Source organism: Haliotis rubra, unplaced genomic scaffold, assembly GCF_003918875.1.
Source record: "Haliotis rubra isolate DU_JTF1 unplaced genomic scaffold, ASM391887v1 Scf244, whole genome shotgun sequence".
Taxonomy (NCBI): domain Eukaryota; kingdom Metazoa; phylum Mollusca; class Gastropoda; order Lepetellida; family Haliotidae; genus Haliotis; species Haliotis rubra.
Window position 1 is genome coordinate 22,103 of NW_025766492.1, and position 144,179 is coordinate 166,281.

A 144,179-nucleotide genomic window follows, 5' to 3' on the forward strand; every position below is an offset into this window, starting at 1 on the left:
AAAGAATACGAGGTCTCATTGTTGTCTTTTACTATGGGCAATGCATAGACCTAAAAGTGGCATAAAAATACGAGGTCTCATTGTTGTCTTTTACCGTGGGCAATGCATAGACATAAAAAGTGGCATAAAGAATACGAGGTCTCGTTGTTGTCTCTTTACCGTGGGCAATGCGTTGACATAAGAAGTGGCATGAAGAATCCGAGGTCTCATTGTTCTCTTTACTGTGGGCAATGCGTTGACATAAGAAGTGGCATAAAGAATGCGAGGTCTCATTGTTGTCTCTTTACTGTGGGCAAATGCATAGACATAAGAAGTGGCATAAAGAATACGAGGTCTCATTGTTGTCTTTACTGTGAACAATGCGTAGAACATAAGAAGTAGCATAAAGATTAAGAGGTCTCATTGTTGTCTCTTTACAGTGGGCAATGCATAAACATGAGAAGTGGCCAAAACAATGTGTGGTCCCGTTGATGTCTTTACTGTGGACAATGCGTAGACATAACAAGTAGCATAAAGAATACGAGGTCTCATTGTTGTCTTTTACTGTGGGCAATGCATAGACATAAGAAGAGGATTAAAGAATTCGAGGTCTCATTGTTGTCTCTTTACTGTGGGCAATGCATAGACATAAGAAGTAGCATAAAGAATACGAGGTCTCGTTGTTGTCTTTACTGTGGGCAATGCATAGACATAAGAAGAGGCATAAAGAAAAAGAGGTCTCATTGAAGCCTTTTTACTGTCGGCAATGCATAAACATAAGACGTAGCACAAAGAATAAGAGGTCTCATTGTTGTCTTTTACTGTTGGCAATGCATAGAAATAAGAAGTGGCATAAAGAATACGAGGTCTCGTTGTTGTCTTTTACTCTAAGCAATGCATAGACATAAAAAGTGGCATAAAGAATGCGAGGTCTCGTTGTTGTCTTTTACCGTGGGCAATGCGTTGACATAAGAAGTGGCATAAAGAATGCGAGGTCTCATTGTTGTCTTTACTGTGGGCAATGCATAGACATAAGAAGTGGCATAAAGAATACGAGGTCTCATTGTTGTCTTCTACCGTGGGCAAAGCAAAGACATAAGAAGTGGTATAAAGAAAGCGAGGTCTCGTTGTTGTCTTTTACAGTGGGCAATGCATAGACATAAGAAGTGGCTTAATCGATAAGAGGTCTCTTTGTTGTCTTTTACTTTTAGACGCAATGCATAAACATAAGAAGTGGCCAAAACAATGTGAGGTCCCGTTGTTGTCTTTTACTGTGGACAATGCGTAGACATAACAAGTAGCATAAAGAATACGAGGTCTCATTGTTGTCTTTTACTGTGGGCAATGCATAGACATAAGAAGAGGCATAAAGAATTCGAGGTCTCATTGTTGTCTTTTTACTGTGGGCAATGCATAGACATAAGAAGTAGCATAAAGAAGACGAAGTCTCGTTGTTGTCTTTACTGTGGGCAATGCATAGACATAAGAAGAGGCATAAAAGAAAAAGAGGTCTCATTGATGCCTTTTACTGTGGGCAATGCATAGACATAAGAAGTAGCACAAAGAATACGAGGTGTCATTGTTGTTTTTACTGTGGGCAATGCATAGACATAAGAAGGTGGCATAAAGAATGCGAGGTGTCATTGTTATCTTTACTATGGGCAATGCAAAGACATAAAAGTGGCATAAAGAATCCGAGGTCTCATTGTTGTCTTTTACTGTGGGCAATGCATAGACATAGAAGTGGCATAAAGAATACGAGGTCTCATTGTTGTCTTTTACTGTGGGCAAAGCGTAGACATAAGAAGTGGCATAAAGAAAACGAGGTCTCATTGTTGTCTTTTACTGTGGGCAATGCATAGACATAAGAAGTGGCATCAAAAGGATAAGAGGTCTCATTGTTGTCTTTTACTGTGGGCAATGCATGAACATGAGAAGTGGCATAAAGATAACGAGGTGTCATTGTTGTCTTTTACCGTGGGCAATGCATAGACAAAAGAAGTGGCATAAAGAATACGAGGTCACATTGTTGTCTTTTACCGTGGGCAATGCGTTGACATAAGAACTGGCATAAAGAATACGAGGTCCTCGTTGTTGTCTCTTTTACTGTGGGCAATGCATAGACATAAGAAGTGGCATAAAGAATACGAGGTCTCGTTGTTGTCTTTTACCGTGGGCAATGCGTTGAAATAAGAAGTGGCATAAAGAATCCGAGGTCTCATTGTTCTCTTTTACTGTGGGCAAATGCATAGACATAAGAAGTGGCATAAAGAATACGAGGTCTCGTTGTTGTCTTTTACTGTTGGCAATGCATAAACATAACAAGTAGCACAAAGAATAAGAGGTCTCATTGTTGTCTTTTTACTGTTGGCAATGCATAGAAATAAGAAGTGGCATGAAGAATACGAGGTCTCATTGTATTGTCTTTACTATGGGCAATGCATAGACATAAAAAGTGGCATAAAAATACGAGGTCTCATTGTTGTCTCTTTACAGTGGGCAATGCATAGACATAAAAGTGGCATAAAAGAATACGAGGTATCGTTGTTGTCTTTTACCGTGGGCAATGCGTTGACATAAGAAGTGGCATGAAGAATCCGAGGTCTCATTGTTCTCTTTACTGTGGGCAATGCGTTGACATAAGAAGTGGCATAAAGAATGCGAGGTCTCATTGTTGTCTTTACTGTGGGCAATGCATAGACTTAAGAAGTGGCATAAAGAATACGAGGTCTCATTGTTGTCTTTTACTGTGAACAATGCGTAGACATAAGAAGAGTAGCATAAAGATTAAGAGGTCTCATTGTTGTCTTTTACAGTGGGCGAAATGCATAAACATGAGAAGTGGCCAAAACAATGTGTGGTCCCGTTGATGTCTTTACTGTGGACAATGCGTAGACATAACAAAGTAGCATAAAAGAATACGAGGTCTCATTGTTGTCTTTTACTGTGGGCAATGCATAGACATAAGAAGAGGATTAAAAGAATTCGAGGTCTCATTGTTGTCTTTACTGTGGGCAATGCATAGACATAAAGTAGCATAAAAGAATACGAGGTCTCGTTGTTGTCTTTACTGTGGGCGAAATGCATAGACATAAGAAGAGGCATAAAAAAAGAGGTCTCATTGATGCCTTTTACTGTCGGCAATGCATAAACATAAGACGTAGCACAAAGAATACGAGGTGTCATTGTTGTTTTACTGTGGGCAATGCATAGACATAAGAAGGTTGCATAAAGAATGCGAGGTGTCATTGTTATCTTTTACTATGGGCAATGCAAAAGACATAAGAAGTGGCATAAAGAATCCGAGGTCTCATTGTTCTCTTTACTGTGGGCAATGCATAGACATAAGAAGTGGCATAAAGAATACGAGGTCTCGTTGTTGTCTTTTACTGTTGGCAATGCATAGACATAACAAAGTAGCACAAAGAATAAGGTCTCATTGTTGTCTTTTACTGTTGGCAATGCATAGAAATAAGAAGTGGCATAAAGAATACGAGGTCTCGTTGTTGTCTTTTACCGTGGGCAATCCGTTGACATAAGAAGTGGCATAAAGAATCCGAGGTCTCATTGTTTTCTTTTACTGTGGTCAATGCATAGACATAAGAAGTGGCATAAAGAATACGAGGTCTCGTTGTTTTGTCTTTTACTGTTGGCAATGCATAAATATAACAAAGTAGCACAAAGAATAAGAGGTCTCATTGTTGTCTTTACTGTGGGCGCAATGCATAGAAATAAGAAGTGGCATAAAGAATACGAGGTCTCGTTGTTGTCTTTTACCGTGGGCAATGCATAGACATAAAAAGTGGCATAAAAGAATACGAGGTCTCGTTGTTGTCTTTACAAATGGGCAATGCGTTGGCATAAGAAGTGGCATGAAGAATCCGAGGTCTCATTGTTCTCTTTTACTGTGGACAATGCATAGACATAAGAAGTGGCATAAAGGATAAAGAGGTCTCATTGTTTGTCTTTACTGTTGGCAATGCATAAACATAACAAGTAGCACAAAAGATTAAAGAGGTCTCATTGTTGTCTTTTACTGTGGGCAATGCATAAACATGAGAAGTGGCCAAAACAATGTGAGGTCCCGTTGTTGTATCTTTACTGTGGACAATGCGTAGACATAACAAAGTAGCATAAAGAATACGAGGTCTCATTGTTGTCTTTTACTGTGGGCAATGCATAGACATAAGAAGAGGCATAAAGAATTCGAGGTCTCATTGTTGTCTTTTACTGTGGGCAATGCATAGACATAAGGAGTAGCATAAAAAGAATACGAGGTCTCGTTGTTGTCTTTTACTGTGGGCAATGCATAGACATAAGATGAGGCATAAAGAAAAAGAGGTCTCATTGATGCCTTTTACTGTGGGCAATCCATAGACATAAAAGTAGCACAAAGAATACGAGGTGTCATTGTTGTTGTTTTACTGTGGGCAATGCATAGACATAAGAATTGGCATAAAGAATGCGAGGTGTCATTGTTATCTTTTACTATGGGCAATGCAAAAAGACATAAGAAGTGGCATAAAAAGAATCCGAGGTCTCATTGTTGTCTTTTACTGTGGGCAATACATAGACATAAGAAGTGGCATAAAGAATACGAGGTCTCGTTGTTGTCTTTTACTGTGGGCAAAGCATAGACATAAGAAGTGGCATAAAAGAAAACGAGGTCTCATTGTTTGTCTTTTACTAATGGGCGAATGCATAGAGATAAGAAGTGGCATAAAGAAACGGGGTCTCATTGTTTGTGCTTTTACTGTGGGCAATGCATAGACACAAGAAAGTGGCATAAAGGATAAGAGGTCTCATTGTTGTCTTTTACTGTGGGCAATGCGTTGACATAAGAACTGGCATAAAGAATACGATGTCTCGTTGTTGTCTTTTACTTTGTGTGCAATGCATAGACATAAGAAGTGGCATAAAGAAACGAGGTCTCATTGTTGTCTTTTACTGTGGGCAATGCATAGACACTAGAAGTGGCATAAAGGATAAGAGGTCTCATTGTTGTCTTTTACTGTGGGCAATGCATAGACATAAAAGTGGCATAAAGAATACGAGGTCTCGTTGTTGTCTTTTACTGTGGGCAATGCATAGACATAAGAAGTGGCATGAAGGATACGAAGTCTCGTTGTTGTCTTTTACCGTGGGCAATGCGTTGACATAAGAAGTGGCATAAAGAATCCGAGGTCTCATTGTTCTCTTTTACTGTGGGCAATGCATAGACATAAGAAGTGGCCTAAAGAATACGAGGTCTCGTTGTTGTGTTTTACTGTTGCCAATGCATAAACATAACAAATTAGCACAAAGAATAAGAGGTCTCATTGTTGTCTTTTACTGTTGGCAATGCATAGAAATAAGAAGTGGCATAAAGAATACGAGGTCTCGTTGTTGTCTTTTACTGTGGGCAATGCATAGACATAAAAGTGGCATAAAAAATACGAGGTCTCATTGTTGTCTTTTACCGTGGGCAATGCATAGACATAAAAAGTGGCATAAAGAATACGAGGTCTCGTTGTTGTCTTTTACCGTGGGCAATGCGTTGACATAAGAAGTGGCATGAAGAATCCGAGGTCTCATTGTTTCTCTTTTACTGTGGGCAATGCATAGACATAAAAATTGGCATAAAGATAAGAGGTCTCATTGTTGTCTTTTACCGTGGGCAATGCATAGACATAAAAAGTGGCATAAAGAATACGAGGTCTCATTGTTGTCTTTTACTGTGGGCAATGCGTTGACATAAGAAGTGGCATAAAGAATGCGAGGTCTCATTGTTGTCTTTACTGTCGGCAATGCATAGACATAAGAAGTGGCATAAAGAATACGAGGGTCTCATTGTTGTCTTTTACCGTGGGCAAAGCATGAAGACATAAGAAGTGGTATAAAGAGAAACGAGGTCTCGTTGTTGTCTTTTACTGTGGGCAATGCATAAACATGAGAAGTGGCCTAAAGAATGCTGAGGTCCCATTGTTTTCTTTTACTGTGAACAATGCGTAGACATAACAAAGTAGCATAAAGATTAAGAGGTCTCATTGTTGTCTTTTACTGTGGGCAATGCATAAACATGAAGTGGCATAAAGAATGTGAGGTCCCGTTGTTTGTCTTTTACTGTGGACAATGCGTAAACATAACCTGTAGCATAAAGAATACGAGGTCTCATTGTTGTCTTTTACTGTGGGCAATGCATAGACATAAGAAGGGCATAAAAGAAAAGAGGTTTCATTGTTGCCTTTTACTGTGGGCGATGCAAAGAGACATAGAAGTGGCATAAAGAATACGAGGAGGTCTCGTTGTTGTCTTTTACTGTGGGCAATGCATAGACATAGAAGAGGCATAAAATATGCGAGGAAATCTTGTTGTTGTCTTTACTGTGGGCAATGCATAGACATAAGAAGTGGCATAAAAGAATACGAGGTCTCATTGTTGACTTTTACTGTTGGCAATGCGTAGACATAAAAAGTAGCTGAAAAGAATACGAGGTCTCGTTGTTGTCTTTACTGTGGGCAATGCATAGACATAACAAATTGGCATTAAGAATACAAAGGTCTCATTGTTGTCTTTTACTGTGGGCAATGCATAGACATAAGAAGTGGCATAAAAGAATACGAGGTCTCGTTGTCGTCTTTTACTGTGAAGGCAATGCGTAGACATAAAAGTGGCATAAAGCATACGAGGTCTTGTTGTTGTCTTTTACTGTAAGGGAATGCATAGACATAAGAAGAGGCATAAAATATGCGAGAGTCTCGTTGTTGTCTTTTACTGTGGAGGCAATGCATAGACATAAGAAGTGGCATAAAGAATACGAGGTCTCGTTGTTGTGTCTTTTACTGTGGGCAATGCGTAGACATAAGAAGTGGCATAAAGAATACGAGGTCTCATTGTTGTCTTTTACTGTGGGCAATGCGTAGACATAACAAGTAGCACTAAAGATTACGAGGTCTCATTGTTGTCTTTTACTGTGCGCAATGCATAGACATAAGAAGTGGCATAAAGAATACGAGGGGCTCATTTGTAGTCTTTTACTGTGGGCAATGCGTAGACATAACAAGTAGCACAAAGAAATACGAGGTGACATTGTTGACTTTTACTGTGGGCATGCTTAGATATAAAAGTAGCATAAAGAACGCGAGGTCTCATTGTTGTCTTTTACTGTGGGCAATGCATAGACATAACAAGTGGCATTAAGAATACAAGGTCTCATTGTTGTCTTTTACTTGTGGGCAATGCATAGACATAAGAAGTTGCCTAAAGAATGTGAGAGGTCGTTGTTGTCTTTTACTGTGGGCAATGCGTAGACGGCATAAACAATACGAGGATGAATTCAGTGCTATTTGGAAATACTAATGCAATACAATTATAAAATCTTCAATCTGTAAATGAATAGAGTACAAATTATGGCGATTCACCAATATTAAGTACGTCTGTAAACGTTAGCATGTTTTAATGTTACATAATGCTACTACCATTTCACTTACAGCTTTTGAATCTTGGCAGTCATATCATTATACAACAAACCGTGACTGTGTGTAAATTTATTTTTATTATTTGCAATTTGTAAAGTTATTACTTATTTATCAATTCACCAATCACATTTGTCTGTGCAATGCATGTTCCAATCAGACTTTGCTGTAGTGTAGTGTCAAATAAAAAAGCAACAACATGCGTAAAGCTATCACTTACAATGTCTCTTTGTTCTTCCAGGATCACAGTGCATGAATTACCAGGGGATGAAGGGATGCTCTTCCGCGGTCAGTCACAACGCGGATACCAAAGATTTACTGGAATGTATGAACGACTGTCTGGTGAAACCGGGAACCCCAAACAAGGATGTCACGTTGGATTTCATACAGTGGAGCCCCAAGACAAGGATATGTCAAGTTGGTACAGCTTTTATCGTTGGCTCTTCATAAATGGGGCACAACTGCGCTACCTTCAGCCGAAGATGCCCTGCAACACCATACCAGGTAGTCAATCTTACTTGCATTCGCCAGCATCGGTAGTCAGTTGCAAGGGCGATCAGAGTTAGTGAGTGAGAAGGTTTTAACTCAGCAACGTTTCACCTCTATGACAGCTGTCTGTAAATAATCGAGTATAGGCCAGACAATCATGTGATTGACATTATCAGCATCGATACACGCAAACAGGGTACGATCACAAGCAGCCTAAGGAATGCAACTCTGCCTCATGGAAACAACGGTATGTGTTGTTTGCTTAGCGCCACTGCCAGCAATATGTCAGATATGCAATGACTGTCTGAAAATAACTGAGCATCGATGTACGCAATAGGATACCATAACATGTGTCAACCATGTCAGCGAGCCTGACAACCCGATCTTCTTGGTCGCCTCTTACGACTAGCATGGGCTGCTGAAGATGAATTCTAACTCAGATCTTCAGGGAAGAAACGCTAATACATTTCTTATCTATGCAATTTCATTTGCACTTTTGGTCGGTGCATCCGAGTCAATGCAGCTCTGTTTCAAAACCGACATTGACTTGAAGGTTTATCTTTTATTGTGGCGTGCAACAGACTGTCGTCAAACCAACCTTACACACTCACAATTTCATTTGCAGGCCTCAGCCGTAAGTACAACAAATTGCCAGAATGTTTGTAAATATTTTCGTATGGTTCTATCAATCAGATGATGAGAGTCTTGAGGTAGATTCGGGTAACATCTTCAAGGGAGGCCAACAGATGACCTTTGTGTCCAGTCTTAAAGAGTGCAAGACCGTTTGTGCAATAGGCAGTACCTGTCGGGCGTTCACCTGGCTCAGCGAGAGACGTCTATGTATCAATCATCGTCAGCCAAGCGATCGGTCCATAAACAAACTCGGACATGGGGATTACCAAGTAATCAAGAGCAGATTACGCCCAAAAGGTATCTATATTTAATTCTAACTTTATGTTCGCCCTTTGTATGTTATTGTGATTTATATACGCTTTTACAAATAGGTTTATTGTACAAATAGACTGCACTCTGTAGCTGCCTTCAGTTGTGGCAGGATCCGCCAGTCGATGGATGAAATCTACCTTTTGTATTGATCCTGAGCACCACATGCTGGTTTGTGGGTTTCACCTTAGAACTGTGTCAATCGTGACGTTCCTGTTAACAATCTGAAAAGCCCATACATAAAATGAACGAACTTGGAAGGACTGGTTTGTGGGTTTCTCTAAGACGTTCCACACACGCCATAAATGAACGAACTTAGGTTTTCAGAACGCCAAAACAATGTACCTTATTTTCAGGAAGATGTGTCGTGTTAAACGCTGGAGGGAATTCTCCACATATGATGAAGGCGCCAAACATATACTCTCTTAAGAGGTGTGTTGAAACTGTTCTCAATAGAAGTACAACCAACAGAGTCGAATGGATATTTAGTCCCAGGGCGTGTTCGTTCCAGTATCTGCATAGGCCAACACTCTTTCGTCCCGTGGAAGGTCTGATGCAGCTACAGAAGCATGAAGGCTGCAGACTGTGGCAAGGAAGTAAGTAATAATAATAATAATAATGTGGGTATTTATATAGCGCTACATCCAGGTACTAATACCCGCTCATGGCGCTACAATACTATAGGAGAAAAAGACATAGTTAAAACTACTTACAGAGAGACAATTGAACATAGAAAGTCTAGTACTAGGCAAGACGAAAAAAGTGGGTAAGTACAGTGGGTTACGGGAAAGTGAACATGTAACCAGACAGCTGCAGTCATAGCTTTAATATTCATCTAAAAAGTATCGCAACACCCATTTTTCACAGTATCATGTGTCACCATAAACCAAAGAACTTCAAACCTCAATCTAATTTATATTCTTGATACGCCGACTCTTTCAATGAATCATAATATGGCTAATCTAAATGCAAAAAAGAACGAAAACTTGTAGTTTAGTCAGAGAAGCAAACACGGCAAAGAATCGACTCATTTTGTAGTGCTGATAACTATGGTTAATGACATTATCAAATGAGGTTATTCTCCAAATCCTCCAGAAATCACATAACCATCAATAACGGAGCACAATGTCAATATCTGGTGTAACATCCGCCAACTGCAGTAAAATCCCCGATCCTACTCCTCACTGACTGTATCAGACGTTGGATTTAACGTTGAGATACTGCGTTCCATTCTTGATCTTGATTGCTCCAATACATCACAATTGTGTACTGCAGGATCTATGTGATGTATTGATTTTAAACTGGAGGATCTCTCTGGTGTATCCTGCGACCCCCTAAGTCCCATGTATGCTCTATGGGATTCAGATCTAGGCTTCCGAGCGGGCTAAGGTAGAGTTGCCGCCGCCTCTTCATGCAAGAAATCAACGCCACATGCAGGATGTGGACTAGAATTGTCGTCCATGAAGACTGGTCTTGTGTTCAGAGGGTGGTCATCGAAATGTGGTACAATAGCTTTGTCTGTTGTCTCATTTCGTCTGATCGTCACTAGGTCATGGTTTCAGTCTTGTGTTCAGAGGGTGGTCATCGAAATGTGGTACTATAGCTTTGTCTGTTGTCTATTCGGATTTCGTCTGATCGTCACTAGGTCATGGTTTCGGTCTTGTGTTCAGAGGGTGGTCATCAAAATGTGGTCAATAGCTTTGTCTGTTGTCTATTCGGAGTCTGATCGTCACTAGTTCATGGTTTCGGTCTTGTGTTCCAAGGGGGAGGGTGGTGGCTTTGTCTGTTGTCCGTTCGGATTTCGTCTGATCGTCACTAGGTCATGGTTTCAGTCTTGTGTTCAGAGGGTGGTCATCGAAATGTGGTACAATAGCTTTGTCTGTTGTCCGTTCGGATTTCGTCTGATCGTCACTAAGTCATGGTTTCAGTCTTGTGTTCAGAGGGTGGTCACCGAAATGTGGTACAATAGCTTTGTCTGTTGTCCATTCGGATTTCGTCTGATCGTCACTAGGTCATGGTTTCAGTCTTGTGTTCAGAGGGTGGTCATCGAAATGTGGTACAATAGCTTTGTCTGTTGTCCATTCGGATTTCGTCTGATCGTCACTAGGTCATGGTTTCAGTCTTGTGTTATTCACCACCACACCAGCGTGCTGTGTTGTTGATTAATGAGTTATTCTTTTAACTGCTATCAAATAGATATTTCAAATTTGGGCTAAAGCCATCAAATGTCGCCAGATATGGTTTAATTCAGCTTGGGTTGATTTATTCTTTTAACATATATCAACCATTTTACACTGTCCCTGTGAAACTCTAATCGTTATACGTTCCATCGTTGACATGTTTCTTATTCAAACTATATTTAATGGTGATGGTGATTGTAAGAAGTTTTGGTCTAAGGTAAAATCCCTTACAACTGGTTCGGGAGGGAACAACTGTATTCCCATTTGTAAATGGGTTACATATTTCAAGGAATTACTTAATCCTGCAACCAATGTAAATGACGAAGGTTTTGATGAAACCGCCCGTGAATATATATCAAGTCATGACTGTTCAGACTGTGACAATGAAGACTTCTTATCAGACCCAATAACTAGAAGTGAAATAGAACAGGCTATCAAATCCCTTAAGACCGGAAAAACCCCGGGCACTGACGGAATACCACCTGAGTTTTAAAAAAAATGCAAATGTCATAATTCCATACTTAGAATTGCTGTTTAACGCTGTATTAGACACCGGTGTATATCCAGACAATTGGAACCTCGGTATGATTATACCATTGTATTAGAAAGGTAATAAGCATGACCCGAATAATTATCGTGGCATATCATTGTTGAATGTGATTGGTAAAATGTTCACTTCTATCCTTGACTCCAGAATTCGTATCTGGATGGAATTGCATGAAATTTTACATGAGTGTCAAGCAGGATTTAGAGCTGACTATTCAACAGTCGATAACATATTTGTCCTTCAATCTCTATGCCAAAAATATCTAAGAAACCCCAAACATCGATTTTATGCAGCTTTTATTGACTTTAGAAAAGCCTTTGATTTTGTAAATAGAAATAAGCTTTTATATGCACTTCTCACCAAAGGTGTCCATGGTAAAATGTTCAAGTTGCTGAAAGATATGTATGACAAGGTATCAGCTTGTGTTAAAGTTGGAAATAAGAGATCTGAAATCTTTAACACATCATCTGGGGTAAAGCAAGGTTGCATGCTTAGCCCAGCTCTGTTTATACTGTTTATCAACGAGCTTGTGGATGAAATGAATAACTGTGGATTAAGAGGAATATTTGTCAAAGATGGTTTAAATGATATTTTATTACTGCTTTTTGCAGATGATGTTACCTTACTTGGTGACACTGTTATTGGTTTACAAAGAAAACTTGATACATTGTACCGTTTTTGCTCAAAATGGGTTTAGAAGTTAATCTTGACAAATCTTGTATAGTAGTATTTAGAAATGGTGGATATCTTAAGAAATCAGAAAAATGGTTCTATAACTGAAACCAAATGAATGTTGTATCACACTATAAATATCTAGGTGTTGTTTTCACCATAAAATTGATATGGTCGAAGACATGTGAAGCACTAAGTCTTCAAGCCAAAAACGCCTCGTTCCCTATATTTAAAATGTTTAAAGATCTTCCACATATATCTTTGAAAGTTGCTCCAGCAATACTTTATAGTAAGATATCCACAATATTATTGTATGGTAGTGAAATCTGGGGACATTGATATCGTCCTCACATTGAGAAAATCCAATGTTTCTTTTTCAAACGTTTTCTTTGTGTTAATACAAATGTTTCTCCCAATGCTGTACTTGGTGAAATGAAATTGGGACCCAATTATGCGTTAAATATTACGGCAGGTGTATCAAATATTGGTGCAGAATATTACATATGGACAATAATCGACATCCCAAATCATGTTATGAAATGTTAAAGCTGCAAGATGATAGTGGCAGATGCAACTGGGTTACGCATGTGCGTCTACTTTTATTCCGAACTGGATTTTCTTATGTTTGGATTACACAGGAATGTGGGAATATAGAAACGTTTATAAGTAAATTTAGACAAAGATGTCAAGATATTGAAATTCAAAATTGGCACTCTAGGATAACATCATCTTTTCTAAAAGACTATGGAGCAATCAAGTCCGCCCTCGAACCTGAAAAATACATATTGGAACTTTGTCATAACAAGGACCATATACGCATTTTATGCAAATTCCGCTGTTTAAGCCATAAGTTAAATGTTCAACAACAACGTTATAATAATAATATAAATTCCAATGTACTGATATGTGACAAATGTGATTTTAAGGTCACACAGGATGAATTTCATTTTGTACCTGTGTGTCCATTCTATTCTGTACAAAGAAAACTGTACTTACCTAGTTATTACCATACGTTTCCATCAAGATTAGAATTTAAACAACTTTTAACAACAAATGCACATCTATTTGAAGTCAATAGCATTATTTCTAAAGCGTAACTTTCCTGTATGAAAATGAACTAATTACATTGTTTTTATTCTGTCCATCCGCACAATATTGTTCTTATATGTTTGTACTCTTGGCCATGTGGCCTCAAATACTAAATAACTTCTTCTTCTACTTCTTCTTCTTCTTCTTCTTAATCCATATTCAAATTATCGTCAAGATATGGCTGAAATATTGCCGATGAGACGTTACAATTTAACTCACTCACTATATGGTGGTTATAAATCATAGGTGTTGCGATACTTTTTATGTGTACAATAGTTGGCTTGGTTGAATGTCATTACAGACCTTGCACAACGCTCTATCATCTTTTATTCATAACGATACGCAGTTAGTGAGAAAGGATAAATGTATTTCTTGTTGTTATGTGCGCAGGGCGACGTTCATTTAATAGATGACGGATTCCTGGCACATCTAGATATAGTGGGTGGGTGTGGCTTTTGCAATATTCCACGAAAATCACCGCTGGGGATAATACATAAAAGCTTCATACATTGTACAAATGTGGGGAATCGAGCCCGGGTCGTCGGCGTGACGAGCGAACACTTTAACCACGGGGCTACCACACCGTTCCCTATTTGGTTATAACCATAAAATCATAAACAATTTATCACACATTGTACCCGTCTGGGAAATCGAACCCGAACTAGCGAATGCATTAACCACTAGGCTACCCACCGCCTCTTCAGCCAACTGTATGTGTGATAGATTTTTGCTCAAACTTTCTTTCAAAAGTAACGAAACATTAAATTTTACAGCTGTCTCCCTTAAGAAACTCGAGAATACCAAAATGTCCGGTGGGCTGAAATTCAAGGGCCTTTCTGTGGAAGAATGTGTCGAGTTGTGTCAAATCGCCTCCAACTGTGCTGCCGTGGGGTGGTCCAGTAGGTGGAGAGAGTGCACATTCCATCACCTTGAACTGTCCACGGAGGAAGACCCATCAACCACGCTGTACACGACGGGCGGAGCTGGCATCAGTAGGTATATCATTGGTTCCGGTGGCAATGGGTGCCGGGTATTAGATCAGCAAAGGTATTTGGCGAGGCTTTAATGTGACACCATAAACGGCAACTAATGACATCATACGATTCGGAATATATTGCAAAAATTAACTGGTAATTTTATCGCAAATGTCATGTCAAAATGAAATGTTGACACTTGACCCGGTGAAAATGACAGGCCCTACAAAGAGTTGGACAGCCATGGTTTGGATGCTTAGGTCAACAACATTAGATGAAGTGCTGTGGGTAACTAACTAAGGGAACTGCTATACTAATCGTAATACAAATACACAATGCCATTACTAACAAAGTGTAATCCCAAATATAACATAGGTTACGTTATAAACGTAACACGCTGACGTTATACAATATAACATGTTACGTTATAATCGTAATACGCTGAGGTTATAAATATAACACAGGTTACGTTATAATCGTAATATGCTGACGTTATAAATATAAGATATGTTACGTTATAATCGTAATACGCTGACGTTATAAATATATCACGTTATAATCGTAATACGCTGACGTTATAAATATAACACAGGTTACGTTATAATCGTAGGGTACGCTGACGTTATAAATATATGTTACGTTCGTCGCAATACGCTGACGTTATAAATATAACATGTTAAGTTATAATCGTAATATGCTGACGTTATAATCATAACACAGGTTACGCGCTGACGCTGACGTTATAAAATAAATTTTACGTCATAATGTTACGATATAAAAAATAACATTTTACGTTATAATCGCTGACGTTTAAATATTAATGTTACGTTATAATCATAATGCGCTGACGTTATAAATATAACATAAGTTACGTTATAATCGCAATACGCTCATGTTATAAATATAACATATGTTACGTTATAATGATAATACGCTGACATTATAAATATAACACAGGTTACGTTATAATCGTAATACGCTGGCGCTATAAATATAAGATATGTTACGTTAAAATTCTAATACGCTGGCGTTATAAATATAACATATGTTACGTTATAATCGTAATATGCTGACGTTATAAATATAAGATATGTTACGTTATTATCGTAATACGCTGACGTTATAAATATAACATATGTTACGTTATAATCGTAATACGCCGGCGTTATAAATATAACATATGCTACGTTATAATCGCAATACGCTGACGTTATACAATTTAACATGTTACGTTATAATCGTAATACGCTGACATTATAAATATAACATATGTTACGTCGTAATCGTAATACGCTGACGTTAATTGTCAAACCTTGGTGAAATGTTTAACTATATTTTTTATTAATAAAGTCAGAAACGTGATTTTCTAATACTGAAGTCTTTACACATACAGATTAACACACAAAACACTGTCGATAAACGAACGCGGGCTGTTGTAGTCTTCACGTGACCTACGTTGGGTGGCTAAAATGTTCTCAGGCAAGCGACAAAGGACGTGTGGTGCATCCTTAACCGTTTGCAGGGCATTGTACAGCACGCCCCATAACTGCATGCTCACATATTCTCACATATTCTCTATTGGTGTAACCCATGACAATCTTTTGTCTATTGACAATCTATTCTCTATTGGTGTGTAACCGTGACAATCTATTCTCTATTGGTGTAACCGTGACAATCAATTTTCTCTATTGGTGTAACCATGACAATCTATTCTCTATTGGTGTAACCGTGACAATCTATTCTCTATTGGTGTAACCGTGACAATCTATTCTCTATTGATGTAACCGTGACAATCTATTCTCTATTGGTGTAACCGTGACAATCTATTCTCTATTGGTGTAACCGTGACAATCTATTCTCTATTGGTGTAACCATGACAATCTATTCTCTATTGGTGTAACCATGACAATCTATTCTCTATTGATGTAACCATGACAATCTATTCTCTATTGGTGTAACCGTGACAATCTATTCTCTATTGGTGTAACCATGACAATCTATTCTCTATTGGTGTAACCGTGACAATCTATTCTCTATTGGTGTAACCATGACAATCTATTCTCTGTTGGTGTAACCGTGACAATCTATTCTCTATTGGTGTAACCATGACAATCTATTCTCTATTGGTGTAAACGTGACAACTCTATTCTCTATTGGTGTAACCATGACAATCTATTCTCTATTGGTGTAACCGTGACAATCTATTCTCTATTGGTGTAACCATGACAATCTATTCTCTATTGGTGTAACCATGACAATCTATTCTCTATTGGTGTAAACGTGACACTCTATTCTCTATTGGTGTAACCATGACAATCTATTCTCTATTGGTGTAAACGTGACAATCTATTCTCTATTTGTGTAAACGTGACACTCTATTCTCTAGTGGTGTAACCGTGACAATCTATTCTCTATTGGTGTAACCATGACAATCTATTCTCTATTGGTGTAACCATGACAATCTATTCTCTATTGGTGTAAACGTGACAATCTATTCTCTATTGGTGTAACCATGACAATCTATTCTCTATTGGTGTAAACGTGACACTCTATTCTATTTTCACAGAAATGGCAAACCACCACACTGTCATCAAGTATCTCCAACAGAAAGGGCTCAACCGCCAGTTGTCATCCATCTTGGCAGCGTGTCACCTTTAGGGGATAACTCTCCTGGTAAGATGTGAGCGCAGTTCTATAGGGGAACAGAGGGCCTAGAAGATGTATCAAGACCAGGAAGACTTTCAAATGCCGTCGCTATGGAAATGTTGCTGCAATATTATATGATTATGGATGATCATTTAAGTTTGATTGGTTGTTGTTTGACGCCACTTTCAGCAATATTTGAGCTATATGGCGGCGATCTGTAAATATTTGAGATTGGACGAGACAATCCAGTGATCAACTTCATGCGCATTGATCTACGCAATTGGAATACAAAGTTAGCGAGCCTGACCACCCGATCCTGTTAGTCGCCTCTTACAAGCATGGGTTACTGAAGACCAATTCTAACCCGGATCTTCAAAGTGATGGAGATTCTAAATGTTCACCACTATATATGGTATAGACCTGACGGACAAGGGACCAACATTCGAATATATTCTCAGAAGGGTAAAGCCCCACAGCCCAAACTGCAGCAGAGTCAAAACACTTGTACATGTAGGGATACGGTTAAAGTCACCAAAAAAAGCGTGTAAATCGTAACAGTCCAACTAGATAGGTCACCTGAGAAGATCTCCTATGAGTGAGTGAGTTTGGTTTTACGCCGCTCTTAGCAATATTCCAGCATTATCACGACGAGGGACACCAATATGGGCTTTACACACAGTACCCTGTAAGGAATCGAACCCGGGTCTTCAGCGTGTCGGGCGGCCGCTTAAACCACGAGGCTACCCACCGCACCTTTTTCTTAACGAAACTAGCTATACGTATCAGTCTAATGGTTCTTTTGATGATTTGGGATATTGAAAACTACTGAAAATTGGGGCATTTTTAAAAGGCGGATGTCTTGCGGCATACTATTCCCCATAGCTTTCAATGCAGATGGAGAAGAGTGCACTTCTTTAATAGCATTTAGAAGCAGGTATGATGAACACGGAAGATAATTCTATAAGTACACTTCTTCGTTATCATAATGAATGCTATTATTTCATTGTAAAGGATAAGTCAGTGGCGGATCACAGGGGGGGTTTAGGTTGGGGAGTGGGGTGTTAGGGATTTGAATGAACACACACACACACACACACACACACACCTTTGAAAATGACTAACGAGCACATTGAAGTTAATGTTTTGCAATGGCGGCGCCAAGGTGGGGTTCAGGGTGTTGAACACCTGAAGACCCCAACCCCCACCACCCTCTTGAAAATTTCTGGATCCGTCTTTGTATAGTTTGGCATGAAATGCATGTGGACCAGGTTTTTTGTAAATATCTCTTCATCCAATGATCAAATCGATCTCAAACTGTGCAAGTGGATGTTTTGTCAGACAACCTAATCACATTGTAAATCACCGATTTTATGCATTTGTATTAAAGAATCTGTCTATGTAACTGTCAACAAAATAAACAGCAGAACGCAGACAGCTTGCAGAGGGAGGGAGCCAATGACCTGTAACAGCGGCAGTGTTGGGTCATAAAGGTCAACGTTCGTCAATGTAGGTCAGCTATGCACGTGACAGGTATGAAGAGGTGTCACAGGTCGTGAATAGGGTAAGGTGGGTGCCAACTGTTAACCATCATACGGAGTTTGTTTCTCTGAGTTGTTCAACATTAACCACAAAACCCATTAGTGAGAATTATTCTGTAGGTTAAAATCTTTTAAATTTGTAATGTAAATGTCATATTTTGTTTATATGCAGTACCTAAGTGGAAATGCATTTAAAGAACACAGAAAGTATATTTACACTAAATCATTAATCGGACCACCTATGGTTAGAACTCAACAACTGTTAAAGCCCCGTTCCCTCGGACACAAGCACACACAATCATGCACACTCAGTGAAGAAAAAGATAGAATGAAGACAAAAGTGTTATGTTTTGATGTCGTTCACATTCCAAATTAAGCAATGCATTTCTAATAGCTTTACGCATATAGATAGTTAATATTTATATTTTCATGATAATTTTATGTTAAATGAGTGTTTCATGTTACACTATAAGTCGTTGGAATTAGTCAGTGCTGTCATTGTTAAAAGAAGTTATATTTCTTTGAGCATATCTGGCTGGATACTATTATTATCTGTAAATATGATAACAGAAATAAACTTCATCAAGTTCACGCCATTCTTCCACAGAGGAGTCATCAGTGTCAGACGAATGACAACTGGATTAACTGTTTGCTCCTTCAAAGCCATCTTTGATCCAGTACTCTTTCTCCACCTTCTTGACATGTTCAACACATGCATGCCAGCGTGCAATGTCAATGTCACATGTACCAGTGTTGACAATGTGCTTGACATCATTCAACTTGAATGATTGATTTTTCCGGGCCACTGTACTTTTAAGGTCTCCCCAGATAAGTTCGATTGGGTTGGGATCACAGTGGTACGGCGGTAATCTCAAGACCTTATGGCCGTGTTGGCGTAGCATGTTGTCAATGTTATATGTGGGTGGAGGTTTGTTAGGTTTAATCAAAGAGTACAACTGTGGTTTAGTGGCCTTAATTGAAAATTGTATATTGTTATCTGTTAGCCATTGCTGCATATCTGACTTCTTTGTATTGGAAATTGGGCACCTATTGTTTGGATCTCGAACACTGTGATAGGGAGCATTGTCCATGACAACAAGACTTTTGTAAGGCAGAGCTGGCAACAATTGTTCTTCAACATACTGTGTGAAAACCGTTGAGATCATTTCTGCATGATAGTCCCTACAATCTGTGCTCTTTGACCGAAATACCAGATCACACGCAGGTAGGAATCTACGGTTGGAACCAGCATGAAGAACGATTAAACGTTCACCTTTGCCTGTTGGTATTTTCCTACCATCACTGGGATCAGTGGGTAGCCACTGTCTGGCAGCAGTATGGTTTGCATTGACCCAGGTCTCATCCAGATATATAGGTTCGAACCCATCCTCTCTTGCCTGCTTAATTTCTCTCAGATAGTTACACCTTATTTTCACAATATCAGATCTCTCACACATTACAAGTTTCTGGTTTGCTACCTTCTTGTACTTGTATCCAAATTTGAGCAGTAGTTTGCTTAGCATAAACCTAGAAACATTAATGTCGTGATCCTCTGCAAGGATGTGTTTTAACTTTCTTGTGGACAGGTGTTCATTTCTAGCAAATAGCCGGCGAATGACATCTCTGATGACCCTGATGTCAAAAGAATCTAACTTTGGATGCCTACCTTTTTGTACAAGGTTTTGTTTATTGGTTGTTGGTTTATTTTTCACAATTTTTAGCACGATGTTCTTTTCATGCCAAGAGCAAAAGTTGTACGTTTCATGTAATCCGACACCTTATAAATCGGTTTGCTACGTTTTCTCTCTTTAAAAAAATTAAACATATTTCTAATTAAACGTTTAGCATCATCTGAATAAGCTTTCATGATGACAGCTAGAAGTAGTCAATGTGAATGATCCAAACGGTCTATCACTGTGCAGTGCACAGGTAACTATCATGAACTGCACGTGCATTTACCTTTATGACCCAACACTGCCGCTGTTACAGGTCATTGGCTCTCTCCCTCTGCAAGCCGTCTGCGTTCTGCTGTTTATTTTGTTGACAGTTACATAGACAGATTCTTTAATACAAATGCATAAAATCGGTGATTTACAATGTGATTAGGTTGTCTGACAAAACATCCATGGCCACTTGCACAGTTTGAGATCGATTTGATCATTGGATGAAGAGATATTTACAAAAAACCTGGTCCACATGCATTTCATGCCAAACTATAAGTAAAAATCCCAGTTGCGTTGACCACTGGATTATCTGGTCCAGACTCAGTTATTTACAGACGGCCGCTATATAGCTGGCCCATGGAATATTGCTGAGTCCGTCGTTAAACAACAAACAAACTCTAAGTGTGAAGAAAAACAGTCAGATTAGCGTACAGATCCTTTGAGGATGTGGTGTAGCGTTTATGATAAAAGGGAGGTAACTCTAGGAAGTCAAACGCATGTAAAATAACATTAGAATCATAAAATCCTTCACTTGCTCTTCTATTCGAATAGGGTGTAACGTCTTCAAGTTTGTAGCACTTATGAAGGGACGATCAAGTGTGTGCGTGTACATGCGAGTTATGGCTGATACTGTACTTGAACGGCTTATGTCGATATTCTAGTGCTAGCCAACTGAGATACCATGCGCTGTTTTAACATGGGTACCGCACACAGTGACGACCAGGTGAATTACAACGGTACAAAACTATGTGATTGTAACCAGTTGCCTTAGTCCGGTATTATCACCGGTGAATTACAACGGGTACAAAACTATGTGATTGTAACCAGTTGCCTTAGTCCGGTATTATCACCGGTGAATTACAACGGTACAAAACTATGTGATTGTAACCAGTTGCCTTAGTCCCGTATCATCACAGGTGAATTACAACGGTACAAAACTATGTGATTGTAACCAGTTGTCTTAGTCCCGTAACATCACAGGTGAATTACAACGGTACAAAGCTATGTGATTGTAACCAGTTGCCTTAGTCCCGTATTATCACAGGTGAATTACAACGGTACAAAACTATGTGATTGTAACCAGTTGCCTTAGTCCCGTATTATCACCGGTGAATTACAACGGTACAAAACTATGTGATTGTAACCAGTTGCCTTAGTCCCGTATTATCACCGGTGAATTACAACGGTACAAAACTATGTGATTGTAACCAGTTGCCTCAGTCCCGTATTATCACAGGTGAATTACAACGGTACAAAACTATGTGATTGTAACCAGTTGCCTTAGTCCCGTACCATCACAGGTGAATTACAACGGTACAAAACTATGTGATTGTAACCAGTTGCCTCAGTCCCGTATTATCACAGGTGAATTACAACGGTACAAAACTATGTGATTGTAACCAGTTGCCTTAGTCCCGTACCATCACAGGTGAATTACAACGGTACAAAACTATGTGATTGTAACCAGTTGCCTCAGTCCCGTATTATCACAGGTGAATTACAAGAGTACAAAACTATGTGATTGTAGTCAGTGGCCTTAGTCCCGTATTATCACAGGTGAATTACAACGGTAAAAACTATGTGATTGTAACCAGTTGTCTTAGTCCCGTAACATCACAGGTGAATTACAACAGTACAAAGCTATGTGATTGTAACAAGTTGCCTTAGTCCCGTATTATCACAGGTGAATTACAACGGTACAAAACTATGTGATTGTAGCCAGTTGCCTTAGTCCCGTATTATCACAGGTGAATTACAACGGTACAAAACTATGTGATTGTAACCAGTTGCCTTAGTCCCGTGTTATCACAGGTGAATTACAACGGGTACAAAACTATGTGATTGTAACCAGTTGCCTTAGTCCCGTATTATCACAGGTGAATTACAACGGGTACAAAACTATGTGATTGTAACCAGTTGCCTTAGTCCCGTATTATCACAGGTGAATTACAACGGTACAAAACTATGTGATTGTAACCAGTTGCCTTAGTCCCGTATTATCACAGGTGAATTACAACGGTACAAAACTATGTGATTGTAACCAGTTGCCTTAGTCCCGTATTATCACAGGTGAATTACAACGGTACAAAACTATGTGATTGTGGTTGACACTGTGTATACACTGAGTGCCATTCAGTATATTTATTTCAGTCGTCTATGATGTCTTGTATCGTCTTATGAACGCACGCAGAACCGTTCTGTAGGTCACCAACACCAGCGGAATGTTGTCTAACACGTCAGGGCTGATCCAGGATTTTCTTCTCTTTGATGCGTTTGTTTTTAATTTAGGAAACGGAGCGTATATATGATACACTGTTATATGTTGGGTTTTGAGAGTTTGATACTTGATGTAAGTATATCAGTCTTCAACGCAAACAGATATTGATGTGGGTGTAAGGGAGGTGATTCATTTAAAGTTCACTTCTTTGAAGCGCGTGTAAAATAACATAATCCACTGCGCTTCAATCACTTCACAAACACGACCGAGATCAACTGTCAGTTTGTGAGTGAGTGTGAGATCAGCTGTGAGTTTGTGAGTGATCGCTGTAATATAACTGTCATATTGCTGACTACATGCTGTGACATAGCTGCCATATTGCTGACTACAGGTTGTGAGATGTCTGTCGTATTGCTGACTACAGGTTGTGAGATGGCCATATAGTCATATTGCTGACTACAGGTTGTGAGATGGCTGCCATATTGCTGACTACAGGTTGTGAGATGGCTGCCATATTGCTGACTACAGGTTGTGAGATGGCTGCCATATTGCTGACTACAGGTTGTGAGATGGCTGCCATATTGCTGACTACAGGTTGTGAGATGGCTGCCATATTGCTGACTACAGGTTGTGAGATGGCTGCCATATTGCTGACTACAGGTTGTGAGATGGCAGTCATATTTACACACTGTAGGTTGCAGCCCTACAAATTGAATATTGTTCAAACAGGTTGCTGTGAGGTAGGGACTAATAACATACCTCAGGTTGTATAAATGTATGTATGCATGCATGCATGGTGTGTGCATGTGCATGTTTATGGGCCTGCACGTGCATAATATTGTGGGCTCGCGTGGGCTCCGTATCCGTATCTTCACATAAACAGAACAAGTTCACAACATACGAAAGAAAATTTTCTCATAAACCACAAGAAAATCTTCTAAATCAAAACCAAGGCAGGACTAAAGATTCAACCATTTTTATTTCAGAAAAAAATTGTGCACAAAACACGAGCCACAGACGACAAGTAGGCACAGGCCTGTAATGTGCCGGCTGGGCAGTCAGACATACATGGGTTACGATGGACAAGATGTGTACATGTCAGTGGCCGATATCACCATAGGGAGGGGAGGTAGAGGGGAGGGGTACAACATCAGCTGATGTGTAGAGCCAGATGCTAGCTACATGTAAGTGTTATACCTATTGCTAAACATACACGAAAACATATTAAGTCAGCTTGGTCTTTGGCACTTGTCAATATTGTTCAAAGATAATAGTTTACCCTAGTTGCTAGATTATATTAAACAACGACAGGCGACTGGGGAGCTGTGATTAGTCAGGACTAGTGCAACGTCCTCTACAACACCATCGCCACTGCAGAGTCGCTGTTGACAACGTAGTCCTGGCCGACCACATCCACCTAACCGTGTCTCACACAGGCTGGAGAATCTAGAGGTGATTAAAGCCTACCAACTGAATGTCTACGTCGATCAACAGTCATCAGTGTTCCACACTCACACCCAGCTCCAAAATACCATTCAGTAATTTAACAATATATACTACATTCTTGATGAACTAACAGCACTGTCAAATCTTCAATTTCATTAACGCTACACATCATTTGCAAAGAGCCATATCTTTGACTAAAGACGACTACTTTGGTCCTTAGCAAATGTTGAGAGGCGTATTTCCCAATTCAATTTGTTCAGAGGATTACTTTCTTCAGTTTTATAATTGTTTCAATCATACTCTTAGTTGGGTTTTATTTTTTTCATTTCCTGTTACATCTCAAAGATCTTGTCACCTTGGAAACCATCCATATTCAAAGTGAGATATTATGCCCGTCAGTACTGCTGGCTGGGCTCTGGATGTGCGTGTAGGGACTGAAGAGTTCACCGACAATATCTACAACAAGTTCCGACCAGGCCCCGTGCCCGACATGTCATGTCAGTACACAAAGGTCAAGGTCGGTCAAATCACATAAACAGAGCACATGTCTACGGGTGACCTTGACCTACTGACGGATGCAGTGCCAGGTGGCGCTGTGGTATCACAACTGTAACGTCCACTGATACCCACCAATTATTGCTATTATCAAGATTATAACAAATTTTATTGCATGATTGTGAAGACTTCATACATTGTGCAAGATAACAATTTAAAATCTAAAATGCTAAAACTTGTTTGACCCGTTTCGTGAGCAGCTGTCTCTGGTCCCTTCAATAGCACTGAGTTGATTGCGTAGTACATTCAAAATATTTACATCCAATCATTTGATAAACTTGTATATTTCACACAAAAAATTGCTACAATCGCCCCAGTCATGACTGCACTGGCAACAAGTTCAACTAATCACTCGTAAGCTAATCGATGGTTTAATGCTTACACCGCAAAACAGGTCCTGTTCAAGGCAACAACCCCAGATCAATCAAGCCTTACTCCTAGGTAACTGTTATAAAGGGAGATAACTGTGACACCACAAAGGAGACAACTCAGTACATACTATACTATTGTGTAGTTTCTAACTAGTGGACTGGGACATTTCCCTTGTTGCAATCAAGTTGTGGGTTTTACATGCTCAAGTTAGTTGGTGTATCGAGAACAATGTCTTATTTACAAATAATGTGAATGAGTCAAGAGGTAGATAGCACAGCTTAGTTGTTGCCCTCAACAGGAGATCGTGTGGTTTAATCGTTGGTGGTTTGGGATACACTGAATAGTTGCTCCAATCTAAACAAGAGCAGTAGCAACAAGGTGGAAATAAAATCATAAATGTTCTTTGTCAAATGTTTTCCCCGACAAAACAAGATACCCTGTAGGGAAGATAACAGGGTTGTATTAGCTGCAGAGACATGTACTCTGTCTAAAACAGGAACTTAACAATAACAGTATGAAACACCTCTATACAGACTCACTCTTTAGTTCTGTACACACGAAGCACTGTAAGAAGTCATCGAGACATCCTATGTATACACGCGATCCAGGTCGCAGTCATGTGACCTTGACCTCTCCCTAGAGCTAGCCTACAGATCAGCGATGTCAGATCACACGAAGTTTGATCAGGGGAGACAACTGAGATTCCATACCCCTCATGTCAGAGATGGTGTATATGTTCTACAAATCCTAGTGATGCACTCCATACAAGACTGCAACTGGTAACTACCTGAGGGCAACTTTTCCATTTGTGCAGTGACTATGTACACTTTCCGTGACAACTAATCAGTCAATTTCAAAAGTGACACGTCTGCTCAATTAAATATGCTCCATGCCTTTCCGTGATCGAAAGTGTCGTTTAATCCTCTCAAAGACATCATGTTAATCAATACAAAGGTGCATCTTTGGATGTAACTTGCCACTGAAATGCATCACTCGCAGGCTTTGGTTTCAAAAGTTAAAATGTCCAATTCCTACCTAGTAACTAGCTACGTATCAACTTGGGACGGATGACTTATGGCAGTCTCTAGGGAACTGCTGCTACACATGTATAGCTATGTTCAGATCTGTAAGTACAACTTGTTATAACTAACACCGTACCTAATTCAACTTTGGAAAACTGATATGTCATGTAATGGGTCTGTAGAATTAAATACAAAATAATTACATCCTTTCAATAAAATATCTCTCAATAGTCAATAAGGAATAATTTAGAATGATCCAAGAGAAACTATTGCATGTTCTAGTTCATGAACAATAAGGATATCATCTCTACTATCGTCTACTCTACTCGGATCAAAATGTACAGATCAATTTTGGTCTATGTTTAACCCGTGGCCATGATAGTGCTCAGAGCAGCTACTTGTCTTTCTAGCTCGTACACACAGAAAGCGGCAGATTACTGGTGACGTGAAACTGTCTAATCTGCTAAAATGGCTAGCTTTTCTTCTTTCAATGATCAACATATGTACACCCGGATATTCCACCCAAAAAAGCTTAAATAATTATCTAAATTTAAAATCTCAAAAGGTATAGAAATTTCGATGTATCTGATGAAACATGGCTGAATGACCAATGTCATGGCGAAGCTAATTAAAACTTTGTGCCAATAATTTAAATATATTTGCTAATACAATGCCAGGGAGTACGATGTCTACAAATGTACATGCCAATAAAGAATGAGGTCATCAGATGACCTTCAGCATAACCTTGACCTTCAGTGACGGCATGACCTGACTGCGCTGATCTTCAACCGAAGCTAACGAGCCTCTCTAACGACTAACGACTATTGAACTACAGATCCTGAGGAATGTGGCCGTCGTCATGGTAACCTCGGCACAGGTCCAAATTGAAAAGACTGGACCGCTCTGTCCATGGCATTTAAATATACGAAAAATAACAACCAAGAGATGACAATCAGGGGTGCTGCCGAAGTTTCGGTAAAAACAGTAAAAATCAGTATTTACAAATTAAACATAGACTAACCAGATAAAATACTTGTAACAAACGCCTCCATCTTCAACTCTCCTTAACAATGGAGTAGGAAGGACGCTCCACACATACATCCTGTTACAACCACATCGCAATGAATATGATGCCATTTGGAAGATGGCAGTCGGACGGCAGCCATCTTGTAGGTGCTAACATTGCTTATCTAGTGAGGGGATCTAGCTAAGTAGTGACCTCTTACTTCAACGTCTACTAGTTCAACTTGTTCGTTGCGTAGTTTTTGTACATTTATAGAGACTTTTTGAATCGTGGGAGAGATCATAGAGCTACAAACTACATGGGTTTATTTACACACACAATAGTGCAAAAACAGTGAAAACCACATCAAAACCTACACTACCGTTGACACAACATCCAGGTCTGTACACAGGTAACCAACTAGTAGGTGTTATATAAGTAGAAGCAATAATTACACACATACAGTAGTCCCTGACGTTCACGTCGCTGCAGCAGCGGGAGCAGCGGTGCACGACGTAGTCCAGCTGACTGGGATCAGTCACATGACCGCTGTCGTCGTGAGGGGAGGGGGATGAATACCCTGTACACCTTTTTCCTGCCCTACCATTCCTTTAAACCATCCCATGATAGCATGCAACACCTGTATCCATATGCCATACAATTACTGTCATCAGGTTACACCAATCATCTGGTACCACCTTCGTAAGGTAACACCAATCATCTGGTACCACCTTCGTAAGGTAACACCAATCATCTGGTACCACCTTCGTAAGGTATCATCTGGTAACACCTTCGTAAGGTAACACCAATCATCTGGTAACAACTTCGTAAGGTAACACCTATCATCTGGTAACACCTTTGTAAGGTAACACCTATCATCTGGTAACACCTTCGTAAGGTAACACCTATCATCTGGTAACACCTATCATCTGGTAACCTGGTAACACCTATCACCTGGTAACACCTTCGTAAGGTGACATGCAATAGGTGGCACAGCATCTGTCCTCAACTAATGACCTTACCCAGGTTGCATACAATCACATGTAATCTTGTAAATGATCAAATCCACTCATTAAACTCAGCTTTAGCTCTAAATTAAGTAAACTGATTCCACATCTGTTGGAACTGTCCAGTCCTGAGGACTGTCAAGTCCAAGACTGAGGGCTGCAGATGCTGGGGATGTCACTGGTTTGAGGACAGGGAGCTTTTTGTCAGGAATGGTAGTCGGAGATAGAATGCAGTTTCGAGACACGACTTCCTCCAGTGGGGCGAAAACAACATAGGGAGACTTTAGGTAGTTAAGTAAAATGTCCTTCCATAAAAATAAACTCTGGCAATAATTGAAAAATAAACATTGTTAAAAATGGTAACAGGAAAAAAAGTAGAGAAATAATTGATCTTCGATTGTTCGGAACTTCAAGCGATGGAAGATGAAAACACAGGTTTTGGACAAGTGGTTGAAAAACATTTCATAAATATTTCGACTTCATTCGCAGTTGTGAAATGTCACGGCATAAAAATAAAACGTCTCGTAATGAATTTATATGGTGGGATTTCTAAAAAAATAAATTGTTAAACGAAAAAGCAAAAAATAGCTACATTGTAAACAGTCATAATGCAAAATAGCGATTGAGGAAGATAAATCTATGAAGTGTAAAATTGAACTGAGACGACGCCATCAAGGTTGAGAATCACACAATATGTCCATGTTTGTAAACAACCATTAAAACAACTGCTAAAATAGTATAAGTATGGACCTGCCAATTTGAGTAAAATTCGAATATTATACATGCCAAATTATAATATACACTGCATAAACAAGGGCGACGCCCACCAACATGAAGTAACAGTTTCATCATAACAACTTTATACAATTGTATTGCTATCAGTGTAAATTTGTCAAAAATGTAGCTTACTAATTAAAAACATCTAAATAATGTTTGAGGTGAAAATTCTTCCTTCCTACTCTACAATCTAACTGTGCAAGCCCGAAGGCTTAATGCAGGGGTCGTTAATACCTAGTCAACAGTAACCTTCATAAGGAAGTACTCGCTGTGGAGTCTGGCAACAGCCAATCTAAATCGACCGACGGTGCCATCTCGCGAAAAACAAGCCAGCTAATGCTAAAAATAAATACATTAACATTTCTTTTAAAAATCCATGAAAATATAAGATCTTGGTTTTAATGTCATGAACACAATAAAAATTGGTATAAAAAACAAAATAAACAAATGTTAACTGGTAATCTACATCAGCATATGTATGTACGAGCTCAGATCACGAGCCACGTCAGCGTATGAATGACGGAGCTCGGCAATATGTCTACAATGTCTACAGCTAACTACATCTACACAACATTTATAACATGGACGTCAGACAAGTTAAAAACAAGTCAAAATTAGAAAATAAACCAATAAGAGGACCCCAAAATGGGTATTTCACAATGAAAACCAGAGGCAACATCATTAACCTTACGCAAAAATATTTACAATACCACTTATGACAATGAACAATACGTATGACATGAATAGTATAGGATGACCTCAAAGTCAAGTCGTCATAGTGACGAGAGTTGCATCAGGCCTTGGCAACAGTGTCTTGGTCGGAGCGACATCGTCCACATGTTGTTGCGGCCGGTGAAGACTTCAGTCTTTCACCTCAAAAATTCTGACCAGTCAGCATGGATGCTCCAAAGCTTGGCTGAAAGGGACATAGATAACAGGTGAGCTACAGCAGAAATGCCTGAGAACAGCTTGTTCCTAAATGCAATTCACATGATACCAGTTGATTAAAATGTTAACAATGAATTTGACTACAAGAATATGTACATCAATCTAACCTCTAATTCATGTAAACTGTAGGATATTCACAAAAATCATTTACATTTCAAGGAAATTGTTATCTGGATTGTTGATTAAAAGAATTAATACCAAATATCTTGTCAGTATTTTGTTTTGGATTTTAAAAAAACCAAACAACTTATATGAACATTTTTCAACTGCCACAAAATGTTTTCTATCTACAAATTACCTATTGAATGGAAGCAGTATAGTCACTGGGATCAAGCAAGGGAGACTACTCTAACACACATCCTACTTCAGGGACAGACAACCCATACTCAAAAGTCTCGTGAACATGTAACCCAAAAAAGAATGACTATTTTTGTGGATATTTATTGTGAAACACTTTGCTCAGTCTTCACTACAACATAATATCCTCCAAATATTCAAGCTCAGTATATTAAGCATATCACTGAAACTTAGTTCAATAATTCATGAACACTTAATTTACACACAATAGCTTATCACATTTAGCTGTCAATCCAAATTTATATATTTTGTAAGCCCAAACTAGTTGATATCAACCTCTGTTATTTTGTCATCTGTCCCATGATAGGATGTGTGTATATACCATGACATGCAGGGGAGATAATCATAAAATTAAGGGAGATAACCCAGGTGTGCTAGTGTTTGTTTAGAATTGGCAAGTTCTGTTTACTCTACACTATAGCGCAAAACTCATAACTTCGTTGAAGCGAGAAAGTATGGTTTCACACTGCTCGGAACAGTATTTCAGTCGCATCACAGCGTATATAGAAAAAATAATTAAGGCAAGCTGATATTTGAAGCCCAAATCTTAGGTCTGTGGAATGCCAGGGGATAAACCTCAACACCATTCATTGCAGTGCCTCATGCACTCTTACTTGATTTCATGTACAGGTTAAAGTCCAACAAATGCATGCAAGTTGGTTCTGACTACTCTAGTAGTGACTGGTTGCTAGGCTACAGGATGAGATCATCCTGGCATATAGTACCTGGTAGGAGCGACACCTCAATGGTAGCCATTTTGGAAGCTTGCCGCAATCAGAGGCCCCTGGGGACAACAACAGTTGGTACATACAGTAAACGTACAGTAAAGGTACAGTAAACGTACAGTGAACCACAGACACACAGACATTTGACACCCAACACACCAGCAGCTAACACATAGTGCTGAGTCTGTGCACAGATCTAACCCCTCAACATGTATTGCTAGGTTGTATAAAATTGGACAATTATCACAATACATTTCTGAGGTAAGGACAGGTGTATTTGGAAATTCGCATTTATCAAAAGTTCATCGACTCATTTTTAAGTCAGTATAAAAAAGAGAGAATAAAGAGCAAGTTCATGTTTAGAAGCCGAAAATTTGGGTTATGATTTGGCCACATGAAAATACTGATTCAATTCCGTTCAATTTTCAACCGAAACATTTCATAGTTCATACTTTTTACAATCTGAAAAGGGACCTGACATGAAGAGATTCTGTGTCAACCATTTGTTCCGTCATGCCCCAAGAAACAGCATCAGTACCAGAGGGAGACAGTGCCCCCTGTGCTCCTGATACTAGTGCAAGACTCTAGACAGTGCCCCCTGTGCTCCTGATACTAGTGCAAGACTCTAGACAGTGCCCCCTGTGCTCCTGATACTAGTGCCAAGACTCTAGACAGTGCCCCCTGTGCTCCTGATACTAGTGCCAAGACTCTAGACAGTGCCCCCTGTGCTCCTGATACTAGTGCCAAGACTCTAGACAGTGCCCCCTGTGCTCCTGATACTAGTGCCAAGACTCTAGACAGTGCCCCCTGTGCTCCTGATACTAGTGCAAGACTCTAGACAATGCCCCTGTGCTCCTGATACTAGTGCCAAGACTCAAGACTCTAGACAATGCCCCTGTGCTCCTGATACTAGTGCCAAGACTCTAGACAGTGCCCCTGTGCTCCTGATACTAGTGCCAAGACTCTAGACAGTGCCCCTGTGCTCCTGATACTAGTGCCAAGACTCTAGACAGTGCCCCTGTGCTCCTGATACTAGTGCCAAGACTCTAGACAGTGCCCCCTGTGCTCCTGATACTAGTGCCAAGACTCTAGACAGTGCCCCTGTGCTCCTGATACTAGTGCCAAGACTCTAGACAGTGCCCCTGTGCTCCTGATACTAGTGCCAAGACTCTAGACAGTGCCCCCTGTGCTCCTGATACTAGTGCCAAGACTCTAGACAGTGCCCCTGTGCTCCTGATACTAGTGCCAAGACTCTAGACAGTGCCCCTGTGCTCCTGATACTAGTGCCAAGACTCTAGACAGTGCCCCCTGTGCTCCTGATACTAGTGCCAAGACTCTAGACAGTGCCCCCTGTGCTCCTGATACTAGTGCCAAGACTCTAGACAGTGCCCCCTGTGCTCCTGATACTAGTGCCAAGACTCTAGACAGTGCCCCTGTGCTCCTGATACTAGTGCCAAGACTCTAGACAGTGCCCCCTGTGCTCCTGATACTAGTGCCAAGACTCTAGACAGTGCCCCCTGTGCTCCTGATACTAGTGCCAAGACTCTAGACAGTGCCCCCTGTGCTCCTGATACTAGTGCCAAGACTCTAGACAGTGCCCCCTGTGCTCCTGATACTAGTGCCAAGACAGTGCCCCCTGTGCTCTTGATACTAGTACCAAGACTCTAGACAATGCCCCCTGTGCTCCTGATACTAGTGCCAAGACTCAAGTGACGCTCTTGGACTAAACAAAAGAATACGAGTGATCTGCTTCTGGTGTATTGGGTGTTTCAGTACATCTCATCAACTCCGAACTGAAGTGTTCTCGAAACACTGTCGGACAATGTAATATTTATCCCCACATCATGTTTCTGAACACTCCACACCACCACCATTCAAATCACACTGGCTGAGATTGGTGAAAGCACAATGGAAAAATCAAATAATGGTGCAGGGAATTTATTAAACTATGTTATAGAAGATCTGTAAATCCATGGCTCCCAGTTAGCAGCCTGACTTGAGGAATGAGACTCAGATTCACGAAGTTACAAAAATGTACACAAAAATAACATTATCACAGAAAAATGGCTTTGTCAGAATTCTCAAACCCATGTCTGCTTTTGTTAATAAGCAAGTGAAGCTGCACATCCATGTAATGACTTACCCGACTGACGGCAATGTTGTGCCCAAAAGCCGAGGGTTGAGGGCTAGTGGCCTGAACATAGCTCAGGGCCTCCTGTCCGGAGGTGTACAGATCTATAGGTCCAGGGCTGTTAGCCGGGGGAAACGAGCGACTGCTTGGCGAAGTGGCTGTTGGGAACGCCTGGGCGCCAAAGTTGTTGATCATAGCAGCTGTCGCAGCTGCTGCTGAAACAAATAACAAAATAGCAAACATCGTCTCCCTCCCAAAATATTCTAGGCCATGTGACACCTGGAACAGGAAGTTCGGCCAATCGCTGGTCTGCAGACTGCGTCAACACTGGTTGTGTCCGATCTCGAGTTGATCAACATCTCCTACACGAGGAAAGTCCGGCACAGCAATGTCAAGGTCGGACAGTTTTCACTATTTCATTGGGGATGATGTACTCGTAACAAGTATACATTAGCTGTAACAATATTTATAAAAATGTGTTGAATAACCAGACATGTTTTCTGTAGGATCGGTCCAAGCTGCCCATGTCTGCTTCTGTGATGCTAAGTGTTTAAGTGAGTGAGTGAAGCCTGGTCACTATATTGCGTTAACATCTACAAAGAAGTCCACAACAGATTTGTTGTGTCTCTACGCTTACATCCATATTTCGTTGGAAGGACTGTGGAACTAATGAGCGCATGTCCTATAACATTCAGAGTGTGTAATAATCTCTGTAAGACGATCTCCAGGTCATTCCGTGTGTGTTCTCCGTCTGTAGAACAATCTTGTCTGCATGTTCGTGTCTACTCGGGGATCAGCACAGACACAACTACGGATACACAGATCTTCATACACATCTGCCTATCACATGTTAATTTTAGAAGCATCATCTTACACTATCTCAATTAACTTCAATTTTGACTGGAACAAAAGAGAGCAAAAATAGGCTTTAAAGAGTCAAAAATCCAAATTGTGTTCAAACTTTATCACAAATTCGCATAATTTTCAGCAATGGATATTAGTTTATTCAGCATCTCCAGAATATGACTTTAACACTTCATGACAACCTTGAGGTACAAGAATACTGAAAAGGCTGACACAGCTAGCCAATATTACCCCCATCCAAAAGTATGAAACAGACCAAGGGACTAGTGTTGTTGTGTATGTGCTGTCCGCTATGTAAAACCAGAAGGATGTACACGCTCCACCTTCAACATTCTTGTGATTCAATTTTGAGTCATCGTCGGCCAAAATCTCCCAAAACTGTTGGAATGAAACACAATGATGAATATTGAAGACAGACAAGTACGTCTTCATCCAGATGACGATGAGATTGGCATGGTACCTCCTACTTGTATAAGCTGCAGAGCTAACCACAGAGATATAGGAGACCTACTTCCTTCTTCCGAGTGATTTCTACATCTAGTGTTTCTGGCTACAGAAGGACAAGGAGCAGACAGACCGTACAGTAAACATAGCATGCATGCAAACAAGCTGGGAGCAAAACACTCAACATGGCAACAGGCATATTGTTATCCCCAGGGATAGTATTTTTAAAAAAGCAAACAATTTTCACATAATTTTGAATAGTTCATCTGAACAAACATGTATATCACTATGACCGAACCCGCGAAAAAAATATTATTCCAAACCTTGAAATGTCATTTAAAATATGCAAATTTATTAAAATATGCAAAATTTTAAAATACATCATAAGTTTCTGTTTCCCCAGCAACTGCATTATCTAGACAAAAGGGTAATACTTACTGATGTCAACACCATTGTTTAAATTCACATTTAGTCACGTAAGGACCATGCTGACACCAGAAGGTACTCGCTAACATATATGCGCAAATGATCATGACGACTACCACAAGTATTGAAACACGAATTCATCTGTAACAAAAAATCTTTTTGGCAAGTTCCACAAGTTTCATATCAACTTATTCATGATTTCTTTTTCAAATTTACTTCACTACGGATGAGATTATTACAAAAGACAAGCATGTTAAGATGAGCGACTAGCTGTCAAGGACAATATGGCTGGAAGTACCCACCTATTCCAGAACTACGATGCAGGGAACCTGGGTCACGGTGGATGGGCGAGCTCGATATAGGAATGGGCGAAGGCTCACTCCGTTGGATGCCAGCCGCAGTCAGCTGACTGGGAGGGCCAGCACCAAAGTCAGCGTAAATGGCCGGGGAGGTGGTTCGTTCACCAGGGGTGGCGGGGACAGGCAAGTAGCCATAACCAGGGAAGCCTAGCAGGACAACAAGAAAATACTTCAATTTGATTGGTCCAAAAATGGCTTCAGTTATTTCAAACAAACAAAAATCTTTCTTTTTGTCGAAGAAAGACCTTTAAGATTTTTAAAGACATTTCATCAGTTTCAAAGAATGAAAAGTCCTTCTTGTATACTGAAGAAAGACCTTACATTGGAATCAAGTTTTTGATTTTTGATTTAACATATTGGCTTCCCTGGGCTGGTCCAGCAGTCTAGACAAAATCACAGCACACTAATTCTACATCTACACAACTACAGCCAATCAGATGAGGCCTTGCATGCATCAGGTGGCTACAACCAATCGCATCCACCCATGCATGCATGAAAGTTTGACCATGCAGGTCAAACTAAAAATGGCGACATCATCATAGCTTTGTGATGAGAGTAGGCATATTATTCTAGTGAGAAATTTTGAGATTTGAACAAGGATCATGATACCTAGTAGAATACATGGTAGCATAATATTGGCTTGAAAATGAGCCGGATTTTTTAGCAGACGACATCATGCAGACAGTCGTCAGTTCTCTATGCTACTACAAGCAGGCAGTGAGGTGTGCGTGACAATACCAGACATGCAGGGGACGCAACTCCAGGGAAACCACGACTGGCAGACCACCAAAATTGGATTTATTTCACAATTACCCAGTTACAAGAGCCATTGGTTTTTAATGGCAAAAGCACATGGGAAGGTGTTAAACATTGAACACATCTTGTTAAATTACAAATCAGTATTTACAAAATCAACACAATATTGATAATAACAATGTACAATGTGATCCTGAGCTCATAAATAACATGAGATAAAAGCTCGTACAAACACCTCAAAAACAGTAACTTGACAAAATTTGCAGCCAAATTTTGTCAAATTTGAAAGCTATCATTTTGAAAACAATATAAATGGTATGCAAGAAGTGTGCAAGAAAGTTAAAACTACTATACAACGGTATTTAATGACACCACCATGTACCATGGCACCCGGTTAATGAGAAGCTGTAAGACTATTGGCTAGCTAGGCGGGTGATACACACATATATGGCACATCACACAAGTGTTCAGTATTCAAACATAGGGAACGCATTAATATCACCACCATATGATCACACCAAGGCAAAATAGAATGATAATCTTCTAGGGGCAGTTCTGTGACATGAAAAAAAGACTCCTACTTTCATGAAACACGTCCCAGAACCAGGCATGCTTCTTCATGGCCGAGACAATTCGAACAGGTCAAGTTCAAGGTTTAGTTATAGGGGTCAAGTTCAAGGTCAGTTTCAGGGTTCAGGAACTGTTACTGAAGATGCCAAAACCATTCACAGGAACATTAAGAAAATTCCTTGAAAAAAATAATGGGGGAATTTAAATGGGGTGATAAAAGACACACTGTAATGTGCAACAAATAAATTTGTGCAAGATCAGACTCTGGCCAAGACAAAAGCAAATCAACTGGTTTAAAACAGTAAAGCTTAAAACATAACGTGCAATGCAAACACATCTTCCCATGAGGGCATGTTAGTCAGGTCTGGCACAGAAGACCGGCCAATCACAACACCTCTTACAAACCACTAAGGCAAAACTGCAACCAGCTAGAGTGAGACTGAGAAGGTAAGACTGCAGAGGCGGCTTACCCGGTGATCTACCGGTAATTGCACCAAGATATGAGTCGGGGGAGACACAAGCAGTCACTGAACTACGGGATGTAGGCGCACTACGTGCCACGCCCGCTGGACCAAGACTGAGGGCAGCGGCAGCAGCAGCTGTAGTGTTCAATCCTGCATGTGACAAATAAACACGTGTAACTAATAAATGGCTGTTAATCACCTCAAAAATCGCCTTGCAAACAAACAAACAGCCTCAATAGAAACAACTCATGCAAACACTACTCGTCACTCTAAGAAGGAGGGCATGGGCTGTGGACTGATTCGAGTTGGCATTATGCAACAGGAGGTACAATGAAGGGAGGTAATCCATTGTTGACCAAGGTCGGACACAGAAATCACAAGGTCAAGATATAGTGCCAATGAAACTCTTTATTCAAAAATTCATTCAATCCATCACAGCTGATGAATGGTGATGTGAAGAATGTAGCATGGTCTATAGGGACTTCTCTACTCTGGTAGTAACCTCATCGAATGACCAGCCGACAAGGTCAAGGTCGGCAGATGGCAACCTCCCTCGCTCGCTCACTTGCGTACGTATGTTCAGTCACACGAATACCCACAATGTTTGTATGTCTAGGCTTCTGAGATGGGCTAGACATTAGCACTTACATGATCTTGGCACAGAAAGTCATATAATCCAGAACAGAGCACCATGCGACTGGTAGACTACCAATGGCAGACATCTTCAAGAAGAAGCCATGAGCCAGGGATACAGTTGGCGCTTTTGTCTTTCCACTTAGATATAGGACATGGATATTATGTAACTATTCTGCAGAAAAGTCAGACATTCTTTCGGGAAGAAAACGGCAAAGGGCGTAGGTCATCCCAGCTGCAATATTATGCTGAATTTGTGCTGCCATCAAAAAAGCATTTTCCACATTAGATTATTGAAACAAGGGAGATAACTGCTACAGAACAAACAGACAGGAAGAGCTAAAGCCTGTCTACCAATCCCATGGTGCATCTGGTGTACAGCATAATTCTCCATATTCAAACACAACAAGTACAACAACAGTTGTGGATACTCCACATATATTTACAATAAAAGATTAATTTCTTAAGACTTAAAGATCTCAGTTTAAAACTTTTGCCATGTTAAAATAACTTACATTCAAAAATAGGGTAAATTAGGCTGCCGGAATCAGATACGTCATAAATGTAACCCTGATCGCGTTGTTCCGGCAGATGGAGGTAAGGGAAAAACAGAACACAATAGTTAATAATGAATACTGAGTGAGGATGACCGCCTAAACATCTACGTCTAGCTACACCCGTCGAAGCCACACACCTAACCAGAGAGCTGCCATGCAAAAGTCACAAGGTAATTTCAGGCTAGCATCTCGACAAATAAACACGCAAAGATTTGCCATTTTCGACAGACCGCTGTTCACGATCGTGATGGTGTAATGGGTTCTGGTTATGCAGCTAGTTAAGCCTAGGTTATAGTGGTAGCGACGTTTCGACCTATTGGAAGCTGTGCAATACACAACACTACATTTTTACTACAATCCAACTGATGGCCACTACATCCTTAAACCCCCTCCAGATCAAACAGACTTGCCCTTTGTGGTGTCACTAGCAATGGTAAACCAAGACTGAGTGGACTCAGGGTCAGGTCTATTTAACTTTGCAGGGGTGAGAGGATACTTAGTAACAATATCTACACAATTATGAGGAATATTATTGCATACATTAAAACTGCCGATTTGGCACAGAGTGAGTGATACCTAGACTTGAATATAGGACTACGATACATAACAATAAAATGGTAACACATATCACCACGACTATCACTGTTCGATTCTGCATGGCCTGCCTTGAAATGTGTTCAAGGGAGGTAATTATTGCTTCATATTGGTAAACATACTGGGTTTATTAAGCAGTGGCACGAATACATAAATGATCGTAAGTACCGATGACTTGACAAATTTAATTATTTGTGAAAACCACAGGAAAAATATAGTACCCTGAAAATATTCTTTGTCACAAATGTCCTTTGGATGACTTCGTCTTAACATTCACAATGAGGATGAGCCTGTATGTAGCATAGTAGATGTAACCAGAGACTACTTGGAGGAAAACTAATTGTGGTTAAAATATGTGTATCAAAAATAGCAAATTGTAGTAAAACCACAGGACATGGGTTTCAGAATTCCATATCACTTATCAATGAACAGGTATTTAATGTTTTGAGAATTTTTGTTGATTGCTCATCTAGTGTGTCACACCCAGTGGATGAAGGGACATCAAGCTCCAATATTGGCTCCATCGCTGGCTCCAATACCAGTTCAAATGCTGGCTCCTTGAGTAGGACAATCAGAGGAATGCCATGTATCCAACTGCTCGGGTTGGAGATAACAGTATTTTTCCTACTTCAAAATGTCTAATTTTAAATCTAGTCATCGTACAAATGGATGATAATTTGGAATAGTCATGAACTCGAACTAACTTGCTAACATCCGATTGGCCAATATGTCTACATCCTAGGACCTATCCAGTAAACTGCCTACTCTCCGAGAATCTACATGAAAGTGAGGCTGCCAATGACTGGGCGTATCAGGACAGTCGATTGGTGGGATGGACGTCCGGCACAGCCGGAACGTTGGAGACGGGTATGTGTGAAGGACACAATGTTGTAGGCACACCGTCTTCACAGAACACATACAATCCTATGTACATTAACAGAGTCATATAGTGCATGCAGTCTGGGCATCGGTAGCTACTGAACAAAGTCAGACTGACGAGGGTCACGTGACGTCCTTCAACGTACGAACCACTCATCAACCTGACTAAGAAAAAAAGAAAAGAATAGGCCAGTAACCTTTTCATCTATAATAAATAGATCTAAACAATATTCAGACGATCAAGAACCAAATCATCTACTTTTGACGAGGTTATCTGGTATTGTCATTGGAACACATAGAGACTCAGATTTAACGAGATTCAGTATTTTGGAGTCAAAAATCAAAGCCAAATTGACTACAGATCAAACACAACCAATTATAAACAGTCTTAGCCTTCAATGGCTACCGTAAAATGCCAAAATAATAAAAATATACAAAAGGTTCATTTACATCAAGACAGTAAAGAATAGGCGTTTGGCACAATATCTGACTCTTGTATCAGAGAGTGCAGGAAACACTGCCAGACCTTCAACACGCCATCAACCATACCCACAATGCATATCCACTTCCTGCTCTATATCGGCAGGATTTGCGCAGATGAGAATAAATGTAAAAATTAATAAATAGTATATTCAAAATTTGCAATATAAAGATATAAATTGCATAAATTAGCTTTTGCTTCAATATTGAAACAGTTTTGATCAACACGAATATAGTCTAGTATCACAGTTGGGAGAACCCTGAGGGACAGCGTTGATAAAATGCCACGTTTTTATCACAAAGGCCTCTCCATCGTATCCCTTGATTACCGCTTGAGTATTTTAATTAGTCTGATCACAGCAAGCCATGGACAACAGAGAGAATTCAACCTTATTTGGCGTTGGGACAATCTTAAAGCAGCGCAAATTTTGGCAAAAGGGGTAGTATAATTAAACAGGGTTAGTCTGATGGAGCGTTGAAGGTCTCCCGAGGTCGTCTGGATTGGTCTGTGCTGACTGTTCGTTCGTTCATCGGGAACGAGATCCACGTTCAAAGGACGACCATTGACTCAACGTATGGACAACATCGCCGGGTCCATCTGGTTCCGTCTTCCTCTCATCCCGAGTTGATATGTCTAAAAATCGTCTTGCATAAAGAACAGTCGCACCTTCCACATATTGCTCTGTGCCGAGCAGCACGGCGGTCAGCCACAGGCCAACAACCCGCTGCCTTAACTAGGCCATATCTAGAATCCTAAATGAGACTCTGGGTACCACGACGCCAGTTGCAACAGCTCCATACCTGTTGTCATCCCGGGGTAGTAGTACCCCGCTGGGCTGAAGGCAGGGAACCCTCGGCCATAAGCAGCTGCTGCAGCAAACCCAGGGAAGCCAGTAGGAAGGTAACCTGCAGGGAGAGAGGAAACATGTCACTACACGCCGAAATGACACACGCGCTACACAACACGCACAAACATTTAGAACAGACATTACTTCAAATCCATATTTATGTTTTAAGTTTGAATCTTTGTGTTAACGGTTAATGGATAACTGACACGAATAATGGTTGATTAATATATCGTTTTGTTATTAATTACGCAACAAACCTGTGCAGTGTCAACCAGGACACTGCCAACACAGTAGCAACAGAAACATGCACTATATGCTTGTTCTTCAAGACTTGAGGAAGTTGGAAGGCTATTCTAGGAGGAGGTTAGACCAGTCACTACCTGTATCGTCATGCTTGTCTCGACGGCATTACATAAACAGGGTTGTTATTTCACAGGCCTGACCACAGCTCTTGTGGCTACGTTCATGCAAGTTCCAAACTCAATGCTACATTCCGTAATATTTCCCTAACAACACACAATCAAACAAGGGGAATATCTACTATGGCTGCACATATTCTCATTACAATCATACCAATGCAGCAGTTAGAAGGTCTATGCACCATGCAAGTCAGTATCAAATTAAATTCATAACTGTATACAGACGATGGCATTATCCATTACTTGCAGATTAATAACAACACTTTGAAATGATGACAGTATCACAATCGAATGGTTTCTGGGACAAAGGGTTGGAGAGTTAAGATTAAGTATGTACACAGGCAGGGATCCGATAGGCAGTAGAGATTCAGGCACAGATTGTGACATATGCATTGTCCCGCAAGGCAATCGGCATGGCAACGTTAAGCAGTCAAAGTTGGAAACAGAACTGAAGAAATACATGCAGCTTGAGTCCCGAGTGGAGTCATGCAGGTCACCCTCGGTCCTACCTCTTCTCTCTACACTCGTAATTCTATACACACATGGTCTACAGATGGTCAAGGAAGTATAGTTATTAAATGAAAAAAAAAACATACAAAAAAAATATAATCAAGCAACACGCTAACTCGACTTTACCAACTGAAATAATATTGGCTGTTGGTTGTTTGTAATGATCTCCTTCAAAAGTTTCTCATGTTTCAGAAGTGAGATAGGTGTGGCGTTTCCATGGCAACGATTCACACGTGTGAAAAGCAGAAGCCGTGGACACCGAAACAATCATGCATAGCAAGACATAGAACATGCAGTTATCTCCCTTTCGACAATCTTCAAGTAAGTTACATTAAGCATGCTCCAATGGGATTCATGTAAGTAGTTAAAGAGCAGCATGCTCTAAGACCAATAGGTTTGAAATAACAATGGAATAACTAGTCATAAATGTTCTTCAAGAGAAATTTCTTTGTCAAAATATCATTAAATGAAAGGAAAAGTCTATGAAATGTTTCCTAATAAAGAAACTTGAATGGTAGACAGGAATTTAGGGTTTTACAATTGAAGAGTAGAAATGATTGATACTCTAAACATGAACTTGACAGAACAGTTATACAGTTAGAAGCAGGCATAAGCACAAAGCATTAGCAAAAGCATTGGCATACAAACATACAGAAATGGTTAGCGTGTGAAAATAGACGGTTAATCCGAGTGTCGACAGTGGAAAGTGGCATGCACAGGTTGACATATGGATAGGTAAGCAGAGAAGAAGCAAGCAGAACAGGGAGCAGCTTGGGAGCTTAGCAGGGTAGGGGTTGGTGGACGCTTGCTCGCTCTCGCTTGCTTGCTGGCTTGCTTGCTCGGCCAAAAGTGCAACTTACACAGCTCCGGCAGACCGACAACATCATTGGGAATTTCCCATACGACCTCTCCTTCTTCAGTCACTACAGAATCATTAGAAAAAAGGGAAACAGTCTTAATGGCAGTAGAGCACATAAGCACACTGGTTGTCAGGACAGGAATGTGTGGCCAAGATGAGCACAACAGGTTCATGGCCTAAGACTTGATAGTAGTGCACAATATGACAGACAAATTCACTGGTCAACATACTCCACTGGAGGAGGTTGAATGGCTGGTAGGGCTGGATATCGGCCAATCACTACTGATGTACTTACGTACGTACAAACGGCTATTACATTCTGGCTACAAGGTTCGTGGTAAGAAAACAAGTCAGAAACTCAGAACAATGTCTGCTGTGAAATATGGTGTGTATAAGCGAAGTGGCTGGCATGTGTTTAGAAGAGGATGGACATTGTGCCCCTTGCACCTTTATTTGGCTCTTAGTGAGCGTGCCAGTAGTAGTAGGAACAAATCTACTTACAGAGAAAAAACGCCATGTCTAATACGTACGTAGGAGTACAAGAGAGTAGTCTCCCTTGTGTAAACCACCGCCACCAGTGTTACCATGACTACCATGCTAGAATTAACATATGGCTCTTCTAAACAACAATTTCCCGGTGATGAAGACTACACAAAATCACGTTGCTAACTTTAGTCTAGGAAAAAACTTCTATGGCTATGTTTCATCTAAGTAGCATGCAAAACTGGTTGCCATGGAAACAGAGGCCAAAGGTCACTGGTACAAGGGGATGATGTCCAGAGGTGCAGACAACAACAGCGGTACCTACCATAAGCTCCCCGAGCCAGGCCACGCCCCCTTGCCAGTTGTGTTGGCAACATAACCTCTTTAGGTTGGGCCTTTTTACACTCAACCTGAAAGAAAATCAACAAAAATTGCCATCAAATTATGCCACAAACAGCAATTTACAAAATTAGAATCGTACAAAAAGATTACACTGACAAAAAATCTTCGGAATTAACATGAAAGTGACGGGCCCTTGCCATAATCCTAATGCTAAAAGCAAAATTCAGGTGGACAGTAAGCAAAGACTTAAAGAGTTGCATGACTCGAGCAAAAGCAAATTTGGACCACTCTTAAATAATCGTAGTATCCTTTAGTTCTTTTGAAATCATAAAAATAACAATTCATTAACCATTTTGACCTAGTCAATAAAATTATGAATAATTCAACACAACAATTCGCAACAACCAAGTTAACAAGAAGTCTGCTCATGGAAAATAAAGTCTTGACAAACAGGAGTTATCTCCCTTGCTCTACCAAACGCTTCAGTCAAATGATGACTCACCATTTTCTGGTTGATTTCATGGAAATGTATTTCACAAATTTTTTCTACTACATCCTCTTGTTCAAACGTGACGAACCCAAAACCTGAAAAGATAAAAGATCAAAATAAACAATCTATCATATCTTCTGTCATGTATATGTCTATATCCAATATCATCTCTTTAATAAACAGTTACTTTTTGATGTTCCTGATATTTTCGCAGGAGTAAACATTAAGAAAAATGTCACTGATTACATTTAATGCCAAGATGAGCATCAAGCAAATGACTTGACGCTGTTTTCAGAGTTTTGACAATAACGAGAAGTCTGTTCCTCGCTGAGATAACACAATGTGTTGTTTAGATCTACATGTCATAAATCTGAATACTCAACATATGGTACATGGCCTAGTAACTGATATACACCAACAGTACAACTGATGACATCATGGCTTGCTAACAAAATAAACAAGATGGCAATTCCAGAGTTGTCTGTGAGAAGTACATGGTAAATATATCAGGTTGTGTTCTTCCCATAGGACACATGGCATGGAAAACTGCAAGTTATACCATATGATGTGGATGAATACTGCATGTTATAACACCTGGTGGGGCTTAGTATGACATGTTATAACACCTGGTGGGGCTTAGTATGACATGTTATAACACCTGGAGCTTAGTATGGCTGAATATTGCAACTTGCATGGTATAATGCAAAAGAATGGAAGAGCATATTGAAACACATGTTATCAAACAGCATGCTGTTTGGTATGTTATCAAACAGCATACTGTTACTCATTGGTATGCTATCAAACAGCATACTGTTACTGTTACCCATTGGTATGTTATCAAACAGCATACTGTTACCCATTGGTATGTTATCAAACAGCATACTGTTACCCATTGGTATGTTATACAGCATACTGTTACACATTGGTATGTTATCAAACAGCATACTGTTACCCATTGGTATGTTATCAAACAGCATACTGTTACACATTGGTATGCTATCAAACAGCATACTGTTACTCATTGGTATGTTATCAAACAGCATACTGTTACACATTGGTATGTTATCAAACAGCATACTGTTACACATTGGTATGTTATCAAACAGCATACTGTTACACATTGGTATGTTATCAAACAGCATACTGTTACACATTGGTATGTTATCAAACAGCATACTGTTACACATTGGTATGTTATCAAACAGCATACTGTTACACATTGGTATGCTATCAAACAGCATACTGTTACACATTGGTATGCTATCAAACAGCATACTGTTACACATTGGTATGCTATCAAACAGCATACTGTTACACATTGGTATGCTATCAAACAGCATGCTGTTACTCATTGGTATGTTACATTGGTATGTATAGCATACTGTTACACATTGGTATGTTATCAAACAGCATACTGTTACACATTGGTATGCTATCAAACACCATGCTGTAACAGACAGTGTACTACAACACACTGGCATATTATCAAACACCATCTAGTTACAGAGGTCAGCATAATCTCAGACAGTATACTATAACACAGTAGTATATTGACAGACAACAGCATAGTAGAACCCAGGAGCATGTTTTAAGACAACGGGAACACATGAACTCTTTTTCAACAGCCAAACTACTTCGATAGTATTCTCATCATTGGGTGATAATCAACTCAACATTATCTCGTTGACTCAAGAAAGAGAAGAGTTGTTGTGATGATTATCTCAGAGCAGGAATGACGCTCTATTTTATCAGCAGCTATTGAAGAAGGTGATGGGGGGAGGGGGTGGTGAAGACGGAGCTGAAACACCCTCATCGATCAGAAGAAACAGCAAGTCCCATCAGCTGTCCTCTGCAGCAGCTTCATCCTCAACATGGACATCAGCCAGCACCGGCAGAAAACAGGCAATGCCAATACATAGATACAATCACACATTTCAACACACTTAAGCCGTACTCCATGATTGGATATGATTGGGTGCTTCTCTCAGGCACACACATGCCATTAAAAGCCCTGAACAAGATCCATACCAAGATGGTTTACCCTGGGGCATACAGGGACTGCGATGTTCCACCAGGAGCTGCTGTTGCCGCCACTGTAGCCACCGATGTGGCCAGACCACTATCAAGTTGTCATTTCCCAGCAGCCTTTGCTGTTTTACTACCCATGTGTTAAATAACGACCTCCACTATTTCCTCGACTCTCACTCATGCCGGCATAGACCATGCTCACGGTCTGTCATCATTGACTTTCTAATTGTGTCCACTGTGCTGGGATCTAACCAAGCAAAAAGTGGAAGCCGGTGTTGTTTGATATGCCTATTATCCTCCTTCGTGTAGGCGGTAGGCTCCTGTCAACCTGCCTTCAGATGGTGTACTGTATCCTCCGACAACATTAGCCATTCTCTTCAAGCCATTATTTGACATTTATGCTTCTTGTGCACAAGCGTCCCTAAAACATCACTCACAAAAGGAACATCTCATAGAATCGGTGTCATTTCTCAATCCTTTTTCCATGCAGGGAACATTGAAACATTTAAGAATGCAAGATCGTTTTCGATCATGAGCAAACTGAGTGGGTGAGAATATTCAATTTGTTTCAATTTAGACAGAACCACTGCCACATTAAATGACAACGCTCAAGGCAAGAGAAAATTTCTCCGCATTTCATTTGTACACTTTAAGGAGTCGTGTCATGCAATACGATCATCAATCCAAAGAGACGTCCTAGTCTGCAGCAATCTTGCTCTCAAACACTGGAAGGGTACACATTGTCTGGGTTGTCCATTACTTCCAATAAAAGGTTATTTTTGGTGGGTATCTGTTTCAAAATGTGCTAACTGGATGGAATTGACACAATAAATATGTTACTTGTGTACATGGCGGTTACTCACTGCATCATGATAATTTGGAAAGAACTGTGAATTCAGAATGAATTTTAAAACATCTGTACAACTATTGTGACAAATTAGCAATACATGTAGTGAAAATTAACCAATTTTGGAAGCAAGAATTTAGTTGTCCTTCAGTAACGAATTCAGATCTACTACCAGAACCATTCAGTTTTACAGCCCCTCCATGAAGGTTCACTTTTAAATCAGTCTGAAGCAACCATGGTTGTTACAAGAAGGGACTATTGGCATCAGGGGGTCAATCTACTTGGTTGGTACAAGTCGTCGCATCACAAATACAGTCGTTCAATGCTCATGACGTCACACTGGATTGTTCAACGTGATTACGTACACGCTGACGTAAAATAGAAGAAATATTGGTTGGTGAGGCGTTAAACAACAATACAACTGTAAGACAATTCACTGCTATCGTGACAATTCAGTGCTGATCGAAGCTATCATTGTACATAGCTTCAGTGATGATACCAAGAGCTGCCATTATAATGCGGCACTGTAAGTGAGAAGGAAGACACTCCTGCATCAATACTACGTAGACTTACAAAGGGACGGGGAGCCATTTCTATGCCAGGTTCCTCCATGTTAGCATGGGTGAAGGGATGCTGATCCAGCCTCCATATTGATCCCTACTGTCCCGAACAGTCTCATCGCGCTCAGTTCCGTTCACTGATTTCCAATTGCCTACTAACATGTCTACTTTCGGGCTTTATTGGCCCACAATACCATAAACTTATACGCATATCGACAGAACTGTTTGTCTCAAACATTTATTGACAGTCCGAGATCTATGCGTTGTCACCACAACTTTATTGTGACCAGTTGTCAGCACTCTGGCTTTAAGAAACGCTGACAGCTGGTAAATATAAAAGTAGATAAATCACTAGGCTTTACAATTTGAGCGTGTAACCGTAGCGACAGATATCGACTCTATACCTATGGCCTCCAACAATCGCGACAGCAAACGTGGAAATGTAAGTCAACCATAGGTCAATTAGAATTAGCCAGACTTTCAGTCATCTAATTAGGTTTTCCTTGTGAGATAAAAAAATCAGTTATTTCATTTCAACACATGTTAGCATTCAGTCGTCAATTGTGCTGGTGGTATAACCAGATGCATGTTATCAGTCCGAGTTAGGGACGTGGATCCCATGATTGACGAGATGCTCCGGAGCTGTGGCTGTATGGAGAACAGGAGCCGGCTCCCACATAAACATGCTTAGTTTCACCACATCGATCACAGACATCACCGATACACGCTCACTGTCAATGGACGGGCAATTTTTTCTCCTCCCTCATAGTTGTATTGATCTGTTACACAGTTTCCTGCTCAACCCTTGACAAAACATCCCATTCTCTGCCGTCCCAGTCAAGTGTAGATGGTTTTCAGTCCACATCATAAAATGATAATGTTGCAGATAATCACCCAAAATCACAAAAAGGCAAATAGACAATTTACAATTTCAACTGAAATGTTCCTTATCTAATCAAGCTGATATCTCTTATTGATATACACTATGGAAAATGCCAGCAAATCACCCCTGAAAACTTATAATAAAGGCATTTAACATAAATAGACTCTTATCCAAAAATGTCTTCGTATCAAACATGTCAACATAAATCAATAAAACTTTAAAACTGTTTGCCAACCCAGTTTTAATTTTTATTGAAGAATATTGATGTGCTTGATCTGAAAATACATGAGGTCAAGATTATATTTATCATCAACATCATTCTGCCAAACTTTCAATTCATAAACAGTAATAAGAAGTGTCTTGGAATGGAATGAATTAACCTACCAAGCTTTAGTGGCAGAAAGATTAGTGACGCCATTTGATTGTGACATCACAGTAACCCGTGACATCACATCAATGTGATACAGAGTTTCATTGTAGCGATATATTAAGAGACATCTCCTGTGGAGGCCAGTTTGATGATAAATTACATTATTACCCTGGTGAATAAAACTGTATCCCACTTAAACACTGATACAGACCGATACTCACTCAAACATTATGACCCCTGCACACCGGCTTTGTAAATAATATATGCTCACTCTCATTACAAGTGTGTATGTCAGGTATTCCCATGACAACAATCCAAAGGAGTTTAATTACACCACAGACCAACTCTATTAAACAAAGATCAATAAAAATCTCCTCCACCATGATAACAATTCATTGCCTGTAAAACGAGGTATTCAGTGGGTAATGTCTCTTTATGGTTACACAGACATGCATGACAGTGATGGAACACCACACCCGTCTTGTACAACCACAACACAACATTTATGATTAGCGGGATATAAACCAGGCAGGAAGTACACGGCACATGAAACTTAAACCCCAGGAAAAGAATATACAGAAAGTATGTTAACTGATTGCGATGAGTAATCCACCGAAATGAATTCTCCTTTCAGTACAGGTGAGATCTTAATGAATTCTCCCCGCGGCACATGTGAACATGCGATGATGGTGGCAACAATAGCGTTATGCCATGTTGTGTGATGAGTACTCGAAGGCCATATGTATTCTGCATGTGCAGATAGTGCTGAGCAGCTGTGACCTCTGACCTCCAATCAATTTATCAATGCAGCAGATCTGTCTGCCTCATCAGCACAACAAATTCACCAGTCCCTGCTGTAGGCATCTAGAACTGCCTTGGCAGGGCCTAATGTCAACACACCAAACAACTCAACCTCACCAGATATTGAACCCCACTTGCCAATACAAGGGAATATATTTCCTCTTACTGCATGAACAGCTATTTATAGATAATCATCAACTAAAGTCTCTGGGAGCTACTGGTCTAACAACAAATGCTTCACGTTGTACTGCCCGAGCTTCGACAGCAGCCTAGATGCTCCAACCAGCTGATTGCAGCCCACCAATAAATGAGTTAAGACCAAATGCCCCTTGATTGGTGTGGCATCCGCCATAATAGCTCTGCAGCATCGATTCAAACTCTGGTCCCCCACCCATCTTCCTGCAATGTCTGAGAATCGTGGGAAATAACACCATTAGACACAAGTCTACGATCACAAGGGGATCATCTCAAGAATTCACAACTGATCAAACATGATTTAATTACGTCGTCTCATTATCAGGCTCTTCAGAAATGCTGGATTTCAGGGCGGCCTTAACAAATGCCTATAGATCCATCTTCCTTCTGGAATTAACGTTGTGGTTACTCAATGATTTTTAAAGTTCAATATGACCTTGACCTTTCAAAAGGACAGATATAGAACAGAACCGCGGGAAGTGGAAGGGGTTTCATTCACAGACAAATGTCAGGCCAGACTTGAAGTGTTACAGACTTTACATTTGACACACAGGAATAGCTGTATATGACAGCAGGAATATAGTTCCTTATGACACAGCAGGAATATAGCTCTATATGACACAGGAGGAATATAGCTCTATAATGACACACAGGAATACAGCTCTATAATGACAACAGGAATATAGCTCTATAATGACACAGGAGGAATATAGCTCTATATGACACAGGAGGAATACAGCTCTATAATGACAACAGGAATACAGCTCTGTTTGATATATATAGCCCTAATCCACTCAAAGTTAGCTCAATGTGACAGCAGGAATATAGCTCTATATGAGAGCAAGAAATACCTCTGTCCAAGGCAGCAGGAATATAGCTCTGTATGAAAGAAACGTAGCTTATAAATGATACAGCAATAGTGTTAGATAATGAAGCTGGTACAGAGAGGCCATATAAAAAATCAGCGATACAGCTCTACATAATATAACAGCAGTTATACAGTACTTCAGAAAGTAACATTGCTCTTCATAACATAGCAGTAATATAGCTAGCTCTACATAACATAGCAGTAATATAGCTAGCTCTATATAACATAGCAGTAATATAGCTAGCTCTTCATAACATAGCAGTAATATAGCTAGCTCTACATAACATAGCAGTAATATAGCCAGCTCTACATAACATAGCAGTAATATAGCTAGCTCTACATAACATAGCAGTAATATAGCCAGCTCTACATAACATAGCAGTAATATAGCCAGCTCTACATAACATAGCAGTAATATAGCTAGCTCTACATAACATAGCAGTAATATAGCTAGCTCTACATAACATAGCAGTAATATCACTCTACATAATATAGCAGAGATATCATAGCAGTAATATCACTGTACATAATATAGCAGAGATATCGCAATACGTAATACAGCAGTAATACTGCTCTATCTGATACAGCATACATGCACCAAAACCCAGGAATTTAAAAAACCCATTTCATTCTTAAAGGGGAGGGATTCTTAAAGGGGAGGGACTATTCAAATATTACAAACAGGACAGTGTCATTATTTAATTCCCAAATATTCTATTTCTGGTGGTAACTGTTGACAGCAGATTGTTATGGCATGCTAACATTAGAAGCTACTGCAGTGTCGGCAAGGAACAAACAGGTTTTGTTTGACCCAAGTGACAAGAGTTCTTCTTTGACAGTTCACAAACAAATATGGAGGTCCTGACCTACATCCTGGCTGAGCCCAGTTTATCATCCATATATTGAGAAGATTAAATATTGATCGAATAAACAAATCAGAAATTATTCAATAACTAACATTTGTGTCAAAAGAATGTTTCTTTATTCCACTCTATAAACCTGAAATATCAAATATACAACTCAAAAGATCCTTAATATCACGATAGTAAATCTGTCATTACATCAGATTAACTTAAGAAAGATTAAATGTGGTGATAAGAAAGAATCTAGCAGTCCTTGATTTTATATATTAACCACAAATTCTCAGCCAATGTCATGAATAACCACAGTGGTCAGTAGTGCTATTCACCGGTCTTCTTGCAGGCACTATTGGCCGTATCCCCCCAACTAAACAATAACATTCAATATCACCTATCAAGTACTCGAAGCACATCACGCTGGTAACAACATGAAGGAACAATCTACAAATTCCTAAGTGGAAGGGCATTGATTTTTAACTTAATACCTCGGAAAGTAGCTAAATTCCCCGGGTGATATCTCGCTGGCTGACAGTGACATTTTTAACACATGGAAGCTGCAGACCCTAACCCTTGTTCAGCCAGCTTTTTAAACAATTTCCTCTGTGCAAAGGAAACAATTTGTGTGTAAATGGTAGCTCTTCCTCCATCCATCAGCCTTGTGGAGAGAAGCAATGCTCGGGTGAGCCAGGGTAACTCGGCCGTTTCCTCCTCCCTCGGGAACACAGACTTTCTTCCCGACTCTCAAAAACCTTCATGCTTCATCAATTATCACCAAAATTTGTAAAACAGTGTTTTAGAAGTACTACTTTACACCATTAAAGCTTTTAGTCGTAGCTGTATGATGAATGTGGAAGGGCATACCTGGGGAATCCATAATATCTCGCTTCCATCCGTCTTCTTGGCTCTCTCCCCTAACCAGTTTTAGGTATTAAGTTTTAAACTTAAGCGCCGCAGTGTGATTTTACCAAACCATTCCCCTTAAGACATACCATGTTAGAGTGGAGACTCTGATTTGTCATTTATTGATAATAAAAGATAAAACTGATAATAAATGAGCTTTATATTATTAATGCCAGTCAAACTGTCCTCATCAACATAGCAAGCAACAAATTAACCGTTTATGAGTCTGGGAAATATATCCCGGACTCTTGCTGAATAAACTTAGGTCGAGTAGTACACTCAGAATGGGGAGGAGACAATTGAAACAAAGCACCTTCTTAAACAATTATAACACTGTTTCTTTTTCACCTGCCCATGTGAAAACAGGAGAGAGTTTGGTGTTGAGCAGCATTCAGCAAAATTCAAGCAAAGGCGACATCACAAATGGGTTTAACACACTGTACCCACATGGGGAATAAAACCAGGACTTTGGTGCGATGAGCAAACACATTAACCACGAGGCTACCTCACCATTCCCTGAACATGGGGGGAGACAGTCACATCATGGCACCATCTCAAACACTTATCACACTTGTGCATTGTTTTCACCTGCATAATTAGGAGTGAGAAAACTGCAATATTCTCAACAGTACAAGGCATAGAAAACACAGCAGTATATATAGGCTATGGTGGATGTTTTGGTAAGTTATATTCTTCCAGGAGAGAAACATGTGCCTCATTACTGACAACACCATAAAACCAGCCTTGATAACAGAGTTAGAATAAAATGAAACACAAAATCGTCAAACTGTTTTCAGAATTGTTTATAGTTAGTTATACTTCCTCTTACATGTTTCCAAACAGTATTTGTGTATTTCATTGAAACAGTCATAGATGTGGACCTCATCACAACTAACACCAGTGAACACTGTAAGGAGAAGAGATTCGTAAAATACTGTTTGCAACAATTTTAATAGCAGCAGCAACCCCCTGGGACAAACTAACTGTGCTCAAGGACAAGATGGAGGAAACCTGAACGTGATGACTTATTTGAGCACCAATCTCTCGACACGTGATGAAACATCCACCATATCACCTTCCCACAAGTGCGTCTCTTGTCACTTTCAAATCAATAAGACTGACATCAAAAAGACAAACAATTCCTAAAGAGAGTTCCGTCACCAAGGTCATGTCCTTCCAACATTAGAAAGAGCCCAATACAACTCATTAAGTATTCCCAACAAGTTCTTGTATATTTATTACGATAAAATGTCTCAGAAATGTGAAGTTACATATTAAATGCAAATTCACGTCCATATAATTCAACAAGGAAACCAACCATTATGGCTTTTTGACAGCCAAATCATAAGACAGAAATAATCTCCCATATTACGCCGACTTTATTCCTCTACCGCCATCTCTGATGTAAAGGATTACTTGGTTATGATTCAACCCCATGCCCAGTCAAGTGAAATTTATATCCACATTGTCTACAATGCCGACGAGCTGTCACAGACTTCAAGTAACACAATCAGTTGTGGGGAAAGTATGATGTATAGCCCAAAACTCAACTTAGGAAATTCAATGAATACCGAAAAACATATTGCCATACTTTCAAATATTTCACTCAAACAGATGGACGTGGACCCGATGCTGACGATGCTTGCAGAAAGACTGGTAGTAAACTACAGTTGGGGTGTCAGATGAATGTGGAGTTGGGTGTGGAAACGTGGCTAGGGGTGGGGAAGGGAGAGCTTGTAGGGGGTGTTTGTTGGTGAGTGGGTGTGGTGTGGGGCTCAGGGAGAGCCTGTAGGTGTGGGCGAGATTGAAGGACATCGTTGTGACAAAACAGTCAATGTTACACGTTGTGGGGATGATGTTAGCTGATTAAGATGATAACACAACAGGAAGAAGTTAACATTACCCATAATGCTACAGTAGAACAGAAGACTGGATGTCAGAAACCAACTTCATCGTCACACCTACTCGGTAAGTTGCTTGAAGGCGACCAGGCAACACAAGGTGACAACTTTCACCAGTCTTGTCGTCATCATCTGTTCCTTGATATTGAATTAACAGTCCAGCTTGGCTTTTTTCTCCACAAAAACTGTAATTCTGCTGAAGGTCACACATGTAGTGTTTTCACTAAGTCACCTGCGAGACAGCAATTCCTGCCTGAACATGTTTCACTTACATCAGAATGACGACAGCCAGGCCCAGAAACTCCGCGACAGACGACATTTATTGAACCTAGAACTGTTTAAAGGACAGTTGAGATACCTTCACGATTTTTTGCAGTTTGTTTTTTCATAAAAACAAGTTGATAATATTTTTCAGCCTTTTCACCTTAATCTAATTTCAACTCAACTCAAGGAGAAGCTGCATTTTTTATCCTCAACATGAAAGGCATTAAAGCACTTATGAATACCTTCTAAGGTCAATATGATACATTTTATTTCATTGTTCCAATCAAATTCAAATCAAGAACAGTGATGGGAAATAATTTCTTCATAATCCCTAGAAGCAATATTTATAAATGCCTCTCTGTATTCAACACTGTTACACCACCTCAGAGCTCTAACTTTCAAACAATACACAGTTATCAAGCCAATGCAGTGGCACTTGCTGACTTAACTTGGATGTTGACACACGAGGATCAACCTAGCCATGAGGAAACTGGCAGTCGCACCACACAGCTCCACCCTCAAACTAATCACATGACAGCGTATTTGTGCACAGTGTTATGGCCAACACAAATAAAAGACAATATGGCGGGATTCCTCCGTAAAGGTCAAATCCAGCTCAGTATGCAGGATTGTCAGTCAAAATACAATTGCTTCTCCCTCCCAATACAATCGGTGCTCCCTGCGAGGCCCGTTAGAGGATGAACGCACTTGACATTCGGACTGTGAACAAGCACCTGGCTGGTATGTGATAGTCTCTCATCTCCATGTGCCACCAGATGGGGGGTCTGGTTAAGGCTGGTTGAAGCCAGTCTCCAGCAGATTCAACACTAGCATTAGTCTGTTCTTACACCCCCCCTCCCCATCAACTCAACCCCCCCACAACCTGATGTCCATACCAAAACACCACAACCCCCTGAAGATAATTCACCTCTGGCTTCCAGAGTCAAATGGATAAAAGGTTAAAGGGGAAAGAATCCAGCCTCCCCCAAACTTTGATAGAGCCCCGATGGTGGATGACCGACATTCTACAGAATTATCCAGTTATCCAGCCATCGGTCTCTGTTGGAATTTCTCTCTTGTACAAGACAAAACTCAACACCTGACTTACCAATATTACTCATGTATCTCTCCCCATTTCCAATATTATTACAATATTTCTCATATATCCCTACCTATTAACGATATAACTCGTACATCTCTACCTATTATCGATAACTCATAATTGCCTACTTCCTATTTTCCTACCTGAATTATTCACAATAATTAGCAAATTGAATAAATAACCAATAAATCAATGCCCCCATTGAAATTGAGATTGATAATGTGATAATGATGATATTAAAATCCAAGCCAGCCCATAATCATGGCTGGGGGTGGATGTCCGAGCACTTCTAAATCCATTAAAGCCACTACCCGTAGCGGACTTTCATCAAAGTATTTGGAGGTGTGTATTGTATACAAGATTAACTAGCACGAGCTGTATCCTAGCCATCTAATCATGATATTCTCTGTCAACCAGTGTCTTGCAGTACTCATTAACAACAGGAAGTAATCAGGCTTAACTGGCAGGCTACTTTAAAATATTCACATACAATTACAATGCTGTCTATCGTCTTTACTACCAACATCGACATAGATCAATAATATATTATCACGCATCGCTTCCTCTTCATTACAGATAATCTGCTCTGAAACCATCTTCCAGGCTCTATGGGGATTTGTAACTCTAAATCAATCGCAACATGTTCAACATTATCCAATCTCTCCTGCTAAGTGGATATTTAAACAAAATAATATATTATTTCCAGCAATGGAGGCCATTATTAAGGATGTCTGCTAGAATGGCTACATGGTCACTGCGAAACTCAAACGCAGTACATCGGAAGTCATTTAACGACATATTTCAAGTCAATGTCTCTCCAATGTGAAGCAATGAAGCAAAGATTTACTGGCAGAATGTCAGTTTTCCAAATATACAGTAATACTAAATTCAAACGTTAGAATATCACTGCAACATTCTTCAGAGAAGTCTGCTGGTATAGATCCAGTCTACAAGAGCTCCTGACAAAACAGAATACACACACAAACCATTTTCCCCTCACATGGACAGGTTCAACGATAACGATTCTAAACTACATATCACAGTTAAATACCATTAAAGCAGAAAAAGCACAGATCCTTAACAAGATTGCTACGAAAACACAAGGTCGAAGTAGCATAGCAGGCACCCTGGCCATGTATAACTGGTAGATGTCCAAATATGGAATTCATCAGCATGAAATGTGGTCTACAAACCATGTTATAACCAAGGAAATAACATGGCAGATAGGAACATTCAATCTCCCTTAGGTGAGTCAGAACACAGGCAGTGCTTTATCCAAGACTTATTATCAATATTGACTAATTCAATTTAGTACGACCGTCTCCCACTGGCAACATAGCAGTCTCTCGAATACAGTACCAGCAATTTTAACAAATTAGAGTTAATTTGATACAATTGTGCGAGAGGTAAAGTCTAAATCTATCTTCCGTTCTCTCCGCCCACAAGCGGGGAAGCCTATTACCATATGCCGACATCAAAAGGAGCGATTCCGCCACGTCTTGGAAACATTTTCTTGTAGAACGGAGGGTGCAGAACGAGTCTTTGATGTGATGCATCACTTGAGAGTGATCGGCTGTCGTGACACGACCACGTTGCAATTATCGGACTGTTTTATTTCAAACATAAATCTAATATTGAGGACAATATCAGCAAGTCTGTCCCCAATAATACAATAACACTGGTTATCTATTTCAAATAAATCAGAATTTTGTATATCTTCCCCAAACCGTCAAATATGAATAGAGATTTAATTTCCCAAGGAGGTCTTGCAGAAGAAGAGGAGGGACGGAGTTAAAAGCTGAAGTAGTTTTACTGCTTTGCACCAAACTCCGACAAAATGAACCCAAAGAGTCAACAAAACCACCTTCACCTGCACACAGGAATCTGCACTCCAAGCAACACAAGAAAAAAAGAACAGCTCATTCAATACAGCCGCACTACTACCCTGACAACTACCTGACATTAATTACAACCTTTCCGTCAGGAACAACTACTTTTCATATCATCAACATGTCATTTCATCTTCTGCAGCAAGCCAGCATGGCTTGTGTCCTGTTTTCAATCAAATCCATTGGTTAATCATATGCTTTCTTGGGGGCCGTGAACAGCCATCTGCCACACGAGAAAGTCGAGACAAAATTGGTGAAATCCTCGAGGAAAAAATATGTTATGTCATGTTCACATTAGGTCCAAGCAGTGGGTGCACTTACTCCCATCTGTTGACAGGGTAGTAGTATATGGGTAATTGGGAGGAAATTAGCTCCTTGCTCGCTCAAAAACACAGTATTAAGAGAAGCTGACAGCCAGCTCTATCATCTAATTAATAGATTTCACATTAAGGGAAAAAAGGACATGGACTCCATGGCTGACAAATGTACAAAAAGCAAGAGATTAATGGAGGAAATATGTGATTTGCAAATGTCACCACATACTGATGTCCATATCTCAAAAATTAATGTCTGTCAAACAATACAATGCTGACTTTTTAAACATATTTAAAAGCCATCATCATTAGCACCACTGTGCCATCTGGTTTGTAACTCAGCCCTACCTTTGACATTCTAACCAAGGGCATGCATCCTAGTTGTCTCTCCAGCCTTCTGATCATCCTGATCTGTGAAGACTGTTTATCACTTCTATCCATCTATCAAAGGTACAACTAGTCACTAAACAGTAGAATTCCTTCACATGGGATGAGTGACTTCAAATTGATGGTCACATCGGCAGTATTTCAGCCATATCAGGACAAACACACAAGACATAAATTCATGACAATACAGTTAAATGTTAAACTTTTATCTACCCATCCCTACGAAGCATCTACCCATCTCTAACAAGTAGTACCAATCTTCTGATGCAGCTAGGAGACTTGATCTGTGCAGACAAAACAAAAATCCCATTCCCTCTGAAGTCACCCCCACCCATTGCCATGCTTCCCTGCTCCTAGAAGAAGCAGCCCAGTGTGCAGCGATAAGATTAATGTTTTTGCCCCAGTACGAGGGGGATAAATAACCAGAAGTTTGATAACAAGAAGCTTGCACCTCGAGTGGTATATGGTGGTAAGTGAAGTCCTTCTAACAGTTTTATGTTCCTGTTGCTGCAGGGAGACTGTTTCACTCGAGGTGCCGCTCCTCGCCATCTCCACTTCATTGCTACACTCCATTTTGGGAACATTCTGCTCTTGTTAATGATTATTTGATCTATGTTTTGACTTTCCATCATGTCCATCTCGCTCATTAAGGTCAGAACTTCACACATCCCGACCTGTCAAAACCCACAGGCCCCCTTCACAGAAAACTACTGAATGGCATGTATATTTATACAGATTGCCATAAATAATTTACGCTGGTCCCACAAGACTCTCCATGCCTCGTTAGTTAGAATGCTGCTTTCCACAGAATATTCCAGTCTTCTTTGTTATACAAAACACAATTTACAAAGGCATTTAATGACCACAAATATCAAACTATACTATCCTCTGTACCCACCAGTTGGTTCTTCCCACAATGCCCATGTACCCACAATTCCAGCTAGCTCTATCATCTGATTTAAAAATTTCACATTAAGGAAAAAGTACATGGAATTCCATGGCTGTCGAATGTACAAAAAGCAATAGATTAATGGATGAACTGCATGTTTTTAAATGTCACCCCAAAGTAAACCGACTTTTATATCTCAAAAGTTAATGTCCATGAAATGATCATAAATAATGGTGGCTTTGTAACCATATTTACAAGTCAGAAGTGTAAGTGACTTCTGAATTCTTTTGCCCAGAATTCCTCTCTACCCACAATGCCCCTGTACCAACCAAGCAGATGTAGGGCTGTTATTTCAAAATGGTGATGGTTCTAGCAGTGCAGACCTTACACTTGCCGCACAGTTCACAACAGAATAAACACCAGATCCTACATTGGCATTGTTTCTAATGCTTAAGCAGGTATTACCTTTGGTATGGGGAAGCTAAACAGACATAAACACTCCCACCAGACACACAGCCCTCCAACCAGTCACAAACATCCACCTCCTTTATTTCACCGGGATGTACTTTTGAAATGATGTCAGTTTGTTCGCGAAGGCCGCCATAAATATACATTCCCTTATAAATATTGCATACCACAAGACTATTATTACGTCTTCTAAGCATCTTCTCATTCTCCAATGACGTAACAATGCCAGCCCATAAGCTCACAAGTATTTTGCACTTTTCTAATTTCCAAGCCTTCTTAGCTGGTAGAACTAAAAATATCTGTGGTACCAACTTCAACAGCTGAATACTGCATACCACAGAACTATTATTTCTTTATACCACATCTAACTCCTTTCATGGAGGACCAGTGTTATTCCACACTTAGGCAGTACATAGTTATTCCACCTTCACTGCATCATTAAATGTCTTGTGTCGTAGAGCCAAACCTTCAGTATATAGCACAGATGGTCTTGGAAAATCTTCCATATAGAATACACGTGTACTGTTTTGTAGTCACTTTAGCTTTGCCTCTTAGACTCGCCTCCCTTTCTTCAATCATTTCTCTGACCCAACAGATTTGGTGACCTTTGATAATTCATGAGTTCTGAGTTTCAGTGGAAGATATGTTTTCGTGTGTCTAGCATCGGGCCACTATGATAGCACACAGATGTCCTTGTTTCGCATATACAGGAACCTTTTGTACGCCCAGGCACTCTCTCTGGGTGCAACACATGCCCAATCATCCCCATCACAGCCCACAGTAACAATAGCCTGCCTGTGAAGCACCAGGACTAGTACAGAACCTTATATCACCACCCGTTTGGATTAACACATAATACAGATCTAGAGGCACTTTCAGATGCATAGTCAGTCTTTCAAGAGACGTCTTTTCGAGCAGAAAGCTTTTGAAAAAAAGAAAAATCTTAAGATGTTTTTGTCTTCAACACTAGTCAAGACTATCACAAAGAAGCATCATCTGGTTGGGAATCGGAACAGCGCTTGAGTGCCGTCCACTGAGTGTTATCAGTTGTAGGGAAGCAGTACTCGGACTGTGTATCAATCCCAACATTCCCTTATCGCCAAGCCGCATGCAGCCTATCATAAACACTCCAATATTTGTGTACTGGCGTTCATCCAACTTACTAATATTATAGGGCCTATCTTTCACCACCTGCCGCCTCCTTTGTGTACAACATCTTGGACTTATTAACCCCTGTGCTCCTCAGGCAACAAAGCATACAGACAAACAACCATTTTGTTAAACTGTTAAACAGCCCTGAAATCTCATCTAGAATGAATAAAATCATGGATATGCACAACGAGGCTTATCCCCTCCCCACTGCATGAGGCACTATATTACATGGTGGAGTGATAAAGGCCGTTATCACCAGGCAGAAGTAAAGAGGCAATCAAGCATGAAGTGCAACTACACTGACCCCTGACCCTGGCAACTGTGTAGGAGTATATCCTTCGTATCATATGCTGGAGTATATCCTCCATGTCGTATAGCGTTGTTAACATAAAAGGATCCAGTGTCACAACACTGTTATCAGACACTTTGTGTTTACCTGGTTCCAGACCTCCGTCCAAATCAGAGTCGCAGGTGTTACACAAATATTGAATATGTAGACATCGCTCATCACAAAACTAAAATACCTGTTTTAATCAAACAGATGGCCAAAGTTGATGTCATAGTCATGAATATATGGATGAACATTTCATTTTCTAATCGTGGAAGAAATAGCCAAACAATTTCCTACTCTTTTTAATCATATTAACAGGTTTTTTGAAGAGCTTACATTCCTTTGAGAAAAAACACAGCCCTTATTTTCTTTTCAGAATACATTCTGAAAGCAGTCCTCTAGAAAATGGTTTTGCCTCTAATTCCTTTTGAAGCACACTATTACCTCCTTTTTTCGTGGTGTAATTTAAATTATTACTAGTCCCGTAGTGTCCTACTTTAACATGGACTGATGGTTGTTAACACAAGTAATCTGGGCATTGTAAAACTATTCACCTGTCAGCTGCTCTTTGATGTTAGTCAGCGTGTTGTGGCACAGCATCAGAACACGACATTGCTTTTTAGAGTCTGACCAGTCACAGTAAAGACCTTCATTCAATGGAGGGGGCGCACACGCTTCTGGGGGGGATGCAGGATGAGAACAATGTAACTGTTTCGAGGCATCACACACACACACCATCCACATGATTAACCAATCATGAAATGAAATCACAGCAGCAAAATGAGATTGCAATATTACTCAGTGCAGTTTAACTGTGACGATGCTGTAGCAGCAAAACTTGGCCATCTTGGAATCCATGTTGATACTCATTACAGACAAGATCATGGTCCAGAAATCGATGCTTACCTACATCATAGGCGGCAACTGGCATGCTTTACCTTGAGACCGGTTAGGCTAACTGAGCTTAATTTGAGACCATGATTCTGGTCCACAGATATCAAATTCAATTTCCAGTCTTATTCCAACTTTTGTATCCAACGCATGACTGTTGCTACGGTAAAGAAACCTAACGTACACAGGTTAGGTGTTCAATAAATAACAGCAAATGAAATGAGGAATTACGCTCATTATTCTTATTTCCGAGCTACGACGCACTGGTTACATTGTGACAAGACGCTGTGTTATACGCAGTGAATACACATATTTCTCCTCCTCACACCACTGTGCGAGGAATCCCCAACACTGCAGGGAGCTTCAACATTAACAAAATAACACGAGTCAGCTTATGATATTTTATCATCCCACTCAACAACGGAGAGATGCCATTTCTGCCACTATCTATTTTGTCTACAGTGTAAATTCTGAATAGGTAACTGTCAAATCAATGGGGGAGAGGGGACACAAGGTTGTGGGATGTGGGGCAGGGGGGTGGGGCATATACAGAGGGATGAAGGATCCATGGCTTAACAGCAGTGTGATATACATGCCTCTAGATACCTTGTCTAATGTGCCACTCCACTCAAGTCACTTTCAATCTCAAGTCGGTGAGCTGGAAGGTCAATTTATATTCATAAGGGTTTATTCGCTGGAGGGGATAATGGCGGCCATGGCGAGAGGGAAGCGATTGTTACAATGGAAGGCAGTAATTGCGAAGCCGACTTGGCCGGTAATACCGAGACATTCTACAGTGGCCTGGCACTGCCACCTTTATCACAGCTGCATTATCGTCTCAGTCTTGAAAGTCCGCGGCGGGAAAGCAATGAAAGTGAAAGGAGGCCACAACAGCTAGTGTGTTCTATTTGGTCATGTGATGATCATGTGATTAGGGGTATTTGGTCATGTGATTACAGTACTCAAGCATGATTACTATGGAAATAGTAGAGACTGTTTCAAGATGGGAATTTTGATAACCACTTTCTTTCCTGCCTGCTTTTATTAGTTGGCATCCCCCAGCCTGTGGACAATTTCAATACTCTACCTACCATTACCTCCCATTAAATGTGTTACTTTATAACAATTGGCAATACCTTCAACTGAAAGTAATGGCTGCCTATCATGCAGCACAAAATAGTGATTAAGTTTTCTCTCCCCGCTCAGCTCGGGAATGCACAAGCCAAGTGTTCCCCCGGTGCAACCTATTGGCATGGAATAACAAGAGACCAAGAGGGGAACCAACATGGCCGACCTGATGTGCCGTCCGAGACTTCGGATCAAATCTCATTATGCTCAGCCAGGCCACAAGCATTGATTGGTAAATCCTCATAGACAATTTACATATAGTCCAACAAACTCTCTGGGGTCCTCCCTGCCCGACACTCGATAAATATAAGCTCGTCTTGTATATATCACACGACGTCCGACATGTTAGTCAATTCAATTTTCTTTTTTCATTAAGTATAAACATTCTGGGTAATAATTAATCAAAACCAAGGAACAAACGCGTTATTTAATTCCGACTTTGGAATAATCTCTGTGGCTTAGCCTTCGATAAAGCTGTCCCATTAAATGTTATGGGTAGATAAAGGCCGGGTTTGGATATTGAAAGGCTATGTTTTATGGTGGCAATACAGGGCGTTATAAGCCTGGCCAATGACTGCATGCTCAATACACCAGAATCTGGCTTCTGACACCAGTGGGGCTCAATTACACTCAGCCACAATGACTTCGAAAGAACTGCTACAGATTCATCTATATTTTCATCTGAGCCAATGATCACTGTGATAGCACTGGATTAGAAACTGTGCTCAGGGAGATAGAATCATACTTGTCATTAGCCCTTGCATTATTTTATCTTGAGTTATCTTTATCTGCTATAAGACCCAACGATGGACAGACATTTACAGCAATATACTAGCAATATGACAGTAGCAGAAGTGGTCTTAACCAACTGTGACCATCTTGGGAATCAAACCCTCGTCTTTATGACGACAAACGATGCTGTAACCACTGGGCTACACCTAACAAGGAATTCACACGACGAACATCGGAATCAAACTGATCCTGCCGACTAACGAGCACACCAGATCCAGATCACCGAGCACCTGATCCATATTACCCAGTACAGGTGATGATCAGGATGGAATAATGATGTGAAGGCCAGGTATGCACCAGAGACTTGTGGTGTCCAGTATTTCATTAAGTGGAAATACTTCATTACTGATTAACAACAACATAAGCAGGTGCTTGCTACTGAAGGTCAGGTCGTGTGGACTGGAGATTCACAGTCATTATCGTTCCACAAAGGAATGTAAGGAACCCTCAAAACATTTGTCAATATCCAATTTGGTAGCAACTACAGCTGCTATTACATATCTATTATACATTAACTAGGATTTAATTTTAAATATATCCTAATTCTGAGATTTCATCCTGGTGATAAAAACCCCTTTATGTATATATTTGCTTTGGCTCTGCCAGTGTCACTGATGAACTGCCAAACATACACATTTAACACGAAAACGTTTAAACAAAGACACCAATCTCCAAATTCAACAAACATCTCAGATCTATGGGCCTGCCGTCTTCCATGGGATTCCTTACAGCTCTCATTCTGACTTGCAGTGTCTACCACCATCTTATCCCATACTTCATTAATCATCTACTTTACCACCATTCCCACAGGGGATAACATCGCTTTATAGATAGTCAAAAATAATAGTGATCGATAGCACCAGGCTTAGAGATTTACCCAAAGCTTGGAATGTTCCTCTTGAGCAGGCCAGAGAGATATGGACCAATGTGAGCATCACATGAAGAATACTCTTTGAGATCCGAATACACTGCATACATTATGGCTATTGTATATTGAGTCATATACCGCTTCATGAAGATGGATATACGCTTGGGATGGCTTCTTTGATGTTTGAGGCCTTGTCAAATATAAGATTAATTAAATTTTATTTGCTACATTAAATATTGAAATAAATCTAATGTATCTGATAGGAGTTTGACCCCACGCCTCAAATGTGTTCTGTTTCATTTCATTGACCTGCCAACCTAAACTTTCTCTAAGTTTTCTTGTCCGTAATTAATGCTGCTACAAAATTTGTTCACCATCACCATCGATACACAAATCATTGAGGTAAGAAAACCTGTCGGACTACACGTTATCAACTTTCCACCGATGCAGAAATGTCATTGATACTAGTTCAGCTGTATGACAAACCGACCTCACCAGTACTGGGTTGGATTTTTTTCCAAACAGAATATATTTTCTATATTATCCCTTACTGACTGACCTAAGGTTTGAAAGCCTCTCATAACCATAATATTTAGCATTTATTATATCTAAGTTACGTCAAACAACCTCCTGTAACAGTGACAGTAGCAGACGGCACAATTTCAACAAACAACTGCACTCGTAAGTCAAACAAACACAAACATTAATAGAAACTGGAGTTTGCATAACAAGGAAATAAGCAGGTATGTAAATTCTCGCAGCACATCATCCGAGGATAACGACCAAAGAGATGGAGAGGATTCGATCAATTTCCCGCGTGTTCCTTTCACAGATGTCTGTGTTACATGAAGAAGAAAACAGTACAGGCACAGCGCAAACTGCAAAAGAAATCAAATAGCTTTTCCTTCGTCTTCATCATTGTAATAACACTAACTGAGTGATGAATATCGATTGCTGAAATTTCTTGATGTGAAGACGTCAATATGAGAAAGATTCCATCTTGATCACCCATAGCTTGTCCAGCCTGGAAGTGCTTCTCAAATCATCGATCTATGATCAGTTTTTCTTTTGTCAGCTTCCGAAATGTTATGATTGCTCCAGATAGAGAATCTCATTTGATGCCATAACCTGCATTAGCACTAGAGGACGAGCGCCATTACGAGGAGTGTTTTACTCCTTTTCCCAATGAAAAATCGCTGCCCCTTATGTCATGTGAAATTGTTGCCCCTTGTGTCAAGAGATATAATTGGCCCCTATAATGTGATCAATACCATATAATCAAAATGGAATTTCACAGAAGAAAAAAGAAAAGAAAAGAGAGAGACATTCCAGTTCCTTGTAACCCAAGAGTCAGTGTTTCAACATGCATGGATTCCGTGTCGGTGTACTCGGCTGAACGTATCATCCTGTCATAAAATGAATCCCTCAGCTTTTCTGAGATTAAAAAAACCGCAAAATAAACACAGTAACTATGATGTAATCTAATCTGTGTCTCACAAACATCAGACCAAGCATGGTGTTCCTTCAAAACTCTGGTTTAAACTGCTTATGCTATTCATGTTCAGGGCCGGTCGTGTATTCCACAAAAACAAGCTGTGGATACAGGCACGAAGGTACCACACTTGACAACCTTTGCGCCCCCCATCTCACGATCTTGCACATCTTGGAATTCAGTTTTTTTTACCAGCCTCACTTCGTGCCTACTATAATTGATTTTCTTCCACTCATTATCAGACATATTTAGCCTGCTCTTACCTAATGAGTAATGAACCAAACGATGTTTAATTCACAAACCCTGTCACGCTTGTCAATCTGCCCAGTCGGGCTAAAAAATAGTTCCGTTATCGTTGATAAAGACTGCCTCCAAAACGAATGCTGTTTACTGAGAGTGGATTGATTAATATTCACATCATGGGCCAAGCCAACTGAGAAAATATAATTTGGTGGGTAAATTATTCAGAAGACAGGCCAGATATCCCCTGTGTACAGTTCCAGCTTTTATCAGGAAGTGTACTCAACTGACACGAGCTGACACATGCAAGTGTGTTCAGCATATCTCATCCCAACGTTACCTACGTCTCTTGCCATTCTCATCCTAGGGTTACCTACGTCTTTTGAAATAAACTAAAATCCATCAACCTCAAGCCAAAACATCATAAAATGACGAAAAGGAAGAACTAGCACATTCAATTCAAAATCCAATGATTTTTTGTACCAAAATTTAAAATGAAAAATCAAATGTCGTAATAATGCGGATCTTGTACTTCATGAAATGCCAACCATTTAATATTGGCTTCTTTCTGGTGATAACTAACACACCGAGTGTGATGAAAGATGCAGCTGGAACTCGGCACAACAAGGAAGTCCACCTCCTCCAGATGCCAATCACAGAGGGCATGTTTTCAAATATTCAATTCTGTTGGCAGGTTTATCAACAAGAAGTATTTCTCAGCCATCAAACAAATGACAAATGTCCATAAAATCCAAAAACAAATCCTCAAACTGGCTAGCTGCATTTCCACGTCCAATATTGAGCTGTGGCCTGTTCAGCCATCTTGGTAGCTCCAGGCACAGATTTGAACAATAAGCTTGTTAAATGTGCACCAGGGGCCTTGTACAGGAAATATTCCCCAGCCAATATGATTAACGTCATTACCAACATTCTTAACTCAAATATAGAAACACATTAACTAACTGCTGTCTAACTAGTTGGAACGAGGGGCACTTCCTTTTTAACTGGAGCAAAAACTTCATCCAGATCCCACTTTCCACTGCACAACTTGAGCTGCAGATGTGTGCCGTTTTATTTTTACTTTCCAGATTTCCTTTCTCTCAAGTCAATACTTGCCCCTTATGTCCTGAACATGTGCCCCTTACATCCTCAACAATCGCATCAGCAAATGCCCCTTACATCCTCAACAATCGACCCCCTTATCATCAGCAAATGTTTCACATCCTCAAATACACTACCTGATACAGAGGCAAAAGCTGTCTCAAATTCCACATCTTAGTTTGAACAGACTTTCTGAATTTCAAACCTCTAGAGTCCTACATTCTTGTTGTTCAGACCTCTTGACAAAAGCAACATAGCCTAACGTCTGATGGGGATGCACAACTACTTGTTTTTACAGAAAACAATGTGTTTAACAAAAACGAGACATACTGAATTATTGTCAGTTGTCAAACTGGGGCATCTGTTTTTTCCACAGAGTAAACTTCTCTGACGTCAGTGACTTGAAGCCAATCTAAAGTGAGAGGAGCTATTCTGCCAACAACCATTTTTACCTCTAACCTGCTGCACCCCCACATCTAACCTGCAATATCAATTAGGCTGAGAGCCGGCATACATTCCTACACTCCTGGCATGCTCTTAATTTGCATCAAAGAACCTTCTTCACTGAAGTCTTCTTCACACCTTGGCATATATGAGAATGAAAAAGTATCACAATCAATTTCAAAATGGTGCTTTTACTTGACTGGAGAGATAAACTGGAAGTCACTTTTTCATCAGTGGAGGCTCAGAAAAGCGATCTTCTTCGTCTTCAAAATCAATACAATGTTCCTGGTTCATTCTGCGCTGGCTGGCAGTCCGACAGACAACATAACCGTCACACGCTTACAGAACTGATCCATTTGCTGAAGACCACCATTCCGACTATTCTTCAGTAATGGCACCACCCAACACTAAATCTTTATCTAGCCTGTTTCTCGGGATCTCGCACTCTCATATCTAGCCCATATGCCCCTTCTTAGTGGTTGCCATAGAAACCAGCCAATAAAGGGGATCATTCCTCAAGTATTATTAATCTAATTTTTGAAATTGTGCAAAGCCAAACACGTACAGATGAATTGAGGTTTCGCTGAGATATGCCTAACTCCGAATGCAAGGGCTTATACAGATCCCATCCTGCAAGGTAGTCCTATCAACTTGTTCAATTTGCTGGTGAAATATCCGCATCAATTTCATTGAGTGCTTTCTCCTAAAGGCCTCAAGCCAGATCTCAGCCAATGTACAATACCGGATAATTAACATACTTCCCAAACATTGCAGAAAATCTTCTCCCATCCGTAATTAGCACACGACTTACAAGCCGACCTGACCCTCAACCTTGCATGTCCCCCTCCACCTGACCAGCATATTAATCGGCACTCTCTAATGAAGTAAGTTAGCATTAGATTACAGGTTAAACGGTTTGTGACATTTGATGAACCAATAGCCGCTTCCCCCTGCCTCGCAATTTCATAGCCAATGCAATTATTCCCAAGATTTTAATAGGCACAGGACAATTTCAACTTGGGCTTTCATGTTTTCTTTTTTTCTCGTGAAATGTCAGAAAATCAACAGTTCTTTGCGTGATGGACCAAAATTGTCCCGAGCGACTGTTTTCGCCATGGAGGAAAGTAGTTTGTGTTTAACCAGACTCAATGGCTTGCTTCTGTTAGAATTCATTTTAGCTGCTGGAGGGCAAACCGACATATGATTATTAGCCAAGCTACACACTGACATTGGAAGGACTGCAAACTCCAGCAGAAGGGTGAAAGTTAAGCCAATTTACGCACATGTTACCATGTTCCCAGCTTAGATGTAATCTGTTCCCAGATATCCGTCATTTAAAAAGATGCCTTTGATTAGGAAGGAAGCTTGGATCAGGACGAACTCACATTTTGTTTGCCATAATGGCAATATCACAAAATATGATGTTAATAACATAACCCACAAACTCTTGAGCTTTGCCTGAGGCAAAATGTTCAGGACGTGAGGTGGAAGAGATGTCTTTAATTAAGAAAGGTCTACATAGACCAAAGGCTGGCAGTCTTTTATATTTCTGGCCCACTTCTGCTGATTTCCTCCCATTCTTGTTATTAACTAATGTTTTTTGACAGGATGAAAGGTGAATGAAAGGCCTCCAACTTTACTCATTCTGATGAAAGGCACTCGCATTTACCAAGATGGAAATTAAAATGGACATTTATGATGAAGGCTCTTGTCAGCTAGGAATTTCTACTACAGTGGCGCTGATGTCTGAGCATCTTTTGATGAAAATGATGCAGCATTTTACAATGTTCTGCATGGCTTTCAAGACATCATTCGTTCAAGACAAATAAACACGAATTTCAGACGTTGTTAATATGGCATAAAAATATCTATTGCTGGAAAAATTCCATTGCGGAGCAAATTCAACATATAAAGGAAACTATGAAAAGTATTTTTACAACAAGACCTTTCACAAAATACAGCAGATCCACAGCACACTACGTATGCCGATGAACACACCACGGCGGCGCTGGAGTGGCAGCAGCAGCGTAGATACAGAGGCAGCCGTAAAGATTCAGCTGACTGCATCCAGCTTTACAAGACATGTATGTTTAACTGTCGCTAATGAGTCAAAATGTCTGAACTCTTTGACCTTGCTGTATCTGTTCAAGGTCATGTGTTGGCTCTGAAACAGGAAGTGGTAGGGCTTTGCAAGTTCGGCTACATCTGTGAATGTTGATGTGCTACCTCATCAGCTTCTACATCTACTGGCCTCTAATAGCCTGCCCTTCACTGACGTAGGCAACTTGTTCCTGCACATGTATATTACCACAGTGCATCATCTTGCCATTTAACCTGAATTTGGGTCAGCTGTCTGGAATTCTTCAACTCCCAGGAAGTTGGTATTTTTACAAATATCACTGGAGGGTTACAGCCTGCCCTCTTGGCTGTCACTGTCTTGATGGATGAATAGGACATCCAAGTCAATGAAAAATAATTTCAGATGTTATAGAGGCCAAACTTTGACCTGGCAACAGAACCTGTATTATTGTCACTATCTCACACAAGGAAGATGTTAGCAAGATCTAGCACCAGTGATATCTTAACACCATCTCATACAACGGAGATATTGGAGCCATCTTTGCATCAGGGAGATATTGGCACCATCTCTCATCAGGGAGATATTGGCTTTATCTTTGTGAAATTAGGGAGACATTGGCCAATTTCACACCAGGCACATATTGACAATATTTTACAGCATGGAGATATTGGCTTGATCTCATACTTGGGACATAATGGCACCATCTCTTACTTGGGATATATATTTGTGCTATCTCATACTTGGAATATATTGATGCAATCTCCGACCAGGGAGACCTTGGTACCATCTCACCAAGAAGATAAGGATATAATTGCTCCGGGTACACATCTCACCATGGCGATATTGGAACCATCTCACCATGGCGATATTGGAACCATCTTAGACCCGAAACATAAGTGCACCATGTAACACCAGGGAGATACCAGCACCATCTCACACCAAGAAGAAACCCGGCACCATCTCACACCAAGAAGATACCGGCACCATCTCACATCAGGGAGATACCGGCACCATCTCACACCAGGGAGATACCGGCACCATCTCACACCAGGAGATATCGGCACCATCTCACACCAGGGAGATATCGGCACCATCTCACACCAGGGAGATATCAGCACCATCTCACACCAAGGAGATACCGGCACCATCTCACACCAGGGAGATACCGGCACCATCTCACACCAGGGAGATATCGGCACCATCTCACACCAGGGAGATATCGGCACCATCTCACACCAGGGAGATACCGGCACCATCTCACACCAGGGAGATACCGGCACCATCTCACACCAGGGAGATATCGCACCATCTCACACCAAGCACCATCTCACACCAGGGAGATATTGGCACCATCTCACACCAGGGAGATACCGGCACCATCTCACACCAGGGAGATATTGGCACCATCTCACACCAGGGAGGTATATGGCACCATCTCACACCAAGGAGATACCGCACCATCTCACTCCAGGAGATACCGCACCATCTCACACCAGGGAGATATCGGCACCATCTCACACCAGGGAGATATCGGCACCATCTCACACCAGGGAGATATCGGCACCATCTCACACCAGGGAGATACCGGCACCATCTCACACCAGGGAGATATCGGCACCATCTCACACCAGGGAGATACTGGCACCATCTCACACCAGGGAGATACCGGCACCATGTCACACCAGGGAGATACCGGCACCATGTCACACCAAGGAGATACTGGCACCATGTCACACCAGGGAGATACCGGCACCACTTCTCCAACAGATACAGAGTGAGGCAGAAGGTGAGGATTGTTTATCTTCCATCAACAGACACTCACAGTTGCAGACCATCCATCATCACCTCTCCTACAGCAAGCAGAGTCCAAGTGGCTACACATCCTTCATAGCTAGACAGACCTTCAAACTGTAACAACTGCATGATCTGTATCTGGGAATTATATCTGACCATTTCTGTTTGTTGTCAAGGTTACTTTAATACTGACTTGCATAAAACTACAACCACAATTATGTCTTCAGAGTTCTTACGCTATCACTAAAACTGAACACTATCTGTCAAATATATCAAGTTATTACTGGTCTATAATCTAAATGTCTGTTTTTCCTTGCCATCTATTATTCCCCGCCATGCACCATTCCTTCACTAATGGCCCATCCTGCCATGTAATAAACACTTGATATCCCCTTCTCTTCCTATCTCCTGATTGGCTGCAACACAGTTCAGCTCAATTTCCCAGTTACAATACCACTCATTTTTTCAATTTTATCATCTAAATATTTGAACACTACCTTTATAAGGCCAATCTGTTTGGTGCAAATTCCTGGAGTGTTGTTTAAAAGATTTATCTATCTTTTTCTGTTGCAAAATCTCCAAACAAATTTTGTTAAACTCGTAACATTGCCCTCTGGATATTGTGCAGTTTTTATCCCTCAGATTTTCACCTGGCAATAATTTGCATACCTCCTTCTGGCAACAGTCCCTGCAGAGGGGCACCTGCTGACAAAGACTTCCTAACAACTGCTGTTTACACAATAGGAATTGCAACTGCCTCCAGACAGGGACATTTCACAAAGTTCAACAAATCTTGAGTGATGCAAGCAGAAAAAACCCTTTGAAATGAAGCCAGAACAATTATAAGAATCTCGAAACAATTTCACCTACACTAACACCAGGTTTGGTTCAATTTATCATAATTTGCAAGTTCAAATAACCTTCAGAAAAAGCCAGCCTATGACAGAGGAATAGAAGCTGAACTCCACACAGGGCTGTTAACACGTATCAGTGGATGATGAGGACCCATTGTGATTGGTGACAATGCCAACAAGGCCGATGGGCCCCATGCAGGGCTGATCGGCAAGTTGCTTTATCCTTCTGACGACAAGACCATGGCAATGGAGCACAACCCATACTCGTGTGCCTATATTCTGTGTATTGTTCACAATGTGTCTCAGGATTTGGTGTTCAGTGATGCTTGTCTCATTTTTCCCTTTCTCTTGACCCCTGGAGTTAGTGATGCGAGTTTACATGGCCGTTATGGGGAGTTACACGGGTCTTGAATTCTGTGCTTGTCTTGTAAGACGATTCTATATCTATCTTGTGAGAATGCGAGACTATTCTGCCCCTTTCGTGTCAGACTAGTCTAGTCCTATCTTGGGAGACTATTCAATCCCTATCTTGTGAAACTATTCTGTCCCTGTTATGGGACTATTATGTCTCAATCTTGGGAGACTATTCTATCCCTGTCTTGTGAGACAATTCTATCCCTGTCTTGTCAGGGTCTTTTAAGAGTATGTGACACTACTTTGTCCTTATCTTCTAAACTTTTCTATCCTTATCCTGTGAAGGTCTTCTATCCCTATCTTGTGAAACTATTCTGTCCCTATCTTGTCACACTATTCTATCCCTATCTTGTAGCTCCAATGTACATTAAAGTTCCATATCTCAATGTACATCATATTTTGACCATGTGAGGGTGCTATTCTTTATATGGCTCGCATAGGTCTTGTATATTATAACACATATGAGAGAGTGTTGTATATCATAACATGTATAGCAGAGTCTGAGACATGCCACAAGGGATTCCACTTCTTGTCACAAGATTACATACTTCTCCACTTACAACTTTCCTGTCAAGTGTTTTTTCTACAACTTTTCTAACTTTTAAAGATATTTTTATTGGGTCAGCGACAACTTCAAATGATAACAAAACTCAGAAATTAATCACACTACTGAACTGAATCAATTATGAAAATATTTACTTTTTATTTTGATAGCCATGGCAAACAGTTCCACACAAACAACAGCGCCAGTTGCCAGGAAATTATTACCCAACTCCCTCAGAACATTTATATAAATGTTGCCACACACAACAAATAATGACTATTCCTATGAAATGAAACCTGACCGGAATGGGTACATTACTTGCAATGGTCCGAGAACATGTTCTAGATTCGCCATACAGGGTGTCTGCGCAAGCTCTACAAATAGATGTCTCTTAGCAATTTGTGGGTGGGAGGGAAGGTCATATATACACTAATGCAAAACCTGTTGTAGGGAAAGCAGCATGTCGGGCAGACTGGAGAGCGGGCCCAGGGGAATTACAAGTTCCCAATCAATGGCCATCATGACGTACTTAGCCCCACTGGGAACGCCGACTCGGATCGTATTGAGGTCACCGCCAACTACACCATATTGATCACTGCCTCTTTCTTCAGAAATCAACATCTCTACACATGCATCGAAGCCCTTCCGGTCCTCCTATATACTGCCCTGGCTTGTCAAAATGGTAGAATGGCAGGCAAAATAGTACTTATCTACACGAATGATGTTTCAATAAATTTATCGAGATATATTGGATGTAAATGAATCATGGTAGGTATCCAAGAGAAATGCCGACTTGCATCCACACGGACAGTTAGTCCGAATTGGAATAGATTTCATTTGTGGCCTGCCATTGCTTATTTTGTGTAATAGAATACACTCATCCATCTAGATGAACACGTTCCAATACCATAATCTGATTGAGTCCATTTATCTATGGTGGTATGCCTGTTTACTCTGCTAATACTGTCTGCCTCACCCACTCTATTACTGAAATCAGTTGTGTCTCAAGCAGTACCTAGAAGCGATCAATCGACAGCGTATCTCGAGACACAAAGTCACAACCACATTGCCTCATCCTTTCCAGCACCCATAATCCCTCACCAAGTGCATTGTTATATATGAACAGTTTCACATAGTTATCAAGTGAAAAAATAATCGTATTAAAATATATTGCATTGCATTTGGTTTCATGAGGCCATCCATTTGACATTCATTTTGATGCAAACATATATTCATAGAGATATAAATAAATACATGTAAGACATGTCATAATTCTGTCATGCATGTGGCAACTTGAACAAACTAATGCGACTCTTTAAAATGACTTACTGACATAACAAAAGATGAATTTTCAAATATATGCTATTGTTGGAACTACTTTCTACATACACAGGAACTACTTTCTACGAAGCGTGAAGCGGAGCCAGACTTGCCCAGATGCCGTCGCCATCGTCCACCAGAAGACAGAATGGTGTTCTCACCTCGCTACGCTGTCAACTTGGGCAAACACCGCGATATTGACTCCATCTCCAGCCAAAGATGGTCGCTCAGACTCCTTCGAAATATTGAGATTTGCCATCCAAAACCAGACGCCAAAACCACCGATCAATTCCAGCTCAAGTGATGTGACGTCCTTGTGGAAAATTACTTCCTTCACAAACATTGACAGTTGTCTCCAAACCCAAATCACAACTTGGCTTTGTCTCGGCCATTAATTCAATCTAGCTCAGTTTTCTTTCATTTGCAAAAGGCTTTTGCATCCTCACGATCAGTACTCCAAAGATTATCACATGAAGTCGTCCACCCAAACAATCATCTTCAACGTGGACACTAACTAGAGTCATAGAATGACGCCAATTGATGCCTTAATGGCCAACACCTAGAGGTGGCACATAGTTGGACTTAATAGTTGCTCCATACGAGGAGGTCACACAAGCTGGAGCTCTGCGCCTGTCATGATCGTAGTAATTATCTGACACCATTCTTATAACAATCCACACCAGGCATCCTGCTACTCCAGGGAACGATGCAGCCTAAGTACTCCAGAATAGAATATCCTCCATGAAAAATCACAAACCTGAAATGATCTATCTAAATCTAACTAGAACTATCAGCTAGCAGAACCAAGAAGACTACGGTCATCACCTTTCTAGGACTACAGAACCACGAAGCTTCTAAAGCAGCTACATCTACTACAGTTGCTGTTACAACTACAACGACACTACCTCTACGGCGGCAACATCATCTACCCTGCTACAGCAATCACCAGATATACATCATGTAAGATTTTAGAACAATCAGAAACATCTACAACTAGAGTGCAACTCTTGCGTAAGAAGCAGCCAGCGGGAGCAGGAACTCCCCCAACTCCAAGCGGAACTGGAGTGCCGAACTGTCGGGGTGTACAGTCTCCTCCTCGGCTCACTCCTTACCCGACTGTCAGCCTAGTGGATCATACATTGCCTCTACAGCTAATAGGCATGCCTACTACAAATCACCCCTCATCCACGCACATAATACACCTTGCTCAGCAGCAGGATGGGTAAAAGATGAACATTTAGCAGACGGATGCAGTGAGCATTGACTAGAAGTAATAGCATGGTATGTAAGTGCTGTCTTCCTACCAACTACTATGCAGAGAATGTGAGAGAAAGCTGCTAGTAATGAGGCAGTCGACAGGCCGAGACTTCCAGCACCGACCCTCCTAGAGGGCAGTTGAGATGCTTATTGCTACTGTTAACATAGGATAAGGGAGCAACGCTAGGGATTAACACTGGGGAATAGCCTCTTCAGTTCAGGGAGACGTACTCTGCCCATATATCATGATAGCAGCAACCGACATGATACAGTGCACATGTCTGCTAGAGGTTCCTCTGCGTGTCTGGCACAGATCTGGCTACCAGCTAACCCACACCCAGCCCTGTTCCCCCTCTAGTCCTTTTCCCCCCTCCCCCTAGTCCAAGTTTAAACACCAGCTGTTTATTCTAGCTGCCGTTCAAATCATAAACTTCCTGGGATAAAGCTTTCTGCCATTTGCAGAAATAATCAGCAGGGTTGGCAGCAGTTGCCCATCATATTTAGTAACTCGATAGCTCAGTTTCAGATAATACTTTCCTTACAACTCTTCACTTTTTTCCTGACCCTAATCACTCTCCTACACAGCCAAAAATATAAAATTCGTCTTTGCACTGTTTATGTGCTACTGTGTAAATATTTAGAAATTCTTAATTTACCCATCAGTGTTACAGCCCTCAAAGAACAGAGTGTGGAACTCCCTCCCAGTGACTTCCTTGCGTAACCCCCAAACCAGGGCAAACAAGGGTTATCTTCCCTTGCAACTGACCCTTCTTTTTGTTCCTGAAATTCCTTCTGACATTTACTGAAATATTTGGGGTTAGGGGTGAACATTTGTCCAAATATCATCATCTGCCTCCATACAACACTGGGGCTCACTGACTGGGTTGTCTTACACAAAAGCAACATCCTGGTTTCTGCCTTTGCTTTTCTCAGTGTGTTTAGTTTCAGTGGGCGGTTCCCCCCCTGCAGATGCAACTATTCGTGGGAACTTTGTCAGGCTGGGTGAGAGAGGTTAGAAAAATGTCTACAACAGAAGCATATTTCATTCTACTTTTTTTCTTCTTCAGTCCAGGGCTTGTATTAATGGAGTGTAAAATCAGAAGTATGTTACCTACACAACTGATAAACCTGTCGACAAGGGACCAATGATTCCGGATTTTTCCTCATCAATTAATGTACGTCTTTATTTTCAGTGATGTTGATGAGTGAAGTTGCTGGATAGAAGTGATAGCTTCCCCCACCACTGCCGAAATGATATACCCCTCCCTGTTTGCGTGAAAAGGACCTCCTTGTCCCAATCTTACCAGCCATCTTGTTTATTTATGAGTACCCATGATGCAACAGTTGCTATGTTAACACACAAACCTCTATGTCTGTTGGTTGTCTTGTCAAACATAAGCATCGCGTCTTCAATCTGAAAAAATAAAAGACCACTTATTAAGATTCTGAATTCACTCTTGAGAGTCTCGCAAATCATAAACATGTATCACAGTAAATCAAAACATTTCCTTCTGCTAAAACAGATTAACTTTTATAGATATTCTTTCATTAACGCTTAAACAGCATTTGTAACAGGGCCATAAAAATAAAAACACATTAATACACTCTGTGCTACATTCATCAACACCTACCAAATAACAGACACATAACAAAATTTTCTGAAGTTACTTAGTGAATAAGCGAGCCTGGACAGGAGAATCCTGTGCTTGACAGCATAAGCATCAATGTACCAACTGATAAATGAAGGCATGCATCAACCAAGTAGGCAAGCCTGATCACCTGGTCCTGTAAGTCGCCTCTTATGACAAACATGGGTTGCTGAAGACCAGTTCTAACCCAGACCTTTAGGAGTCTTCAACACAAGCACTACAACCATTATTGTAACGTTATCTGTTCTATCAGAATTATCACGGTGTGTCAAACCAAGGAATCACTACAGCATCAAACTGTGGTCATGTTCTTATAACCATACCAGTCAATAGCAAGGTAAAAATACTTCAATGTTAAAAGGCCATAATTAACAGGAACGACACATTATTTATTCAAATCTTTTTTATTATCATTATAGCTTCACACATTGTCCCCATGTGGGTAATCGAACCCGGGTCTTCGTCGTGACTAGCCAACGTTTTACCCACTAGCCTACCCAACCGCCCCCGTTTATGCTAAGAAATATTCGAGCTTCAGGCAAGAAGTAGCTGCCTTCAAAAAAAAATTAACAGTCTTTCAGGTTTTTTCTCAATTCAAACTTCCCATAGCTTCCCAAAGCTTGACTGCACTTTTATTGGATAATTGTGTGTCAGCCATAATGTAGGTCAGCCAACAAGGCAGGAGAAATAGAAAAGTTCACATTTTAAGTGGCCTCAACAAAATTTGAATCCTGTGGCTGATGTACAGGCTTTGGTAAAGTTCAGCAGAACTACATAGCCGATAATTGGGGAATATGTCCCACATAACTGGTGTATAACCAGGTCAAATGTACCAATGACTTAAAGACCTTTTGATTGGATGATTACGATAATTTGTGGCCAGATGTGTTAAACGCCTGCTGGAGCTTTCATCCCAGGAGATGAGAAAAGTGACCCATCCTATGACATCCCATCAACTACATTGTTTAACATGTATCAATCATAGTGAGCTTATTGGCAGAGAGACAAGCCAGTTGTCGCTATACTGGACGTGTAGGGAGAGTATAAATTCTGTAATTCAGGTTTAATACTGGCCCAAAAGATATTCAGGGGAACAATATGTTCCTTACTGCCAGACATAATAAAATGGAAATAGTTACAGATTTCACAAAATATCATAAAATATTCTTCCTCGACTGAGGTATTCAGAAAGGTTCAGGGCTCGCCACAAGTACGTCTGATAACTCCATGATAACTTACAGTTTACATCTAATACACTATCATCAGCAATCCTGAACTATTAAACCAAGGAGACTACCAAGGAATGTTTACATGAGGGCCCAACAAGTCCCCACCAAAAGAAGTTTTCTAAAGTCCTAGTTGAATTCACAACCGATGTTCAAGTAAAGACTGAGATTTGCTATATAGGTAGGACTGTGTGTCCTCAGCCTGCCAATACCAGCCCATCATCCTGATTGTATGTTACACCATAGTCTCAGCTTCCTAATCAACTCTTGCCTAATATTCTGTCTGGGCCTACACCAGGTGGTCATATATAATGCATGCCTCCTCACAGGGTCTAACTACTGCTGGAGTTGCTTGGAGCCTGTGACCTCCAGGAGGACTGGGAAAGAAGGTTATCTTCACCAAACATTCCATATGAATCTGACCATGTTATACCATGGCAATCTGACTGTGCAACAATCTGTTTAAAATGCCATGACAAGTCACCCTATCGGCTGTCAGTAATGCTTAACAACATCCTGCCCGGGACATAACCTTGAACTAGTCCTGGAGGCCGTGGTATATGAGTGTATATTCCCACCCACAGCTTCCATCAATGCTGGACAAAGTCTGACTTCACAGCGTTACAACTAACTCTCCGAAGTTCTGTTTCTGTTGTATTTCTTTAGGTACACTTTTCAGTTAATTTCTTGGCAAGTGTTTTCTAAAGGTGGAGGTGGATGCCATACCGGCTTGTCTGTCTGTCAGTGTGTGTGATTAAGATAGTGGAAGCCTCCCCACAGTGCCTATTGTCAATGCGTAGGTGTACCATTCCACAAGGAAACTCGGCCATGTTTATCTGTAGTTTAAAGTGCAGACACATCTGTTTTCAAAATTCTCTATTTTGAATAATAATACTCACATCTAAAATTGTCAAATTTAAAACAAAATGGAATAATTCTGCCATTTCTTTACTGGACTTTTTTATTCTTTGATAACTTTCCTCGGTCCTTCATGTCCCTTAGCACTTGACAGATTGGGAGCTCAAAATTTTAATAACATCTCTCCAATTGATGAATGTTTCGCAACTTCAAAATTGCCTTTATGGCTGAATGGGGAAAATTGTCAATGCAATACTGTCTTTTCTCAACACTCACAGTGGAGGCAGACACATGAGAAATAATTTGCCAGCTCACAATATTCCATTGTTTCACTGCGCTGTCCAAACAACCCGTGCCAAATTGGATGGATAGACAAAATTCATCTTGGACTTGACAAACTCATCTACAAAGACATTTCCCGATTTCCCGAAAAGACAAACACAATCCAGCTACTAGAGGGCAGCACTGTTGTGTTAGTATGCTGGCCTTCCTCTTGGTGCTGGAATTAACGAACAAACTTGGACTGACAGCATCACCACCTTTATTGACCTCCATGCAGGAGAGCGCCCAGGAGCCAAGATATTGTTCTGGCAAATCCCGAGAGAGAGACCAAAACAACCCTACCATATTAAACTTCCCACCACAGTCAACAAGCCAAGTCCTTTGCTAACAGTGTTTATTCAAAGCTGATCTTTCAATTACTTTCTACCAAGGACATTGGACTGAGTTTTTCCCAACTTCAGCAACATTTAATAATGCTCTGGTAAAGTCAACACTGCCAGTCAGTCAAGCATAATGTTCCACAAACTGATTTTAATATCACACAATCATATATACCTGCAAATACTGGACATGAAGATTACAGTAACACACGATTAATTTCAACATATTTAATACTGCTTAGATCCCGACATCAAAGTCAGTGTAGTATCAGAGTATGAACAAATCCGTCAACGATGGAGCTTAATCATGGATCTTTTCCATGACAACACTATTCCTACATCGCATGACACCAATGGCAGGCGAGTGACAGATTATGATGGATGAATCCCTCAGAGATCTTCACAAAGCCCAGCAGCACACCCCACATTTAGTGCCATTTTAAACCAACAAGAACAAAGGCATATTCATAAGGACTGGATCGGAGGAGACAGTTGTGACATAAAACTGACAAACTTGTCATGATATCTACTTGTCCTGATGGGGTCAGGGAGTCATGTAGAGAAATAGGAAAGGATCTTGTCACCGACTGGTTATAGCTGCTGACATACCAGCCAACACTGACGCAATCGTTTTGTCAAATCCTGCTAACAACCAACACTGACACAATCATTTTGTCAAACCCTGCTAACAACCAACACTGACACAATCATTTTGGCTAACAACCAACATTGACACAATCATTTGTCAAACCCAAACAACAACACTGACACAATCATTTTGTCAAACCCTGCTAACAACCAACACTGATCGTTTTGTCAATCATTTTGTCAAATGTCCTGCTAACAACCAACACTGACACAATCATTTTGTCAAACCCTGCTAACAACCAACACTGACACAATCATTTTGTCAAACCCTGCTAACAACCAACACTGATGCAATCGTTTTGTCAAATCCTGCTAACAACCAACACTGATGCAATCGTTTTGTCAAATCCTGCTAACAACCAACACTGACACAATCGTTTTGTCAAATCCTGCTAACAACCAAGACTTACACAATCGTTTTGTCAAATCCTGCTAACAACCAACACTGACGCAATCGTTTTGTCAAATCCTGCTAACAACCAACACTGACGCAATCGTTTTGTCAAATCCTGCTAACAACCAACACTGACGCAATCGATTTGTCAAATCCTGCTAACAAGACACGATTACAACAACCGGAACACAACTAGCCTACTTGCCCAAAGCAGCTTTAGTGCCAACACAAGCACAGTTCATGTTAAGCCAACGTTTAGTCTCTGAATATAAATAATGTTGATAGTAACAAATAATCCCATTTATATCGAAAAGGAGCCCAGTCAGATGGGAGATTCAGAACCTGGGGAAATCTAGACTTACTTCATTAAAGGCTTTAGCACAGCAGGGAGGGCAAGGTAGTAGAGAACATAATGTGGTGCAGGGACGGTGAGACAGACCAAGTTCATCTTAACGTATGGGAGCTATGTACCATAAGATTATTCTTGTGTCTATGTCCGAGGTAATAAGTTAAGATTATCCCAACAGTGAAACTATTTTAGGTATGATAAATCATAGGAGTTACGATCATCTTAATGCCATGATAATGAATATTCATGTAATGCTACTGAGGGGAGTAAGTATCAACACAAACAAGTGTTTAGGAAGTGAAGGGATATTTTAACACTTTTGAGGACAATGAACCTTAATTTCATGGGAATTCACACAAAAAACCCATTAGTAACAGCAACACTGAGATAATGCAGGCATTTTTTAAAAACAACAACAATTATTTCCAGAGAAATGTTTCAAATCTGTGTGCATTGCTTTGTGGAGACATATCACTGATCTTCATTGTGTGATAAACACTATTTTACTGTACAATTTTCATATCCTGACCAAACAAACTAGTGGTTAACAGCATGACACCTGCTTGATACCAGTTGGTAATGCAAAAAAGCCATTGCACACACATACCTTAAAACCATTCCTTCCCCATATTAATCTACAATTTGACAAAAATATGAGTGCTGTGCATCTGTTCTGCTCTGAAATTCCCGAAGGGTCTGTTAACATGGAGATGAATGCAAAATGAAGCACTCTCATACATTTCCAGAACATCAGCGATTGACCGAGTGAACCTGATCTACTCCCACAATGCACCTCTCAGCCAACTGCCATGTCAATTACTGCTATTCCTAGAAATGCTGTCATTACTGGAATAACATAAATAACCTTCCACACAGATAGCGTCTCGTTTTTATCCTCATTGTGAGATCGTTTTTTACCAAGGGAATTTGTAAACAATACTACCTTGCAGATTACTGCATAGCCCCAGTTACACTACTGCCACCTTGGGGTATACATCAAACAAAACAAGTGTTACCAACGTGTGTACACAGCAAGATGGGCAGTCTGGGGTATAATGTTATCACCTTCATTCAAGGTCAAAGAAACTCATGCTGATATTTTGATTGTTGTTTGACATCCCGCTCAGCATTATTCCAGCTCAATGACACGGTAGGGAAATAATCAAGTCTGGGTCAGACAATCCAGTGATCAATACTGTAAACAATGTTGAGGTACAAGCATGCATTCTAACCAAAATTTGACCAGAAGAATTGCTTGTTGATGAAATTTTAACCCCTCGCCTCTACCGAGTGAAAAACTTACCAGCATCCAAAATATCCTAGCATAATATTTTTGTCAAAGGGGCCCAAAACAATCCCTTTTAGCATATATATGATCAAAATCAAATATATATTTTAATGCGCATGATAATCCTATTTTAGTTATTCAACAATGACCAATTTTGGTTTAAAACTGCTATAAAGTATTCTTGACTGAAAGTTCACCTTGAATAAACTTCACAATTTGAAAAACAACATCTCAAGAAGTAGAATGGCGGAACACAAAGTACAAAGGAATTTCTCAGGTCATTTTACTCCCCACAACACAAATTTTCCATCAAAACAAACATTTTAACATTTAATGTAAAGTTGTTTGGTTGAACAGAACACAGAATAAAAATACTTTCTTGGATGTTGCAAGTAGATTTGTCACAGTGAAGTTTTACATTGATCCACAACAAGAACTGGTGTGCATTCCAAGAGAACTAGACAGAGACATACAACCTCTGTCACAACAGGCACACAAAACCAAAACAACCAGGCACTTCAAGGAGCGTGTTCCAATCTTAACCCATACCTCACAAATTTATGCAACTAATTTCTCCTCCAAATGTGAAGAGCTCCAATCATTGCAAGCAGTAACAGGGCGACAATATTCAATGTGTTTTCTACCCTCATGTATAAAAACTTGCCACCTCTTTCCAGCGGAGGTAATTGAATGACGAGTGTTGGTTCTAAACGAATGCAAGGAGCATGAGACAACCTACTACACCTCCCCTACAGGCTGACAGGAATTAGCACAAATCATATACATAGCATTTATTCGGAAACAAATGAAAGCATGGCTAATCTAGCGGTATTCCCATGCCAATTATTGTGATGTAGTCATCATGGAGTAATGGGGAAACGACACTAGGCCAATAACCCTCAAAGGGTCTCCTGTTTATTGTCTCAGCAAACGTTAAACAGCCCTCACACTCACTCTCAATCCATGCTTATCTGGCTTCCCATCTCTCTGCGTCATATCAAAATCATCATTTTTAATGCCATCAAATTTATCCAATGTCAACATAGTCCAAAAATTGCCAGAAACCTCTGGAACTAATGTATTATATATTACCAATTTGAAAAATAAATTTTACTTCAGCGAGACCCACTTCTTGATCATCTTTATTATATGACATAATAAGAATATTAACTAAAAAAATTAGCATTTGTAAATTGGGCACTTTGTCAAGTAATTCTGAGATCCTACGGAATCATGCCCATATTGATTATCATTATTGCATGGCAATTTTAGATGCACGCTTCATATCTCATAGCCTCTATGTTTCCACCCTGTGTGCTCAAGGACAGGATATTGATCAACTACAAAGAATCTTGATCATTAATGAATATTCGGAAAGGGAAGAACAGCTGCCTCTAATATGTAGAAAGCACACACAGAGGCAACACTACTGGGTAGCAGCCCCAGACAGATGGACCTTGCATGTCCCACAGGGAACAATTCAAAACTTCCAGATTCAAGAATAACAAATGCTGGCTACAGAATCAAAATCATATAAAATCCATAGTCCACAAAGCATTAGTGTTGATTTAGACACATAATATGCATGATAATTTTCGCTATTTTTTATTAAACCTTTCTTCAATAATCAATGTTTTAGCAGCACAGACAAGGTTTAAAAAGAGGATCAACATTGCATGAGAATTTCCTCGCATAATGTTTAATAAATTACTTTTTCTTTTATCATTTTATCCCATGAAACAAGATACATAAAAATTGCATACAAATTTTGTATTTTTATCACACAGAGGGATGAGTAAATGATTTTATCACTATTTTTTAGGAGCATAAACATGTTTTGTGCAGGCGGGTCAAGTTGTCATTTGTAAACTGTCTATGCAAATTTTTCACAACATCTCAAGTGCTGTGATTCATCTCCCAGATGAATTTCTGACAAACACATTGTAGACATCAATGTCATGGGGAGCTCATACAAAACTAGCCTACATGAAAGTCTACATGTGAACTGATTGCCGCGGGCAATTCACTGCATGGTGCTTGATAAACTGGGGTCAGAGTGAAACTGGAGATAGCTTATGATAAAGAGGCAGTTTACATCCCCCCATAAACCAGCAACATGAAACAGGACGGAGGTTTATGATGACAAATATGTCCCTTGAGGGGTGTACAAGGGTATGGGTGTCTGTGTCCCTCGAGGGGTGTGTGACCCAGTGTTGCCCCCTGTTTTACCCCTGTACAAGGGTATGGGATAACCCTGTCTGTGTCCCTCGAGGGGTGTGTGACCCAGTGTTGGGATAACCCTGTCTGTGTCCCTTGAGGGGTGTGTGACCCAGTGTTACCCCTGTACAAGGGTATGGGATAACCCTGTCTGTGTCCCTCGAGGGGTGTGTGACCCAGTGTTGCCTCATTGTTTTCCCTGTTTTACCCCTGTACAAGGGTATGGGATAACCCTGTCTGTGTCCCTCGAGGGGTGTGTGACCCAGTGTTACCCCTGTACAAGGGTATGGGATAACCCTGTCTGTGTCCCTTGAGGGGTGTGTGACCCAGTGTTGCCTCATTGTTTTCCTGTTTTACCCCTGTACAAGGGTATGGGATAACCCTGTCTGTGTCCCTCGAAGGGGTGTGTGACCCTGTACAAGGGTATGGGATGCCTCATTGTTTCCCTCGAGGGGTGTTACCCCTGTACCCCACAAGGGTATGGGATAACCCTGTCTGTGTCCCTCGAGGGGTGTGTGACCCAGTGTTGCCTCATTGTTTCCCTGTTTTACCCCTGTACAAGGGTATGGGATAACCCTGTCTGTGTCCCTCGAGGGGTGTGTGACCCAGTGTTGCCTCATTGTTTCCCCATTTTACCCCTGTACAAGGGTATGAGATAACCCTGTCTGTGTCCCTCGAGGGGTGTGTGACCCTGTGTTATCCCCTGTACAAGGGTTTAAGATAACCCTGTCTGTGTCCATTCATGCAGAACTCACAAACCTCCTAACTTAAGCAGTACGGTTTATCCGTTTCCATGATAACAAGTGAACTCAACATGTCTGAATATGTGCCATGTTCAACCTTAACATTTTTTTTCAAAGATCACAAGGGGTAATTTCAGTGGCATTTTAGTCCTATTTCCTGCCAGCTCCGCCATACTTCCCCAGTTGTAATGGTTTAACTGCTGCCGCAGATCACGTTTCCGTGGTGACACCCGATACGAGTGAGAATATAGACCATAGGTATTGGAGTGTCGCAGCACACTCCTCCCAGCATGCACTCCCCTGACCCTGCCACTGCTGTGTATAACTGCTGTATTCAACGGCCCTTATCACACCAGTATTAATAACCTATACAAACATACCTTCACTTGCTTTATGCCTCAGCTCGACAATCAGCCCATTATTGTTCAATCTGAATTTAGTCAACTCCAAGAATGTGATCAAGAAGCTCCAATGACGCATGGGCACCTTAGATTGGCAAAAACTACTGGAATTGAACAAGGATCTTTTTCAAAGTTGTTTTTAGGATGCCTACTTTGAAGAAAGTTCAGCAACTTTCCCTCCAGCTAACTATCCCCACAATGTACTGAATAATTGATAGCTTCAAATTTGAAACTTATTTACTGGTGAAGTATTGCCTGAAGCCCTGTTCCCACTGCAGTGACCTTCTTTCCAACGTTGATACTAAAACCCTGATTACTTCTTATAGTCAAGCAAATTCTCCCTTTAAAGTGCTCCTCACGTAGAAACATGTCAAACATTACAACAGGATGCTACCAACCCATTTCTGTTTTCTCCAGAATAGAATTCTATTCAACAAACTGCCGTCATGGTACAGGCTAGAAGCACCATCACTGAGTATCGTCTAAAACTTGTGTGCACGACTAAATTGAAGTCATCAATATCCAAAAACACACATGTCTAAGCGACAATTTCCATTCAAAAATATCTCCCTCTCAGTTTGATATTGGACCAATCTGTTGCCATTCTTTCCATATGAGGACAACCAGTGTTGTGATTCCAGATGGGTGCCTCCGCCTCACCCCTCCCCTACATTATTCAGACACGCCTGTCCCCCTCCCTCCACAATAACCTGCCTGCCTCCAGACAAGCCCCCTCCCCCATTCAGTGACAAACCCTTTCAATAATCACCTCACACCCAGAACAGTTGCTTACTGCCTCAATCAAACTCCCAAAATTCCACCACTTGAAAAAATTCTTCACCTTTCAATTCTGAAAACATCACTATTCACTGGCTACGTACAATTTACAGTTTCAAACCAAAATAAAGCTTCCCAGAAAACTGATTCCCCGAGGGACAATACACTGGAAGAGCTGTTTTGTCAGTGTCAACATTCCCGCCAGGTCCCCTGATGTCCATGGTAACATCCTTCCCTCTGGCAGAGAAACAATCAGGGGCACTTGCTGGTAGATCACTTGAAGGAACATCTAACCCTCTGCCACCATTGCCAGAACATCACTAGCCTGGGGTCTTTGGTCATCAGAAGCTAATCACGCCACTTGAGGAGACAAGAGCTCTCGCCTTAGTCCCTTGTCCAAGAAAGGACTATTACAAATGCATTGTACAAAATATTCATGGCAATACCAGTATGTCTCATTTCCATGATCATTAGAGGAATAAAATTACTTTCTTTCACCAGAACTTAAGTTACTACATCTTAAAATGAAAGTGACAAAACCATATTCTCAATAAAATTTCTACCAAAAGCTGATTTATTTGTAAGATTCAAACACCACCATACCAATGTGATAATGCATAACTATCAAATATTGATGACACCAGGTGTTCGTGACAAGGTGAGCTATTATGTCCCACTATATTTTAAAACTCACTCTATTTTAATTGTTACCACCAGTAAACAGTAAAACAGTAATACATTTGATAAAATAATGATTTGTGAATTTGGAGAATGTGTTCTAAGAAAAAGTGTCCATTTCTGCATAAACTAATGAGTGTTTTGTTCATCAAATTAGAAAATTCCTTTGAGGAAAAACAACTTCCTCTGAATGGGGCAAATCCCTCGATGGTGTCACTTGATTGGCTGTCCGTGACGGCAGTGTCGAGAGCACACCGCAGCATACAACTGCAGCCCCTACCTCCACTGATAATGACGGAAGACAAAAGAGCTAACATGGGCCCACATGAAAGGACAACAAAATGAGTCCAAGATGGCCACCATGTTGGGAGTTTCATCTCCTGAGCTTGCCCAGGCGGCCATGTTTGAAGTGGTTGCCCCCTGCAATGACCCAACAACATTCAATCTGGGCATCCAATGATGGCCAAATTAAATCGCAGCCCGAATTCATCACAAGCCTTGGAGTCTGATTGAAGCATAGAGGAGGGTTGGAAATCAGGCAATTCAAGAAGAACTCTCACCAAATGTGCCATCATGTCGAAACTGAATGATCAACAAAAGCTCATGGGACAAGCAAACTGAACGGAGTGCTTCCACACTAATCAGGTCAGTGACAAAAACACGTAATGTCCTGACTGGTTAGAAAGAGCAAGATAGCCATACAAGTAACTGTTCTCAAATGTGCTGAAGTCAGATCTCTCCACCATTATTTTACCGACATTTGCAAATACTGGAAAATTACGGCATTTAGGTGGCTGCTTAGCTCGTCGAACAAGATTTCATTCAGAAATGTTTTTAATCATTCTATCTCTTCCCAATAAAAACACCCTGATCCTGTTGCCTGATAGACATAGTGATTGATGTGCATATCACAGCACAGATGGTGAACGCCTTCAGTCACAAAAAATGATGCTACTTCTACTGCAGATAAATCTACCTTCTTTCATGACAATTTATTCCCCATGTCTTCATCAGGCACAGCGAAATTCAATCTTTCTGTCCTAGTATCGTAGCTGACAAAACAAAACTATCGCGAGCCACATGGAAACAGACACTTGTAATATAGAGCGTAAATACAAAGGGAGATAACTCAATAATGACGGGTCAATCAGACTCTTAGATCAGCCTCAGCGGCAGCTATGATTGAAGAAAACCAATATAGGTATTGACTAGCTGGAAGGTATTATATCATACTTGTACCACACATCTGGACCGACTGGGTGATGGGAACACTCCAATAAAAAAACGTGGGACGACAAACCGCCAGATCACAGCAAACATGTCAGTCAAACACAGCATCATCACATAACCATTTCACCAAAGAATACGACAAGGCCAAATTGTTTTATCAGTAATTCCCAAACTGAGTTTTAAGTTTGCATGAGCAAGATTGCCTTTCCTTTGACTGGCTGTACGGGGCACTGCGCCCAGTCCATCCCATATCAAGAGGAACATCTAGTGAGAACTGCAGTATCAAGAATTTCACGAGCTACCAGGTTTTTGCAGCTCTACAGAAATCGGAATAATTGCATTTATTGATTCAATGGAAAATGCAGTGAATCAAATCCACTCTGGGGTTTCTACGCTGATCCGCTTCTATTTATACCTCAGAAGGAGAAGATGAAAATTAACTTTTCCTCAGTAAATAATAATTGAATTCAATTCTCATTCCGCTCAATTGATTTTACTTCACTGTTGCTGGTGCAATGGTAGTTTTAAACATCTGAAACTGTTGGTAAATTACTCGAAAGTTGACCTGAATGAAATTTAACATTTTTGAAGCCAAGATAAATTAAATTATCCCGCAATTGAACTCAGTTGTTGATTTATGGTATGTCTAAATGTCAGTGCTAATCCACGGAGAACTGTCACTCTCGGAGGTTAAAACAGGGGACAAATTGAATTGGAATTGTAGTCTTCCTGACTGGCCCCGTGGTGATACACTGGTTACAATTCACCAGATTAGCTCTTCAATAAGAAGTCTAATTTAGTAGAGTCACCAGTTTTGCCTCGTGTGCACTCTGAAGCACTCTGTGTAAGCAAAGTAGAGTTAATTGAGCAAATTCTCTAATAACTGTAGAACATCCACCAGTTTGGGGAGATACCCAGTTGGCAGCCCTTGGCCTGTCCAAATAACTGAATTTTATCTCTTCCAATTTAGATGCAAAATGGCTGTCCGTGAGTGAATAAGCTAGTTTCCTGAAACAAATTAGCATGACTGTGTCTAGAAGTGTCCCTTCTGTGTTTCATAAATCACAGAACAAACAAAATTCCTGAAATCCAGCATATGTGAGAGGCAACTAAACTCTTTCCAATCAAATTTTGTTTTAAAAAAATCGTTTTTAGAATTAAAAAGATCCATTTTAACAGAATGTGCAATTTGAAACTCAAAGCCATACACTACTCTTAGTATATCTTACTTCAGCTTCTTAAAGTAAGGCACTGTTCTCACACAAAACAAGCAGTCATGGCCTGTTGGAGCTCTGCACACACAATGCAACCTCTGTACTCTGGTCAACCAATCAGGCAAAAAGATAGCTGACACAACAAACTATTTTCCCTAAGACTAACAATAAATAAAAATATTTTTCTGACTGGAGAATTATCAAGTGAGCATTAACTAAGTGTCTTCTATTTGTAACTGGAAAAACCCAACATCATCTACCTATCATCACTGATGTTTTCCCATTATTCTTGCAAAGTACTACTTTCCTACTGCTTCTCACAATGAAGGTGAGACTAACTTTACAATACAGTGAATGACTTGTTTCACTTCTCACATATATTGATTTTTTTATAAGGTTGGGCTTATCATGCATTGTGTCCATTAATCCTAACTTTCAAGGCCAGAGGTAGCCTATCGTTAAAACATGCAGTTGGGTTGTGTTACCTTGCGTGACTCCATTACTTTTAATCAGCAACTAACAATCACCTGTGTTACCATAAATAAAACATGCCCAGATGGCAGGCCCTGCACAAGCCTACATTGATGTTAGTTTCAAGAAAAATATTTACATGTCCACAATTAAATGCTGTTTCGGAATTAGCATTTCTATTATTCATTATTTGTGGAACTGTTTTTCAGATAAAACTTATTAATTCTAGGAGAATACAAAGATCTCACCTGCATCCCAGTACAGATTTAAAGATACCTATATACTGTAATTCTAAACCCTACATTTTACGATTCTATTGTAATTATCTAGAGAAGACATCCAAGAGAGCAAGTTGGCTTTAGGGTCGTTTATTACAGTCTCCTAGTGATATCACGACATGTCAGCTTGACGGGGGAGGAAAGCCTGAAATGGTACAGGTCGCAGACATTTTAACATTTTCGTGTCTTAGACAACAGGGTGAAAATCGGGAAGTTGTCGAAGTCTATTACCAAGCGCAAATGACCAAAATAAAATAAATGATAAAATAATGTGCACACTAGTCCGCAATCTACCATCCAGATGATATCCAAACATTTATATATACTGTATATAAATCATATTATCAAACGAAGGTAGTCGACAGGACAGTAGCATCAGGACGGCAGAAAAAGACACCGCTGGGACCAGCCGATGTGTAGGAAGATTCATCACTGTCGCCAGAATTAACACGCTCGTTCTGTACTCACATCGCCATATTTGGAGAAGTAGTTCTTGACATCTTCGATTGTCGTTGAGGCGGATAAACCTCCCACGAATATCTTCTTGGTTCTAGTCACCATCTGAAGGAAAAGAACACATCCATTAATGTCTAATTAGAACTGCATCGAGTACATCATAAGAGCAGACACCATGGTGGGTCGGAACCAAGCTAATGTACATCAACATCTACAGACATTCATTTTTCGCTCCATGTTATTGTGTTTCTAGCTATTCTTTGTGCATTTTGTTTTAATATCATATGCCAGAGATTTATTCCCTGCAGCAGCAAATGAAAGTTCGACTTTCCAAATTGGAATAGAAAGTGTTCCAACTCATGTAAATATGCTTATTACTAGTGTATGGTAATGTAGGGGTGAACTGTACCAGTAGAAAGGAAAAGGCTTAACTGCTGAGAGTAACATTACTGCACTGGCTACAACATCAAAATACCTGAATTTACAAAATTACGAACAAAATACCAACATCTTCCCATTGGCCTCCCAAGGTCTTGGCTTGGATGCCCCATAATTCCCCTCTCTCATTACGCACACACTGCTGCCCAATACAACTCAAGTGTTCAAAGAGATATTTTTAATTTCTCTCCATAAAGTTTTTTTATGGCAGTTCTGAAGATGACTAGGCAATATTTTATACTCTTTTGAAAAGATTTTGTTAAATTTGTTCTGCATGACTTATTTTGAAGACAAAGTTATCAAACAGACAATTCATGCCTTAAGATTTAGTATTCAATTATCGCAGCTCTGGCCACGGCGTATGCTGAAATCAAATCATGAACCTTTCAGGGGTTATCTAGTTACCATACCCTCAATATTATTCTGAGCCAATCGTGTCTCTACATATGTATAGTGAGCCTTGGCTTTTCTCCTTCAGAAACAACCAAATCGGCAGATAGTAGTTCACAGGAGAATAACAGCAGATCAAATTCTGAACAGTTCCTTTCATTGTAAGAACGTTGCACACAAGTTCAGTTAGGATGAAGAATAGCTCTCCCCTGCATCATTTCAATAGATCTAACTACCATCCCTCAGATACCAACATTCAGTAACACATCTACAAGACCTCTTCAATCCTGCATAAGCTGTTGCCAAATTGTTGCCAAATTGTCTTAACGTTTTAAAATTATCAGCATAATCTCTATAAACACACGACACCAATTTAGAAAATATATCAACTGCATTCATTACCAGCTTAATTATGTGAATTGTATAATTTCTACTTTTCTATGTATCAGAAATAATGCATCGCTGTGTGAAATATATATTACATGTACAATATTTTAGAAAGCAGCTGGGCAATATATTTATACTTTTCTTCTATTCACAGGTAGAACGCATTTCTGTAGAATATATTCCTAGTTTCCTTCTATTCACAGGTAGAACACATTTCTGTACAATATATTCCTAGTCTTCTTCAATTCACAGCCAACTCTTGACCCAACTCATCCAAAATGGCTTCTTAGCTTGTTTACCAGACATTTTTCATATCAAATTCATCACCACCTTTATGTCACATGACCACGTTACTTCAGCGGAAGACACTAAAAAACCCTGACACTAGTTCTGTGGAAGCATTTGATGACAAATAACTGCAATATTCTGTGATTGACCATATCAACCATTGGCATCAATATATACAAACAGAATTCAGATTTGGGGCCATTATCAGGTTGATAAAAGAGCCTTTGATAAGGAGGAGCTTGTTTCAGGATTAAAATATTCCAATCTGTTATTGTGAGAAATAAATTGCACAAAATACTGACAGTGCCATACATCACGTCCTGTAAAATGCAGTATGCGATGGGAAAAGTGTCAACCTGATTTCATACTCACTCCTATTTTAACAACTATCAAAAGCTACTTTTTCCACATATGGTATTCAGACTTGAAATACAGCACATACAATTCATTTCTCACACATTTAACACTGACACAAAATCAATCCTGACTGTGAAAGATTACTCTGTTTGCTGAAATACTACCATTTAGTTAGAGAGGCACAGAGAAGGAGAATTCTAGACAAGTCCGTGTTCAGTCCTTATCAATGCTTGAACCACCAACCTCCTCAATTATGCAAATCGCCAATGTGAGGAACATTCATCTTAGCAAGCGTGATTGAATTCCAATCTATCAATCCAAGCTAGGATAACTTTAACCTCTTGACAAAGGTAGCTCTGTGGCCTGTGACCAGCCTAGCCTTGAGCAACACATCACTACTGTCTTTGATGAAGCGAGAAAACACAATTTTTAAACTTTTCTCACCTGAGGTTTAGCTGACCCCACCCACATTGCGCACTTCTCGTGGTTTTGTATCGGACTGAAATGCTGTACCAGTGTATCCCACTGCTACCACCACATTATTGGAAAATGCTGAGCCTTTTGTAATGCAGAGAAAGGCATCACCTTGGCAACCCCTATGCATACACAAAACCCGTTCATCTACGCAGCTCAACATAGCCGGCCGATCAAACAGTGAACAAAAGAAAGGTATATACATTGTATGGTAGGCCCTTCGTGCCTATTCAGACTTGTGTCGCAGCAAACTTTCCCACCTTCAGTATAAAAGAGCTCAGCAAGGGCGGGCAAACACTGCTCACTGTGACCTGATTTGAGGTGCAGTTGAGACATTTATACTTCATATTCTGTGTAAAGACTCCTTTGTTTACTCTCTCGTAATTGCACCTGGTAACCTAGAACCCCTTCCCTCCTCCCTCCCCAACCAATCCACAAATAGCAACACTCTCAACCTGTCCCAGCCAATATCCACATATCTAAATCCACCTCTCAATATTGCATCCTTCTAAACCACGGCTGACTTAGTCAGGAATGAACCAACTCTGTACAGTAAAATGGAGCCTGTTGACCTGATCTCCGGCCACTCCCCCATCCCCTCACCCCCATGGTCTCCCCAGGCACCTAATCATCATTATGATAATATCAAATCAGTGTTCTACTGTCCGGTTTCTACAGACCAGCTGCTGTGACAGGTCCATGCTATTTCCCAATCCACCTCATTAATGCATCTCTGTCGAATCTAATATTAATACACCATGTTTAGAATACAATTCATACAGTCTTTTATTGTTTGGAAAATAGATTTTTTCCTAATATTATCTGAAAATGGTTTCATTGTCCTGTCTGCAGGGTGGCATTGTTACATTAATAGGAATGGTTTTGTTTGGAAACTGGTTAATGGTGTATGAAGTCCCCGCTTTGTCAGCACAGAGGTATTTGGTGACATGGATATCATGCTGAATACAGGATAGAAAACAAACACAAGAGACCGAGGTCGAGAGTTGGAGAGTGAAAATGGGAGAGTTCTAGAATACACTAGTGTGATAGAAAAATGTGTGACTGTGAAAGTTCAAGAAAGGGTATGTGTAAGACAGTTTGATACCATGTGAGAAAATTAGTCTGCATGAAGGCGAGGATAAGAGAATGTGTGAGAGTATGTAGAAGTATGAGCAAGTTTAGTTTTACGCCGCACTCAGCAATATTCCAGCTATATGGCGTCAGTCTGTAAATAATCCAGTCTGGACCAGACAATCCAGGGATCAACAGCATGAACATCAATCTGCGCAACTGGGATACAAATACATGTGTCAACCCAGTCAGCAAGCCTGACCACCCGATCCCGCTAGTCGCCTCTTACGACAAGCATGGGTTACTGAAGACCAATTCTAACCCTGATCTTACCGGGTTGTAAGAGCATGAAAGAGTATGATAGAGTATGAGAGAGTATAACAGCTTATGTCAGCACAATGGAAAATAGATTATGAGAGTACATTGGGCACGAGGCTCTAACAACAATGGGTGCAAGAGCATATGAGAGCACTCTGGGTATGAGTACGACTGCACTGAAAGTATGAGAGTCTGAGAGAAGGTTATCGACATAATAACCTCTGCAATACCACATCAAGTGACGGCAAAGTGATGATGACGAAGATAAACCACAGCTTCTACCACCCTTGGAGTCTCGCAAGCCCAGATCAATTCACATTTCAGCCGTATTGAATATCAAAGAACATAAACAACACCCCATACAAAAGAACAAACAGCTACAAGCAGTAAACTGAAGCTCTCCAATAAGATAGCAAAGAGGGTTTTCTTGTTCAATATTCGGGATATGGAGTATGTTCTGCTCTGTAGTAGCAGGTCCTTTGAATAATTGATCAGCACAAGGCGCTACATTCCTAAACTATATCCAATATGAAACAGAAAATCAGGTCTCTGGGGAAATCTTCAGGCCTCTGGTCCTCAACGATACATTTTGCTTTCTGAGTGTTCCTTTACCGCAAGACAACCCATCGGTCATCGTTCCATGGCAACATTACTTTTGTTGAGCTGAGTAAGTAGAAAAAATTGATGATAATTTCTCTGACAGTGTGGTTTGTCTCAATCAGTGTTAAAAACAAAAGTTGGAGGGCTTCATCAGAATTAGCATGAAAAAACGTGAACATCCAAATATACAGTTACAAGATCAAGAGAAAACCCGGACACATACTGCAACATCTAAAAACCAGAAACACGAGTAATTCTGTCAGCTATAAACAGGAAGTCTAGATTTGATGCAGAATGATCGTGTATTACCTAAAATACCATGAAACTGCTGACTGCATTAGCTGGAGACATACTACATCACAGAGATGCTAATGTTTCATAACTGTTTCCTATCAAGCGCAGCTAATAGTGACACTGTGTCAATGCTCATATCTCGTGTTGCACATCAAGCATGCACTGCTTCCTAGCGAAGTACTACTGTCCTGACAACTGACTACAAAACTGACTGTGAGCATCACAAGTACGGGACCTGGTTAATATCAAAGAGTGAAGGACATCCCTGCCAGCTACCATGACCTGCCAATCATACAACTCTCAAAACCACAGTCTGCCGATCAGACAGTTCTCAGACCTCAAGCTGCGAATCACACAATTCAGACCTCAAACTGACCATTGTACTGTTTTTCTGATGTCCCTTTAATTCAGAAACATGTTCATATCATAATAAAATTCAAATTAACAATTAAAGGCACAAGACTAAATTTACAATATATAATAATGACTGGCTTTCTTCGCATAAAGGCCTGGCCCTCAGCTATAAAAATAAACTTTATGTCAGCATTTATACAACACACTTTCCAAACACCTCTGCTCAAAATGGCTCATCATTACCCTTTTTGATTTACAACACTATTTGTTCAGAACAAAAGATACAAATGAAACATAGAAAGATCTAACAAACGACCATTGTAAGACTGTATTCTCAGCTATGTTACATCCAGGTGTGTTAGCATGCTATCTACCCTCCTAGCCTTCCACAACCATAAACCAGCCCGTTAAGAGCCTCGCAATTCTTCAATGATACACAAAGGCTTAATTAGAGCCATGGTGTGAGATCCAACACATGACCATGTTAATTACAATAGAGGCCATCTCTTGGTATAGGAGCCATAACAGCCAATCAGCACCCTGCTGCAATCTGCTGTAGACGGTATAGCAGGTTATACAGCCATGGTATAACATACATTGTCCCTGGACAGATATGCAAGACGGGTTTACACACTATAGCGTCAGTTTTGGTCATACTGTGTTCTATGTTGTTATTCAACCCTCAGCAATATTCCAGTTAATCAGACAATCAAGTGATTGGCATTGTGAAGAACTGTCCATGCCCTTGGGGTATGATGACCTCCACTGACCAAGTCACAAAGTCTGACAATTCCATCCATTTTGCTGCCTCTTAGAGCCAGTGTAACTTGCTCGGGATCACCCAGATAACACCCCCCTACCCCATCTTTATCCACACGTATGTCGTCACAGAATGTTTTATACATTTTCCTAATGACATAATAGAACTTAACTTAGTATATGAATTATTCATGGATAACAAAGTACTCCTTTATTCAATAGATATTTGATGTGTCCTTGGGCTCCGATGAGAAATATGTCAATCTCCTGATATTAATGACATTATAATGAACATCATTTTCACAGTTTGAACAAGATTTTTCACTCTAGGAATAAAAAGAAAAACTTAGAGGAATAATTTCTCCGCCGCTGTTGATACTTAAATCAGTGAGTGATAGAATGGAAATTATTTCGATTTTTCAAATGCAAGTTTTAATTTCCCGACAGCTAATATAAACTGATTGATTGCTGGAGGTTTTGTTGGCAGCAACGGCCCTTGTTGGTAGCAGTATTGTTACAAATCAAAGCTGCCTGGTAAATAGACCTTCATATTCCACTAGGCATTGCACAAGGCACAATTGCGTTCCAGTTGCATAATGGAAGCGCCATATCTGCCGGCAACATTATACAGGTTATATATTGAATCTGCTGAAAGTGTCACTTTGGGACTAAATTTGATTGGTTGTGCTGCACGATAGCAACAGCCACACATTGCATCTCCAAGCCACTGATACGGGCGAAAAAATTATTAAAGGGATTTTTCAAAGGCTGGAAGTGCCGTGGCAACATTGCAATGAAATGAAATGAAGAATTTGACAAGGATGTTGGTAATTGATATTCGAAATATTTTCTGTATGAGAAAGAAAAGGTGAACTTCTCCATCATAAGTTTCTCTTGAGGAGAATCTCTTTTCCCGAAGCATGCCAAGGACATTATATGATTTCACCGATATGTGGAAACCAACACTTCGGAGAGGGATTTCTCCGGTACTAATTAGAATTATTACGATCCTCCGCGCTTACAAAATACATCCTTACACAACATGCTGTCTGAAGTATCAGGAAAAATAACAAAATAAGTTTTTAAAAGCAAAAAGTGTTATACTTCAGCTTTCTAAAACAACATGTTCCAAACAACTATCTGCAAGTCATCAACTGTCGGGTTTCCTTGGGTATCACCTCCCATGAGATTAACCTGACAACTTCTTCCAACCTCTACCCCTTGGGACACCCACAGTGAAGGCCCTTGTCACTATAATTAGTTGTACAGCTAACCCCACACCTGGACTGTGTCAACTCAAGGCCCATTTCTCATGTCCCTCTATTCTTAAACAAATATTTTTTTAAATTCCACAAAAATCAACCAGTAACAATAATACCTGAAGACAGTTCATTATTGAACAAAGTCCACAATTTGAATTGATTCCAGAGAGTCAGTCAGTCAAATGTTTTACATGACTATCCAAAAGCCAATAATTAATTCTTGCAGAAAATACCAAAAACCAAAACAAACAAGCCCTAAAAATCAAGATCTCAAATTTGTTAATAATTACAATATTTACACAAATTAAATTGTTACTATACAACAGCAGAATCACCGTCCATTAACTCCAAGTTTACACAATTAACTCTAAACATAGTACAAAACTAACAAAACAACACAATGTATATATCCATGGAAGTGTTCTTCAATAAACAAAAACAATAACCTGCTCCTAATGTTATGACACCATGCCATTCTTGAGAATGCATGTCCCATTTTTACCCCTCAGTGAGGATACCGAACATCCAACCAAGCTAAGGAATGGCATTCCCCATTAACCCTCTATTGCTCATCACTGCTCGGTGGTGACATTAACCCCTTGTATCCAGAAGTAGAGAGACATTCCTGGAGTTCAGGAAGTGTAATATACAGTAATTAGTCTCAGCCTGTCTCAGCTTAGTCAGCTTGACGATCAAGTGTAAGATAAAGGGGAGAGTTCATTGTGCTGTACTCTGCTCGTGTTGACAGTCAATTAACACACTTAACGCACTCATTAAAACGGTTATCACACACAAAGCATTTATGACGTGGATCATATGACAAGTTGTAAAAATACAGGGTATACAGTTTATAGTTACTCAAATTTCACGTTTCCCACCCTGTCCACAGACACATGTACCATTCATCGTTCGACAGGGCTACTGATATTTCATGCTGTGACATTCAATGAACATTTATTGAATTGTGTATTTATGTTTAATCAATGTGAAATGAACCTGCACATGCTTCAGTTCAATGACAATAACACTACTTGTATAACAACATATCCCAGGAATCAGTCGCAGTCAGATGCAACCTCCATAATCTCCATCCCAGTTAAAAGTTGAATAACGCACAAAACCCAAATATTTTCTGACCTACCAGCACATCCTAACTGCAAAGATATTCAAGCATCAGCTATGTTAATCCAGGGACATATTTCTAGCATTCATTACCCCATTATCCAGTACTTGGTCAACAACTTCCTCACTGCCCCAATCTCTACACACTGTCACAACACCATCCCTCCCTCCCTCACCCATCTTCCAGCCCTGAGGTTACCAACACTACCACCCCCACTTCTCTTCATCGCAGCTCAACATCTCCCCATCAACAGCTTCACCTCATCACTCCCTGGACTCCAAGCCAGTATAATTACAAGACTGGCACAACGCCTAATACACACCAGTCATTAGCTAGCAGCATTAATTAACATCCTCTCCGATCCTCACCCTGCTGGGACCCCAGATAAACAAGCTCCAAACACCATGTACATGACAGAGACACAGGGTCGTGGCACCTCTCCATACCATACACATCAACTGTGCTTAATACAAAGAAACGTTTTCAACAGATTTACAACCTCACTTATCAGAAACCATCAGCAAAGGGGATAAACTGAACAAGCCAATGAGACATAAATCCTGCACATAAATACACCCTATCCCCTCAAATATTAAAATAGCATTATCTAAGTGTTGAGTAATCTTGAGGATGTCTCGTTTCTTGGTATCTTGAAACCAATCTGTGGATACTGAGAGCAATGAGAACATCAGGAACCTTCCAACTATTATTAGAATATTCAACTCAGGACATTCTTGTCCAATAATGTGGAAAACAGAACATGGATCTTGCTGACAGGCACACGTCCTTATACCATCATCAGGGTGACATGGCCACATTAAAACCAGTCAACCAGAACCATCACTGGAGGGCCCTGTTGCTTTATAATGAGAAAATGACAAGTCAACCACGATTTGAAACCCTCAAAGATCCAGCAAGACAGACTACTTTGTTTTAATTGACAGCTGCTTGTCACATGACAATTCTTGGCAGGGTGTGGCTTAACTTCGCCACAAGCCATTTTCTTGTTACAATAGAAGATGGCAATAACCAGATGCTACTGTCAGTACAACTAACTGGAACATCAGCCATATGAAAACCCTCAATTAATTTGTTTACATGTCATAAACCCATAAAAAGCTTTAGACTCATTGTCTGATGTTTGACATGAAAGTATGTCAAACTAATCTTGGCCATCTAAACATGGACCTGTTTTACAAACACAACTAAGCAAAGAATATCCCATTCAGATAAAATGATAACGGCAATATCAACACAGTCTGAAAGGTGGACGCCCTTATATTATTGACTAATCACAGTTACCTCCCTTAGATTTCAAAGTATAATTCATTTAAGTTCGGAATGGGTATCTAGTTCCTAGGCTGGTGCATTAAGAGATTTTCTACTCTATCCAATATCACACCACACAATCATAGGACCAAGAATGTTAATCCGTCAGGCAATAAACACTTTGTTTGCGAGTCTTGTTGCACATGTCTAGATGCATCGTGTGACACACGGCTGTACTTGATGACACACCATTCAGATAAAACCAGGTACATTTTCAGCTCCGCCAAGCATGTCCGCCAACAGTCCACTAGTCTCAAACAGAGCACAAAACAACCAATGAATGATATAAAGATTCCTAATCAGGGCCTCAAAGAAACACCACCAAGTCCTTTCACTGCATTGTATAAATAATGATCCACTGCCCCTCAAAACAATTGACATAATGCCTTGCTGGGGCTCTGCAAACAGATGGCTGGGCCCTTTCACAGCATATGAATGTGTGAAACAATGTGCATCATAAACCCCAACTGAAGCAGTAACAAGAAAACAGCCTGCATTTCACATCATAGCAGCCATAAACTCTCACATAACCTGGCAACAATTTGATCAAAGTCGAAGAAATATTTTTTTACATTGTTCATTAATGCCAGGAACAGAACTTTCCAGCAATTCTATTAGGGAAGTTAATAGCCACACATCAGAAAGTTGTAACAACAATGCCATTATGGTGAAATCACTATAGCCTTGACCAGTCTCAAGTCTTATGTTCCCACAGCACCCTGATGGATCCTGGACCAGTCTCAAGTCACATGTTTATATAGCACCCTGATGGATCCTGCACCAGTCTCAAGTCACATGTTTATATAGCACCCTGATGGATCCTGCACCAGTCTCAAGTCACATGTTTATATAGCACCCTGATGGATCCTGGACCAGTCTCAAGTCACATGTTTATATAGCACCCTGATGGATCCTGCACCAGTCTCAAGTCACATGTTTATATAGCACCCTGATGGATCCTGGACCAGTCTCAAGTCACATGTTTATATAGCACCCTGATGGATCCTGCACCAGTCTCAAGTCACATGTTTATATAGCACCCTGATGGATCCTGCACCAGTCTCAAGTCACATGTTTATATGGACCAGTCTCAAGTCACATGTTTATATAGCACCCTGATGGATCCTGCACCAGTCTCAAGTCACATGTGACCAGTTTATATAGCACCCTGATGGATCCTGGACCAGTCTCAAGTCACATGTTCTATATGTTCCCACAGCACCCTGATGGATCCTGCACCAGTCTCAAGTCACATGTTTATATAGCACCCTGATGGATCCTGACCAGTCTCAAGTCACATCTGATGGAAAGCACTGATGGATTACCAAATGTGGTACTGATGGATCCTGCACCAGTCTCAAGTCACATGTTTATATAGCCCTGATGGATCCTGGACCAGTCTCAAGTCACATGTGACCGTTCGGTGGTGTATTGATGGATCCGCCCGGAGAGCGGAAGGTACCGTGTCATACCAAAAGACATTAAAATGTGGTACTTGTTGGTCCCTGCCTGGCGCTCGGCATTAATAGGTACAACAAGGACTGGTACGGATCGGAGTCAGTATAATGTGTCTGAGTGGGGTATTCATGCTTCACTGCGGCATGGTATCTCAGTGGGCTAGCACTATAAAACCAGCTTCAGTCTGGGCTAGTACAAGCAGCCGCACATACACACGCATGCACGTCATCATATGAGCGAAATATTCTCAAGCACGACGTTAAATCCAATTTCACCTCACCTCACCTCAAGTCACATGTTATATAGCACCCTGATGGATCCTGGACTTAGGTGATGCATTTCCATATCCCTCCACAAATAGCTGACCAATCTCAGGTCATACATTCCTCTATCTCCCTGACAGATTCTTTGCAAATTTCAGGTTATATATTTACATATCACGTTAATGAATCCTTGACCAGTCTATGATCATATATTCCAATATCCCCCCACGTCTGCCTTGACTGGTCTACTGTTATTTATTCCCATATCTCACTGATGAATTCTTCACAAGTCTTGGGTCATATATTCATATATCTCCCATGTATCCTTGACTGGTCTACTGTCATATATTCCCCCATCTTATTGATGGATCCTTCACAAGTCTTGGGTCACATATTGCCATATCCCCAACGTATCCTTCACCAGTCGATAGTCATATTCCCATATATCCCCAAAGTACAACACACTACAACCATCATCTCCAACATCCACTGGTCCCAGTGAATCAACAGCATGCTTCGGTGAATTTCACTCATTACATATTCAGGTGACTCTGGCGATGAATATTCCCTCAGGCTGAGTACATACTTCTATGTACAGGTGCTTGTATATTTACTCTGTCCCGTCACCTTGCTCAAGTAAACGTAGGATCGTCAGGTTCAAGTGTACTTTAGCCTTATCAACTCTAACCTCAAAACAGCTACTGCTAAAGGGAATCTATTCATAAAATAAATTTGTCAGAGTTAAACGAAGCGAAGGTATGTTGACAGTAGCGGAGGTCGATGCTGCACGGCTGACTGACATAGCTGTCGGTTAAGTTGTGTTTATACTCGCTCATGTGGATCGAATGGAAGTACAATACTTGGGTCATCATTGGATCAAGTTGAACAGCTGCTGAACTACTACAAAACGTACTGGGCCAGCTGAGTGTGGGATAAATATTATGCAACACTATATAACAATGGGAGCAGGATGCTTGACTAACATATTCGACAATGTTCAGAACATGCTTCAAAGTGTATTCTGTCATAGAGGCCAACAGCCAGTTCACAGAACTGCATTGTGTGGTGTAGATAGCAGTCAGGTAATACGGCAAATGATGTGGTATAACATCCGTATTGCCACAGCAGTTACACATTATACAACACTGCAACTATTTTCATATTTCAAGGTTTTATTTGTTGTATCTAACGTTCATTCATCTTCCTATAGTCCAGCTTTAAAGGTGGCCTGTAAATATTCAAATCTGAAGCTATTTAGCCACCTCTTACAACAATCAGGGTTGCTGAAGACCAGTTCTAACCTGAATCTCCACAGGACTGATTACAATTAAGGACTAAAGTGTCAACCATTAATCATTCAAGTAATCCCAGCATCATTTTTCAGAGGTTTAATCAGTGCTACCTTTTGACTATCGGAAATCTCTGTCTGAAGACTAGCCTAATCCGTGTGCTGGTCTCGATGCTATCAGCTCCTGGGCCAGGAGCAGCTTCTCCCACTTTACATCCACACCCTACAACCACATCCCAGGCCCTACCTGGATTAAACATTCACATGGGTCAATTATTGATGCACTGACAGCCATGTCAACCTCTCATTAATAGAGATTAGCATCCAGAACACTCACCCTCCACTTAGCTAGTCCCCATGCTGGCTGATAGTCAAGCCCTACCCATATGTTCAGTGACAAGGAATTTCTACCAAGATTTGCTACACAACCGGATTCTCCACCTAAACTTGTTACATATTAAATTCATCACATAAAAATGCTATACAGTAGTAACACCCTACTTAGATTTCTTATGCAACACTAATTCTGACGACAGGTATGCTATACACCATTAATTCTCCATCTAGATTTGTTATATATCACTAAATTCATCACATAAATGCTATATAACAGTAGGACTCTACTTTGATTTGCTATACACCAACAATTTTCCACCTAGATTTATCAAAAACACTAAATTCATCACACACAAGCTACACAATAGGAACAACCTATCAAGATTTGTTGCAACTCTAATTCCGATGACAGATATGCTCAACACCAACAATCGCCCTTATCACAGGGGTGGAAATAACTTTAAAATTGCTAGTGTACTCCAGTACAGTGGCACATGTAAAATCACTTGCCCTGATAATTTTTCCACTATACCGGCCATTTTCTTGTTAATTTTTTAAATAAACAACATATTTAACATTGGAATATCAACTGGACACCGGTACAGTGTGATATACAAATTTGCTTGCCCGACAGAAAAAAACACTGGACTCAGGCGTCGGGCAATGGGTTATTTCCACCCCTTATCACTTTGTTAAACATAAACTTCATCACACATATACTACAAAATAGCAACATCCTATCTAGATTTCTTACGCAACACTAATTCCGATGACATATATGCTACACATCATTAATCCCCTACTTAAATAAGACATGTCACACTTAAGAGTGCCACTTGAAATTAAAATACCCATTTTCTTCTTGCCAGTATAAGCTACCACCTAACTTGACATATCAAACACATGTTTCCTGTGAAAGTCTTGGAATAGATTTTGTGTAACATCCTGCTTATTTCAGATGGTATCTACGTTACACTAGAAATAAGGTGTGTGGAGTGTGTCATGTGACCTGAAACGTTCATACAAGTTTTTCTTGGTTTGAAAACGGCAGTGTTTTCGAGCTCAGGACAAGAACCAGGTCTGTGAGAACTTCAAAGTGGATATCAGTTGAACTCCGGTCTCTGATAGCAGTATCAGAACTAGCCACGGCAATTAGTGGTGAAATCATGCCCACACGATGTAGTGTTTGTACACATCGGCTTTATCAGACCGGAGTAATGAGCGATCTTATGTCAATAAATACAGTAATAAATTAAAAGCTGGTTTCAAGAGGACAAAGCAACATTTGCAGGCCATATACGAGGGTAGTATTGAACAATGTTATCATGAAAGCCGGGTTGTTGTCTGTGTTGATTCAGTAGATGTCAAGTCACGAGCTCCCTCAACCACTAATGTCTCTTCCACGACTCTGATAAGCCTCTCTACCTACCATGCCTTCATTCAGTAGAACCAGACTCACTAACTTCAAATCTATGTCTGCTTACTTATATGTCACACAAACTTCCACACTGTTCCCGAAAGTTTATCTTGCATTCGCCTGTTTACACTAAAACCTAAATGTAACTTTCGGTATGCGTTAAATCATTATATTCCCATGAATGTGAGGGACAATAACAAATATGGTGATTATATCCTAGTTTGTTATAACACTGATAATGATCAACCACAGCAGCAGGGGTATACGGTTCTGTTAGTATGCAACACCGAAAGTGAAAATACAGGGTGACCTAAAAACTGGGGCATAATATACTTTGGTGTCTAACTAATTGCTTTTGTTTAACAGCATGTAACAGAACCCCCTCTTATCAGGAGCCTTGGAGTTACTCCCTAGCCCCAGCTTCTGAAGCCCCCAGTATACATAAAGCATACACGGGGGAATTCCAGCTATTTTTCGGTGGTGTTAAATTACCCATTTTCTGTTGAAATTACAACAACCTTTAGCCTGAAGTCTTCTGCCACCATATTGGAATATACTTGCTTCTTTGTGAATATCATAAAAATTATATTCACTAATAAAGGATTGCAACAACCCTTAGATTGAAGTCTTCTTCCTCCATATTGGAATATATTTGCTTGTTTGTGAACATCATTAAGATCATATTCACTGATAAAAAGATTCATGGAAATTTCTGGAAATATGATTACTGACTGAAATTCTTGTAGTCCGCAAAAAGTGCATGTCATCCCAGCAAAGGAAGCAGGTGACGGGTGATGTTGTTAGATTGAGTGTAGCCGGGCTGTTAAGTACTGGCAGGTAAACAACCCAACAACAATACTCCCCGTGAGTGTGTGGACACTCCGTGACTTCTCACTCTCGCCACACACAAACCTGCTACAGTTAAAAGATGCACTCCAATTTCTTCATCACGACTATTTGCACGGAACACACGGCACATCTCAAACGACATTTTTTAAAAATGAAACCAAAGTATAACAGAATGTCTGCTTGGGGAAATAATACCAACAGATGGGATTAAATTTGAAATTTTAATTTTAATTTTAATCCACGAAAACTGGGATGATGTGGAGTTTGTGTGATGGTGTTACCCGGTGCCCTTGTTTCCCACATCCCTTAGACAAGACTTAATTCTCCTCTTTCACATGCAAAAAGGGGCAAGGCAAACTTCGGAGACATTCATCATAGACAGGGCTTCTCCACCACAAGAGTCCGGCTGGGGTCCAACACAACAACTGCCAGTGCTTGCACTTCCCCAATCTAATTAGGCCAGACAAGAGCCCAGGGGGGTACCACCAGTTTGGGAAGTGTCAGATTTGTGGCGGTAGGATTGACACAGCTTGAAGATGAAGCATTTAGCCGCTTCTCCCAAACAGGTCAGATTTCAGGCCAGGCTCAGTAGGCATGTCAGGCCATAGTGCTACTCTTAACAGAACATTAGGGAATGTGCTCATTCCTTAGGCCACTGACGGCCCAGTGAAATCCTTTAGGACAAACTAGCACCAGGCACATCGCACTCTCTTGGACTTACTGTAATTTGTACCATATCTTGCAGGGATTCATCAAAACTATCACACTGATTCCAAAAGGCAAATTTTAAAAAAATATTTAATTTTTCAATTATATATAAATACTATTTGCAAGCTACAAATATTTACACAGTAGGTACAAGAAATATAGATATTTTCACCTGATGTACATTATAACAATTTTAGAAATCATGTGGTATAATGACATGGAAATAATATATGATATATATATATATATATATTATATATATATTATCATCCAGTGCAAGATATTTTCAATTTTCACCTATATCCAAACATTGCAAGATTTCTTTTCATCCAGTGCAAGTCAAACTAATCCAAACATACAAGTATCTTAAGCAAAAATTTATAACGAGTTTACGGATATCATTAGATACAACATAGGAAATCATTTGGGCAGCATTGTTTGGCTTAATGCTCGAGGGTGGATGTGGACTTACTCTGGAAAGCAGATATCTCTTCTGATCACTTAATAATGAGGTCTGCTGGGACACATTCTGTGCAATAATGAATCATTTGGCAGCACATCTCAACAGCTGGTCAGAATATTATACTGCAAATCCCATTTCTCTCTCCTCAGATCTATTTGACTATCCGAACCCAACTGTACTGTAATTCCTACATACTTGACCCTACCACATACACCCCCCCATAAAACTGTGTAAGTGCACCATGCAAAGACTGCCTGAGGTTATCGCCCTGTTTATATGCATACCCCACCCTGATAAACTGTCTTTGGTACCATGTTTTACCACCTGTATAATATCCCACCCAGTTTTAATGCAATTGGTGCCCAGACCTCTTGTAGCTGTCTGCAGTACCTCCAGCCAGCTTAGCAGCATAAAGTACACCCCCACCCCCACCTTTGTATCTGTCATACCCCAACCCTGTTTAACTGCTCAATGTACCCATTTTACCACTAACATATCCCACCCAGTTTCAGTGAAATTTGTATCCAGACTTGCAGCTGTCTCTAGTACCTCTATAGCATAGCCGTTAATAGTACACGCCTACCCACCCTGTGTACCTCTAGTACCCTGTTTAACTACCTGTTGTACCCCACTTAACCACCTGTAATATCCACTGTGTAGCCACCCACAGTACACCATCCATTAACTAGTTCAAGCCTTCTACAGCGATGTCAGCCCCACACCCTACCCTTGCGGTTATATCAACAGCCATAGTAATACCCGTCTAAGGGAAAGGTAGTCACTCCACCCAAAATGCCAGGTCAGTCTCAGATAGGACCATGCAGCCCCTAGCCACACAGCTATCTCAATCATGTCCTTTGTTCTCGCAGTGCTTTATAAATCACCCCTCTGATACACCGTGTGTTTGACACTTTCCTACCAACACTACAGGTCCTCGACACAGGCCGAGGAGTAGGCCAAGGAGGAAGCCAGAGTTCCTGCGGACTCTCCTCATAACCAGTCTTAAAGGCTTACATTAGGAGACCCTGGACGTGGTCAATGCGACATCTACTGCATGCTCCTCACATGCACCAGTGGATCTGGACCCACACACAAACTCCTATGTTTTAGACACACATCAATCTCAACATTGTGACACTTTTTCATCTGGCATGGCTGATCAAAAGGGTTTGGAATCCCTAAAAATTTTCTTATATATGGGAATTAATTTGGTCCCAAAATACAAGCCCTGTACCCTTATTTTGAATGACATCTTGCAACCCACTGACTACCACATTTCCGTGTACTGACAAATTCTATTTCACTATTATTCCATGTAATACCATTACATGTCAACGTAATTTTGTGGCACATACATTATGCCACAATTTTCAGTGATATATTTACATATTCAAGTCCATACAACAAAGCAGGTGCTTGCTCCGATGTAATCCCCTACGGTATACATCTCATATCCATTGTTGATGATGTAGACCTGAGCCCCATCCTGTCCTTGTATCACCCCATACACACTATGATACGTACCGTATCTCATGCCCAGTAAGGAATGAATTTACCACCCTAACCTAAGTGCACCAGTCCTTGACAGCCTCCCTCATCTCTACCACTGATAACCCCTGTTCCAGGATTCCTTATATAACAGGGTGGGGCACAAACAGCTATATTGAGCTAATCTCAGATACTTCATACACCACAGTATCTAAACTTGCTAGTATCAGTTTCTAAGATTCCACATACCATTCCACTTAAAAAAGGAACCACAAGTTCACCAAAATAGTTACATAGTCTGGGCATGGAATGCTGTTCGCCTTCCCTTCGTTAATCACCTTTAGTTGAAGCCCACTTGCTACCCATCAATCAAAATCTTCAATTACAGACAGTCCAATTAATTGATTGTTCCAAAATTCCAGTCAAATGAAATGAATCCCATCTCGCTAGCAGTCGGTTAACTAATGGTTCTATTACAGGGGTATGAATTTGGCCGCTGGTATCTCTCGAACAGGTGTGTGCTATCCTCCTTATCCCTTACCCTCCAGGAGACGATATTCCCCCTCCTCCCTCCCTTCCACCATCATCATCATCTGCATAATTAAAGCCCATTCCATCACCCTAAGATTTAATCTTGAGATAAAGGGCCCGTGATTACAATCTAGCCAGCTTGATAAGGCAATGCGGAGATGGTAGTCAGGTCTGCCACGATAAGCTTTGCCAATGTAGATAATTAGTGCTGAGGATAACGTCATCTGGACTGCCACATAAGTGTTACCGATCTAGATAATTAGCACTCAGGAAAGCGTCATGTGACTGACAGACATCACACTCTAATACAGAAATAGCCGTGCCATGAATGAACAATGTTTGTGACTGTCCCTGTACAGTAAACCCTGCTTAAATTTTACATAACTAAAAACTGCCTTCGAACCACTTCTTTCAGCTCTCAATTTTTACATAACTTCTTCCAACAGCTTCTTTCAGATAAACTTTTGTCAGTAATACATTTTCTCATTTTGGTGATATATGGTAGAAGGTTCAAACTAAGAGTGCAAGACACACTCCAGTCTGAATGGAAGCCTCAATCACCGCCTGTTGAAGTGGTCCCTTGGATTCATGTGCTAAACTAGCTCTTCAATTCATAAAGCGGAATTCATTACTCGACAAATGAGGCGTAAACTACTTAGAAATGGAACTTTTCTCCCTTCTCCCTGAAGAGCTCTTTCCCACCATGCATCTGTCTGCCAAACTGAGGCAGGCAGCTGCACAGGGTCAAAGGTTAGACTTTTCACAGCCCCACCCATCTTCTGATACCCCAACTCCGCCAGCAAGCAAGCAAACAAGGCCCCAACCATGAGCTAACTGCCCTATACTCACTTGGAGGCTTGTAGTTTTTTTCTTTATTGCGTTCCTTTATTCGTTGTTCCAGAAAAACACACTATACCCATACAGGACATACAAAACATACTGAAAACTGACAGACTCGACCATACCATTATACAGAGCTATCAGTTATCATACCAGGCTGATGGAAAAAAGATGGAACATGTAGAACACAGTTCCCTAATTTTAATTATGCCATAGCAGTATTGTACCACAAAGACCCCAACTGCTTCAAATTATACCATATCCATCTGTGTGCTTTAGATGTTTAAATATGAACATCTACAGGGGTGGAAATAACCCATTGCCTGACGCCCCAGTCCAGTGTTTTTTTCTGTCGGGCAAGCAAATTTGTATATCACACTGTACCGGTGTCCAGTTGCCTTTCCAATGTTAATTATGTTGTTTATTTAAAAAATCAACAAGAAAATCGGCCAGTATAGTGGAAAAATTATCAGGGCAAGTGATTTTACATGTGCCACTGTACTGGAGTACACTAGCAATTTTAAAGTTATTTCCACCCCTGTTCTATTTAAATCCCTTTCCCTCGACTGGCCTCTACACCAAAACCTAAAAATCCAGGTCAACCCACTTTCTTTCTCAGGTTCTATTCATTATTACAAAATACTTAGAATGCAAATCCTACTCCTCCCAACTATATCAGTCCAAAACAGGTTCCTATACCACAGATCAGGTTCTCACAGAACACCTGCACTTTCAATTGGGGCTGACACCTTACAATTGTTGGATTCAAAAACAGGTGTATGTAAGTCTTAAGTTGAATACATATAGGTATTGGCTCCCCCACCCTTCACACACTGAGCTCTTCTGCATCCCCCCAGCTCTTCCCCTCCCTTAAACAGTTTTATACCTCCTTACCCTGACACGCACCTTTTTTTTCCCCCTCCCTCTCTTCTCCCTCCCTCAGCAACCCCCACCCCCAAAATTACTAAAGAAAGCTGTTCCTCATCCAACATCTTCAAATCTCAGGCTACACAAAGCCAGTGTCTGTTCCAGCCAATTCAAATAGTGCAATGTCCTTTAGAAATTGTGAATTGGGTCCCAGTGAGAAGACTAATCTCGCAACACCTCTCTAGATCACAGACCTGGGTATTTTAATAGCAGCCACTTGCACTGCTTTGGTGTCTGGGCGATTTTATACACGTCCTTACACACAGAACACTTAGACATGACAAATAGTCCACCTTACACACAGAACACTTAGACACGACAAATAGTCCACCTATCATCTGACTTCACACTTTACAGTTTCACAGTTATATAGCTCTTACTGTCAGTCCAGCTTGTGATCTTGTTTGTCCAGCAATAAAAATTATTTAATGATATTGACCATAGAAATTCATTATTGTCACTTGTCTGCATGATGCCCAAATTTTAGTCAGTTTTAAGTTTCCTATGGATGTTTTCTAGAATTCTTAGAGCTGGAGTGCAGTTTCCTGTGTTGGAGCCTTTGAATCCATTCTAGTCCAGGAATACTAATTTGTGCTCGCAAGTAACAACCCAATGTTAGTCTTAAACTACTTGTAGCATTTGAGGGCTATAATTCCAAACCAGCTCTTTAAGTTGGAATTATGCTACTAATTTTAACTGAAGAATGCTGACAGAAAATGTGTCTCATTTAAGCAGATCTAAATTTTTCTGGCTAATGGGGGGGGGGGGGACTAATGCTTCTCTTAGAAAAATGATGTCAGTCAGTTGGTTCCAAGTCAATTTGTGATACATTAAAAGACTCCCTAAACCTTCCAACCTTAATCTCTACCAAACGATCACACTACTAGACACAGGTCAACAAACACAAACTTTCATTTTCTCTAAATCATCTGCTTTCATATTAATCCACCAATTAAGTACCCTTTCACTGACCAAACAAACAAACATCTGTCAAGTTATAAAACCAGAAAGGTGTCCAAATACAATGAAAATATCTTTCACTGAAAAATTCCATGACAGGTGCACATATGCTTTTCAAAAGAAGGTTGAGTAACATAGCAGACGCCTTCCATCTCCCACTCAGAGGAACACTGTGCATTATAACGTCTGCAGTATTATTGTTCCAGATAATCTCTGCCTATTGAGCTTTATCCATGAAAACTTGTGTTTATATATGCAGCCCACATAATGTCCCTAGGTCAAGAAATAAGCCCTTGTATCACAGGTGGAGCCCCAGGCTGATATTGTCTTCAACACACCCTTAAGGGTTATCAACATGACCTTTTGACCTTGATTAAACTGACCTAGAGAAATAGCTTTGGGTGTAGCAGTTCTGTGAGGTAATAATGGCACTCACTTTACCCAGCCTGGGCCTTTCATTCAGTTGTAGTCATGGTAGTGGCGATATAATTGAGGAAGGATGCTCATTGTAAGGTAATAGCTTCCTGTGCTTGTGTTCAAGGCAATCTGCCCTCACTTAAACCCATGTATACTTAACGGTTGTTAAAATCCAACGGGGACCATCCAATTGATATCTACATCCTGATTTACATGCCAACAATCGCAGTAACAAACTCTCATAAAATAACCAAACACGAACATGTTGCTGTTTCAGCCCCACCCTAACATGGCAATAATCAAATCGCCATGGTTATAAAACACTTATGAATATAAAGCAACTAACCATTGAATTTCAGTCATTGATCTAATATTAACATAATCACATGAAACCAACATCGAAGTCTTCACTTCTACTTGGAATAGTCCCCAGTGCTGAAGCTGGATATTCCGAGCGATGTCGATGTATTTTTGTTGCAAACCGACAGTAGTGATTACTGTATCAATGGTGCCTACCCAGTCACAGGCTAGTCTCCGGCTAGTCCTCAGTGTCGCTCGGTCAGTTACAGTTTGCTATTAGACACAGCACAAAATCAATATTCTCGTATAAGCCATCAGCTTTCCTGTTCGGCTGCTTCAATTTTGGAATGAATTCCAGTGTAGTTTATAGTTATGGGTCTAATTTCGCAAATGAAGGATGCGAGCGTTGCAGTTGGCCTTAGCAAACAGTCACCGATCTCGGATCAGACCTACCGCATAATGGTGCTTTTGACGTCAGTGGCGTCCGTCAAATATTTATTCTACCCATAATTCACAGCATGCTAACGACTGCTATTAGACGAACACATTTCAGATCAATCCACGAGATCAGTTTTTGAAAAACAGTTCTAAAATTGACACCTAGCTTCTCTGATTACCGTTTTCACATATCAATAAACAGTGTGGTGTTGATTTGTGGAAATGTTTTGTTGCACATTGTCAAATCAAAACACAGTCCCGTAGTCACTTCCCGGGACTGTTGAAAGATTCCCCGACTCCCTTGTTAGATCAATAGAACAACAAACTCACCTTGGGTTGTGCCTTCCGCGGGAATGCCACCTTAGGGTCTACCTGTGTGGGGAGAAGAAAGCAATAGTTGTCCATCATACAGTATCTGTGCCAGGATGGATGAGAAACCTGTTCGACTACTCCTACCCGACTGATTGATAGAGATGGAAAATGCAGCTATACGTTACTCGTTAGCGTAGGCACTCTGGTGCAGGCAAATACCATTACAAGTTCTTTACCAAGCAAACACTGGCACAAAGGCAGAGATTGGAGAAAGCTTAGCGTCAATATAGTTCTATTATAGCTTGTGCTATTCAATACATGATCATTAACACAGTTGGAATAAGTTGTGATGTAATCAACACTACTCATGGCCTACACATGAACACAGGATTTCTAATATGGTAAACTTTTGTGCTTACAATCAACAAGATATTATCTGACATAATGTGGAAATGACAAAAACATGTAAATCGAAGGTAATACGAACACATGAAGTCTATGGATACAAAATAACGACTGAAGCCTCTAAGTCATGGTGTCAAGCACATGATTATACATCGTGAGGACAATGCTACAAGTTGGGTGCTGGACCGACGCCACAAAAATAAAACCTTTAGCTTGAAAATGAAAATTGTAATTATCAATAAATTATTTCGAATCAACGTCCTAACATGCCAAAGCAAATTAAGATAAGTATCAGGGGTCTTTATGAAGCAGTAACTTGATAAGTCATACACAGCACTACAGCTATACCAAACCAGTGGATAAGATCAAGTAGTCGGCTAAATAACTACATCAATGGCAACTTTATGAAGGGTTACTAAACATGCTATATTCTAGACAACTAAACTTTTAACCAAGGCCATATAGCCATGGTTTGATCTATATCAGGACAAGTGCTGTATCTTACTCATAATTTCATACTAATTATAATTTTAACTGATATATAAGTTAGTTCATTAAAACAGGTTGACACAACAAATGTTTGAAAAAATGTAGAAAAATGTCCAAGAATGTCTGCATACTGTCACAACGACTGGCATCAATGTATTTCAATTTTTAAGGTGTCATATTTTGACAGCCAGAATGATCAACTGGCTTAATCCGTATTCCAATCAATAGGTGACATAAATTTGTAATTGTAAATTTTTCAACACATTTAAATTTTTAAAAGTGTCATATTTTTGTGGCAGAGTCCAACCAACTACAATGAAGAACGAAGCTACTGTACCGTTTTCGAATCTAGAGCATGAGGGCCGCTAGCTAAAACCTTCTCTACGCTAGCAGGATCCCGGTATGTTACGAAGCCGAATCCCCTGAAAAACAGACCACTAGACGTCAGTACACAGAATACTAAGCTTTCTCAGGGGTGTCCTGGGAGCTTCGACATAACAACGCCACACTGCAACAAGCCTTTGCACAGAGTAGTGAGGGATGGAGAACATGGTATAGTGAGGATGCAGGGGACAGATGGGTGAGGTAAAGGGGAATCTTCATTAACTGTTGGTATAAAAACTACAAACAGGGATTTGAAAATAATTCCGATATCAAATTCATGATATTTATTTTTTGTTGGATTGATATTTATCTATGTTGAAAATACTGTCAGTTATTTAAATTTTTCATCATTTATAAAAACATCTCTGACAGAAACTTTTTATATCTTTTGGGGGATAAATATGTAAAAATGTGGGTTTGTTTCAAATGGGATATTTCATTTTGAAACAAAAATCTATAATTCATGTGAGACTATGTCTAAGAACACACGACTTCAACCATTGCAGGAATAGAAACAATAATACCTAACACAAAATAGACTTAAAAACTATTAAATAAAAAGATACATTTGAAACTGAAACACTTCTAGTATTTTTAGGTCAAATATTTTCACAGAAAAAAACACTTCCAAGAAGATGTTTTCAAAACAACCCTGTCAAAGGTAGAGGGTGTGTGAACAGTGGGTGAGGAATTCCTTCTCGGAGTGTGATTTCTGGAGTGAGAGAAAATATTCAAGCCAGCTCATTAGAGAGGGGATTCCCGCTCTGCTAGCACACAGTCGGGATATTTTCGGCTTCATTTCATGCTTGACTTGACGCTTTATGCCCAGGCTGTGGAAACATCATTGACAACAACGTATGTCTGTAACCTGTGACAGGAACTCCTAGCATCATTAAAAGTGTGTTGTTGCATACACGTAAACAAACTGGCACATTGAATGGACATGTGTAAATTGACTATCTGTATCGTGTAAATTACGTTCAGGTCAAAAGGGAATAAGTTTGCATTGTTAATGAAGTTAACTGTGGTCTAAAAATCCATCGTCTGACAATTATGTTACATTTCTCGGGGAGGGGGTCACACGGGAACGTATGTCGGGATGATTAGAGTTACAGACACATATAGCGTAGCGACCAAATCCCGAAGACGTGAAGCAGGGTCAGGGTGGATACCGGATAGAGTGCATGAAGGTTATGAGGACCATCTGACTAGGAAATTCTAGCATTCGTACAATCTACGCTACATTTCTAAACTAAACACTGGACGCGAAGTGCATCCCGGCCCGCTCTGGGCACTCTAGCTGTTCATAGAGCAGTTGACTGATGTTCGTGCACACAGTAGCAAAGTGTTGAAACCACCCTACCTGGACCTCTTGGTAGCGGGATCTTTCATCACCATCGTTTCTTTGATTTCGCCGTATTTCCCAAAATACTCCCGTAGGCCCTCTGAAAACAATATTAACATGTGTTATTTTCGAAAAGACATGACGTTGACAGTTTGGATATTATGAACGGAGGCCCAAGATGAAAGGCTTGAGATCTAATGGCATCGCGCTTGCGGATTGTTTATAGTAAACTCTGACTGCTATCAGCGCTAAACTGCAAGTCACCTCGGTTGTAGAATAGCTTTTCCGTTCTCAGAAACCATTTCCCTCATCTCATAAAGCGAGAGATCGGCTTACTTCCGAAAGAACTCAAATCACAATTCAATAAGTCCCCTACCCACCGCCTCAGTGTAGGTGAACTTGAAGGCGAGATCAGTCGCCTTGCTGGGCCGACGGCTGAGACGATGTACACCATGAATGGACGGGCGAGTACACAAGACTACAGCACGCGAAACAATAACAGAAGAAGAAGACATACTAACCTGCAGTCGTCTGCCACGATAGGCCTCCGATAAACATCTTCCTGCAAAAGAAAGAGAAATGGTGTGACGAGAGAGTTTGGCCATGTTGAAACGCTGACCTAATTGGACGAGTTTAGCGTTCTCGATAAAGAGAAATCTTCCAAGTGTTACGGCGAAAGAGAGAGCAATGTCGGCCGGCTGTCAGACAAGAAGATCGGGGTTTTTAAGATGGCGATAGTCACTTACCCAGGGTCATTAGGGATTTCGTCCGTGCTGTTTGGTGATGACTGTTGGGTAGAGTCCATCTTCATATTTCTATCCGGCTACTCCTAACTATCTACTCCACTGACTGACTGACTCGCACGTGGGCTGCTGCTGCCCAGATAGTCTCGCGCTCACATCTATTGGCTCGTCGTGGGTGGGCATTTCGCGCGTCGCACAAAGGCGCGAAGGACTGTTGATTGACACCTCATCCTGATGTCCTGATTGGCTGAGAGGCCGTTGCCGGGCAACTGATATCAGTTTACACTGACGTCATGGGAATATTTGACTGGTCGTTACGCCCTGAGCCTGTGCAGCACAATGAAAACAAACCCGCCCCACATGCTTATGTCAGAAAATAGCAGCCAATGACAAGCCGAGGCCCTAAGCTCGGTAGCGCTTTTGCTTTGATTACACACGTCAAGTCCTATTGAATGCATCTGTTTTTTGCCTCTGTGCGAGATCGTGGAGAGAAATGGCAATAATCTACCGTACGATTTATTCACATAAACCGTAGTCGGTGCGAGTGGGTCCCTTGAGCCCAGTACTGAGAAATGCTGACCAACCGAAGCGTGCTAATTTAACTAGAGAAAAAATATAGATAAATTACAACGGTAAAAACATTACCGATTAATCTCAAAATGGCATGATCGCTTTGCTGCATGGTATCCATATGGGCTTGAGAAAGAATTCGTGTAAAGGTTACTGGAGATCGTATTCTTGTCTATTGTCATGCAAGGTTTAGTCTGTCCATAGTTGAAGAACAGCTCGCAGACACTGAGTTGTAAATCCCTCAACGACCGCGCTTCATCCCCAGCCTATACACATCCTAGAAGCGTCTATCGACGATCAAACATTTTCTGATTTCGTATTTATCACTATTTACGAACACATAACAAATCGATATTGCATATACACCATGTATCCAGCTGCTGTGATAGACTCAATTAATCTGTTGATGTGGTGTAAACTGGATTTACCGCACACAAGCGGTGATTTCTTAGGCGACTTTGTTGTTAAACGGTGCAAATTGCTATAACACATAGCCGTATTCAATAGCATTGTTTGGAAATGTAGAACAACATTGTTTGGCAACACCTTGATATATACAACATAATTAAAAAATAGTTACACAGCAATATCAGAAAAGCACTGTATATATGGATACAATGTGGTAAGCGTTGATGCATTGTCATACTCTGAAATCTAGATAAAAGATAAACAATTTCATCTGGAATATTACAAGTGTTTTAATTGAGATATACATCCATTTATTTGCGCTGGGTTTTTAAGTGCAAAAATAAATCGTGTATTAATATATGCACCCTATTTTTAGCTAAAGTTAAAAAAACAATTATTGAATTCTTTACAAAACAATTTGATTTGATTCAAATTTACGTCGTTAACCACTATTCACGAAATGTGTCACTATATTATTATGATTTCATAAATAACCATTATGTATTAATAAATAGACATAAACTTTACTGTATCAAAACACCGACAGAAATGGCCGTTTATTCATAACATTAGTATTTACGCTGAAAGAGCCAAACTATTGATGTGACCTTCCCTCGTAATTCTCTTTACAAAATGATTGGCGGCCTAACGATGATTGTTAATGCCCCAATTAGCATATCCTGGGACAGTGTGGCCGGTCGGCATTGTGGGGCAGTGACCCGTATCCTCCTCATCATGCGGACGCTGACAGTTAGCGTTCTGTATCCTCAGATCTACAATCACCCAGAGGTCACGAGAGACACCCCGACCCCCTTTTCTGTTGTCTACCCGTTCGACCAGTCTCGCTTCTTTTGACTGCGAAAACAATGACCTTGAAAGAAAAGCCGAATCCCGTCTGTCAGCAGTACGGCTGCGTCCACCACAACAACAAATCTCGAGCTGCTACGTCACATGCACGTGCCACGAGCCATCGTTCACGAGACATCATTTTCAGGAAATCGTCATCTTGGGGACTGGACTATAATTTTGATTCATAATTGAGTGTTTCAAAACATTATAATGTAATTAAATCGTTAGTGATTATTTTAAACCGCTTAATGACCTGATGTAAAAAGAAACCTATATTTTATTTCTAAAGTTTAATCTAATATGGATGTAGCAAAGCTGACTAGAATTTGATGGCCATTGATTGTCACGATTATCGGCTCCCCGAAACAATCACCATTCCAGCTTCCACCGGCCCTTCGTCACGTGACTTTATCACAACACTATCCAATTCGTTGGGTTCACATTATTTTTCAACTCGCTGTGCGCATGCGCAGAGCGTGTGAAAAGTATCCACTGGCATGTTTCCGGTTTGGTCGTATGCTTATCGATAGTGTAAATGCACTCTAAATAAAAGCTGTTATGAAAATGATTTACGTTGTGACAACTGTTCATAGCTGAGTACATACTTCCATTTGCCTCTGCTTTTCAATAATTGATGTCCTATTTTGGTTGCAACTCCATCAGAGATGTGTTTGTTTAGTTGAGAAGGGGGTGTGCAGGAAGGACGGTGGTGGTGAGATGTCTTTATACAAGAGCTTGTTAACATAAATAAAGTTATTTATTTAACTAATCCCGGCCTCTGTTCATAAATCAAAATGGGATCAGTTATATTCGACATAAAAGTATATATTTGTTTTGATTTTTGTTTTCTTTGGAGTGTTTACACTATCGATAAACATACGACCAAACAGGAACATGGCAGTGGATATTTTTCGCACGCTCTGCGCATGCGCACAGCGAGTTGAAAAGTAATGTGGAACCAACGAATACAACGTCCCCAGTTCAAAGTAGTTCATCTGATTACCAACGAATTATTTCAAAGGAGTTAATTATCAAAAATATTTGACTTGGATATTAACACATAAAAATCGTGAATTGATATTTTTCAAGTAACGTTAGGAAGCACGGATACGGCATTTTGTAAAAAGGAGAGCTGTTTTAGTGATTTGGCAATTAGCTTTGATTTATCGTGAAATTTTGTTGCTGAAAATATGAGTTGAAGGTGCGGGCAGGTGGCCTTTGGCTAACATCGTACGGTTTATAGCGTTAGTTGTAATGCCTGGTGGTTAGTTATCCTTATACTAATAACAACAACGATGATGATGATGAGGATGACGATGGTGACGATGAAAACCCAGACCATGCACCAAGTGCAGACATATATTTCTTGTATGTCTGTTCAGTAACTGAGAGTAATTGGGAGTCACAGCACCGCACGACAGGTTCTCATTTTGTGGATTTCGCCCCGCCCAGAAAACAAATAGCGCCCATCTGTCGCTGTATATAGGGTGGTGCATGTTGACATTCACTCGCAATTCTCGCTGTCGTTCCCGGGCTGGTTACACTTGCATAACATTATGACACAACCCCGAGATCATTCAAAGGATTTGATCAAATGGAGGTTAGTTCCCACCGGCTTTGAATTTGTGTAGGGTTTGTTTGCGATGATGATGATGGTGATTATTGTTGGAGCTAACCACTAAGCGGTGTTAAACTAACTTGTTAAACTTTTAATTATTTATTGTTGTTTGTTATTAGAATTATTATCATTATTTTAATTATTATTACTGTTTTATTCATTATTAGAATTGTAATTATTATAATTATTTATTATTAGAAATATTATTCTTACACTTATTATTTGTGTCATTATTACTATGCCACATGTTTTTGTTTTATCAGTAATAATATTGTTTTCCTTTTTATGATAAAAATTTAATTGATATCATTGTTATCGTTACCAAGTTGTTTGTATTCTTTGTTGATATTATATGAGTACGCAGTCACCTTTAGTGTGAAATTAACATAAAAAAGTCACATCCTGGATTTGTACTGGATTTTCCTGTTGGGGAGGTGTTGATCACAAGCGTAAGTGAATGCGTGGCTGACCTCACTCTAAGTATTGTTCCACCCATCGTAAAATTACCCGATCGCGACATTAAAACAATTTCTGTGATCAAACACGTTCCTGGGTTGTAACCTTGAGATATATTCCCTTCTTGGTCTTATTTCCACTGCGATGTGAATATCACAAGCGAATACATAGTGTGAGATACAATGAGAGAATCATCACCATCTCGCTACTCGACGAGCTGGTAATACGGTGTCCATCAATCACCTTCCTCTGTTACGATTCCAGCCCTCGTAACTCCTTACACCGCCATTGGTCTGAGGGTGTGATATATGGACGTGTTGTGTTATGCTTGTCACGCCGTCATCAACAACGTCTACGCCCGTGTTGTGTATACACACACGGTAACCGTACTAGCAACTGCTGCTCCTCGCCTTTTAATTTATTCGCGGGATGAATTGCGATCATGTGAGAGGTTGTGCATGACGGCGCTGTCATCTGTGGTGGAGTAATCCCCGAGTATTGATTTTATGTTTGATGTTACAGATAGACATCTACACGTACACCACTGTCGACCTCGGGAACATCGACATCGACGTAAATCGCTGTCATCGCTGTCACATTTGATCTGAAAGTGGGTGTGGGCTGGGGCTTCATGGCTCCACGTGTGTATCTAAGTGTAACTGATCACGGTTTATTCATGGAGATATGTAACAAAGATATACAATGATACTGTGCCGCTAAGATGTCGATAGGAAATCAATGTTCCAGTGGGTTGATGTTTCCGTTAAATATCTGTAAATGTGAAACATTAGTGCCAAGGAAAAGATTTCGATCTGGGCGTAAGTGGAAAAACAGTCATGAAGATTGTATGGATGGATCGCTAATACTCGCTGTGCTCGAGAGGTTACGACCCGTGAAGATCCGGATTAGAATTGATCTTCAGTAACTCGTGCTTGTCGTAAGAGACGACTAACGGGATCGGATGGGCAGGTTCGCTGACTTGGTTGACCCACATCATCGTACCCCAATTGCATAGTACGATGCTCTTGCTGTTGATCACTGGATTGTCTGGTCTAGACTCGATTATTTGCAGACCGCCGCCATATAGCTGGAATATTGCTGAGTGCGGCGTTAAACAACAATCAATCAATAAAAAAATTCAAACCAATAAAAAAAAAAACAAACAAACAAAAACAATCAATCAATCAATCAATCTCATGGTTGCACCCACCACCCACAAAATCGAAGTCATCAGCTAGAGGAAGTTAAGTACACGCATACGTTCAGAGTGGCATGTTCATTCTATCACTAATGGTAAGATCTGTGCACACTGTTGTTCAATTTCGTTTTATTTCATATTTGTTTTGTTTTATAACATGCGCCCTCGATATTTTTCTGTGAAATTTATTCTTTTAATTCATAAAATATTTATGACAACAAATTGTTTTACTTGATTTATACATTAATATATAATATTAAATATAAGTTGAGAGGAAGAGATGTCGATACGACCAATGACGTTAACGTCACACGGGAATTAGCGAGAAACATGCAGCCTCGACTCGTGAGTTACTGAAGCGAACGAAATGAAATGGTAGGAGGAACAGAGAAATACGACCGTGTCGTTTGACGTCTCCACGGATACACCCACGCCATCACCAGCAACAGTAGCAGCGGCGACCAGAGCGATGTTGAACACGTACAACAAGAAATAATCGTTTAACAAGATAATGGACTTACGATGTTCACGTATATCTGTTTATACGAATTTACCGATCATTTGATGAATTGTACTGAAATCCCCTCACTAAACAGGAGCCAGTGCTAATAATGTACTTATACCCGGCCTTGAACTATGGGAGGAAATTGAGGGGGTACTTACCCACATTATATTAATGTACACACAAGGTAGAAATCTATATTCCCTCTGATTGGGATGCTCCGGTGTTCAATAATTGTTGTCCTACTTATAATCACTAATCACTGTCCTGCAGGACGTCGTTTGTGCAGGAACGCCGTTGACAACGTTGTGAACATTGTGTTAACAGGTGCGCGCTTTGCCGGCCGTGAAAATTCCGTCCATCATTGAAGCGTAATCCATATATCTATATAAATATAAATATATGTCAATATCTGTCAGTCACTGAATCGGGGGAGGCGTGTGTGTGTTTTAAACAACGTGGCCACCACCTGCTTCGTTCATTCATAGCTGTCAAAATATTGCCTCGTGGCAGATGCTATCTCCGCGTGTTCTTATGTCATTATCATATGTTATCTTTGACATTCTCGTATATGATTTTGCACTAAAAACACCAAATTATGTATTTAATTAGATATTTTTGTACAGATATATCTAGGTCATTATTTTTATGATATATCGATTATAATGTTATTCCTAATATTATCATATATGTTTTTATTATAAAAACAAAGGAATGCACATCAAATGAAATTATATTAATCATAAATACGTATTTATCTATATCTGTTTCATTATGTAGCAAACTAGCTACGTAGTGTCTACTCGAGTTATTTACTTGTTGGTTATTTCCGTGTTATTTTCATGTGATAATGTTTAACAAACAGCTCTTAATGCAAAATACAGTAGATATTATCGTGCGCGGTGTAGTGGTTAGAGCGTCTCCCTAGGGAGCAAATGTCGGGGTTTCCATTCCCCAGTACAGTAATATCTAGTCCCAAACATATTGTTATCCCATTGTAATTATGTGTATCCACAAAATAGTAAACTTCAAATTGAGACCAGAACAATGTCACATTTTAGAACTGAGGCAATGTAGACTTGCTAAATCATTCTCAACTTGAGTTTGACTTTTTAAAATATATTCTCTGTGGTCAAGGAAGCAGGGGCTGATACCCGTAGATGGTACAAGAACCAGCTTTGCCAGGCCGAGTCAAAAGGGTAAATTGTACTTATTAGGGCTTTTGGGCACACTAACATGAGTTCGACACAACTGGGAATTCGACACATCTATAGTTCGAAACAGGGTAAAAATAGTGATAGATATAAGGAAAGCGGCAGGGACCGAGCGATGAGTTCGACACAACTGAGAATTCGTCTCAACCGAGTTCGAGACATTGGGGTTCGACTGTATTTGTTACACTGTCGTACGACTGTTTTTAAGGGGATAAACAAGAACTGGCTGGATCGGAGTCAGTATCCTGCATATCTCTAGGGCGTATCCATGTTAAACTAGGGTATTGTATCGGTTAGGTAGCACTATACAACTGGCTGGACTGAGCCACACAGACACAGACACAAACACAGACACAGACACAGACACAGACACAAACACAAAACACAGACACACGTTTGAAACCCCATTTCACTTCACCTGTAACACAAATACTCGATCATATGCCGGGTTATCGATCCGCCATGAACGTATGTACATAAGTTTAGATTAACCTTACAACGTGTACTATGAAGGCAAGCTAAAAATAGAACATTGACCCGTTTCTTTGTTTAATTATTTACAGTGATACGGCGTATATGTTTTCATTTTCATCAGCCAATAATATTTATTGATGCTGATATTGAATCGCGGTACATAACGAGAAGAAACAATCGAAGATTGAAGGAAACCAGTAATAGAGTTCGATATTTGTTTACGAAACCAATGGTTTCATTGTGGTCGACCTGAATACCGTTATAACGTAAGTGCATGGTGTGTTGAATGCTGCAGTAGTGATCAGTTCGACGTGGGTCTTGACGGATCACAAACTTATTTTAGCTTCAGCAACCTAGCGTATATAAGTAAAACTTGTCTTTACACAACCGTTTTATTTGGTATGAAAAACATCTTTAATGTGACTTGAATAGGTTTGTTTCAATTAATTACTTAAAAAAACATATTAAAAACAACAACAACAGACAACAACAAACATAAGTTTAAGAAATAATAAAATTAATAATTTCTTCCCCACCCCCAAAAACCCAACAACAAAAAAACACCAAAACAAACAACAACAACAAAACAAAACAAAACCCAAACAATATAGAAGTGCAAATAGGTCACTTCCAAAATGCTACTGAGTAACTCCCACAATAAAACAGTTTACGATTATATACTTTTTGTACTTACTTCTTTTTGCCTGTCCTGAATCAATAACAATAGCCATCCTTAATGATGAACACTTTAATAGTCAGACTTACGACATTATCACGTCATTTATTGACTGTAGAGAACGTATTTAATTTGTGTCCAGTTCTATAAACTGTAACATCAACGGGTGTGGAATGTGTTAACCAACACTGAATATAACCTTACATATAACCTTTCACCGCTTTTGCTTACTCCCCAGGTTTGTTGGGGCAACGGAATGTCCTGTCGCTGAAATATATACCGTTCTGTAAATCAATTATTTTTCTCTGACCGTAGCTCTCGCAGGCTGCCGGTCACGTGGCCCCACTCTGTATATTTAGCGCATCAATGTATATTTCGTATCGACAGCCTCGTGACAGCTGGTGCGACACGACCGTAACCCCTAGGTTCGGTTGACATAAAATAATATTATATTACCATGACAACAGTGGAACCGCATCAGCTTGTGTAGTACGAACTGTGTAAGGAAATGTGTCATAATGATAAAACGTCTTGTAAATCATCACCTGCCCTTTTTGAAAATGACTAATAAGATTACATGCAGGTCCGCGTCACAGAATTGCGTTGATTTAGGTGGAGTTGACAACGCATAGATTGATATACAACACAGACCGGGTCAATAATATTTGTATAGAATATTCATGTGGAAAAATGACAAGTTGTTGACGGAACGCAAAGATCAAAAGAATGTTAAAAGTCAGAATCATTTTTGGAACGAAAACGGAATGAGATAGAACGCCGTATAACAGACAAGCTCGCATTTCATATTTCCGGCAGATTTCCTGTTGATGGGTAGAATCTTGTGAGCAAGTGGGCAGTTCAAACACGAAACTGCCTTATTGCTGTAACGAGCGATGTTGAGATACATTCGAATGGCATCATAATCTATTTAGGTATATATACAACAGCGAGTGCCGGCATTGATGGAGGCCTGCTTTCCACGAGTCATTTATAAGTTCGATTAATCATCTTGTTTCATAAGCAAAATGGTTTACTGAAACATTTTTGAAAGACTTTAAGATACACGTATACTACTAATGCGTCCGATATAAACGTTATAACACAAAACAGTGTTTGAAATTTTAATTTTATTATCTACAAACATCGGATATTGGTATTCATTATACAACGGTTTGAAAGGTCGTTAAATATTTTATTTTTGTTGTTGTTTTAGTGACACATTAAAACACACTCATAATAATGGGTCTGGCTGACGAATTTGTTTACATAGTTTCTATTCTGATGACTGATAACTAATATTTCACATTTCCTCTTTATGAAACTAAAATTACGCGAAATTAGCTCTACAAATTTCATGCATGTTGGACAATAGATTAAGGACCCCAAAATGTGTTGTTATATAGATCTGTTACTCCTGACCATAAGACTCTTCACACGCAGCAAGGGGCGTTGTATCGTAAAAAATGTGAGGACATATATGGAGAGCATTCGTAGTTACGACATTCGTAGATTTTCGACCCATTGGTGACTGAACTGGACATTCGTAGGTGTTCGATCCTTTGGTGCCCGATGTGGATATTCGTAGGTGTTCGATCCTTTGGTGCCCGAAATGGAGATCCATGGATGTTCGATCCTTTGGTGCCCGATATGGACATTCGTAGGTGTTCGATCCTTTGGTGCCCGATGTGGACATTCGTAGGTATTCGATCCTTTGGTGCCCGATGTGGATATTCGTAGGTGTTCGATCCTTTGGTGCCCGATGTGGACATTCGTAGGTGTTCGATCCTTTGGTTCCTGGATCCTGGTGTTATAGTACCTCACAGCTTAGATGTACCAAGGAACATTGGTGATGTTAAGGTGGTGTAAATATAATATTCGTAGCTGATTATTCATCAAACCGAAGGGTCTGTGGGGTAGCCTAATGGTTAAAGCGCCCGCTCTTCATGCCTAAGGTCAGGGTTCGATTCCCTACATGGGTACAATGTGTGAACCCCATTCTTATGTCCCCCGCCGTGGTATTGGTGGAATATTGCTGAAAGCGGCGTAAATCCCAACTCGCTCACATAAAATCGAAGTGGACAGTTATTTTCTGGATGGAAAGTAAAATCTTGTGAAAACATCTTCAAATATTTAACCAGGGAATGTCAATTACTTCCCCTCTAGTGACCACTCCGACGATTAACTGCCAACTTAATGCTGGCTTCACGAAACGAATACTGGAATTCCTACGTACATTAGTCGTATCTTTCTGCGTAATATATTTAGACAAAAGTCCTGTAACTTGCACCGTAAGGGAATGACGGATACAGTGAGCTTCCAACCCGGCAATGACCACTTGACAGCCTAATTAGATGTTTCCGTTTTGTCAGAAGGGGATCCTATTCTTAACGACAATGGGAATTCCGGGTTTAACTAGGTCCTGCTACATTGAGTGAGTGAGTGAGTATGGTTTTACGCCGCCTTTACCCAAATTCCAGCAGGGCGGGGGACACCAGAAATGGGCTTCATACCTTGTACCCATGTGGGGAATCGAACCCGGGTCTTCGGCGTGACGAGCGAACGCTTTAACCACTAGGTTACCCCGCCGCCCAGGTCGGGCGGTCAGGCCCAGTTGCTAGTTTACTACGAGACATTTGCTGGCGGTGCTTGTGATATCAATCACTGGTGTGTTTGGCTTTCTCTCAGACAGTGTCCATGTAGTTAGAACACCGTTGATTGCAACAGTTCACAACAAACAAGCAGGGATGTCCTGAACAGAAACCACACAAACACCTGAAGCATCTAAGCAGAGACGCCTACACACGTTATGGACATACACGTGGAGATACATACGTACACATCGGCCCTTATCACTATATTAGACAACGTCATATCCCCATAAGCTAACGTCTGTATCGGTTGGTTGGTTTAATGGTTTATTGTTTTACGCCGCACTCAACAATATTCCAGCTGTATGACGGCGGTCGGTAAATAATCGAGTCTGGACCAGACAATTCAGTGATCAACAGCATAAGCAATAATCTACGCACTTGGGATACAATGACATGTGTCAACCAAGTCAATGAGCCTGATCACCCGATCCCGTTAATCGCCTCTTACGACAAGCATGGGTTACTGAAGATCAATTCTAACCCGGATCTAACGTGTATATCAAAACCAGTAATGGGCTGTTTACTAACACCATATTGAACTACGTCATGAAACCATGAAGATCCTGGTTAGAATTGATGTTCAGCAACCCATGTTTGCCGTAAAAGGCGAGTAAGGGGATCCGGTAGTCTGTTTCACAGTCCATGAACCGCATTATTTTGCTTCCTGCCTTGCCCTTTCCTCAGTGCTAAGGCTCTAATTGAAGCAGGTTTATTATCTAAGAATCTCCCTTCTCACTGGTGCTCCTTTTCAGTTTAAAATATGAATTATATTTATACATATTCAGAGCCTAAACGTTCCTCTAGGGATTGGGTTGTCAGGCTCGCTGACTAAGTTGACTTGGTTCACACATCGTATCCCAATTGCGTCGATCGTGCTCATGATGTTGATCGCTGAATTGTCAGGTCCGGACTTGATTATTTACAGACGGACGCCATATAGTTGGAATATTGCTGAGTGCGGCGTTAAACAACAAACAAACAAACAAACAAGGTCATGAACCTATAACCTAAACCCTATATTATCCAGCATCAAATCAACATAACTGTGCTCTACATCACATGACGTCATATCCATATCCCCATATCTCTATTTTATACAACATTACACAGAGAATTCTACATCTACATTCTACATCATCTACAAGAGCGATTTTGATTTCGCGCTTCAACGGCCTCTACACGCTTTAATTGTCATCATCGTTTTCCCAGCTTGTATGCTTAATCAATTAATCTTTTTAGCTTTAAATAGGGAGACCGATGACCACCTATGCCCGCCTGTTGTATGCAAACACTTCCATTAAGGCGCTACGCCATCCAGGGCTGTAGTTGTCGTATCACGCCGAGGAAATGAGACTACGTAAGCAGATACCTCACCTGTATGGGCGGAGTCCGCCACTTCCGGTTCCAGCGGGCACCCGGTGCAGATGGACGCCCGCGGGTACACGAGGGAAAGTGATGCTTTTCACACCTGTTCCAGCATGTCGAACTTTAGTTTCAGTTTGCGTCAACTCTTTCAGGCATATCCAATATCTCCAACTATTTTACGTGTTAGGAAGGATATGCGTTTAAGCACGATTAATGTAGATAGCATGTTGATAAACGGGCTTTTCATCCTTGGTGCTCATGGATTAGTCTCTAAAATAGTACGGGAGAGTATCGGGGTTTAGAAAAATAAGCTGCGAACAGTTTGTGTAAAGTATGGCAATCACGTTGATACGCTGACGTTGTGAACGTAACCGAGCGTTTGTGAGCGTTACGCGCAGTTCCTGTCGGGGATGAGAGAGTGCAGGACACGCGGGTCATGCTGACCCTTTGGACGGGTCTATTTTTGGTTCAGCTGGACGTGTCGACTTTACACTAATAAAACTTTTGTCTTAACATTTTCAGTCCCTCGCTACAGATGTTTGTTTGTTCCAACTTTATGCGTGAGTGAGAATGGTTTAACGCCAGTTTAGGCAATATTCCAGCATCGTCACGGCGGGGACACCAGGAATTGGCTTCACACATTGTACCCATGTCGGGAATCGAACCTGGGTCTACGGCAGCGACAACAGCACTGCCTGCAACCACGCGGTGTGTCCACGGAACAGTTGTATATGCCCTGATGTGACCGCCTCTGTTGTATGACGGACAGAACGTCTCCCCGGAGATCGGGAGGTCGGTAGCTCGATACACCAAACGACGTTAAAGTATGGTACTTGTTGTTACTCTGCCTGGTGCTCGTTATTCACGGAATAGTGGGTGAGTGAGTTTAGCTTTAAGCCGCACTCAGCAATATTCCAGCTATATTTCGGCGGTCTGTAAATAATCGAGTCTGGACCAGACAATCCAGTGATCAACAGCATGAGCATCGATCTGCGCAGTTGGGAACCAATGACATGTGTCAACCAAGTCAGCGAGCCTGACCACCCGATCCCGTTAGTCGCCTCTTACGACAAGCATAGTCGCCTTTTGTGGCAAGCATGGGTTGCTGAAGACCTATTCTACCCCGGATCTTCACGGGTCTTCACGGAATAAAACTAGGACTGGTGGTCAGAGCCACTGTCTGAGAAGGGTGTCTGTGATGAACTGCGTGTCCGACACGGCTAGAACTATAATTTATGCATTATTCCGGACTGGTATCACGCATACGCACAAGCACACGCACACTGAAACCCGCTCGAACTATGCAAGCGTAATGTCAATCCGTTGGTGGTAAGCATTTAGGAAGTGTTTTCATAGCATCAATGCACCTATTTTTATGATACAAATATAATAACTGCACACATGCAATTCTAAAAATGAATAGGACGGGGTGTTTTCAAAAAGGAGTTATCCATTTCAGTACATATCCGATATAAGCTACGTCGCTGGGGAAGGCCAACCCGGCGAGCGCCGGAGGCGGGGGACACCTTGTCATGTAGGACGCGTGACGGGAACACGTGTTGTGGCGGAGTTAGACATGCTCCACACGTTTTATGTCCTCTATATTCTCTCGCAAGGGTAATTACATTCCTCCCTGTGATCTTACACCCAGGCCGAGGCTGGAGAGCGGCAGGCTTGTTTGAGAGAGAGAGAGAGAGAGAGAGAGAGAGAGAGAGAGAGAGAGAGAGAGAGAGAGAGAGAGAGAGAGAGAGAGAGAGAGAGAGAGAGAGAGAGAGAGAGAGAGAGAGAGAGAGAGAGAGAGAGAGAGAGAGAGAGAGAGATTGTAATCTATTATTGTCATGTTGAAAGTACAGAGGAAAAATGTAAGGGAGGTGATTGAGACAGCCTCAGACCAAAAAAAACCCACATTAATTCACACATACATTATGTACATTGTTAACGCATACACATTGTCGCGCCTCCGTCGCCATGACGTCAAGTAGCCTACACACAATCAGTCTTACAGAATACCTATTTGAATTGTAACCAGACTTGATCAATAACATGTTTTTATTTATTTAAACTCATCATTATACCAGCAACATGCGATATACAAACTATTTCCTTACGCAGCGGAGATTGCAAGTCAAGATCTGATCAAACCACTGTGTGTGCACTGGGAGCCTGTTTCCTCGCTTGTCCCGCTCACCTTCAAGTGTTGTATTTGAATAGTCAGGTAATTGATCGATAGATCTAAGGCTTGTTGACGCCAGGCCGATAGTCGCATGCGATAATCGGATAGACAATAAATAGTTATCTTTTCGAAGTCATTGTCAGAAAATAAACACAAGTAATTAACCGTGCAATACACATCAAAACTACAATCTTCAAAACCGCACCGACACTACACAGTGACATATGCACACAAACTACGCACAAACGCACACCACGTAAGACTAGGCCGCACCGTAAAATACGCACCGACACTACACAGTGAAATATGCACACAAACTACGCACAAACGCACACCACGTAAGACTAGGCCGCACCGTAAAATACGCACCGACACTGCACAGTGAAATATGCACACAAACTACGCACAAACGCACACCATGTAAGACTAGGCCGCACCGTAAAATACGCACCGATACTACGCCATGATGTGCGCACAAAGTGAGTTTAAGTTTTCGCCGCACTCAGCAATATTCCAGCTATAGTGCGGCGATCTGTAAATAATCGAGTCTGGACCAGACAATCCAGTGATCAACAGCAAGAGCATCGATCTACGATGGGATACGATGACATGTGTCAACCAAGTCAGCGAGCCTGACCACCCGATCCCGTTATAGTCGCCTCTTACGACAAGCATGGGTTGCTGAAGATCAATTCTAACCCGGATCTTCACGGGTCTGCGCTCAAAGACGCACCAAGACGGAAGATGGAAATATGGACTATGCGCTATAAGACGGCATCGTAAAATACGCACCGACACCACGCAGCGAAATATGCACACAAACTACGCACCAACGCACACCACGTACGACTTTGAGACAGGCATTTTCTCGTAAGCTCTGCACATACAGGTTCCAGCGCTGCCTGCGTAATGCTATCTCCGGATAGGGCGTTAGAACAAACAACTATGGCGGGCCGGGTGTCAAGGGGGTATAGTCTGCGGTATTAGTAGCACTAGTTACCAGGTGTGTACCCATTGAGCTCTCACATCCAATTGGCCGCATGTCTATGACATCACCAGGTCGATCAACAACAGCATGTTTTGACCAAGGTGAACTGTTGAGAGCGACACTTCATTGTTGGTGCGTGGGACCCAGCGTTATGTAAGCATACACGTTTCTTTATATTTTGGCAAGGTATTAACTCGCTTTTATGGCGTACTGATTTAAAGGAGAATATAAAAAAATAAAAAATACATACTTCATATAAAACAAGTTAACGTGTTTGACAACACGTGTTGGGTGGATCTGATAAGGTGGTTTATGTATGAGAGAGATTTGTAAGGATAAACAAAACGTTATAAACATCAGCGTCCTACTATAACCACGTTTTTCTTAGGAGCTAATCCGACTTTTTTATGTTTCGTTAAAAAATGATATAATGTCAACTATGGTTATAACGAACCTATTTTTGTTCGGTATTACCGTAGTTCGTGAAAAGCACATGGAGTAAACTATACAGCAGGCGCCCTGGTCTGAAACAGCAGTTCGTTATATCAGTCCGCTCGTTATATACGTTTTCGTTAAAAGCGTAGGTTTTTTAAGAACATAGGTACAGGTACAAGCAAATTTAATATCCTATCTTGCTTTTTAGGGGCGGTGGGATAGCCCAATTGTTAAAGCGTTCGCTCGTCACGCCGAAGACCCGGGTTCGATTCCCTCCATGGGTAAAATGTGTGAAGCACATTTCTGGTGTCCCCCGCTGACTTGGTTGACACACGTCATCGTTCCCAATTGCGTAGATCGATGCTCATGCTGTTGATCACTGGATTGTCTCGTCCAGACTCGATTTTTTACAGACCGCCGCCATATAGCTGGAATGTTGCTGAGTGCGGCGTAAAACTCAACTCACTCACTCACTGTACCAACATTCAACACAACAGACTTCTTGATATGCTGTCAGAAGGTAGGAGATCTTTCCGTTTCTGTCTTTGATCCAAACATTAAATGAAAAATCCCCCATACACGATTTGTAAGTAGAGAATCTCGTTACCTTCATTAAAAATTAAGAGTGAGTGAGTGAGTGATGGGCACAATGTGTTGTGATTGTGAGTTAGTTTTACGCCGCCTTTAGCAATATTCCAGCAATATCACGGCAGTCTGTATATAATCGAGTCTCGACCAGACATCCAGTGATCAGCAGCATGAACATCGATCTGCGCAATTGGGATGACATGTGTCAACCCAGTCAGCGAGCCTGACCATCCGATCCCGTTAGTCGCCTCTTACGACAAGCATGGGTTACTGAAGATCAATATTCTAACCCGGACCTTCACGGGTATAATGTTGGTACAAATAACAGTTTATCCCAAATATCTTTGGCAACCCAAACAAAGAAAAAAAAACACACAAGAAAATAATAATTTACTGACATGAGATGTCCATATAATGAAGCATACAACTTGTTTATTGCAGAGAGCGACATTTCTATGCACAAGAAGTTGTCATCCATAAGTTATATGCTTCATTTTTTGCTCACCAACTTCCTGAATGCCGATCAAACAATAAGTCAAATCTAAAGATAATAGCAGCTAGCAATGACTAACAGGTGAGAAAGAGACAGTTTGGTAGTCATCCCCCATTTACTGTCCCGAGTAAGCTTCCGAGATACCCATCTAATCCCCTTTAACAAAACTCCCCTCTCACAAAAATTCCCTTTAACGAAATTCCCATGAAAATCGTCATTAGAGACATCTATTGCAGGAAATAGTGCATTATCCGACTATTACAGGAGGTTGCAACATTCTTGTACACTGTACTCGTAGATGTGTGTATTTGCAATTGTGTGTAAATGTGTCTCGGGAACACTCCATATAGTGCAAGAACATGTCGTTTAGTTCCCCTTGGTGTGATTGATGACGTTGAGAAGACACGGAACTCTGTACGTGTAGTCATTAAGACGTTAGTTATTCTGAAAAGCATGTCTTCTTCAGAAACCATATACCCTTTGGTAAAAAGTCAAGAGATTTTTAAAGGGGTTCTTCTTTTCGTCTTTCTCTTTAAGTTTGGTTTCCGTGGCACGACTTGGTGGAGAGGCAGGGTGTAGAGACGAGACTGGTCCTGCTGTGAAAGAACGTCGTGTGATTCATGGAAGGGGCTCGCAGAGCCTTCTGTGTCTCTCCTGTCATATTTGGGAATTTCTACTGAAACAGTTAATCGGGTCAGTTTGTGTACAAGTGATCATTGTGACTGAAACATGTCTGCGAAAACAGTTACCTTAGCAACGATTCAGAAACTTGAGAACTTGAGAATGGTTGTGTCTCTGAGATTTCGTTATTCAGTATTGATGTCTCCGGCACAGTTTATAATACAACTCTATTAAAAAAAACTAAATCTGCCATGCAAGACTGACTACAATAATATAAAGGAATCGGTTGTTCTTCTTTTTTCAGTAAAGTCGGCATTTCCGGTTTACCCCGCCACGATATTGCCGGAATATTGCTATAAGCGGCGTAATACTAAACTAAACTAAAACTGAGTGAGTGAGTTTAGTTTTATGCCGCACTCAACAATATTCTAGCTATATGTCCGCGGTCTGTAAATTATCGAGTCTGGACCAAACATTCCAGTGATCAACAGCATGAGCATCGATCTACGCAATTGGGATACGATGACATGTGTCAACCAAGTCAACGAGCCTGACCACCCGATCCCGTTAGTCGCCTCTTACGACGAGCATGGGTTACTGAATATCAATTCTAACCCGGATCTTCACGGGTTCACTCAATCACTACATAAAATAGGCACGTCTTTTTCTTCTTTTGAAAGAAATTGTTTTAAATCAACATGCATTATTTCTGTTCGCTGAGCCCTACCCCTCCAGTCTTCCATTCTGCTAATTAATGAGAGCGCACTTTGGCTCTGCGTCCTATAAATAACTGTTTTTTTGTTGATGCTACTTTATAAATATTAATTATTGTTTATTAGTGCAAATGGTAAGAGAAACTATACCCCATAACTCAAAATATAATAAATATACGTGTTCGTTAGATTCGTATACTAACCTCACAAACAGTAATTGTAGTAATTACTGTCCTTTCTAAGATATATACGCAAGGAAAAAAATTAAGCAACATCCCTATATCATTATCAGATATTCCATGTATTTGGGGGAAATATCTACATATGGGGCTGATCTTGGTGTGACGTATGTCCAAGAGAGTACCGATGCCTAGATACAAGTTAGTTCCAGAAAACTGCATATTTCCCCAGATGGTCTCCAGTACTGAGTCATAGCTTATGATGAAAACACACGGAGGAAGCGATAGAAAAGTTAGTCACTTATAGCCGTGGCAGGCACAAAAAGTACTTTTACTTGGTAATCAGTCTCGTTTTGGGCTTCAAAATGAGTCACTTTGTAACACAAATAGCCGTTTCGTTATAAATGTAATAAGATACGAAAAAAGTACATTTGTATGTAAATATATAGTTGCTGTGCTTCCCTTTTTCTGGGGTGAATAGACTCATATAGTCCTGTTCGCGGATAAAAGTTGACACCAGCGTTCCTGCGATGAGACGAATGTTCCTTAAATCAAATATACTCATGCCAATAATGGTTGTCAATCCCCTCCCCACCCCAACCCCACACACACCTCACATCCGACCCCCACACCCCCTCTCCAATTAAAAAAATTGAAGGGGGTGACAACCATTATTGGCATGAGTATATCTTAAATCTGAAACTGACCAAAATTGCCAAAACCCCAATTTTACTAGTTTAAATGTGATGTAGATATATTTGTAAGTGATGGCGGCACATTGTTCAAATACTTGGGAGCTTGATTCTCTCGTAATTCCTCTTGTCCATGTTATGCTGTGTATAGTGACTTCTTTGAGTGACATTTTAGAAGTTTGGACGTACAACATTGACAAACATTGATAACCACTTTTATTTCGTGAGTGCGACGTTCGATACCGTTGTCAAGCAGGAATTGTGTAGAGTGAGTTCAGTTTTACGCCGCTTTCATCCATATTCCAGCAATATCACGGCGGGGGACACCAGAAATGGTCTTCACACCTTGTACCCAAGTGAAGAATCGAACCCGGGCTTTGGTGAGACGAGCGAACGCATGAACCACCTGACTACCTACACTACACTGCTTCTTTTGTATACTCATGCCAATAATGGTTGTCACCCCTTCAATTTTTTTAGTGGAGAGGGGGTGTGGGGTGTGTGTGTGAGGTGTGTGGGTTGGGGTGGGGAGGGGGTGACAACAATTATTGGCATGAGTATATATAGAATACTACAAACGTTCAAGGTAGGGGCGCCATATGTCTTAAGTCTGTCGTGAGTGGAGCTCATGTATACAGCTAAGTCCCAATGGACAGCCTGGAACAAGAAATGACTTATCAACACATACCGGATTCATGTACAGTCTAATCCTGTTTACTTTGAAAATTAATGTTTGTTCACTTGTGTGTAAATTGTACATACCACATTATCGGGGCATTGTTGGGTTGTTTGATTGTGGATTTTACTTTGAAATGAATTGTTTGGTTGCCCACAACGGATCAATATATTTGGGATCTCATCGGCAGCTTATGTAAATAATTCTTATGTAATGGTTTGTTATTAATATATACTCTATGTACATACAGGACTTCACTCAACCAGGGCATATGTATGATGGCATGTATGTGGATGTGTACATGACTGGTGGGTATATAAATGTGGGTGTGATAGGTGACAGGGGCAGGAGGGTAGGGGAATTTGGTGGGGTAGGGACAAGGGTTGAAGTAAAGACATTGGTTGGGGTAGGGGCAGGTTAAGGGTAGAGACATTGGTTGGGGTAGGAACGGGGAAGGGTAGAGACATTGGTTGGGGTAGGAACGGGGAAGGGTAGAGACATTGGTTGGGGTAGGAACAGGGGAAGGGTAGAGACATTGGTTGGGGTAGGGACAGGGAAGGGTAGAGACATTGGTTGGGGGTAGGGACAGGGAAGGGTAGAGACATTGGTTGGGGTAGGGACAGGGAAGGGTAGAGACATTGGTTGGGGTAGGGACAGGGAAGGGTAGAGACATTGGTTGGGGTAGGGACAGGGAAGGGTAGAGACATTGGTTGGGGTAGGGACAGGGAAGGGTAGAGACATTGGTTGGGGTAGGGACAGGGAAGGGTAGAGACATTGGTTGGGGTAGGGACAGGGGAAGGAGAAAGAGACATTGGTTGGGGTAGGGACGAAGACATTAGGGACATAGGACGGGGGGGTAGAGGACAGGGAAGGGAAGAGACATTGGTTGGGGTAGGGACGGGGAAGGGTAGAGACATTGGTTGGGACATTAGGGACAGGGGAAGGGTAGAGACATTGGTTGGGAGAGTAGGGACAAGGGGGAAGGGTAGAGACATTAAGTTGGGGTAGGGACAGGGAAGGGTAGAGACATTGGTTGGGGTAGGGACAGGGAAGGTAGAGACATTGGTTGGGAGTAGGGACAGGAACAGGTAGAGACATTGGTTGGGATAGGGACAGGGACAGGGTAGGAACATTGTTTGGGGTAGGGACAGGGGAAAGGGTAGAGACATTGGTTTGGGGTAGGGACAGGGAAGGGTAGAGACATTGGTTGGGGGTAGGGACAGGGAAGGGTAGAGACATTGGCTGGGGTAGGGACAGGGAAGAATTAGAGACATTGGTTGGGGTAGGGACAGGGAAGGGTAGGGACGGGGAGACATTGGCTTGGGGTAGGGACAGGGAAGGGAAGGGTAGAGACACATTGGGGTAGGGACAGGGAAGGTAGAGACATTGGTTGGGGGTAGGGACAGGGAAGGGTAGAGACATTGGTTGGGGTAGGGACAGGGAAGGGTAGAGAGACATTGGTTGGGGTAGGGGGACAGGAAGGGTAGAGACATTGGTTGGGGAGTGGGGACAGGAAGATAAGGACAGGTAAGAATTTGGGACAGGGACAGAGGAAGGGAGACATTGGTTGGGGTAGGGACAGGGAAGGGGTAGAGACACATTGGTTGGGGTAGGGACAGGGGAAGGTAGAGACATTGGTTGGGAGGGAGTAGTAGACATTGGTTGGGGTAGGAACATAGACATTGGTTTAGGGAAGGACAGGGAAGGGTAGAGACATTGGTTGGGATAGGGACAGGGAAGGGTAGAGACATTGGTTTGGGATAGGGACAGGAAGGTAGAGACATTGGTTGGGGGTAGGGACAGGGGGGTAAAGGTAGGGTAGGGACATTGGTTGGGGGTAGGGACAGGGGAAGGGGAAGAGAGACATTGGTTGGGGATAGGGACAGGGAAGGGTAGAGACATTGGTTGGGGATAGGGACAGGAAGGAAGGGTTGAGAGACATTGGTTGGGATAGGGACAGGGAAGGGTAGAGACATTGGCTGGGATAGGGACAGGGAAGGGTAGAGACATTGGTTGGGGACATACACATTGGACAGGGAAGGGTGAGACACATTGGTTGGGGACAGGGACAGGTAAGAAGGACAGGTGAGACATTGGACATTGGTTGGGGTAGGGACAGGGGGAAGGGTAGAGACATTGGGTTGGGGTAGGGACAGGGAAGGGTAGAGACATTGGTTGGGGTAGGGACAGGAAGGGTAGAGACATTGGTTGGGTAGAGACAGGGGAATTGGTTGAGACATTGGTTGGGGTAGGGACAGGGAAGGGTAGAGACATTGGTTGGGGTAGGGACAGGGAAGGGTAGAGACATTGGTTGGGGTAGGAACAGGGGAAAGGGTAGAGACATTGGTTGGGGTAGGGACAGGGAAGGGTAGAGACATTGGTTGGGGTAGGGACAGGGAAGGGTAGAGACATTGGTTGGGGTAGGGACAGGGAAGGGTAGAGACATTGGTTTGGGATAGGGACTATAACAAAATAGGGCACACTGTTAACATATTAATCACCGTCTCGTCCATACCGGGCTAACAATATGGTGCATTCTATGTCACGAGTGTATAGCGATATTAAACGTTTTAAAAGAGTATAGCTTGCGTGAACTGCATTTCCCAACATGTAAATACTCTCGATGTGTGTACCCTTCCATCTCAGCCATTCTTAGCGCCCTTAAAACCATCTTCCAAACAGAACATGTTTTCTTGCTGTTTGACGCCGCACTTAGCAATTGTCCACGTATGGTCTGCATATAATGGAGTCAAAACCAGACAATCCAGTGATTGACATCGTGAGCATCGATCTACGCATTTGGATTATCATAACATTCATCAACCATGTCTACTTGACCACCCGATCCCCTTAGTGGCCTTTCACCACAAGCATGGTTGCTGAAGAACTTTATCATTTGTTTGTTTGTTTATTTGTTTAACTTGCGCGTCAGATTTGTGGGAGAATAGACGTGAATTTTAGCAATTAAATTAAACAATACAGTATGTTATATTTTATTCATTAAAATATGTTAATAAGATTTGTTTGTTTGTCGTTTAACGCCACACTCTGCAATATTCCAGCGGCGGTCTTCAAATAATCGAGTCTGAACCAAACGATCCAGTGATCAATATCATGAGCATCGATCTACGCATATAGGATAGCATGACATATGTCAGCCAAGTCAGCGAGGCTGACCACCAGATTTCTTTTGTCGCCTCTTAAGATAAGCATCGGTTACTGTAGACCAACTCTTGCCCGGATCTTCACGGGTTTTATCACATGTAAATACTGAACAGCGCAATAGACCAAGGTGAAGATGAGAGACATTTTTATACCTTTTTTTGTCAAAAACTAAAAAGGTCAGACCTTTCATGTGTTGAAAAAAGTACAACTTTCTGCAACCTGCAAGGTGTGATGCGTTTCTAAAATATACTTCTTTCATTTTTTCACTTCCTTCGACCCCGCGGTGATGACGGATGTGCATCACGTGACCTTTGCTGGTGTGAATAGGAGTGTTACGTCATGACATGTGGTTTAAATTGGGTGATAAATCTTTAAATCCTGGTCCCCCTGCAATGCTTCGTAACGATGGACTACTTGAACACGTGGGTAATTCGAAGCAGATGAAAGTTTTCATTTATACCAGCTTGAGATAGATTTACACGCAGGGTGTTTTCTTTAAGGCGGCTTTCTCTGTAATAAAACTATTTGGGTTGTCTCCGAACAAACATGGAGGGTACCAGGTAACGGTGCCGCGCATGTGTACATCCGTTTAATATGTAAGAAATATTCCAACCTGCGTTTCACAGCACTTAAATTTAAGCATAACAATACGACGTTCGTAAGTCTAGCTGCATCCCCTTGCAAACTGATTACTTTGGAGTCTGACACTTGTGGAGCTTCAGTTGGTTACAGACAATTTAATACCACCTGCTGTGTCTAAAATTCCAATCAGGGGGTCCTTTTTTCAAAGGTTTTCAACACAGCACGTCATCGCAAGACGTCATGAATGTCTATCTTACCTTCCTCATTATTATCACATGACGTACCAGTTAATGAAAAGGAGAAGAATAGTGGGGTCAAAGAGTTTCCATTCGCGTTCACTCGGGATTCTCCGCTGTTTTCCGCTCCTGTTGCCAACACTACCCCGGAAGTGATATTGTATGAATTCATTCTAAATTGTTTCAAACCAATTTCCCCCGTTTATTATTTGTATGCCATATTTACACAGTTTTTTCTGTCTAACAGTTATAGCGTTCACTATTTGTTTGTTTGTTGTTTAACGCCGCACTCTGCAGTATTCCAGCTATATGGCAGCGGTGTGTAAACAGTCGAGTCTGGACCAGACAATCAAGTGATCTACAGCATGAGTATCGATAACTGGGACACGATGACATGTGTCAACCAAGTCAGCGAGTCTGACCACGCGATCCCGTTAGTCGCCTATTACGACAAGCATGCTTTGATGAAGACCGAATCTAACCCAGATTTTCAATGGGTCGCCAAGTTAGAAATACGGACAATGTGGTGGTGACGTCACTTCCGGGGAAAAGCTGTGGTAATGGCTTCAAGGTATTTAGGAGATAAACATACTGTGTTGGAAAATCAGAGGTATATACCCAAATTATAATAGCTCTAAATTTGATTTAAACCGAACGCGTAGCACAGTATGTTTATCGCCAGTCTACCATGACCGCGGTATTAAGATTTAAAAAAAATACATACTGTCTTGAAAAATCAGAGGTATATCATGTGATTATATGCCTTTGAATGACTTTAATTAACCAATCACAATCCAGTATTTACTGAAGTCATGGTAGAATTATCAATATTCTGGAATATTATACACAGAATTATCAAGTTTATCATAGTTATATATATGCCGCTGGAATTCTACAACATACGTGACTATCGTAGAATATGTTTTTAAAGACGGGTTATATTGAACGTGGCATATGTTCACATACAGCGTTAGGATTAATACGGGTATAAACTTGGGCACACAACCATAAAGATATGGCTGGTACTTGTCTCACACAAGAGCAATTGATTGGACTGGAACAATGTCAATATAAGGTACGATAGATGTTCCGGCCGACTTTGGGGGAAATATATAAATATATTGGTGGTTAGTGTTATCTGTAGACAGACGTGTTGACGCGGTATTGAGGTTGTAAATCGATTACTTGGGGACACCCGGTGTCTTGGGTGGTACCAGATGATCTGTTGTGGACAGCACTGGGTGTCTTTCTGTAATTGCTTAATGTGTTGTCTGAACAACGCCGGGTGCCTTGGATTCCTTAGTTGTCCTCGGTATGTTTGTTTGGGGTGGTATCAAGACAATACCGGGTGTCCTGGTTGTGGTATCAAGACAATACCGGGTGTCCTGGTTGTGGTATCAAGACAATACCGGGTGTCCTGATGGCAGTGTTCTCCAAAACAACACCGGATAGTTCCGGTGTGGTCTTATGTAGGGGGCGGTGGGGTAGCCTAGTGGTTAAAGCGTTGGCTCGTCACGCCGAAGACCCGGGTTCGAATCCCCACATGGGCACAATGTGTGAAGCCCATTTCTGGTGTCCCCCGCCGTGATGTTGCTGGAATATTGCTAAAAGCGGCGTAAAACCAAACCCAGTCAGTCAGTCTTATGTAGGTTTTCTTTGGTAGGTGTTAGACTAATTAGCACCGGGTGTCTTGGATGTGGTCAAGTAAGATGTGCTCTTTAAATCAACACTTGGTGTCTTGGTACGTGGTTGAAGGTGATGTGCTGTGGAACACCGCGTATATTTAAGATACATCCGGGGCCGTTTATGAGTAAAGTGAAAATGATAAATCAGATATTGCCGGGGTCTCATCCCGTTTAGGAACCAAGCTATCTGTCGTGACAAGTAACACGTCCGCCCCGACTTGACAAAACGTAAAGTCATTGAGCTTCTTACAAACACTTCTAGCAAGTCGTATTCTGGTGACCCTTTGCCAGCACATTCCTTATCCCCCGATACATATACAGTATACACGCTTTTCATTCTATTTACAATACAAGGTCTACAGTTAAAACGCGGGAACACGTCCACAGCGTTTAGACGTAATTTCACCAAGTCCGCACAGGAACGTTCCCATATATTGTGTACTGTTGACAAATGTTATATTTATGCGAACGGCTGAAAGGGAAAGCTTAACAAACCCTTCAATAGATAAACGGTGCTATATACCTTGGTGGTGACCCCTCTCTTTGAATGACCCTAATCAGATATACGTCCACGTGGTTTTTGTTGCTTTGTATTGATCACACACGTTCCTAGTAATGCCACCATTTTGAGTCTTGATTTTGTATGTGGCAAAGATTATTCACTCACAGAGCAATTACAAATCAACACAGTTTCAACACATGGAAACCCCTTATTGTTTTGAGTTGAGACGTTTTATCCTGGGTGTGTACTATTTGGTTTAAATGTTTAGATCATATTTTGTGGCACGACGACTTTAAGCCAAGTGACTCCACTCGTATAAGTTTGTCTAAGAAAGCCTGTGTATTTCGACAGCACGAGACAAATGAAAACTGTCGTCCACAACAATTACATTTTTACTGCTTCAATGTGTTCACTAAACAGTCTCAATTGAAACGAGAAAGATATTTTCATTAAAAATCATCTTAGGCAAACACATTCATGCAATTATAACAGTGGAATTCGAGCAGACGATAACATGTATAAACAGTGACACACGAGCAAACGCTACACTTTACTCAAAGTGGTATACGAGCAGACGGTGAAATTTACTTACAATGGTATACGAGCAGACGATAAAATTTACTGACAGTGGTATACGAGCAGACGATAAACTTTACTAACCGCGACATTCGAGCAGACGATAAAAATTACTAACAGCTAGCGGTATACAAGCAGACAATGAAAGTTACTGACAGTGGCATACGAGCATTTTACGAACTGTGGCATACGAACACGTCTAAAAATGTTAATTTTGTTGTTGAAAGTATCATCCAATATACATATTGTTACATTTGTTCATTTTCTACAAAGTATTGTTCATTCAAGGCAGAATATCACTTGATGGTCTGGTTTGTTGAGAGATCCCCGT

General features: G+C 40.7%; 1 protein-coding gene across 6 annotated transcripts; it reads right to left on the minus strand.

Moving 5' to 3' along the window:
• Window positions 1-23,631: 23,631 nt before the first annotated feature.
• LOC124278992 (RNA-binding protein Musashi homolog 2-like) lies at window positions 23,632-117,738 on the minus strand. Of its 6 annotated transcripts, none has more exons than XM_046714784.1 (17): window positions 117,567-117,738; window positions 117,342-117,382; window positions 116,839-116,920; window positions 115,429-115,513; window positions 114,216-114,257; window positions 91,771-91,863; window positions 77,585-77,633; window positions 44,004-44,086; window positions 43,485-43,569; window positions 42,678-42,740; window positions 40,842-40,946; window positions 36,904-37,047; window positions 35,051-35,254; window positions 33,027-33,229; window positions 30,884-30,942; window positions 28,017-29,769; window positions 23,632-27,908 (listed from the first exon to the last, which is right to left on the minus strand). In XM_046714784.1, the coding sequence occupies exons 1-15, from the start codon at window positions 117,629-117,631 to the stop codon at window positions 30,901-30,903; spliced, it is 1,386 nt and encodes a 461-aa protein (XP_046570740.1). In that variant the 5' UTR covers window positions 117,632-117,738; the 3' UTR covers window positions 23,632-27,908; window positions 28,017-29,769; window positions 30,884-30,900. The 6 variants fall into 6 exon arrangements, with proteins under 6 accessions (XP_046570740.1, XP_046570739.1, XP_046570741.1 ...); XM_046714783.1 differs by having other exon boundaries at window positions 23,632-27,974; XM_046714785.1 differs by having other exon boundaries at window positions 23,632-27,974; window positions 33,027-33,226; window positions 117,567-117,737.
• Window positions 117,739-144,179: the final 26,441 nt, after the last annotated feature.

Excerpts from the sequence above, each read along its gene's own strand:
- LOC124278992 (XM_046714784.1), bottom strand. The coding sequence starts at position 117,631 with ATGAAGATGGACTCTACCCAACAGTCATCACCAAACAGCACGGACGAA. Across the intron at positions 91,864-114,215 it reads CGCGGAAGGCACAACCCAAG|ATGGTGACTAGAACCAAGAA; the intron begins GTGAGTTTGTTG and ends CTTTTCCTTCAG. Across the intron at positions 33,230-35,050 it reads GCATCGTAGTTCTGGAATAG|CAGCAGCTGCGACAGCTGCT; the intron begins GTGGGTACTTCC and ends TATTTGTTTCAG.